At 40.7% G+C, this 144,179-nt stretch overlaps 4 protein-coding genes across 11 annotated transcripts; 2 read left to right on the top strand and 2 right to left on the bottom strand.

Annotated features, from left to right (window-relative positions):
- Positions 1-1,025: 1,025 nt before the first annotated feature.
- LOC309713675 (outer dynein arm-docking complex subunit 2-like) lies at positions 1,026-23,268 on the bottom strand. Of its 3 annotated transcripts, none has more exons than XM_082545474.1 (23): positions 23,151-23,268; positions 22,293-22,540; positions 21,873-22,030; positions 21,318-21,522; positions 21,075-21,181; positions 19,293-19,429; positions 16,088-16,201; positions 14,022-14,149; positions 13,422-13,553; positions 13,146-13,277; positions 12,865-13,018; positions 12,313-12,459; positions 11,763-11,972; positions 10,642-10,875; positions 8,547-8,657; positions 8,281-8,435; positions 5,392-5,572; positions 5,238-5,299; positions 4,485-4,599; positions 2,780-2,968; positions 2,349-2,570; positions 1,580-1,727; positions 1,026-1,391 (listed from the first exon to the last, which is right to left on the bottom strand). In XM_082545474.1, exons 2-22 carry the CDS (start codon positions 22,514-22,516, stop codon positions 1,602-1,604), a joined length of 3,243 nt encoding a protein of 1,080 aa, XP_082401600.1. In that variant the 5' UTR covers positions 22,517-22,540; positions 23,151-23,268; the 3' UTR covers positions 1,026-1,391; positions 1,580-1,601. The 3 variants fall into 3 exon arrangements, with proteins under 3 accessions (XP_082401600.1, XP_082401598.1, XP_082401599.1); XM_082545472.1 differs by having other exon boundaries at positions 1,027-1,391; positions 14,022-14,152; positions 23,151-23,267; XM_082545473.1 differs by having other exon boundaries at positions 1,027-1,391; positions 14,022-14,152; positions 22,293-22,534; positions 23,151-23,267.
- A 3,702-nt stretch (positions 23,269-26,970) lies between these two features.
- On the bottom strand, positions 26,971-94,043 carry mpp7a (MAGUK p55 scaffold protein 7a). Of its 5 annotated transcripts, none has more exons than XM_082545475.1 (20): positions 93,709-94,043; positions 61,282-61,444; positions 51,004-51,122; positions 46,938-47,015; positions 45,721-45,801; positions 43,623-43,754; positions 43,385-43,466; positions 42,647-42,732; positions 42,076-42,150; positions 41,591-41,787; positions 40,997-41,061; positions 39,536-39,577; positions 38,966-38,986; positions 38,058-38,090; positions 35,229-35,399; positions 34,698-34,778; positions 33,625-33,718; positions 32,831-32,939; positions 31,090-31,233; positions 26,971-28,346 (listed from the first exon to the last, which is right to left on the bottom strand). In XM_082545475.1, exons 2-20 carry the CDS (start codon positions 61,331-61,333, stop codon positions 28,167-28,169), a joined length of 1,842 nt encoding a protein of 613 aa, XP_082401601.1. In that variant the 5' UTR covers positions 61,334-61,444; positions 93,709-94,043; the 3' UTR covers positions 26,971-28,166. The 5 variants fall into 5 exon arrangements, with proteins under 5 accessions (XP_082401601.1, XP_082401602.1, XP_082401604.1 ...); XM_082545476.1 differs by having other exon boundaries at positions 61,297-61,444; XM_082545478.1 differs by lacking the exons at positions 61,282-61,444; positions 93,709-94,043 and adding an exon at positions 51,332-51,462.
- Positions 94,044-95,776: 1,733 nt separating this feature from the next.
- Positions 95,777-119,541, top strand: waca (WW domain containing adaptor with coiled-coil a). Of its 2 annotated transcripts, none has more exons than XM_082545536.1 (13): positions 95,777-96,087; positions 96,289-96,319; positions 97,131-97,323; positions 106,191-106,282; positions 106,923-107,038; positions 107,138-107,253; positions 112,613-112,864; positions 115,114-115,236; positions 115,406-115,554; positions 115,878-116,002; positions 117,598-117,793; positions 117,878-118,005; positions 118,093-119,541. In XM_082545536.1, exons 1-13 carry the CDS (start codon positions 96,047-96,049, stop codon positions 118,160-118,162), a joined length of 1,632 nt encoding a protein of 543 aa, XP_082401662.1. In that variant the 5' UTR covers positions 95,777-96,046; the 3' UTR covers positions 118,163-119,541. The 2 variants fall into 2 exon arrangements, with proteins under 2 accessions (XP_082401662.1, XP_082401661.1); XM_082545535.1 differs by having other exon boundaries at positions 115,403-115,554.
- A 10,372-nt stretch (positions 119,542-129,913) lies between these two features.
- bambia (BMP and activin membrane-bound inhibitor homolog a) lies at positions 129,914-134,437 on the top strand. The gene is made up of 3 exons (XM_082546930.1): positions 129,914-130,485; positions 132,204-132,482; positions 133,317-134,437. The coding sequence occupies exons 1-3, from the start codon at positions 130,410-130,412 to the stop codon at positions 133,730-133,732; spliced, it is 771 nt and encodes a 256-aa protein (XP_082403056.1). The 5' UTR covers positions 129,914-130,409; the 3' UTR covers positions 133,733-134,437.
- The last annotated feature ends 9,742 nt before the right edge of the window (positions 134,438-144,179 follow it).

Below are 144,179 nucleotides of genomic sequence, written 5' to 3'. Positions count from 1 at the left end.
CCAAAACAGATTTACCACTGTAGTCTGGAAAGAACTCAAAGAAGAATGTGTTAAAGTTCCATTGGAGAACTTTAAAAACCTCAGCAAGCTGGTTTACAAATCTCTTTGCAAAAAGTATAAAACGCCTGAGAACGTTCTCCTGTTCATGCAGTTACAGTACCCAATAGTTGAGGAAACAATCGTGGACGTGTTCAAAAACCAAATAGCAAAATTATCTAAGAAACCGGGTTCCATCCGCCAATTTTTAGCATCTGCACGCAATTTTTTTTGCCGGAGCAAAAGACACAATAAGGTTTCTGTAATGTAGGGAAATCAACTGAAAACATTTCTTAAAAACTAATTGGAGCCATTTTTAAAATCATAATGGCTCTTTAATTAATTGGATCATTTATGAAACTCCGCGGACCGGTCGCGACAGATGGCCGTCCCCTCACTGAGCCTGGTTCTGTCGGAGGTTTCTTTCTCTTAAAAGAAAGTTTTTCCTCCCCACTGTCGCCGAGTGCTTGCTCAGAGGGGTGTGTCTGCTGGGGTTTTCTTTTTAACACTGGAAGGTACCAAACCTTACATTGGTTTGGTACCTTCCAGTGTTGGTCTTTTCACATTGTAAGGTTTCCTTACAGTGTATTACTGTAAGGAAACCTTACAGTGTGAAAAGACCATCATTTACTTTCCCTTACAGATTGAAGTGAACTGAATTGAACCGAAAACACAACTAATTCAGCGCTTCAAGTTAATGTCAATAAAAATGTTTACATTTCATGCCCTGATTTCTGTTTGATTTCATTGTCTGTGAGTTGAACAAATTCATTCTTACCAACTTCGTGTTTCATTTAAACGTGTAACCTATTTTTAAACCTTTCAAAAATCTGAATATGGCAGAATACCGTTTAATAAAGCAGAATGTGATATTTTGTATCTGACTTATTTCAAAACATACATTGATTTATGTGTGGAAGAAGACAATGTAGCATTTTTTAAAGGCGAGAAAAGAAAAGAGCCAGCTGAGTCTATTATTGTTACCAGACAAGAATATAACTGCACCAAATTTTGGAAGATTAAATACAAGAAATTTTAATCTTTTGACAAAGTGATTAAGTGAAACATTTTGGATTTACTCAGTTTCGAATGATGAGATTTTCTGAAATGTAGATATATTTAAAATAAATACATTTTTAAAATAGACATTGAACAGGATACACTTCCTTTTCAACATGACACCCACCTTCAGAAGGCATGTGACGCTCCTTATTGGCCCACAGTTTTCACTGATCGATGTCTCAGGCCAAAGGGTTGAGTAATGAACCATGACGGCTCTGTAGGCACGTTCACTTATTCAACCTGAACTAAACTGAGAGCAAATTTTGGCTTTTAGGGAGAGGTGAAAGAGATACCTGTAAAGGAAAGAGGAGATGTTGATTCAAAGCAAAAAAAATATGAACAAATGAGATCTTCAAAGGTAGGAATTTTTTTTCTAACAATTAAATGGTCCAAACGAAATTTGATAAGCCTGGAAAAACACAGTTCTTTAAAGTAACACATTACATAACTGCGCTGATCATTTTTGTATAGTCCCTCTTACATATCCAGGGGTGTTGCTGTGATCAGTTTCTAAAAGTGAATAACTCAGCATTCCTGTTAGCCATGTACAGTAGTCGGATGCTGCGCACACAGCCGGCAGCAGCTTCTTGAAGCTCCTCGTCATCGGATCCCATCATGTGGATCAGTGGCTGTGGAAGTATACAGGACAGAGCTGACAACCAGCAGAAGAATGTATTCCCAACAAATCTCATTTACTAAAGAGTGTTTCTCAAAACTGAATTAAAACACCAGAAACACATCACATTTCAAAGCATGAGATGCATTATAATACACCAGTCCACACATCGGTGTGGTTAGCAAAGAAGCAGAGGCAAGGCATTCCTAGGATTTTCCCAGAAAAACCAGAAGATGAAGTGAGCTAGCCTGTGGATGAAAAAGCTGTGAACTTACAGAATAAGTCCGGTTAAAATCTAAAAAACTGCTGTTCTTCTACTTATAACCACATTATTTTGTAGAAAAATACAAAAGCAGTCTGCTCAGTGTCGAGGAGTGTGTGTGAAACATTTGTGTTTCATGTGATTAAAATCCAAATATACATTATGGAGTAGTGTTGCAACTCTTAACTGGTACATTAATAAGGGCAAACATAGACACAGATTTAAAAAGTATTTCTTAAATTGGCACATTCTTACCACCCGTTAAAAAAAATCTAATAAAAATGTAAGTCTAAATGGAGGAAACAAAAAAGCAGTTTGAATGTGACTGAATTTTGGAGTCAGATATCTAGGTACCACAGCACTGTAACTGACCTGAACTACTTCTTTTTCATGCATGGTAATACAGTTGTTGGGATTCCTTGACAGCTGATACAGGGCCATGGCTGTGCTCCGCTGTACCGAGCCTTCTTTCGACTTAAGGTTACGCACAAGTGGTGCCACAGCTCCAGCCTCACCAAATGATGCCCTATTGCTGCCCCACATGCAGCACTGTGCGATGGCATCAGCAAGATGGTGACGGAGCCTGTCATGAGTCTGGAGAGAAATAAGACGCTACTGAATCCCAGACAGCATTTTTTACATTGCCCAGAACAAGTTGTGTCTACTAATGCACCCCTCATTAGCTGGATTCATACAGCAGTGAGTGATTAAAGAGCACCTAAACTCAGCATAAAGACGGTATATGAATACTGACAACAACACTACAACCCTGTTGTTTTTCTCCAGCTGTGAGGTGTTCTTACTGTGTTAGTCAGCTTGGCCAGCGATGGGACAACCCCGAAATCAGTGAGGATTGCCAGATTCTCCTCATCTTTGGCTATTTTGCAGATGGCAGCACAAATACTTGCCAGCACCTCATTGTTTGTTGAGCTCAGCAATTTAACAATCAGTTGGAATCCACCGATGAGCGAGCGTGCAGTTTCTCCTGCATCCTAGAGTCAAAAAGTCTGTTATTAGCTGCAAATGAACACAGAAGATGATCAATAGGGGAGCAGTCCTAAGAATCCAGTCCAGTGGATCCAGTGAATAAGTACTAACAAAGCCCGACCCTGTTTCCAGAAAATATCAGGATGCCTTTTAAAATGTAAATAAAAACAGAATGCAAGCATTTACATTTTTTTTCTTCCATCCATCCATCCATCCATCCATCCATCCATCCATCCATCCATCCATCCATCCATCCATCCATCCATCTTCATCCGCTTTATCCGAGGCCGGGTCGTGGGGGCAGCAGCCTAAGCAAAGAGGCCCAGACCTCCCTCTCCCCAGCCACCTCCTCCAGCTTATCCGGGGGAACACCAAGGCGTTCCCAGGCCAGCCGAGAGATATAATCTCTCCAGCGTGTCCTGGGTCTGCCCCGGGGCCTCCTCCCGGTGGGACATGCCTGGAACACCTCACTCAGGAAGCGCCCAGGAGGCATCCTTGTCAGATGCCCGAACCACCTCAGCTGGCTCCTTTCGATGTGGAGCAGCGGCTCCACTCTGAGCCCCTCCCGGATGGCCGAACTTCTCACCCTATCTCTAAGGGAGAGGCCAGCCACCCTTCGGAGGAAGCTCATTTCTGCCGCTTGTATCCGCGATCTCGTTCTTTCGGTCACTACCCACAGCTCGTGGCCATAGGTGAGGGTAGGGGCGTAGATCGACCGGTAAATTGAGAGCTTCGCTTTTACACTCAGCTCCCTCTTCACCACGACGGACCGGTGCAGCGTCTGCATTACTGCAGCTGCAGCCCCAATCCGTCTGTCGATCTCCGGCTCCCTTCTCCCATCACTCGCGAACAAGACCCCGAGATACTTGAACTCCTCCACATTTTTTTTCTTTTTAATTTTAATTTTTATCTATCTATCTATAAATCGATCTATCGATCTATCAACTTTCAAATCACTGAAGTGGACTCTGACAAACAACATGAGTAACTGATGCTTAAATTATTTTCTGTGTTAAAGCTCAATTTAACTGGATTCTACACTGGTCCAAAATATGGATTGGCCTTGCTAACCACACAACTTAGCATAACCTTGTTCAAATATTGGCACACAATAACAACACAAAAATGTCCAAACTGCTGAGCTAGAGGTTTAAAGGTGGTAGTCCACTGGATTTGGACACAGTGGGTACATCAATATTTAATTTACAGCATTTCATAAGTTTATATGTTTTCTATGCTTTTAACATACCACGGTTACAAATGAATATAATGTTATTCTGTGCATGGTTGCTCTGTCCTCTGAGCTACAGCCACCCCAACTGTGTGCCTCTGGAGCTGGTAGCATGTTCAGAGAAGATTTTCAGCTGGGAAATCAGAAGCCATGCCACAGGATATTTACTCAGTCTGGCAAAAACACTGCAGAACTCTTTGGTTTACAGGATAAATATGTGCTTCACTTCACACAAACAGGAGACACAAAAGACCCAGTTTTAAGTCACAGACAACTAAAGAAATACATACCTCTGCATTTTCAATGCATGCACAAAGAGCCCAAGCAGCACTAGACTGAACATCTGCACTGGGGGTTTTTAGCAGCGACCACACCAGACGGATTCCATCAAGCTGGTCAATGATTCTGAAGAGAGAGAAAGACATGGAAGTGTTGTGAGAAAAGAGGGAATGAAAGACGGAATGAACAAACAAATAAACAATTGTAAACACATTTTGCCCACTGTGTGAAACTCCCCACAGTAACTGGCTATATTTTATCATACTAACAATTTTTTATTGGGCTTTTTATCCCAAACACATGTAATGGGTTTATTGTTAGTTAGCACTAATAGATAACTAACAACGTGAATTCTGACATTAAGTTGTATTTAGGTTTAGGTATGTTAGTCTGACCAGCTCACCTCCTAACAGTGACTGCAGGCCGATAGTAAAACACTGGGAATTAAACCACAACCACATTTAACACAGCAGGTACAATAAACAAAGCTTTTAAAACCTGTCATTAAGCCGGGGATAACAGGGTAACCTACCTGCATAATTACAAATGTAAAAAACAGGAGATTTCTTGAAGCATCAATGCATGACCAGTTAATGATACCGTGTTTAGATCCTTGACTTGATGTCATTCTTTTGTAAAACGGTATGACCGTATTGTCAAGAATATGTGAGTGTATGAATATATGAGTCAGACACATCACATTTTAACAGGCAGTTTGTCTTGTGTAAATTGTACTTGTGATGTACAGAAAGAGACAGACTTACACCATGTTATCCTTATTTGTTGCACAGGCACCCACTGCTTTGGTAACATTCACAAGCAGCGCCTGGTTAGATTACAGGAAGATGAATCGGTAAAGGAGCAAGTTGTAAACATGGCATCACCATTAATGCAAAAATAGAAAAAAAATCTAGATACCTGGTTTGGGCTTGTGAGCAACTTAACTAGTGGTTTGATGCCTCCAAACTCACGGATGGCAGCCTTGTTAGCAGGTATCTGGGCAAATTCTCCCAGGGCTCCCACTACATTGACCAAGACTTCTTCGGGTTGATCAGTTAGTAGATTCACCAAGATCTCCAAGGCTTTGTACTCTTGAAACCTTTAAGGAAAGAAGACAAAACTGGGGTTGTATGATATCACTTAGAATAATTTAGCAATTAATTATATTAACCAAAGAATGTAAAACAACACTAAGAGTTTACCAGGTTGTGCTAGACTGGGAACTGTAAACATTTGTGCTACCATTGGCAGCAAAAAAATACATAAGTGGAAAGTCAGGGGATGAATAAAGTACTTCTTATCTCACTTTTTAATCCATTCACTAGTCTGAACCATGTCTGGACCAATACTAGGAAAACACATGCATATCTACAATGGGAAGAAAACCAAGTCAAAAATAAATGTAAAATGTCAACAGCCAGCACACTGTGTGGCTCCAGTTTTGCCTTTTAACTGCACCATGGAATCAATGTCTGTATTATCATTAATCAAGAAAATGGCTAATATGTGCTGCTGTCCAGACCATGTAAATCATCAGTCACAGAAAAGAAAAAAACATCCTGTTGTTTGCAGTGGGCCACAGGGTCTCATTTGACCATGAACTTAATGACGGAAAAGAGAAGAAAGTCGACTTCCCTCTCAATACTCCTGTAACAAAACATATTCAAAAATGATTGTCATTTCAGTACGCCACTCAGCCTGTGACTGATTCTGAAATGAGCGCATGCCCCTAAAACCCTGTTACCATTAACAGCCTTTCCTTTTTGACAGTAATGGCTCTGTCGCTTCATTCCAAACTTTTGCCTGACCTAGACATTTCAACCTCCTAAGACCCGCACTCCTCTACGGCATGCATTTTTCATTTCTCTTTGATATTTGGTCACATTGGGGCCTTATTTTTGTTTTTAAGAAAAATAAGAGCCACATATGAGGATATTCGTTTAAAATTTTGATAGAACAGTAGCAGTATAATGTCCTTGTAAGTGGATATCAGGCCCTTGTCGAGCAAAATTGAGTATTTTGGTCTAAATAACCCAAAATGTGATGTCCAAATATGTGGACGCCAGGTCCTAGAAGGTTAAGTGATAAGCCTGAGAGAGTTCGAAAAAACAGATCCACTTACACATTCAAGTGGGAATTAAAAACATTTGCTGTACATCATGCTGGTTTCCTCCCGAAGAGGCGGCCAATTTCACCTTCATTCATATCCAGCTGTGCATGTCATCCAAAAAACACAACATAACACAACACACGGAAACCAAACCACAAAATGAGAGAACGCTGTCAACCTTTGTGATAAGTTAAAGTTAGAGTGAGGACAACCAAAGTGTTTTTTAGTCTTTGTAGTGTCACTAAATGTGCTTTACATAAGATTAATGGCATCATTTCTTCTCCCATGGAGGTTATGTACGTGAAAGTGTTTGTGCGTGTGTGCATGCATGCATGTCATTCTTTCTGTAAACACTAAAATTGTTTTTATAATCCTTATAAAAATGTCTAAGGCTGTAGAGTGGGGTCATGTTTACTATCCATTAAAGTTTGGCTAACATCCTCCGAGGTCTCAAAGGTTGAGTTGATAATTAATTGGTCAAAAATTGGTAAATAGCTTCAAGTGTAGAGTGTATTGTCAACATAGAGAAAGTACCGTACAAAGACCTATTTAAAACTATGTTTGTTACTGCCATTGTTTGTATGATAACAGCATATAAGAGATTCTAAATATCACATTACTTTGGACCTCTCACCTCTCTTTCATGGTCAAATGTTCATAAAATGTCTTTTATGTCGTAAACTGCTTAAAATTCTACTGCCATTGTTTGTAGTGGAAACATTTAGGAAGTGATACTGGCATATGGGAATTCTAAATATTACTTTATAGTTTTCATCCAAATATCATGTAACATTTGACCTCTGACCTCACTTTCAAAGAACAAAGAAAACGATAGGAACAAAATACAATACTGTTTCCTTGAAAGTAAATACAGCCCAGAGAGTGAGCTGCCTTGGCTGAGGTTTGCACTGTCTGAGCGCTTCTTCTGTTATTATTATTATCATTATCGGTAGCTGGATAACTGTTTTATAGTGTGACAATTCATTAAGTGAGGCAGAGACCCTGTACTGACAACAAGTGTTTTAAGCTGCTAAATTAGTCATGGCCAGTTAAGCTTTCATTGTGTCAGTTATGATATATGAAGTGCAGAAAGCCTTGTGAGTGCTACTGAACCCTTTTTTTAATTATTTAAGAATTCCACTAAAATCTGAACTACACATAAGAAAAAATGCATTTTCTCACCTCAGGAAAAAGCTTTCAACTTCATATAGTACTTTTTTTTTTAAAATCATAACAATTATTACAACAGACTAGCTTATGAGTTCATTTGCTAAACTGAAGGGAATAACCAACACATCCTGACGTCTATGCAATCAGCATCCACGCTGATCCTTTTGTTTAGCTGTGCAAAAAACTGAAATCTATAAAAATAACATGTGGTGATGGTATAATGTCCCTCATGCACAGAAGTCGGCAGGATGCGTTCTATATCCACCGCTGCTACTCATGTGTTCACAGACTGCATCATTCTGGCAAACATATGTTCGAAAGGCATGGGCATATGTGGACGATTCAGTGTTTTACTGCTATCAAACTATTTCATCAAGAGATTTGTCAAAGTCATACTAATCTGTTACATCTAATAACGAACACTAAAAAGTTATGAATACATTGTTCTTTGTGTCTCTTTTATATTCTCTTTTAAAATCTGTGTGTGTTAATGAGTGGTACCGCTGTGCTGTCTGAGGTATTCATACTTAGTTACATTCTCCTGGCTTATGGAACATTTCCATATTGCTCCGGTAGCAGCAGCCAGAAGTTGCTTGTTGTCTGCTTTATGCAGCAGTGAGACCAGTGGCTGCAGACCTTTATACTTGCGCACCAGGTCACGGGTTTGCTTATCCTCTGCACACTGCAGAGCAAAAAGAAAGAAGTGAGAGCTATGTTAACACTGTATAGAACTCTTTTAGTCCAAATCCTTTATTCTCCAATGGATCCAAGACACAGACAAGAAACACGGTACCTTAAAGATAGCACTGGCACAGTGCATTTGTAGCTCATCGTTGTCACTGCTTAGGTTTCTGACCAAATCTTTGATCATGCCTAAAGTCTGAATGTCATTCCTGTAGCTCTCCTGTAGTGACACAAGAATAAACAGATCACATAACCATGAATGAACCATGAGGTGCTGTAGGGTTAGGCTCAGTGTGTCTCAGGCAGCAGCCAAGAGTGAAGGCCATGGAGGACCAATTGGTGGCTATTGAGGCTGGCGACTGAGTCCCAGCCTCCCAGTCTCCTCTCTAGTGGGGAAGGAGCCTGAACTAGTGTGTGAGGTTGAGAGATACTGGCTAGATATAGCCTCACCTCAACACATGGCTTGAGCTATGGAACCAGTCTCCTAGAGAAGGACTGGACTCTGTTCTAGTCTAGAGTTGCCTTCAATGGGAGGTGGTGGGCTGCGGTGGGCATCCTTGAATTAGAGTTTTAATCAGTGGACAAGAGCGTTTGATCCCTGCACCTGCAAGCCAGGGAATAGGTCCTGGATGTTGTTTGCGCTTGGAGTACCCAGTGTACCCATAGTATCCACCCTTCTTGGAGTTGCTGGGTGGTGTGCTCGACAGTGCTCTGTCTGGAGCCTCTGTTTTCCTACTAGGAGACTTCCACACTCATATAGGCAACAATAGTAAAACCAAATGGTGTTCTGTTATTGGACCTGCACTATATTGCCAAATGTATTCACTCATCTATCCAAATCACTGAATGTAGGTGTTCCAATCACTTCTGTGGTCACAGGTATATAAAATCAAGCACTTAGGAATGCACACTGTTTCTATAAACATTAGAAAGAAAGAATGGGTTGCTCTCAGGAGCTCAGTGAATTCCAGCGTTGCACTGTGATAGGATGCCACCTGTGCAACAAGTCCAGCCATGAATACTTCCTAGCTACTAGACAGCCGACAGTCAACTATTAGTGGTATTAGCTCAAGAACAGTGCATAGAGAGCTTCATGGATTTGTTTTCCATGGCCGAGGAGCTCCAATTAAGCCTTACATCTATAAGTGCAATGCAAAGTGTTGGATGCCATGTTGTAAAGCATGCCTGGAGTGAAAAATCATGCTTCTCTGGCTGGAAGAGTCTGGTTTGGTGGTTGGAGTGATACTTTACTAACTGCACTGTGCCAAGTGTAAAGTTTGGTGGATGGGGGATTATGGTGTGTGGTTGTTTTTCAGGACTTGGGCTTTGCCCCTTAGTTCCAGTAGAAGGAATTAAAAAATTTTCAGCATACCAAAGCATTTCTGACAAGTTCATGCTTCCAACTTTGTGGGGAGAGTTAAGGAAAGAATGACAATAAGTCAGAATTGTTTTGTGCTCATCCAGTGCTCTCCTATGTCACACATTTTGTTCATAACCTTTAAGCACAGAATTTGTATGAACAACCAAGCATCGGAAAGTTACGGTTCGTGGCACCCAGTATCTCATGTGGTCTTGTTGGCTGCAGGCGGTGGTCTCCAGCTCACACTGGAGCAATTCACAGTCGAGCATGAACCAGTGAATATGAGAATTAACTCCTACACGTCTAAGGCCATGGCCATCAGCAGAAATAGGGTAAATATTTTGACCCCTCCAGATAAGGGGCTCGTTGCTGTCCCAAGTGGAGGGATTCTTGTTCCCTTGATTGAGGGAAGACAGGGGCAGAAGATTGACAAATAGATTGCGGCTGCTGTACTCGTCCGTCGTGGTCAAGAGAAAGCTAAATGTGAAAGCAAAGCTGGTCTATTTACGTCCCTACCCTCACCTATGGTCACAAGCTTTGAAACTAGTAGAAAACCAGCAGAAACTAAAAACTAAACATTTTTAAACAACAACAAAGAAAATGTAAATAAGAAAGTTAACTCTGAAACTAAATTTTAATTTTTTTTAAAGTTAAAATGAAATAAAAATAAAAACTAATTAGAAAATGCAAAACTATTATCAGTTCTATAAATGTATTTACAATAAAAAAGAAAGGGAAATTACTGGCATTGTCATTTAATAAAAATGATTTGCAGTATTTGTTTTAACACTTTGAATAGATGTTTTAATTTGACGACTTGTTGTCAATCCTAGGCCCCTCTCACCTCTGAAGCACATTCCTGTAGGGTGCCAACCACTGGAATAAGCATTTTCTGAAGTGGAGACTTGAGCAGGCGTCCCAGCAGAGGGATACCCCCAGCCTTCCGAATGGCCTTCTTGTTCTTGGTGCTCCTGCTGCAGCTCCATAATGCTAAAGCCCCACAACAGGCCACCTCTATATCCTCCTCCTGGCTGGGAGTAAGGCTGGCGAAATTAGGAAGGCAGTCCAGCAGCTTTACCTGATTGGAGATATAGACACCCCAAAACTTACATGTATATAAACACACAGATGAAGCTGTGTGCAGACAAGCAAACACACTCTGTATTTAATCTGATATTCAATACATATAAGATCTGTGAGCCTAACACAAATTCAAGAACTAAACTCAAAAAATTTATTTGCTAGATTTGGGTAATAATTGATGGTTCCAGATGGAAATAGCTCATTTTTGGTCATGATGGGTGGGATTAAAGTTCTGTTACTAGAACATTTCATTCAGGGAGAATTAAAACAACAGAGAAGTTAGGAGTGGAAAACTGTCAGGATAGATGTTGATGCTGAAAAGCCCAGTGTGACCATTTAAAGCCATCATTCTGTGTTCATTTGATTTGGAGCTGAACAAAATAAACAAGACATGGTGGCTAAATTAGGAAGGCAGTCCAGTCAAAGATCCCTCCATCAATAATCACAAATGCAGGTCAGAGGATGTAGGAGACATTCTATCTGGTACCCAGCACCCACTTTCTAATTTTAAAAAAAAACTGATGACCACTATCAGGCATCTATTGTGTGAAAAGGGAACATAATTCTTTACTTCAAGGAAGCCAAAACAACAAAAAAAACCTTTGAACTATGTTAATATATGGATTTCATCAGAATAAAACAGAATTTTTCTCAAAGTTTTCAGGTTTTCTGAGGTTATTACAAAGAAATACTACATCATAAATAAGCTGACCTGTGTTTTCAAGGAAAATCTGCCACTGTTGGACATTTTTCGTTATTACCAGTACAGAAAGATCAGGCTCAAATCTGCAGTGTTTTTTCCTGCTGCATTCCTCACCATGGGATTGTAGAGCTTGAGCCATGTCACACTCTGAACTTGCATTTTACTCTGCTTACACTCACCAGTTTATTGATACCACCATATAACCTGACATTTCTTCTTGCTCTGCGGAACTTGGCCACGTTAGCGATGGTCTCGGCAGCTAAGGCCTTCAGTTCCTTGACTGGTGAGTCCAGGATCTTCACTATGCTCTGCACGCCTTTCATGTCAACAATAACCCGACGGATTTGCGAGTTGTGGCTGATGGTTCTCAGTATTTTTAGAGATCCGATCTAATCACAAGAACACACATTAATATTAAATATAACCAGTTAAAAATTATGTTTGTTTTATGATAAAGAAACTTATGCCTACAAGAGGTCTCTAGTAGCCAAAAAAGTAGCAAAACTTTCCACTAAAAGTAGATAAAATGTTGCAGTACAACCCAGTTGAAAAGCACCAACCCACACATCTCATTAGGAATGCTATAGAATAATTGCTACCCCATTTTTTAAACAGCATGCTTTCTACCTTGCACTCATGTTTCTGAAACTAAAACACAGGCTGGCACACATGGCCAGCTCTGTTCATGCCAGCAGGCCATGCAGGTCCAACTTTGTCATGGCAACTCACTTTGCATTTGTGTTCATCTGTATCCAGCAAGTTAAGGAGGACTTTAAGGCCACCTGTGTCCTGGATAGCCATTTGGCATGACTCCTGCATCAAATTAAAGTCCATCATGGCACAAAGAGTGTCAACAGTGACTATCTGGTCACCATCCTGAAACAATAATTTCAAACACAAATGAATTAAAAAGTAGGAGAGGAGGAAATAACATTAAGAATTCTCCATTCTCTTATACTGCTCTTCCCTCTTACTCTGTTGTTTTTTTTCATAATGCTACACATGCTGGAGCTGTTTCATTGATGCCACAGCCTTGTACTTTAAGTGTTTAGCGTTGTGCTGGTTAACACTGATAGAAAAAAAATGATTTGCTGAATTCCTGGTGTTCAGTTTGGCTCATGGTAGGTTTCAGCATCTAATGGTAATGATATTATAAAATGACTACTGGGCAAACTATAAATAACTGTGCTGTGTGGCGTCCAGACACACACACACACACACACAAAGAGGTTTTTGTGAAACCTGAGTTTGCTTCTGTTGTGCAGAGTGAACTTATCATACCTTGAGATACTTAACCAGTTTCTGGATTTGCCAGTATTCAGAGGGCAGGTCTGTGTTAGTCTCTGGATGGCGATATGGCTGCTCCTCTTCCTCTTCACTCTCAGTGGAGCTCTCACTGAAAAGTTCCCCTGGCAGGGCTCCTGCTGATGTCTTCCTAAAATACACAAGAGCAACTTCTGCCTTTTTAATTAGACATACAATCAAAACCCTATATGTCTAACGTCTTGGTTGAATTTACCCCAATTGCAGATCTAGAGGAAACTCTTAAAAGGAAAACTTACAGTTTCTGGGAAGACACGTGTCCAGGTGAAGAAGATGCAGATAATTCTGCTTTCGTCTTGCTCTTGGCTCTTTGTCTTAGATTTTTGTGCTCATCTTCAGAACTCTTAAGGGGTTTATTTTCCTCTGTTTTACTATAATGAGGTGAAATAAGAGTCATTATAGCTGCTTCATGGCTACAATCAGATCCCTTGCACTTTTAACCTCTGCTTAGTTTAATTTAGCCCAGCTGCAGTGCAAGAAGGAACCCTTGTAGGTTTTGACAAAAGAGATCTTACCGTTTTTGGGAGGACATGTGTCCAGGTGAAGAAGATGCAGAGAATTCTGCTTTTATTTTGCTCTTGGCTCCTTGTCTAAGACTTTTTTCCTCCTCTTCAGAACTCTTATGGCCTTTATTTTCCTCTGTTTTACTGTAATGATGTGAAATAAGACTCATTATACCTACTTCTATTTTGAGATGGTCACTTTTCTGGCATAATCATTATTTAACAATTCAGGACAGGGTTCAGCATTTTTTAAGCAATTAAGATTAAAAAGACCAGTTTCTCCTCAGATGGGTACAAATATCCTGAGGTAAAGCTGCAACAGCTCAGCCCTTGCTAGATCTATTTATCAATCAAAGACCAAATTTGATAGATCTTTTGGGGATTCTTTTCTCATACTTATTCCTAAGTTTTGTGTTTAGCAGAGAGCAAAGAGGGTTTCCCTTGAATTTCTAAACCATATAACGATGTTTTTATAACATCTTAGCAGATACACTAAACACATGCATTAAAGACTTGGCATCATGGTCATCAAAGTTCATCTGCTCTTCAAGAAGAATACCTGCAATGCAATGAATATTCAGAAGAATTCTTAAGTGAGGAATCATCACATACCCACATGTAGACAAGATACCACTTGGTCTTGGTTCATATATGTTCCTACGTGTTGTGTGCAGCTCAAGCTGTAGTTGCTCATTCACAGTCTTTTCCTTTTTTGTTGATAGTTCTTGAACTGCAGAAGCCTGCTGGTAAGGGGGAAAGCGAGAAGTTGAAGAATGAGTGTAAATACCTCTTCCAATTTGCAACAAAACAAGCGAAATTTGACTGTAAAGTGCTTTGTAGTCTGACTGTACATTTCTCAAATTCTTGCTTATATAAAAAAAGCTATTCTGATTAAGCTGATTAGCATTTCTTTGACTTCTTGTCAATCAGCGTGCTGTATTTTCCATCCATTTTTGCAACTCTATGTCTGACAAAGTCTTGGTCATGCCACTCAAGGAAGACTCATATAAAAACCACGAAAGAGTAAAAAGTTATAATTAAAAACACAAAATTGACATAAGAGCCCGTACTCAACAATATATGGACTTATTTATTTGGGCTGTGTTTGTGCATTAGCTAGAGCCAAGCATGCCCAATTGCTTTTTTCATTGGCTTGTGTTTTATAAAACACAAAGTGCTATTGGAAACGTATGTCAATATACAAACCCACAGTTTGACTGATACTTGGGGACGTCTAGTCCATATGCGGCACAGATGTTTCCTATACACAATGTCTCTGTGCTGTCCTTTTTTTGCTTTTAGCCTTTATTTGGACAGATGCAGTGAAGAAAGACAGGAAAGCAGGGAGAGAGAGAGGGGGGTTGGTTTCACGGACTTCAGGTGGAGACCTCAATGCACTGTAAGGAGTTTTTTATGTCTTGGCATCAATGCCACCTATCACCTCCTGTGGCCAGCTTATTATTCCATCAATACATATGCCCTATCAGCATATGATCTTATTCCTGTTGTTCAGTTTGCTTTTCAGAACCTTTTTTACCTTCTAGAGGTACTTGGCTATGGCAGGCCTTCACTTCACCTCAGTTCCCACTGGCCTGTGGGATAAGAAGGTACTTGCAGCTGCACTTTTTATCTGATATTCTATCTTCTAGCAAGTTTGGATCACCTTCCCTCTCTTTGCAGCTATTCGCCTACACGTTCCCAGTCTGAATGACATCTTGATATCCTCGCTAATGATCCTGGTGATGTAATGTTCCCTCACTGATGGGATTTTGCCAGTGAGCCGGGGGACTCCTGCTCTTGGTTGAGTGGCTACTTGAGGTTGGGCACAATCTTTTTCCTCTGATAAAGATTAGATCCTTCTGTCCCTGTAGGCAGCTGGGTATCAACTAGTTCAATTCTGCTGGTCTCTTTTACTACAGTTGGTTCATTATGTCCATATTGCTCACTACTGTTTCCACTGTGCAATAGCCTCTTAAACTCCAGCTTCATCTTTTATTGATGTCATTGCAGTGAGCTGCCAGGTGCTTCTTGGGCAGTGTGGATGTTGGCTTTTGTGTTCATCCATAGTTCCCACATGTGTTAAAGATAACTGATCTCTTACTGCATTGGCTGGAATAGTAGCATCCATCAATTCTGTGTTGTCAGTCCTTGTCCATGTATAAGGCATACATGGACAAGTAGTAGTTCCAGTAGTCCACTTATCATCAGTATATCTGGGCATATATACAGATGTATAGTATTGCACTATTGCAAAAAATTCACATTCATTCACTCAGCTTAAATGGCTGAGAGTAGTACAACATGCTAATATAAACTGGGAGTTGGTGCAGACTATTGACTGATTAGCAAAGTCTGATAAAAAGTAAAAAAAACAGGGACACTGCAGGTTCATATACTAACAACTGCTCAATCATTGAAGTCATGTCCAGAAGCATACCCTGCTTTGCTGTCTGTTTGGTCTCTAACGAAATTTTTTAGCCTGGATTACAGAATCCCAACTCTGTGTACAGATATGAATCACACAGCATCAGTCATAAAATCACAGGATTAGAGAGAAGGTTCATAAGACAAAGAGGCATTTGAGAACCCACACACTTTTGCTTAGAGAGTTACAATTCACAGCAAAAAAAAAGACACACCTTAATGTGTTTATGTTAATTGCTATAATTCTACTCTACCTGGTTTATTTTATCAGCAAAATGTGGAGATCTGCTCTTCAGAAGTGTTACCAGGTCTTCATAAGCATCACTTGTTCGCTCATATCCATTCTCCTCCCCCTCCTGTTTTATGCCCTGTGAAAACAAAGTTAAATTAACTTTTTTTTATTCCAAAAACCACAATTTATTGTGGCTCACATGTCAGCTGTTGTTAGTTAAAGTTACAGTTGAGCTGAGGTTAGAACATATCTGAAAGCTTGTGTGAAAATGAAATGATTTGACACTCCCTAGCAGATCATTACATGGAGAAACCTTTGGAATGCAAGCATGCTGATCCACACAGGTATGCACACATGGGTATTCACAGACGCGGACTAAAGCTTTCTTGGCTGCTGCCTCAAAGCACACTGTGCGCTGTCTATCTTGCGTGCTGCACAATATCGTTTATTACTTAGTAAATACTGATATCTATGACTAGCTAGTTTATTGTGATGGTGCTTTGTTTTCTCTATTATTATGTTGCTCTTTGTTGTTTGCTGTCTCCTCTGTTTGTTTGTTTGTTTGTTTGTTTGTTTTTTCTCCATACAGGTGACCCAGGAGTTTTTTTTTTTTTTTTTTTTTTTTTTTTTGTCTCTCTTCCCCCCCCTTCTCACCGTCTCTTCTCCCCTTGGGTTTTCTTTCTTTCTCTCCCCCTCTCTCTCTCATTCATTCCCCCTGTCCTATTTATTAAAAAAAAAAAAAAAAAAAAAAAAAATGACAAAGGATGAACTGAAGCTCTGCCATCACGTAATGTCGCATACTGCTGTTTCTGATGTCATTTAAAAAAAAAAAAAAAAAAAAAGCTGAAGTGTGTTGACAGGAAATAACAGTAGGTGGGGGAGACGTATTGTTCCAGCGGAGCCACACTTGTTGTGATTCCTTCAGCATCTTTGTCCAGTGTCAGTTACGTCCAAACATAAAACTTCTAGCACAAAATGTTTGGAGATTGATGTGTTTGAGTAGCATTATTATCTGCTTATCTGTAATCATGGTTGATTCTAAAAGTGTGAAATCCCTTTGTCATTAAATTTATGACAGGCAGAAATCGAACTTACGACTCCCGCTCCAGCTATACATACACAGATTTCCTTAATTTTCTCTTTGTGACCTCACATCAGTCAAAAGGATTAACTCAGTAAGCAGGCATTGAACTATTTTCCAAATCCTTTTGTATGGTCTTCTTTTTCTTACCTTTTATCAGCAACAAAAATAATTTTGAGTAACTGAAAGGAAGGGGCAAAAAGGAGGCGGAGGGAGCATTTAAAAATTAAACTTTCAGTACCTGTAAAGATAAAACAAAACAGTTACTGGGACAGAAGATGTCCAACTCCCTAAATTATTTGTGAAGTACTTTTCTAACTTAAAACTTCTGTATCAGATAGACATGATTCAGGTGAGATGTGTTTGTTGAGAAAACTGCCGAAGATAACATTGTTGTCCCAGAATACATCTAAGGGATTTTGAAGGAAGTTGTTTGATTGCAACAAAAGGTGGAAGGAGGTGGGTGTAGGATAGGGGATACAGAGACTGAACCTGTCACTCTATTGTTTTTGTTAGTGGAGAAGAAAACGCAGTGCTGCTTTTTATTTTTATTTATCTGCTTTTTTTTTTTTTGCTCTGATATTTCTTTTATTTCTGAAGTCAGCTTCTACATTTTCAAGGAACCGTTAAGTATCTCGTGTTTTAACTGTACTATATTTGCCTTATCTGCAAAATACATCAACTGTACCCGGTAATTAATTAAACCAGACATTATTTTTCACTTTTTAGAAATTCTTATTCCTCTATTAATAGATTAAAGGAGTTTTGCTTCTTACATTTTTGAGTGGTAAGATTGTTGTGTTATAGGTCTTAGTCCAAGCACTGAAAGGAGCTTAAATAGGACAAAATCACAGAAAACAGCTGAACTCTGGCATAAAAGCAGATGAACCACATGTGGAGAACTAGTGCGGCGTATAAAGTGCATACCTCTGATCTTAGAATTGTTATTTTGAGTTCAGAAATGTTTTCACACTGGCAAATGTGCCAATATGAGATGCTTGGATGGTATACTCACAGCTTTGAAACAGCTAATTGTGGGTGGTGATCCTTCACTGTGAACTTTTTATTATGCTTGTCTAATACGAGTAATGCCAGTGTTTGGAGACTGCAGCACGACCAAAATAATGTCGACATTTGTGCAATCCAGGCAGAAGAATTCAACCAGAACTTTATAGATTTGGAACAGAAAGTTCTTTCACAAATAGCGACAGAGTTGTTGCAGGGCAGCAATTTACCTGCAAAATGGCATAGGCACCCAGCAACCGCACTTTTGTATAGGATTATAACCAGAATACATCCAATTGAGTCACGTCCCCTATATCAAAGAGATGCATTGCAGACAATTGCGTTCATCGGTGCAGACTCATTCAGATCAGTTGTAACTTGTTTGTAGTCAGCGGAGAGCGATGGTTTAGATGTTGTGCCCAACACCAGGCAACTTGTGCAACTGGCTTGTGAATCAAAATGTTTTCTGCAGCTACTTGTAATTGTTTACCAAATACCAATAATCTTTATTTTTCTGCCTGTCATAAAGACATTGCTGTTCTATTTTTACTCTAGTGTGACCGAGCCATAAGGGAAGGACCCACCCTCTACCATTCAACCACTAGCAGGAAGAGCTGTTGTTGGTGCAGGATAGAAAGCTAGCTAAAAGAAACAGCAGCAAATTTTAACCAGATATTGACACTGCATGTGTCAGCCAATGTTAATTTGTTAATTTTTTGTTAATTAATGTGTGCTTTCCTCTGAAAGCACACGGTTGACACTGTAAACGTTTGCAAAATGCAACAGTAGATGCCAGGATCATGATCAAATCATGATCAAATCATCATTTTGGTTGACATGACACGAAAAGAGAAAGAAAAAAGAAAGAAAAAAAAAAAAGAGAAAAAAAAAAAAAAAAAAAAAAAAAAAAGAAATGATTATGTTTTAAGTCATATTTACATAGAAATATAAAAGATCACAATGTGGACCACACTGCCTTTCTACGGAAGAGGATTAGGGCCACTGGAAAAAGAATCTGAGAAAAAAGTTAGAATTCTGACTTTTTTCTCAGAATTCAGGAAAAGAAGAAAAAAAAAGACGTGCCCACTTTTTTTTTCCAGTGGCCCTAATCCTCTTCCGTACCTTTCACTTCTAGTCTTACCCCATTGAGAAAACTCCCAGCAGTGCTACAGGTAATGTAGAGGGTTTCAGTGTCACAGGGCTCAATCACAAGGTAGCAAATGTCACCCTGCACCTGTCTCCACAGGGGGGCACGATAGCCATTTGAAAATTGAAAGTCTGAAAACAAAAACAAGAAAGCCAACTTAATAACCTTGGAAATGGTTAAAGGTACAGTCCGTTGATTTTCGAGTTTATTTCACAGAAAAAAAGAATTCAGCTTCAAGCCTCATCTCCTGAACTCAAGTTAGGGTTCTAACCAGGGTTCATACGCATTTTTGAGCATCAAATTCAAGCACTTTCAAGGTCCATTTTCAAGCTTTTCCAGCACATTACCAAAAAAAAAGAATGCCTGTTTCACTTTGCATCACCTCAGTAAGACCATGTAAAAATTAAAACAAACCATCTTAGGTCGACTTAAATGTACTTTGTGCCTCTTGTTAAAACAGAGAAAAATGCACCACACAAAAATACTGAAAAAGGAAATGGTTGCCTTATATGCATATAGTATACAAACTCAAACATATTTCTCTTAAAAATTAAGATATGCAAATGTGAACAAATGAACTTGTTAGAGATATTCATCTCCACTTGAAAAAAACAACAACCCCACAAAACAAGAAAACTGCACCAAACACCACAATAATACACAGCAAGGCCAAATTAATAAGTCTCTTATCAGGTATTGATGCTTCTTTCCTATGTGACACAAAAATAGGAGACAGATGTTTGTTTTTTTTAAGCACCCATGCCCAGAAAAATGGGGGCAAAAGGGAGGAGATCGCGTTTAATCGGTTATAACAAGAGGTCAGAAATATAAGTGCCGACGTGAGTAGTGTCCATAGAAACCTCCGAATCTCAGCCAGAAAATCATGTAAACCATTTCAACAACAACCAAACAAAGCGAAGATACCAAACAGTTAAAAGAGCAGCTATGTCACCATGAATCTGTGGACAGGTAATATCCATATTTTGATTTATGATTTTCTGGAGTTAAAGGTGTTATATGCTATAAAATACTTTTAAATAAATTAGGTGAAGGGACTTTAAGAATGCACAAGCATCTACCTAAAATCTATTTATTTAGTCTATCATCTGTGATATAATTATGCAAAATTATAATGTGTTGTTCATCTCCCTTAAACAAACAGGCAGCCTTAAAGTATGAAATATTAATATATTAAAACACTTAAATTTCTCTGCTGTCTTGCTCATAGAGGGGCTGTCTGATTGTTGAGGTTTTCTCTGTATTATTTTAGGTGCTTAGCTTACAAAATAAAGGTGATGGTTGTGATTTGGCACTATATAAATTGTTTTGAATTAAAGTAAAAATATAGTGTGTAACAATTTTCTTTTTACGCAAACAGTAGTTGAACCACACCAGCTGGTGCAGCCATCATGGGGCACAGTCTAAATTTCATGTTTTTGATGTTTCCTACAGTAGCTAATCTACTGACATCTAACAGTGCAGCATGATATCATTGGTTATGATGTCTATAGTTATACTTGCAATATAAATCGGATTTGAATGGGGTTTTTTTTGTTTGTTTGCTTTTTCTGTAGAATAGAATAAAATGTGTCATTATGTGTGCATGCTGCTAAATGCAATGCAATGAAGCAAAATACCTGAGCTGAAAAATGACTTTGTAAACTGGAATCTGTCTCTCATGTCTTTGAGAGCAGCAGAACACAGCTTTTATGCAGCATTAGAGTTAACAGTGACTGCTTTCCTCGTATTCCAGTAAAATGTGGAACTGATTCAAACCTGATGTGTATCGCAGCGACTTCAACAGCCCTTTATCCCCTCCACCGCAGAACATTTGAAGGATTTCCACTTCATTCTTCACTGCTTTGGGGTTCAGCCTTACTTGTCTTTTGTGAATATTAAGGAAAACAAAACAATAATTCATTAGTAGTTACTTTTTTCAATATGCTTCCTAGTCCAATCAGATAGGCTGTTTCAAATGTGCTTGAACATGTCTAAATGGAAATATTGTGGAGCACTCACTCTGATATGTCTTTAAGAAGCTTGTCAAGGATCTGTTTGTCCATGTCTTGGAACAACTGAAACAGTTTGACCTTGACCTCCAAGTCCTTAGATAAGCCTTCCTCCTTCGTCCTGTCTACCACACTTACTGCATCGTCATGGGCTTCTATCGCCAGGTCAGAGGAAAAGCTCCTACCAAGAATCTTAACCAGGGGCTCTTTGTTTTCTGAACAACAAAAGAGGGGAGGTTTAGCGATTCAAATTCAAATGCTATGAGTTGGATTCATTCTGAACTATAAAAACAGCTGGCTTTGACTGTACTTTGTTTCTTTTCAAAACTAAGCTAATATTATCTCTCCATAACAAAACCACTGGCAGTATGAAATAAGTATTACTATATTCATCATGTGTCCATCTGTTAAAGAAATATATATTAGTTCAGAGAAAGAATTACCAATGGTGGCATAATTGGATGGCTGTACACAGTAACAAGGAGGACAAACACATTAAGTCTGTGGGTTATGGAGGAATGCTGGTGGTTGGACTGCTTAGGATGCAAATTGGACTCAAATTTACCTTCTAGACATGCCCGAACCTCCACCAACTTCTTATCATCTGCCAGATGAAGCAGTTTAGAGAGCTGGCTGAAGCTGCGTACATAAACAGTCAGTGGAGAGAGCTGCAGGAGTGGATGGCCCTCACTATCTCTTTTGTGGGACTGAACATCTGAGTCACTGAGTAGGAAATAAAACAAAAAAGAAACTTTAATTGCCTGAAATGCTTAATGGAGATCTGAGTCTTTGTTTTTGTACTTCTGATGAAATACAGTGGAACGTTCTCAATCTTACTGAAGCTGAAAAACAAATTAATTACAGTCCACATGCAGCTTTGAGTATGTCTAAGGTAAAAACATTTGGAGACCATGGTGACAGCAAATCCTGCACAGACACATAATACTGAGAGCCAGCCAGCTGCCCACTTCATGATTAGACCAACCTGATGTCGTAGTCTGTTTTGAAATCAGACGCCACTAAAGTGGTACTCCACTGGAGTGGCTCCTCAAACACATGTTCAGCTTCCTGTGGGTGTTGGGAACTAAAGTGCTCCACAAAGTGCAGGATTTCTTTCAACAAGGACTCATTCATTGGTGTGGATGCCAGCTTTGCAGTACTGGAGCTGACCATGGTCCATTGGGCAGCCCTGGTCAATGATATCCCCATCGCTGTGTCTGGGATACTCTAAAACTTAACATTAACAAAGGAACCATTTAAAACAGCCTTTTAAGTCTTGGTTTGCTTGTTGGATATGACAGGAAATAAATAAATATTTCTGGATGGATTCATGGATAATTTAAAAAAAAAAAGAAGACAGATGCTTGCACTGGTATCATGATGGCCATAGTGGGTCATTCAAATAAATGGCATGTACCATATACACTATATAATCCCCTCCCTGCTCCCATCATTATTATAGCTAAATAAAATCTAGAGAGCCAGACCCTTACGTCTGTGTTAGCTGCAGAACTTTAACAAAAGAAAGACATATCCAACAATCAAAACTCGCTAGAGGACAGCAATGCAAAAATAAACAAGTAATGTATTATAATAACGGCGTTAACGAGACTGTGAAGAGCACCAGCACACTTTCTTGGGACAGGAGTGACTACAGTTAAGCGTATTTTTATGCTACAGAGTCCCGTTATTAGAAAAGCCGATGGTCTTCAGCTAATATTAGATACAACAACTGAAACCACACCGAGGTATTCCTCATTAATTCACCATGAAGCAAGTCTCTTCCGCTGTCTGTCATGAAGTTATGACTATCTGTTTTTTACCTGTATTAGTACAAACTTACCGTGTATTTTAACTTGCTTTACAACACCTTTACTGGTAGCTAGTCAACCACAGTGTCCATAGAAACAAGACCACTATCGGCTCTAGTAAGTGCCCCTCCCACTTTTGTTGCCATGACACTGGTAAACGAAACGGCAAGCGAGTTAAGTCAAAATTCACAAAACCAATTGTTTCAGTTGACACATGACGATAGAAAACGACTTTTTATATAGAGAAGAAGAAGGAGAAGAAGAAGAAGAAGAAGAAGAAGAAGAAGAAAGGTGGTGTCAAGTGTTGTTGTTGTCACTTACTGAAGTTGGCAATCTTTTCAGCTGCTGGTGAACATGTTAGGAGCCTACAAGTCATGTCCTGCGACCCAATCACTTACTGTATTCAAATTCAAATTTTATTTGTCACATACACAGTCATACACAGCACGATATGCAGTGAAATGCTTAGACAACTGCTCGTGACCTAAAATAAAAGACTATGAATAGGATAGGAAATAAATATGAAAATTTAAAAAAAAAGAAAGTTAAAAATAAAATAACTGTACAACAAAATACACAATATAGAAAATATATAAGAATATATGAAGAAATATAGAACAATAAGAGCAGCTGTACAAGTAATAAATGGTAATGAAAGAAATGTAATGTCCAGGGTTGTGCAATCCACATATTTAAGTGTCTTGTGCAGTGCAAAAATGCTTAAAAGTGATTTATTTAAGTGACGTGTGACTAAGTGAGTGATTTGATTAGATGACCATGCAGTGTAGTTGTGAAGTGCCCACTAGTGTAAACAAATGTCCGGAATGTCCAGTGTGTGTGTAAGAACCATATGTGTGGGTCAGTACTGTGTGGTGGTGTGATTGAGAGACCGTATCGCCTGCGGGAAGAAGCTCCTCCTCAGTCTCTCTGTGTTGGTCTTCAGGGAGTGGAATCGCTTTCCTGACCTCAACAGAGAGAACAGTCTGTTGTTGGGATGGCTGAGGTCCTTCACGATCTTCCTGGCCTTGGTCCAGCACCGTCTGCTGTAGATTGAGTGCAGGTCAGGGAGCTCGGAGCGGATGGTGCGCTCAGCTGATCGCACAACCCTCTGTAGAGCTCGTCGTCTGTCCTGCATGGTGCTGTTCCCGAACCAGGTTAAGATGTTTCCCGTCAGGATGCTCTCTATGGTGCACGAGTAAAAGTTCCTGAGCACCTTGGAGGGCAGTTGGAAGTCTCTCAAGCGTCTGAGGTGGTAGAGACGCTGAAGGGCCTTTTTCACCATGGTGTTGATGTGACAGGACCATGACAGGTCCTGCGTGATGTGAACTCCGAGGTATTTGAAGCTGTCCACTCTCTCCACTGGGCACTCGTTGATGACAGGGGTCTGGTAGTTCCTCTCCTGCTTAGTGCTGAAGTCCACTATCAGCTCCTTTGTCTTACTGACGTTTAGAAGGAGGTTGTTCCTCTGGCACCAGTTCTCCTGTACTGTACTACTTTGTTATTTTAATGATCACAGAAGTGTAGTAAACTTTTCACGGATAATATTTGTGTTTAGTAAGTCACATAAACCAGTAAAATAAAAAGCTATGAAATGTTCAGGATTTAGCCTGTGGAAGGTTAGTGTGTAACAAATGAGATAATTATAAAAATCACTTTGTGTGATAGTTTGCATGTGAGAGGTGTATGAAAACACAGCTGCTGGGTGATCTTATGTGTGTTGGGAAATAATTTATAATTGTGATTTTTTCATGAAGTTATGGCTATTGCCATAACTTGGCAATAGCCATAACTATGGCTATGCCACGTGTGTCTCTTAGATACAGTGAGTACCAAAATGCCACTGAAAATTTGTCACACTTTCTCAAGGATGATACAGTTTGATAACCTCGAGTCAATATGTGTGATGTGTGATGACAAACTAGCTGCCTTAAACTAGCCCACTGAATGAACAATGGGCTTTGAGGTCGGTTCCATAATCATTAATAATCAAGGAACTGACCTCACAGCCCATTGTTCTTTCAGTGGTGCTAGTTTCAGTCATTGTTCAAAGGTACTGTTTATAAGGTTGTGAAAATCCTGCAGTCAGCTGAGACTCAAAGTCGTCACTTAGAGGAGTGACAAAATGTTCCTCCCACTGAAGACGCTACGTCCAGATGAACAGAACTTTTGGGGATTTACTTACTTGGATGACTGAACATGCATCAAGACATAGCTCCCATAACAGAGGTGTGGGACAAGTGGGTAAAGGTTCTTCAGATTTTAGATTTTTAGTGAGTTTGGGTCATTTTTGACCCTAGGCGTGTACAGGACATGAGGACAACAGGAGGGCTAGAGTGTCTTCCTTAAAAGATGCAAAGCAACTTGTGGTATTAACAATTTAAGAGAAAATTTGGTCAAATACACTTACTTAGCACCTCCTAAACCCATCACTGTGCAAGCTTTAGACAGCCTGGAGGTGCTGTTGCCAGTACCCAGTACATCTCCGCATATTAAAAATGAGCCACTGACCTTGTTTGCTTTTGGGGGGGAAAAACGTATTTGCCCATTCATTCACTTGTGCGTACAGCCTTGGGAGTGTGGAGGGTTAGTGCCACATTACTGTATGTGAAAGCAGCCATTTTGTGTCCCCCTTTACTCTAGTATCCTAATTATGAAGCAGGAATGAGTGAAAGACATCAGCAGCAATGTGTGGACATACTGAGTAAGTGGCTTCTCCTCCTCTCCCCCCACCTAGCACTTCTCTGCCCAACACCATTAACTCTCCTTTGCTCTGCTCTACTCTCAAAGTGAGCACCATGGAAGGTGTTTGGGTTAAGTCAACCTGATTTTGATCAGTACAGGATTTCTTTTGAACATCAAGCGGAGGGCGGCTAAATCCTCTTCTTAGGAGCCCCCCCCCCCTTTCACCACCTCCACCTGTTCATTACCTTTATTCAAAAAATATGCAACATTTTATTAAAGAGAAGTAGGGATTGTGCTGGTAAACATAAAGTTGTGTTCACTCTTTGCTTGGCTAACAACATATATGAATTAATTTGGGGACATTGCAATTACAAGTTTAGTCGTATTTTCTTTAATAAAAAATGCAGCAGTTATCAAGAATAATGTAAATTCATACAATGTGCCACTTAAAGAGTATATCATTACAGGGAGACATTAAAAAGGTATTTTCTGGAGACTGTACAAATGTGACTTTGATCTGTAAGATGGGCAGCAGGGGGGTGGGGAGGTAGAAAAACTGAATAAACAAAAAGACAAAAAAATGTTGGGACAAAGTATGGCAGACAAGAGTGTTAAAGACATTTAAATCATATTACATCAGAGCAGTATAACCAATCATGCTTACACTTAAAAAAAAGGACACAAATCAAGTTTGTATATGTCACAGTTGGTGGAAAGGGAGAAATAAATGATGCACAATTTGGAAACATACAACCTGAGCTGGACATTCAGCAGAGTAAGAGAGTATTCTTAGAGTAAAGAAAAAAAAGAATAAATATAGAGTTTAAGGAATCATTTAGACAGTTTGGATAATATGCTTAATGCTTTTTTTTACTGAGACTTTGGAAGACTGATAGCACTCTTAGAGTTTTAAATGCAGCTAGAGATTGGAGGCAATCAGCCGAGCAAGCACAGAAATTAAGAGATGAATTCAATATGAACTAACTGTTATTAATAGGGATGAACAATGTACTAAAATCACAAGTTCAGAAAGACTAGCAGACATAGGCTAGCTCCTCCTAATTGTTTCCAGTCTCCAACTATCCTTGCGCTCTACCTCCATGTATAAAGGACAACTTATCCATTGGCTTGTATTTTGTCATATACTAAGCAGATATTAAACACTGCTAAATATGCAAAAGGTCATCTCTGGGAGGCAGTGCATACGAGCACTAGTTTCTGTTTGCACAGGCTAGGTGAGGGGCAACCAATCAAAGAAAGTATACTTTTAAGGAGCAGGAAGTTAAAAAACAAAACAAAACAAAACAACAGCCCAAAGCATAAATAAATAAAATATGGATTGTTTTTGTGTGAATTCTGGTGAATAAAAATGTAGCTGGAATTATAGTCTCCCCTTAATTTAAAGGAGGTCAGCTTGTCCCAGAATCAACAAGAGAGCAAAATCTGGAGCTAGGAGAATTGTAGCAGTGCTGATAATAGAGCCAAATAAAGCCAAGTAGAGCTGACAGAGCCAAAAAACTAAACTAGGGTGACGAACAAAAAAATGCTAGATTGAGAGAAAAAAATGCTTCTAGTAAAAAGAGGCTGTCACAGAGATGGCTACAGCTAAGATCATATTAAAGTCATAAATGTATATAAAATGCATAAAAAGGACTACAAGCAGATATTAGAAAATATATTAATTTCTTTTAAATAAAATTACACTTATTGCCCTTTCTCAAAAGTGTACCTGACAGTGTTTTGCTTGGAATAACAGTCATGGAAGATTTTAGATGTACAAAAGTCTAGTAAGACAGAAGGCAAGTATGTTTTCCTTTCTCCTCTTTGCCCTGGTGCTGTGCTCTTTTACAGACAAACACATGTAAGTTGTCCACGAAGAAGAAATACATCAATCCCTTTGGTTTCTAATGGTCTAATGTTATAAAACCACTAAAGGAGTCCTGTTTGGCCGGTTTACTGATGTGCTGGCAGGACTGCTGGTGCTACGATGCTCCAAGCTCGCTCCACGTTCCGGTTTGGACCAAGGCGCTCCAAGTTGTGGCCATGGATGTGTGACCCAGACTGAGACCCTGATCAATGTCAAAGTCTTAGATTCTGGAAAGAAGCCTGCAGCCACAACCTGATCACATCTGGTCAGACCTGGAGCTTCCAGACCACAGCTGAGGTCTAAATCCAACCTGATCCCAGGCAGAAGCTTATTTTTAGCTCGATGCAGTTCAGGTATGGCGACACAGCAGCCAGGCACTGTTTTATTCCTGATTTACTTCCCAACACCGTCCCTGGCAAATATTTTTTTAAAAAGATAGAAAACCTGCATATTTTTGTCAAAGCGCTTCCCTTTTCTCCTTTTACAGTCAGTATGTCTCTCAGGAGTGAGTCCAGCTGACTGGAATCCAGTGTGTCTCTGTCTCCACTTTCTTTAGTGCCAACTGCAGCTCGCTGAAGGCAACATCGAGGTTGTCGTTGACTATAACCATCTCAAAGAGATGGCTGTACTGAGTCTCCATTGTCTGGGCCGTGTTCACCATCTCCTGAAAGTCTTCCTCCTGGGAAAAGAGGGAAGAGACAAAATAGATGGAAGTTAAAAACACAAAACGAATAAAATCTCTTTCGTCAGTCGTCCAAGTGACTGATGAAACGTTTCTCCCACTGAGAACGCTACGTCCAGATGAACAGAATCAACTTTTGGAGAACTTATTTTATCATTTATCATTCAAGTAAATACTGCCTTTCTAAATGAGCCCAGGTATCTCTTGGTAGGTTAGGGTGCTGTGTTTTTACTGGGAACACTTAACTTTAAATTGGACTTTAGCTCATTTTCGCTGCTTGTATCTGTGATCTCGTTCTTTCAATCACTACCCAAAGTTCATGACCATAGATGAGGGGAGGGACATAGATCCACGGATGAATTGACAGCTTTGCTTTTACACGTTGTCATGATGAAGCTGTCTCTTACAGGGACTTTTGCCAGCAGTTCCTTCAGAATGTTTCTGGTGGTTTCTGCTTCATAATGGATTAGCTGTGTTTTTGTCTGCCCAACAAGAACATTAATCTGAGCAGGAAGCCGTTTAAGGAACAGCAAGCTGGGTTTGGAAGATGAATAGAAAATCAGAGAACTTAAAAAGAAAAGATTGGTTTAGGATGATGCCTCTTCTGGGGGACCAAACTTGAGAAAAAGCACACCCGGGACTCGTTTATTCCCACTAGGTGGCCTAATTTCCACAAGAAGTTATGTAGCATCTTGTGCCTGTTTAAGTACTTTGTAACAGCATAGATAAATTTCATTGCACAGCAACTAAATACTGAGTCACAGTTTAGGTGAACGTTCCCTCTGTTTTTATTGTAATTCTTTTATTTGTAGCCTTTATACATTTGTTGCTTTTACCTTACAGGACTATAAATCTTTACGCATTTCAGTGGCATGAAGCAGCACGTGTCAGCCTCAGTATCCTCTTTTACAAGCAACCACGTTCTCTGCTGGACACCTGCTTTGTTGTGCCAATAAAACCCACCTGTCTTTGCGTTTTAAAAAAGTGTCAGAAACCAAAGAGATTTCCTCAAATCACTTTGAAATGCCTGTGGTTCTTTCAGATTGGGTGCCAGTTTCTATGCTAACCACATTACAGCTGGGATTTTGCATTACATCAGATTGTTTTGCTTGTATTCACATCACGCTTCCAGCCAGCTCGACTGAAACAATGAGACGACTGTTCCTCGGCCTTTATCATTAAAGCAGACCTGTCTCTTGCAAAGAAAAATACAGCTAGCGTTGGATTGAAAATGTCTGGGACGACTTGCCCAACAACAGCTTCCCTTCATTTAATAGTAAATATAAGATGGGTTTGGGTCTGTCAGTGTACATAAACATTTACACAGAGACTTTGTTTGTTAGCTGGTTGAAATACAGCCCGCTGTCACACAGCTTTATAGAAGTATATTTGTATTACATGAGAGAATAACAGAAGCTAATAAAGGGACGTTAAAACTGCAACAGACTGTTCACAACCAGATTGCTTCTGACAACTAAAGCTTATTGTTCTCAAGACCCAGCTGGGAAATAAGGAGCGGACTGAGACAGAATTATGTTTACCTGTGTGAATAATATAAGCTGATGCTGTGTCTGTATCAAGGTTTAACAAGCTGACCTTCAACCATAAATTCACTGCATGTTCTAGGTGAAAGTGTATTGTACTCTAGCATTTTCCTCAACACTTATTACCCATAAATGCACTAAATTATGCCTCAATAAGTCGGATCCTATTATATTTTGTGTGAATATGACTTGACTAACTATCAGCTCTGGGCATATGTGTTGTAACTTTTTTAAACAGAGTAATGTTTGACCTTTTGATTTGACATGTGAGTTAAAGGTAAATCAACACATGTGGAAATGAAACCACTGGCTATCGACTGATGACAAATTAGCTTTTTATTAGCTTTCAAAAGTTTTCTACATTCCTAAACAATGACCCCTTTGGCTCAGATGTCTGCTGCCTATACCAGAAGCCCTGAAATATTGCCAGTTGTTCTACAGAGGTCAACTAAAGTCCTGTGACTGTATCACTGCAGATTGCATGTGTGTGACTTGTAGTTCATCGTAATATAATTGCCAGAGACTGCTTATTTTCAGGTCATTTCAGATCGGGTCTGACTACCAGGCTTTTAATTTTTATGGGGTTGTGTTTGGGAAATTAATTTGTACCAGTTTGTAATTTCTCTATGGTCCATTCTGGTGTCAGTATAGAGTTGATAGAGCTATGACTAGAAATGTATCAGTGGAGTCATCAACTGACGTGGAATTAAGATCTGCTGGAATTGCAGCTTAATTTGACTGCATGTCCTGCCTGAAGTAATGCTATGCTTGATTTGACAACTTTAGGAAGGTTTAACTGCTATATTAGCTCAAATAGAGCTGTTGAAACTGAAGAGAAATATTTTTATTTCACAGTATCACGTGAACCGTGCTTGAATGAAATGTACAGGATTGTATTCGTTCCTTGTTGGTCTTCAGAACGGCCATTTGCCCCAAGGCTGCACTTTGAAAACATCTGTTTGAATCAACCAAGCACCACGATGTACCTCAAGCAAAAAATACATCAGAACAAATCACATAAAACAGGTCGTGTGGACAGAGAGAAAGATACATTTAAACCCGACCAAGTCACAGTTACACAGTAACAATTTCCTCTTGCTTTTCTATCTCAACTTAAGCAGGGAGGTAATATCTGATTAACATACGATATAAACTATCAGCCATGTACAACCCACACACTAGAAATAAGTTTTTACCGTGAAGGGTTTGGTGGAGTCCTTGTCGTCTTTGCCTGATATAATTTGGGTTTTCTTTCTGGTCTCTCTCAGTCTGTCGACGGTCGGGGGCTTCACGAACACAACGAAAGGTTTAAACTCTGCTGTTCGAAGATGCTTTATTAGCTGAAAAGAATAAAAGTGGATGCAGAGAAAAAGGAGTTAGGCATTTGGCAGCACATTAAGACGTAATCACAAAGTGTGTCACGTATGGTATAAACAGACTGTGAAAAAATTAATAGACAAAACGTTTAAAAATATAATCCTGAAAAAAAAAAGGTTGCCAATTCATGGTCCACTTGTAATAGTGATATGAACTGGATTATGGGGTTGTCACAAAGTCCAGTTTAACAGATTCAGTCTGCTGATTTCCAATCGAGAAGATATTAAAAATTAAAATCTTCCTTCTATTTTTAAGCAAAGACATTTTCTGCCTTAAGTTCCTCAGACATGAAAAGTTGAGGCTTTTCTTCCATTCTCTCATTGTAAACCGAATATATTTCTGTTTTGCTGAAGCATTAAATCTTAAATTACCTTTTAACTTATTGACCTCTCTAGAATGAAGAAGTCTTTGCATAAATGACTTATTAGTTGGACAGAACAATTAATAATGACCACAGAGCAGATGACTTCCCATCATTCTGAGTGAATCTAGAACTTTGAAATCATGTTTATAGTTTTTGTCATTTAAAAATGACTCACAAACACCAATCTGAGGGATAAAGACTACTCACACTAACTCATCACAGCTTTTAAATTCTTTTGGAAGATAGTGGAGGATATATATGTTTTTATTTATGCCTGATCTTTGTGTCTGTCTCTTCTTTGTGGTGACAGTTTTCTGAAATAACATGCCAATCTGGTACCTCAAGGGCCTTTCACATAGGATATGGCAAGTGCAGAGCTCTGAAACCCATTTGTTTCTATTGCTTGCGCCACTCAATAACAGTTTTAAAGAGCAAGTGCGCCGGTAAGAGTACTCTTGCATGCAAGGGTCAACGTTTAACTGGGTTAAACTTGGTTAAACTTTGACTGCTGCGACGTACCGTCGCACGACCAACAGAAACGAAGCAAACAGCCCTACTAAGTTCAACCACACAATGAATGAAAACAAGGAGGAAAAGTTGATTGTGTGTGTTTCCGAGTTCAACAAACTTCATGACACAAGTTGACATGCATACTGAGACTTTGGGAGGAAACAACACAAGTGTTCACTTGTGGGGACAGTGCCAAAGCTTTCTTTTTTATGGATGAGAAATAGCTGGTCCATCGAGTTTTCGACGTACAAGAGCGCAACAACCACTGCAAGACAAATTTTAGGCCACTCGCTCCAGCTCGTGGTAGGTGCGCCCAATGTGAAAGGCCCTTCAGAGGTATGAGAGAGATGAGATTTGATTAGAGGTGGTGTCTGGTGTCTGGTTCTGGCATGATCATCTGACCTTCTTGCTATGCTAATAGCAGTGGGTCAAGACCCACAACTCACAACAAGATGGATAAAAAACTTAATGGAGAGGCAGCAGCGGAACCACTGGGAAACAGCTTCCATCATTCACTCAGTTGGTCAATAACTGAGAAATGGCATTACTGTGGAGGTTTATGGTGACATAAGCCAAAGAGGAAATCTTCAAATAAAGTAACAGGGCGATCTGCTTCTGAGACAGGTAGTTTCCAAAACAGGCTAAGAATACAGTACAGGGATGGTGAGAAAGAAGGTGTCACTCACATGAGGCTGGACATCCAGCAGGCACACTTTCTTCTTTGAGAGGATTGAACGTATCGAGTCCAGACTTGTGCCGTAGAAATTCCCTTTGTACTCGCCATGCTCAATGAACCTGAGACATGAAAAGAAGAGTGATGAGAAAAAGCACGAACGCACATCTTTGGATGGACACATGGACAAAGTTTCAAATAATTATGTCAGTTTTTAGAAGAGTAATTACTGTAATCTGAGTTAAAGCTCAGGCCTTGTACCTGAGCTAAAAGAGGTTCTTTTAGACTGTGACGAGACAAGGATTATTTTTAACTGCATATATTGTCCAAGAAAGAAAATATAGATCTTGAAATGAGCATCAGGAGGACATTTTTAAACTAGTTTACATAAAACAAACAAACCTTTTTCCACTGTATTAGATATGTTAATTTGTGCTTTTAAGATTTTTTTATATATCCTCATAAGAGCAGGATTTTTTTTTTAAACAGCAACTTTCAACTTTCATTTTTATAATTAATTTTCTACAATCACTGTGATTTCTGAGATTAGAGTTTTGAGAAATGGTGATAAACCAAAACAATTCAGAATTGTTCTCTCCATTGTAGTAAACATTAAAGAAAGGCCGTTTGAAATAGAGACGTACAAACATATAATCTACACACAGCAGGATATCCAAAAAAGTTGTTCTCTTTTTTTTCCCAGGGAAAAAGTACTTTTGTTTTGGCCAGAGTATGAATATCAATTGTTCATCTCTGCTGCATAAAGTCTGAATGTGTGTTGTGATTGAATTCATCAGTTTTGCTTACTTGTTGTTTTGGATGTCCGTCTCAAAGAGCTGCTTGGAGATGAAGTGGTAATCCACACCATCGGTCTCCTGGTTCTTCTTGGGTCGACTGGTGTCTGAGTGAAAGAAGATGAAGATGGAAAGAGAGGGAGTGATGCCTGTGAGTCATTGCAATGAATAGTGCAATGCTCCTTGTGTGCAACAAGCAGAGAGACAGAGAGAGAGCCGGTGGTCTCCAAAGCTCCGGTTTTCAAATTAACAAAAAGAAGCAACACTTTTGGGCTTAACCCGAAACAACAGCAAGTGTTAAACATATCCATGTGTCCACTGGCAGCGATCAAACATTCAAAAAGAGCGAGACGAGACACTTTCCGATTCTCCTTCCTCTCAATGAGAGCCAGGACCTGTGCCATACGTTTCCTATACGGGTCTGAATCAGACTGTCTGGGCTCTATTAAACAACAGCAGCACAGGTCACATTTGAGAACAATTAACAGGCTGTGTGGAGAGAAAAAGGCCACGCCAATGGGATTTTAATACCGGGGACATTTCAAGTGTCAGACTTTGGCTGGGGGAAGACAATAAAGTCATAAAACTTGGTTATAAAAGTTTTTTTTTTCAATAATTAAAAAAATCTCTCTATGTAAAGAAATATTTCAAATAGTGAGAACAGTGAGAATAATACAGCCACGTTTTTATTACATTTTATTTTATTTCATTTATGTTGCATCCTCAATTCAAGATAAAGCACAGAACGGAAGAAAGACAGAAACTTTAGTTTCGGCACACAAATGTTTAAAGGTTTCTTTGGGATGAAACAAAGAGAAAAGAGATTGTTGGGAACACCACATTTAATGGTCAGCGAATTAACTTCTATTCTATTAACTAGTATAAAGCACACATTCACATATAAGACGCAGAGATAAGAACAAAGAAATATGCAGAGCGAAAGACAAATGAACTGTACTGTTCAGCCAAAGTTTGGTGGGCTTAAATCAGAAGAGTGAAGTTATCTTTTTTCCTTTTTTTTAATTTAACCTTTATTTACACAGGTAGTCACACTGACACCCAATGTCTCTTTTACAGGACACTTACGTGGAATGGTCACACTGAAGTGCTGGGGGTCAGAGATCAACAGTTTCTTCTTCAGTTCACTCAAGCCGACACCTGTGGGTCCTACACACAAACATCTAATTATAAACTCTGCCAAACTCCTCATCACGTTATTATCACATCCATAACATGATATGAGACATTCAAACTTTCTTTCGTCTGTACTTGGTGGTTAGAGTTGCCGAGGTTAACTCAAGACCTCAAACACTAATGATGAGAATATAAATTCAAATGTCTAATAGGATCAAATGATGAACTAATGAAAATTTGTATCCAAAAGATCTAAAGTTACTTTCTGGTTATTCATATTCACTTCTTAGGAACAGATGATAGAGAAACATAATATTCAGCTTCTCTCTTGCAGAGCTGGGCCACCTTTATTGTTTCTGTCGTCTCTATGTGACAATGAGATTGAAGGTGAGGATTTTCATTAAATTCGGTATCCTAACAGCAACAGTGTGTGAGGTAAGCAGCGACATCAGAGTTTGAGAACTTAAATTTCTCTTTACTCACCTACTAGCACCACCAGCCTGTGTTTGTCTCCCCTTTGCCTGCGGTACGGGACGACTTCCTCGTATGTGGGCACGTCAGCCATGTCGTACATTTCACTCTTCTTCGCCTCGTACATGGACTTGGTGGTCTTTCTGTCTCTCCTGCTGAGGCGAAAGCTTCTCCTGAACCCAGCTGGAGGTCAGCATGAGCCAAAAGAGGAGACAGAAGAAACAGATCAATCAATACAAAAAAAGAAAATTCTTTGTCAGTAGTGTAAAATCCAGCACAACCGTATGTACACATACAAATACTGTGGACTTCAATTTATAGTTGTTTCAGGATCTTGGCAAACACCTCCACACAAACATTACTTTCCCCAGGTGACATCAAACAGGTGAAAACTCATCATAGGTCTATCATCATCCAAAATACAGTCCCTCTCTCCTCTTGCACCCGCTGACACACTCACTAAAATAACACAGGTAACTAATTACACAACAACAACAACAACAACAACCATCCTGTCTTCCATACCAGTGGAAACTGTATTACACAGAGAGGATGACAATGAATGTGCTCCAAATTTTAGAACAAGTCAGGTATGGGTAAACGAAGCTTGCTCATTTGTTCTGGAAAGCCTCATAAGATGATCCAAACACGAACAAGTTAGTAAAAAGAAAGGAACTGGCACAAAGTTCCGATCTCTACTTTGATTCAAAGCCCCTTCAGTAAAGTAGAAGTGCAAAAATGTGAAGGAAAAAGATGAGCATATTTAACACAAGCTGGGACGACGCACACTTACACACAGATACATACAGGAAGCGACTTTACTTCCACAAACAAACAGTTAAATGAAAACAGAAAGTTGGTGTAAAGATTGAAATCAGTGAATGAATCTAAGCGTCATCAGCTTAAATGTAAATTAATCTCTACACTTGATGTAACCTAACACTGACCCCCACAGCTGCTCTGTATCAGCCCAACACAGAGCTTTACTGTGATTTCACCACATTAATGCAAGCTAACCTGTTTATTCTGCAAATATGATATTATAGAAAGACAAAGTTAGTATACTCACACAATGAAAATAGACCATTTGTCAAAACACATATGTGATATGTGATTAAAAATTTTGACATGTAACCTTTAAATCTGCAGGTCATTAAATGTCCCAGAGCAGAGATCAGCTTTAAAAATAATCTCTACTCTTTCTCTCCTGACCTGACTTTCTTATCTTTCTCCGTCTCTGAGTGAAGTTAGCTCTCTTTCTTTTCTCTCCTTGTGAAATACAGCAGCTGGACCTTTAACTAGCAACACACTGAGACGAACAGCACACAAACAGCTTGAGTCTGCTGATGTTTGTTGAGCTGATAGAAATGTTGTAGAAACATTATGTTGTGAAGCAAGGTTACTCCCTTTATACTCATTCCTCTTTTGTAACACTAGCTACAAGCTGACTAAAACATACAGACAAACGCATTTTTTCCGACTCAATTTCAGCTGATACTGTTGAGTCTAGAGTAACGAGCCTGTTTTAAAAATGATATTTGTGCAAAAATGTAGAGAATAAGAGTAAATACTAAGGTAAAGTACAGATACCTGAAGGTTCTACTTAAGTACAGTAACGAAGTAGCCTCTAAACAGTGCTTACTAAGGAGATATCATTCTCAAGTTTGCAGGCTGTAAAATCAGGAATCTGTTCATCCCAAAGTTGTGCTCAAGAATGACTCTGGCAATGGAAGTTACAGACGTTGCATCATTGAGAGGCATGGGGAGAAAACAAACCAAAAACTAAGGACAACAACTGCCGCCCCCTCCCACTCCTTTATTTCCCCATGCAACCTCAGCAGCATTGCAAAAGCATCTGTAAGTTCTAAGATTTCAAACTTTTAGGGACAGGCCAACTTTAAATCATACAACCACATCCAACAGGCTGAAAAGCCATGCAGCAAGTACTCTCATAGAGAAGATGTTATTATAACTCACTATTTTTTACTTCTTCTCCCGAGGTTCTCTCATTTCATTTAAACCTCGTTCTTGGCTGCTGGACTCAAGGTGCTGGACTTTTTTGGGCAAAAAAATGGAATAATGTTTGGCAGAGTTCGGCTTTGGGAGTGACCCTGATTGAGCTTGGCAGACATGACTCAAATGTAGTATTTATAAACTTGCGTGTGCTCTGGATATCCTGTGAAATCTGGAGTCTAAATGTGCAAATGACAGTGGTAATAAAAACACGATGGGAAACATTTTCTGTACAAGACAGGGATTTGGAAGCAGCTCTCTGGAATTAAAGTGGTTGCAGAACCAAAGTGGGCCATGGTAATTGTCATTAAGTCTGACTGGAACCACATCAGCAAGACCGGCCTTCATCCGGACCTCCACAATGCAGCGAAGCACACAAACCTTTCTTTTAAGCCAACTCCAACCAGAACCTCTCAAAGAAGTCCTCAGACCCACAGCAGAGGCAGAACAGGATAACTACATACTGCAAATCCATGACATGATCTGCCAGTGCACTCATGCTGTCAGCATGGGAGCACAAATAGCACAGCACAGTGAGAAAGTACAAAACTATTAAAGTCCAAAAAGTGAATTATGTAAGAAGGTTTAAGAAGTGAATTATTTGCCCCACAAGTGCTCTGTGAGTTAGAAGAACAGGTCAAAGGTATGAACAACTGTTCCGTCCCGTGAAACATGTATGACTTAATAGTTCTTAGAAGATGATATATGAAGGATTCATGTGGAAAAAACAAAACTTGTACTTGGCCACTGTCCTCATATTTATTGTAACAGTGAAATGACCACATCTGGCAGGAAAAGGCAAGAAGACAAAAGAAGACAATCTCTCACCTAGGTGAAATCCACCACTATAATCAGCATCCTCTGGTGATGAAAAGAAAGGAGCCAAAGAGAACCACAACATCAAGTTAAATAGAATAGTCAGAAATGGGCTGCGGCCCTCTAAATATGATAAAGGGAAAAACACACAGGTGCTGTTAAGAAGAGAGTGATCAGAGGGGTTTGGGGTAAATTTTGCTTGAGTTACATTTTATAGTGTGTTCGTTATTTTTAAATATTGGCCTTTGCCCAGAATGACAGCCACGCATGTAGAGGTAAATTCAAGGACAGGTTACATATAACCTCCATCTAGTGAGCAGCTAAAGTTGACCAAAATAAACAAAATACTCTCTTTTTCTTTACAGAACTAACAATGTTGAAAAATGTTGATGATCCCAGCTAACTGACTAAGCCCCATTTAGCCTTACAGGCCACTACATTCTTGGCTGTGGTGTTGGACGATTCTTGGAGACAGTGAATCAGTTTGTGCTGTGACTGAGTCCAACAAATATTACTTGTGACAGGATGATTCTCAAAAATGATGTCCACATTTATGAAAATGAGTCGAGGAAAGATGAGGCTTTGTAAAATGTTAAAGTCAATAAAATCTATGAGGAACCATTGACTGTGACAACTAATGTTACTCTTAAATGGTGAATAGCTTTAATGGGTCAATTGGGGAGATGAGGTAAGAAGTGGACCTCATTACACACAAATAGCATGAAGGGGAACCAATCACAGATGGTTGGGTTAGTAAAGTCCTACTCGGTGGAGGATGTCAGAAAAGTAGTACCTTCAATCTCTTCAGCTTTGAGTGCAAGAGAAGCAAGGAATGGAAATTAGGTAATACTAAACAAAATATTAGATTAGGAAAGTAAACATAACTCAGGGATGAGGAAGAAATATAAGAAGAAACCTACCAAACTCTACTGTCACATCATCTTAGAAAAGCAGAGCAAAAGACAACAGAGAGAACATTATAAAACATTTTAAAGCTGAGTGCCACATCCACAAACATCCTATGCAGGTTCAATTCAGTCATTTCTCACAAAACACTGAAAAAGCAAACAATTCTCTTCAGTTTTGTAATGTTTGTGAAAAATACCGAGCTTGACCACTACACTGTAACTCCCAGTATCACTCTAATGGTATCACTAGTTTAACTATCTACGTTTCAAATAATAAAATAACTCAAGTTCCACTTGGTTCTGAAACACTCGTCAGGTCTTCCTGAGAGGAAGTTGCAGTACACTCAGCTGTCATGACATAAATTGATGGAACTCATTGAGGAAATCTTATCCTTAACTTCTTTCTTTTTTTAAGGTTGGGTTTAAAAAGAACACGTACAGAAACCCTTCATAAGCCATGCTGCTACTAAAAGGTTACAAAAACACCAGTAAGTGGAGCTTGAGTTCAGGTTTTATGAGAATATAACAAACATTTACTTTCTATTTGCTCCTATTTTGATAGAAATGTATATCCATTGTTACCTAGTGATACACAATCTGCGGTACATGTCTGTGGTGCAGTCACTATTTACAGGGGGGAAAAAAGCCATTTAGATTCATAAGCCTCCAAATGATTGATATTGTAATACTGATACAGTCCTCTGTAAGTATTTAACAGTATGAAGCTCACCTTACATCACTGCATTCATTTTCCAGAGTGTTGTTCAGCATGTCCAGAATTAATGTCTAACCAAAACAACAGTCAAGACCTATCTGTGCAAGGCTGTTTGTAGGCTAGACGCATCAGGCACGAGAGCGGCAGCTGTTCTGAAGTGTGTGTACCTTTATCTGACATCTTGTTTCAAATGTCAGTGGCCAGGTCAGTTTTCCCACTGATGTTGCCCTCTTCCTGCTCTAATGTGGCATCTTAAGTTGGGACAGCGACCTCAAAATGTGGTTTTAAGAAGGATGAGAATTACTGTACTGTGAATAAGAGTTTAGCCAGATTTAATTATCTAATTTATTTGAAACTAAACCTTAAAGAAAGAATGTGATGAAAACTGCCATAAAGATGTATGATTAGTCCACCTTTATCAAGTCCATGGGTGAGCTGCCAGGAATGTTTACATTGGAAAAATCTGGGTAATAATGTAATAATACTGTAATACTGTTTGTCTTCATTCTCTTTTCCGGCAGTGATGATAAGGAGTTGAACTCTGCAGTTGGAGTCAATCACGGACAATTGCTGAATAACAGGCTGCCATCAAAACCATCCTTGTTATTACCCTCATCATCATCACCCCAAGAGTATAAGTGATTATCCAAATTAGAAGCCAGGCAGCCAAGTGACAATACCAGTTCACATGAACTTGTCTTTTATCTTTGCTATCTGCATTATGCACAGCTTTTAGAAAATCAATCATCTCTTTAGCTAGAGTAACAGCCAGAGGGCAAACCCTCTCCTAATTCATATTAAAGCTCCTGCGTGACTACAACAACAATCATATGACCCCCTATGAGCAAGCACTTTGGTAACATTGGGAAGGAAAAACTCCCTTTTAACAGGAAGAAACCTCTGGCAGAACCAGGTTTAGGGACGGGCGGCCATCTGCCGTGACCGGTTGGGGGGAGCAAAGGAAGGCAGGATAAAAGACATGCTGTGGACTTAGTGAACAACACACAAAGAGGCTGTAGAAGACACATGGAACAGACTCTGGATAGAAATTTAGAGGGAGAAACATTGAGCAGACAGGAAGGAAAATGAAAACAAAGATAAATCTAAATTGCTTCTCCAGACGACCAGCATGAACTAGACAACTACACGAAAGACTCCAGTGGTGGAATCAGCAGAAGGATGAGTCTGTTTCAGAAATGAACTCCACAAACTGTCCTGACCAGCATTCCTCACTTTTGCCATTCTTCTCTTCCTCCCATCCACCTGTTAAAGACAACTGTCTTGTTGTGGTTTATTAGTCGCTAACACAGCAAATAATATATGCTTACATGATCGTCTAGTAGACCTCCTTAGGGACGAAAGAGTCGTAACAGGTTGCTGAAATGCAAGTCTCCTGAAAGCAAAAAGATGGATAAAGAAAGAGAAGAAAAAGGAAAGAACAGAAAAAAGAAAACCATCAGTTTTCATGGTCACTCTGGGAATAATAAACACTCTGCTATGCTACAGAAACCCTGCTCTACAATATCCTTCATTTCTATTCTGTCAGCTGAGACTGGTGAAACCAAAGATTGAGGAGGTGAAGAACAGAACATCTTTCTATTGAAAAAAGTAGAATAATAAACCTGAATATAAAATGTTCTACTCGATCCCTTTACTCTTCAGCCTTCCTCTTTCTGCCCAAGCCTCCTGAGCTCTGTGTAGGTCTGGTGTGTGTTTTCCATCCACTTGCAGTTCAATGTGGATTGGTACCAGCGCTATCATTTTCTGTCATTACTCACTTTGGACCAGAAAATGTGTGGAAACCCAGACTACTTTGGCAGAGTGAAGCAAGAATACATGGATTAAAGAGGGAGAGAAAGGAGATGGAACATCTATGACAGTGACAGCACTGGAGCCAATAAGGTCAGCCTTGTGTTTCTCACCTCTCCTGGAACTGTTTGGATGGTATTAAGCCAGCACGAGGATTTGTGTCGCCCTCGTGTTTGGCCTGCCACCAGGTTGCATCATCTTGGCTCATGATCTGTAGGATGCAACCCTTCTTGAAGGCCAAACCAGCTTCCTTACATGGGATGGTGTTGTCATCTTTTGGGTCGTAGTCAAAGAGCGCCTTCACAAACATCTGTACATCATCATGAGGGAAAGGCAAGAAAACAAAGAGGAGGATTGAAGACACAACAGGAACAAGTTCACTATGTTGTATATAAAATGTTTTCTTTCTAAAACATTGTCATCATGGTTAAAGGTGATTCACCAAAGCTCAGAGTGATTATTCTCAAAAGATTACAGCAATCGATGGTAAACGCTGCAAGTGATGGCCAAGATGGTCTTTCAATGACTTTCCACTATCAAAGGGTCTAAATCACTTAACAAGTGGATAAACCAAATAACAGAGAAAGACAGGACCTACCTGTGGCTCCTTGATAGATGCCTCGTCCTTTGCACCAGGGACAACTTTAAAGGTAATGGCTCCTTGTGACTGTGCCTAAATAATGTAGGAACAGAAGTTGGAGTAATTGTAAAGGATAGTTTTCCTATCCTTTTAAGTATTTTATAAGAGACCTAATCTAGTTACAGTGACATAGCGTCAAGCATTGATTTTTCAACAAAGGAAGGTTTAGTGGGATAGTATAACCATTCTTGACAGAATTAGGGAGTACAGTGCAGGGGTGTAAAGGAGGAGCGTTGAGAGCTCAAAGACTTTTGTGTCTGAGAAGGCCTTAAGAGTTTAAGATCCCAGGCACATGACAGAGCTCATTTAGGCCTGTGACCAAAGCTGCGTGGAGGAACTACACATCATCAGCCTCATCCACAGAGACTCTGCATGTGATCTATCGGCCATCAACACGGCAATGGGAGGCCTGGGTCGTGGATGAGTTGATAAGGGGAGGTTTCTGTCATTATAAACAAAGGCTGGTACCAAGGGAGTGGAGCTGAAAAACCCTCAGTCTCACAAACGTCCATAGAAAGACAAGACTTACCAGAATACGAATGATTTCCTCTGGTTTCTTGTCGTCCACAGGGATTCCATTGACCTCCTTCAGTTCATCCCCTACATGAATTAAACCTGCCACACATAAACAGACGTTACTAATTTGCAGTCATTCTGGCATTCTATTATTTTAACGCCCTGATGTAAGCGAGGTACTAAATTCTGTGCAATCCCAATATATTCCACACTACAGACTTGTATGGCTCTTTTCCACTAGTATCTACTTTGCTCATCTTGACTTGACTCTGTTTTTTAGGGTTTTCTATTAGATGGCAGCACCTGATACCTACTAGAGCAGTCGTTTTGAGCAACCTGAGTTGATCTGAAACTGTGACGTCAACAGACTCCATGCCACCATGTGATGCCAGTCAATTATGTCACTTGATGAGTCATGAAAGTGATTCCTTCACAAACATCAAAACTGCCCTTTTTGAAACACGGCATCCAGGGAAATGGGTGCAGAAAAACCAACAGTGTGATCGGACAGGTATACCAACGCCTCCATGTCCACTGTTGTGTGCTGGGTTTGTGTTGCATACAAATGACATCATGGGACTTTTAAATGAGTTGCTATAACGACCCTATGTAAACTGAGGTGCTACACAGTGACAGAAAATGACAGAAAACTGAGTAGAATCGAGTACACACACACACACACACACACACACACACACACACACACACACACACGCAAACTTATAAAAGAGAGAAAAAGGCTGGAACCAACCACTTCTGTCAGCTGGCCCTCCCTTCATGATCCGGGCCACAATGATGGCACCTGTGCTCTCATCACGTCTTATTGTTGCTCCCTATAAAAGAAGAATAGTCATTATAACAGCATTTCTACCTTTATGACATTATGATGTGCAAGTCAAACAGCAATGACCTAAAATCACTGTAAAGATGAAAATTAAGGCGTAGAGACAGATAGATACTGCACACAGGATGATTGTTAAGTTACTTACCAGTGGCTCCTTGTTCTTGACCAATCTTATAATTTTCACAGAATCTTCATCGTCATCGATGTCTTCAGGCAGCGGAGGTAGTTCGGGGTCATACTTCTTTTGGGCAACTGCGTCGTGGACGGACAGGAGGCTCTAGAAAAAGGAGAAAATAGGATTTATGGGAGGAAACACAAAACAGGCAAGGGTTATCTGTCAAGCCACAAAGGCCTCAACTTTACCCCAGTCCACTTAGCTAAGTAAAGTATGGCCATGCATGCTATTAAGAGTCCGATCTATCACTTCCTTTTTTAAGCAGGACAGAGACACTGCAGACTGCAGGGAGGATGGTTATGAATTGGGTTGTCTCCCTCATGTGCTGGGTGATGGATTTGAAAGCATTCAAGGCCAGAGCTTGTAGATGAACAAGCGTTAATTGCCATTAGGCCCGTGCTCTCCCTCCATACATCTCTCTGATTAAAGGCAACCCAGGCTCGCCCTGCACCATTGCTCAGCAAGAGCTGCAAATGTGACCACCACAAAATCCACACTTTGCAGGGTAAGGTGGTGAAGACTCAAAAGCAAAGTTCTCAGCTCAGATATTTCACACTTTCACGAGCAGGCATAAAAAGAGACGGGACGCAGACGGGAATGATGCCATTCAGGAGACATTCATTTTTCAAAGTATTTAACAACCGCGTGTCCGGACCAAGATGCAGCTAGATGCGTGCTGCTTTTTCTGTGGTTTAGAGGGGGGGAAAAAATTGAGAAAAACATCTTCCAACCAAAGTGCCAGACAAAAGTAGAGGGGTGGAGAGCAAGAGAAACAGGGAAGAAAGAGAAGGATATGGTGAGAAGAGAAGCAGTGTGTTTTATGACATGGGAGCATGCTGCAGTACAGCATTCAAGATGTTGCTAACTGGGAGCAGATGAGAGGAGGAGACACAACTGGAGCTATGTGAGTAGTCTTTGGAAGGCAAAGAGTCTGTATTACCTTATTATAACTAAAAATAATAACTTCTTTCGATCAAGAGAATCCCAAATGAATAACACATGTAAAGAAAATCTCACAGCCAGGAAATCTTTAAAAATGGTTGGTTTTGATCCTACTTCAGAGATAAAATGCCACTCCTCTCCAGCTTGTCTTCTTTGGCTTGTGCTGCTACACCGTCTGCCAAAATTCACCAGCCAGCAATGGAGGAAGCAGTAGCAGAAAGAACATTTTCCATTGTTTGGTGGGGAATTGCTTGGCTGACCCCATTCTGCACTGGAGCTGAGAGACCACTGCACAACTACAGCAGCAATTATATGTGTTAGGTGCAGGGGAAAAACATAGTAATGAGCCAAATGAGTACCAGTTTGCTGGAGGTGTGTGTGGAGTTGCTGATTCTATGTCTAAAATATGTGCTGCCTGGTGAAATATGTGTGTCTGTACCTATAGCACCTGTAAAAAACACATGCTCCACACTTGTCTTTGAACAGATTAATGTAGTTGTTCTTAATGTGTTTGGAGAATTTAGGAAATGAATCATAATTACCAGCTCAGACATTGAAAAATCCATGTTTGGGAACCACCATCTCTTGAATTCCTGCTGTTTGACACTGATAGGTATTAAATATTTGCATGTACTGTAAGTGTGTGTGTGTGTGTGCTATGTTGGGGGAGAACTAGAGAGCTGTTGTTTCTGGCAGAGCCCAAACAAGCATGACGACAGCGCATTAAAAACGGAGCCTGTCCAACTCTGCTTCTATCCTGCCGTCGTGAAGGCAGCTCTGTCTGGCTGAGACACCTGGAGGCCCTGATGGATGGCCCCAGTTATGCATTAGAAAATAAAAATGTGTAAATTTATTTTGTAGCTGTCTGCATCTGGCTAACGAGGTCAGCAACGGCAGCCAAGAAAACGAGACAAGGCCTGGATCTAACAGGCGTGTTATTTTGTGTACAGCACGATGATTGTAACGCTTTAATGTGGCTGCTGTGCAAACAGCAAAGATCCAGAGCCAGAATTGCCAAATGCTTTGCTGTTTTTTGGATGGAATAATACAATCCTCCACAAAGAGAATATGTGGTTTTAGTTTGTTAAAACCTGCTCAGTACAAAATAAGCAAATCCTTTACTCACCTTTACATGTGGGTTTGCCAGCAGTTTAAGAAGCTCTTTGACATCCTGACTGGCTGATTTGCCTTCCAGCTCATCAGACACCTGAAAATAGTCAAGGACACAATGTTCACACAACTGTGCTCAGACCATTAAGCATGCTTCTCTTTTTCAGGTGTGCATGTGAACATTCAATGCTTCGACAAGAAGACAACAGCAGTCTGTATAATGAAAAACCAATGGTAGAGGTTTGTAATTAACAGTTCAACTCTGCAAGGTGTGCTTTGTGTCAGTAATGAATAGAGGACTTGCATTTAGAGAGATAAACATACTAGTTATGCTTTATCTAAAGAAGTTATGTTGGTGTATCTTCTATTTGTATCATATTGTATTAAGACATAAAAATGCAGCTCTTTCAGTTACAGGATTTATCTGCAGCTTCATCTTGTCTTAAATAAGGTAAATCGCAGCTGGAGGCAAGGCCACACTTTGTCATGTGGCCTAGAACTCCCACCTACTGGCACCTGCCCTTTGATAAATCTTCTATTGTACCAGATCATTTTCCAATGAGAATCTCAAGAACTAAAGAAAACAGTCAGTTAAACCTGGAAACAATGGGAGCTCTGAGAGCATCACTGATTTATGGAAGATCCTCCTGGACTTGGTTGGAGTGTGGAAAGGAGCAGCAAGCCATCCCACACAGTAAAAACTGACATGAAAGCCACTTGACACTGATGAACCCTTTCTCTGTGTTTGTATTTTTCGTATCTGACCCTGCAGGAATAAAATGCAGACCAATGCTCTCTGATGGCACCAAGTGATCTGTCCAAGTAACAGCAGAGTTTGTATTAAGATGTTTGGAAGTCAGCCAGAAGAGGAAAACGGTTTTCCAACAGGGAGAAGGATACAAGTCAACCATAACAACCATACAGTTCTAGATCAGTGGCCATCATTTGAACTATTTATTGATGATGTGGTGTGTCTCACTTGCTTACACCAACGGCACTGGCCATGCTGGTTTCACTTGAGCGGTGGCAGTCACTTGCTGGGAGTTTTAGACAGTGCGGCCGGGGCCAGACGAGGGTTGAAGTGTCATTTTATGTTAGTCAATAAATTAAACCTCCATTAACCGAAACCCATCTAGACAGACACTGTTCACCAAAGGTTCCTTTAATCGATTCATTTGCCTCCCAGCCAATAAAAAGATCGATCAGTTTAAACATGTTTTTTAAAACACTTACGTCACGTGCCAGAGGTGCAGCTCCTTCCAGGACAGGGGCGGGCTTGCTCTCTTCATAGTGCTGCAGCCGTTCGTGGATCTGAAAGGACAGATTGTATTCATTATTAAGGTAGTTATTGAGATAGTAGTGAGCACATGTGGAAGAAAAAGTGTGCACGCTGGAAGCCATGTGCACGTCTCCAAACAGACATGTGAGAAAACATGTACAACCTTCATCAGCACCATCTTGTACATACACAGAGTTCATTAAATCATGTCCTTAAATACCAAAAGCACACACAAAGATCTTTCACTCCCTCGATCCACTAAGTATTTCAGTTAGCTTAGCCACTGTACAAACAATCCAGTTTTCCACCATGCATTCGATATGTCCCAGTGGCCCCGTGATGATTCCAAATCATTTCAACAGTCTGGTGAAATTGGCTAAACATTTCCTTATCAGCCTCAGCGCTGTGACTGCACAGTGTTGAGAGACAGATCTGCGTCTCTGGAGAGTTGCTAAAATGGAAAGTAAGCCTGACTCGTGCGCTCACTTTCACTCATTTATACACGCAAAACCACTTCATCATATGTGGAGCAGAGATGGAATAATTTATATACACACAAAGCACACGTTCACGCCCACGCACACAACGTCAAAGGCACAGTTGCACAACTGTGCCTACGCACACACAGACTCACAAAAAACACTACAGATATCCCATTTGTGATTTAAAAGCAGCTGCGCAGGAATGCATTGACAGCCTACAGGCTGCTGTCAGGTCCCATCAAGGAACAGACAGGGACAGCTTTCCTCCCAGCAGCCACTCCTGCGTCTCTCCTTCCTCAGGCCCAGCATGGTGAAGGGGATCTGGGCCACGGGTCTGACTGATAGCTGGGCCCCGAGCCTGGAGCTTCCAGCTGGATGTCCTAGAAAGCATTCCAGGAGGATGGTGGAACAGAGGAGCCTCTGGCTGAGGAGAGAGTGACAGAGACGCTCTGGGCCACTTCTATATCTAAAGGGCCAAATCCACACATGCGGGAGTGCACACACACACACACACACACACACACACACACACACACACACACACACAGATGGAGCCGTGACAATGTGTGACAGAAAATCACTCAGCAGGACAGAAAAAGACAAGAAAAGCAGTTTGTTTGCTGTCACACTGAACGGCTACAGATGCTTTGTGCAATTAAAACATCTGTTTTAGGAATGTTAGACATAGTTTTTACTCCTTGCAACACAGGTGATTATGTTTTAAAGCTAGATGGTAGCAGTACTGTAAATACGGAGGAAAGCAAGTCAGAATCACTGACAGTTGAATGTTCTGACACAGTCACAGGACGGTATTTGACCTCAATGTTTTTGGCCCTGGCAGAAGTTCTGATTAGCAATAACATGAGCAGCATGTGTAGATGAGTTGATTTGAGTCTCTTCAAGCTGTCATCTGGCTTCGATAATCACCAGGGACCAACACCAAAATCCAAAACATGATGTCATTCATTATTATTATTATTATTATTATTATTATTATTATTATTATTATTATTATTATTCAAAAACATTACCCAAACACCAAATGTCACCCATCAAAATCACTTTTATAACTTTCCAGTGAAGTAAACGCGACGCAACGACGTGTGAAATGTCTTTACATCGTCTCTCCCCATCAAGATTCCAGTTTAAATCTTGGCCTTAAACAGCTACAGCCATTTCAGCTGGACTTATCCACACAGTCTGCCGAGATAAATCACAGCCTGTTAGGACTCTGTCTTGGCCAGCACAACAGTCATGTTTCAAGGTCAGCTTAGAAGTTCAAATCCTGCATAAAGCCGTTATTACTCAGCAATAAAACACGGTGCATTAGGCGTGTCGTGGAGGTAAACATGTTTTTCCCCTGTGGACATGCTGATGGATGTTAGGACTGCTGTTGATGCTTCGGCAACCTGTCATGCTGTAAACTTTTTTAGACCCCCAATTATCTCAGAATTAATCCTGAGATAAATGGGGGTCAAATCACTCTATAACACTATATAAAACAGTGCTAACTGCATCTTGTGAACATCATCTATAAGCCCTAACATTATGGCTAACTAGTTTTATTTTTCTTTCCACTGAGTTATTGGTTTGAAATAATCTGTCACTAGTTTGCTAACATGAACTAATGTAATGTTTAGGGTCAGGGTTGCACACTTTGGAGACTTTTCAAAATACCCGAAGACATAAAACATAGTATTTAAGCAGGCTTAAGACCTCTGCCCAGAAAACTTCACATCACATCCTTTACAAGCTGAACATCTTTTTCAAAGTGACCCGGAGCAAAACCCTGTGACAGACTGGCGACCTGTCCATGGTGTACCCTGCTTCTCGCCCTAAGACAGCTGGGATAGGCTCCACAGTCCCCCCGCAACTCTGAAAAGCAGCAGAGAATGGATGGAGGGATGGATGAAACTGGAGTAATGGCTGTGGGATTTTCCTTGATTACCAATACAGACAATACAAAATGATAGAATAGGGACTGGTTGACCTGTAGCTTTCTTCTTGTTTTAATTGTCCCTCCAGTGTGCTTGACATGGTTCAAAAAGTTTTTCAGTAGTCAACAGCATACTGTGACCTGTCTGCTGCAATATGGAGTTTCCTTCTTCCTTCCCCTGTCCCTATCATAACCTTGCATTTGGCTTCATCTATCATCATCTAGCCACTTTTGGCTCATTTCAGAGGTACTTGTTTGTGAACAACGTGCTTGATCCGGTAAATCTGGGCTGCAGTCGACCATTGAACTTTAATGAAAATATTTGGAAGGCAGCCTAAATCCAAAGTAAGACAGTGCAAGGAAGGGGATATATTTTGGATTCAAGTGAGGCTTTTAAAATATAAATAAGCACCTGGCTCGTGTCATGAGAATATTTTCTAGCAACAAACAGATGTAAATAAAAGCTGAAAGATGATATCGGACAATAATTCTTTCATCTCTGTAACATAATCGGATTAGGATGGATGTGAGACGTCCTGACCATCTGGTGAGTACAGGTGAGAGAGACAGAAAGAGCATATGTCTGGTTTAAGTCTTCATGTTACTCTGAATTCTCTACTTCTTTCTTGTTTCTCTCTCCATCTGTGACACCTCCTCCTCTGGACTGTCTCTCTCCTTCCAGACAGAGTGACCAACAACTGGTTGTAATTACCCAGGTGAGGCAATTACAACCAGTGAGTGACCTGGGTTGGGAAGCCTGTCAGATTAACTTGATGTGTGTGTTTTCTCTCTGCTGTTTAGCCATTCTTTCGTATCCCCTCTACAACCTTACACAAATCCCAAATAAAGGTGGACTGTGGAGATTTGGTGGCCGAGCTTTAGGAAGAGGATAATTAAGGTTTTATTAATGGTGTGTCCATGATGTTAGCCTGAATGCTGCATCTGGTTTCTGAGTAAGACGAGATGGTTGTTTAGTACTTGTGTGCGTTTTAAAGTCTGCCCGTCTGTCTATTTGGCCCACTAGGATGGCTCAGTTAATCAGTCAGACACAGCAGTCGAGCAGCTATTACATTTATTTACTGAATAATAAAGAATGGAAAGCCGATTTGCAGGAAACTACCCCATGTTTAGGGGGGAAAATTGTTCTCTATTTAACAACAAAAATCAGAGAAAGATTTCAGACAAACCTTCTCCCCAATCTCTGCAGCTATCTAGTTTAACAGGCAGTAACCAAACCACAGGCCCCTTCCTGCTGGTAGAGGAAGGAATTAGAAGATCTGGGCAGGTAGATGGTGCAATAGGACTGTAATTCATGAATAATAATTGCTTTGGAGGCCGGGGGCTCCTCTTTTCAAGACTTTTTATGTGACTAATTTAGTTGTCTGCCTTCTTGACAATAAACTTTGTACACAATCTACATGTGCAATTAAAGCTAGGCTTGGTTAAACTGAGGTATTCATATGTATAGCACTTAAATGAAATTACTTAAGTGTTTTAAGTGTATTTAAGAGTTATCAGTGCGTGCATATATGAGTTAAACAACACGTGATTTTCTGAAAAATATGTAGGCGAAATTCCTATAACTCTATTTGTTTGTTGTACCTTAACAAGTGAGTGGAGACTTCTCTCTCCAAACATATCCTGAAGGAAGGTGTTGTCCTCAGAGCAGTTGACATGAGGCTGCAGCTGGGATGGCAGGGCCGCCAGCAGCTCATACAGACCTGCAGAAGGAAAGAGGAAGCAGGAGGGGTCAGTGTGGTAGTGGGAGGTGTGAGTTGTTGCATGCACAGCAAAAGACACAAGTGCTGTATGTGTGCATGAATACATATACACCCAACACACCCAGAGTCAGGCAGAAAGCAGATGCACACGTAAAAACAAAACACACAAAGTCCTGTACTAGTGCCTTTAGGAAGGAGTACATACTTACACAGACTACAGCTCTAATTATAATCTGTGGATGCTCTTCCTTTTCCTTCCATGCTGATTCTATTACGCATTAAAAAAAACAGAAACAAAAATGTATGGTTCAAACTTCTACGAGCGACAAAACAGACGATGATATCCCTCCCTTTCTTGCCACTGGAAAGAAGAGGAAACGTAAAGGCAATAAACTATTTCCCTTCCCCCGCCTTTACTTCTTGCTTTTGTTCCAGCCCTTCCTGTTGTTTGAGGGACGCTTCTGTCCATGATTAGAAACAACTGAAAAAAAACAGGGAATAAATCTGAATCCTCTCAGAACAGCGGATGCTGAAATCCACAAGGCCTTTCAGGGTTTTACTCACCCAGCTTATAAAAAGAATGAAGATTTCAAATTCAATTTAAAGAGAACCAGACTGGGGAGCTGATGGTTTCAAGATTAAGCAGGGGGGAGGTGAAGCACTCAAGACGGAGAGAGCACAAAACCAGTGAGTGAGTGGGGTTACATCCAAACACAACACAGTCTTGGAGCACAGCTGATGGAGACTGGTAGCAGATACTTGTTTGCTGCTCACTTCTGGTCCTCAGCCTGGCTGTGATCCACCAAACTAGGTGATGCATTAAAGGTCAGGCTCATACTGAATGCAGTCAAGCTGCATCAAAGACCCCTTCACTAATTCTCCAGAAAAGGCCCCCCAGTTTCAAACTCCACAAACACAACCACACGGTGCTTTAAAGCCTTTGAACTAACACTGATCACGTGAAGAAGTTCTAAACATATCCACAGCAGAGCCACTGAAACGTCAAAACAAAGACAAGTAGCTTGGCTACCTCTCTGAGAGTGTCTTTCATCAGAGCACAGGGCAACAGAGAGAAAGGAGAGAGCAAAAAATCACCACAGACAGAAGCAGAGTAAGTCAGAGCTGAAAAGGACTGATTGATGGTTGACGTTGACTGCTGGACGAGCGACTGACTGAACTGGGTTCTGACCAGGTTAGAGTCAGTGTGTACTGGCAGCTCTGGACGTTTTGTGGGAGAGCTTATGTCATGCTCTCCATCTGCTGCTGTTGGGCACCAGGATACATCAGTATGATATCCTGTCCTTTTCTCTAAACCCTGACATGATTCCTGTGCAGTGTTAGCGCCTCATACCTCACCGTTTCTCTGGAGAAAAAAAAAAAGGGGGGGAAGAGAGACCAAGAGAACTTTTACACATAATGATGCAGGCCAGATGCAGGTTCTGGTGTCCTCATCACCAGAAAGTTTGCTTTGTAGCTAACAAAAGCCGACTGAGGGCAGCTGGCCCTCTCAATCATTTACAACTTGGAACTCTCTACAGAACATCTCACATAATATATTCAACTAAAGGATTTAAAGAGACATGGGATGAGGTGATGGGTGTAGAAAGGGCTGCTAAGGGAGCCCACTTCCCACACTATACTGATCTTCTTACAAAATACGAACTGATGAAAACAAACTCGTTTGAATAGAGGAAATGAACGCTGGGTTTTGTCTTTCTCCCAGGTGCTCGGTGAATTATGGACCCCCCTCAATATATGGGGGGATTTACGAGGTTTGCCAGACTGCTGGGGGAATAGTGTTGTGACAACATATTTCAAACACTGCCTTGTGAACATGTCTGAGAGTCATGTTCACTAATCCACTTGAGGCTTGATTTACCTTCCTGTTCTCCAGTTGAGAGAGGAGGAAAGACAGCCTCAAGCAACAGCTTTACTGACAAAGCAGTAGACTTGATAGTAAAAGATACTTATTTGAATTTTTTTTTGCCAAACTTGCTGAAAAAAAACGGTTTTCAGTGAACTTTGATAAAAGAAATTACAGAAGAGGATGTACTGATGGATAACTGCAATCACACTGAGGAGCGTGAATTTTTGTCAGGCATGTGTTTGGTGTTTTGCTGACAGATTTGACATGTTTTGAGTATAAATGTGGGAACAGGGTGACAGCAGAAGTTGCAGACTGATGGATTTGGATGGAAAATCTCAAAACCCCATTATTTGTCACTATGACCTGCCAGTTTAATAAGCTAGAACTGTCAGATGACATACAAGGGCCCAAATAGCAGACAGGTCTGGCCCGGATCTGGTGTCAAGCCGGCACTGCTGGCTGACTTCCGGCATGGTAAGTGATATGTCATCCAGATATGGGCCAGGCCTGGCATAGATGGCACTGTTTATGTGATGGCATGCCACATTTGGCCCGATGTGATTTGGTGTATGTGGCCCAGGCTCATAGAAAATAGGTCTGGCCCGGATCTGGGATCAAGCTGGCACTTCTGACTGACTGGTGTCATGGCAGGGTGTATGTCAACCAGATGTGGGCCAGGTCTGGCAATGATGGCACTATTTATGTTCCTATTTTCCTATTTTAGTTAGAAGACCCAAATGCCATGTTGCAATACTATACTGCTATGGTAGCCAACGTTTCAAATGCAGGTTTGACAGGTTTATGAGTGTACACTTTATCCAAAACCTAGTGACAGTTTACTCATGTTTACCACTGGGTGGCTGTAGTTCAGGAGGTAGAGCAGGTCATCTACTGATCGGAAGCTTAGTGATTTGATCCCTGGCTCCTCCAGTCTGCATGTCAAGAGTGTGAATGTGTACGAATGTAGTTAGGAAGCACTGAGTTAAGAATCAGTCCATTCACTGTCTGAACACAGTTTCGTCATGTTACTTTTGTTCTATTATGTTCCAGCACATGTTGTTATTACATGGCTTGATTAAGGTACACATTAGGCTGATATCTGGGGCCAGAGGTGAAACTGTTCTGGGCCAGCACAGGGCCAGCAGTGTGTCTGCAACTGGCCCTGTGCTGGCCCATGTGTGGGCCACCTCTGGTAACCTGATCTGGGCCACCAAAGGGCCGTCATTCTTTGTGGTATGTGTGCCACGTGTAAGCACAATGTGTGGGCCAGATCCGGGCCTTACAAATTTTGCTATGTGGGGATGTGTGCTGCATACAAATTCAGGAAAATACACATCAAAACACAAACATTTTGATGAAATGTATCTACAAATTGAAGTTTACAGACATACTTACAGTTTTTAGAGGTTAACATTTTTCAAGTTATTAAATTTATATGAATTATTATATAAACAATGGCGTGGCTTTTTGGCAACAAATCATAGGTATGGAAAATGTCATTTTTTCCCACTCATCAAGTCAGGAACTCCCTTTAAAAAACACACATTAGTAATTTAATGTGTGTGACACCATCCCTACCATATTGTCTGTTTTCTTCTCATGATTCTTTTAAAGTCAGGTGTCACAGTGTAAGTACCATATTCTTTATTTCCTCCTGAAGTTTAGCTTAGATTCATTTCTCTTACCTCTGAATAAATCTATGGAAGTGCTTGTTTGTATAAGCCTTTGTGTTGTTGAATGTAACTTCCTTTACTCTATGTCCTCTTTGTCTATGTGTTATTGTCTGAGTTTATTCTCTCCTTTTTTTTCAGTTCCTACCTCTTTCATTTTAAATGTTGGTTCCTCTTTGGGCTTTCACTTTTAAAGATAGATTTGGCAGAAAAATGAGTTTCATTCTAATTAAGGATGGGAATCAATAACAAGTTCTTGTAGAGAAACAGTTCCCAGTAGTCCAAGTCCTTGGAACCGTTAATGTGCTTGCCTATCGATTCCACTTATCCACTTGCACTTGCTCTACAATCAGCGGGTGTTAAAGTGCAAATGATATCCAGGACAGAAACAACTGTACTATGCTCTTAACACAACTTTGGCTCTTTGCAAGTATCTGCATAGACAACATGCTAATGCTAAGCTAGCCAAGAACCTAAAGTGATGTTAAAGCTGAGTGAATGGCAACCCCAGACCCTGAACTTCAACAGATTACAAACAGACGAGCACAAACCTTTGAACATACAGTCTGTAATTAATTTGAACAAATGTAATGTCTTTGAGATCCTACTTAACAATGGTGACAACAGCTGATATTGATAATGGAATCAGAATCAATAAATTCTGATCAATTCCCATCCATACTTCCAAGGATGGCTGGGCTGTCCCTTAGAGACAGGATGAGGAGCTCGGAGTAGAGCAGCTGCTGCTCCGCATTTAAAGGAGTCAGATAAATAAGGGATCTGACTAGGATGCCATCTGGATGCCTGCTAGATGAAGTACAGTGGGGCAAAAAAGTACTTAGTCAGCCACCGATTGTGCAAGTTCCCCCACCTAAAATGATGACAGAGGTCAGTAATTTGCACCAGAGGTACACTTCAACTGTGAGAGACAGAATGTGAAAAAAAAATCCATGAATCCACATGGTAGGATTTGTAAAGAATTTATTCGTAAATCAGGGTGGAAAATAAGTATTTGGTCAATAACAAAACTACAACTCAATACTTTTGTTGAAATTTCCCAATTCTTTGAATCTTTGGGCTGAAGGAAGGACAATACTCGGTGTATTTATGCTCAATCAACAATCATTTATTTCCATACAATTCAACACTTAAGAGCATAAGGACCATCATGATGGGGAGACCTGCCTGAAGAGGGTCACAGCAGTCTCAAAATGGTGACGGGTTATTCAGCTTCTTATAGTCTCTGGTGGCCCCCACCTAGTCGTAAAAGCCTAAACATTACATTCTTTCTCTCTTACGGCGCCTAAGTTATGACCTCGGCTCCCTGTCTTTCTGCTCTTCTGAAAGGTGGGGGTATGGAATGTGGTCTATCTCCCCTGTCTTAGACACCAAGTCTCCTGCTTACAACCTTCTTTTTATGATTCAACAATAGAGCATGTCAAAAAAACAGTGTAACACATTCCCAGCAGATCAAGGATACAGAGTGATGCACATTTATCTAATGAACTAATATGTGAATATGTTCTGTTAACTCAAAAGTATAATGAGAACTAAACTACATACAGATCACACCCTCTATATTAAAGGGTATAATATGATCTACAGCAGTATTATAATTCAACTACTTTGATTACATATACAGTATAAGGTAACATATAGTAACAGAATAATCTAATACTTTGTAACATAACCTTTGTTGGCAATAACAGAGGTCAAACGTTTACTATAGGCCTTTACCAGGTTTGCACACACAGTAGCTGGTATTTTGGCCCATTCCTCCATGCAGATCTTCTCGAGAGCAGTGACGTTTTGGGGCTGTCGCCGAGCAACACGGACTTTCAACTCCCGCCACAGATTTTCTATGGGGTTGAGGTCTGGAGACTGGCTAGGCCACTCCAGGACTTTCAACAGGACTTTCAAATGCTTCTTACGGAGCCACTCCTTTGTTGCCCGGGCGGTGTGTTTTGGATCATTGTCATGTTGGAAGACCCAGCCTCGTTTCATCTTCAAAGTTCTCACTGATGGAAGGAGGTTTTGGCTCAAGATCTCACGATACATGGCCCCATTCATTCTGTCCTTAACACGGATCAGTCGTCCTGTCCCCTTGGCAGAAAAACAGCCCCATAGCATGATGTTTCCACCCCCATGCTTCACAGTAGGTATGGTGTTCTTGGGATGCAACTCAGTATTCTTCTTCCTCCAAACACGACGAGTTGAGTTTATACCAAAAAGTTCTACTTTGGTTTCATCTGACCACATGACATTCTCCCAATCCTCTGCTGTATCATCCATGTGCTCTCTGGCAAACTTCAGACGGGCCTGGACATGCACTGGCTTCAGCAGCGGAACACGTCTGGCACTGCGGGATTTGATTCCCTGCCGTTGTAGTGTGTTACTGATGGTGACCTTTGTTACTTTGGTCCCAGCTCTCTGCAGGTCATTCACCAGGTCCCCCCGTGTGGTTCTGGGATCTTTGCTCACCGTTCTCATGATCATTTTGACCCCACGGGATGAGATCTTGCGTGGAGCCCCAGATCGAGGGAGATTATCAGTGGTCTTGTATGTCTTCCAATTTCTGATGATTGCTCCCACAGTTGATTTTTTCACATCAAGCTGCTTGCCTATTGTAGATTCACTCTTCCCAGTCTGGTGCAGGTCTACAATACTTTTCCTGGTGTCCTTCGAAAGCTCTTTGGTCTTGGCCATGGCGGAGTTTGGAGTCTGACTGTTTGAGGCTGTGGACAGGTGTCTTTTATACAGATGATGAAGTTCCAACAGGTGCCATTCATACAGGTAACGAGTGGGGGACAGAAAGCTTCTTACAGAAGACGTTACAGGTCTGTGAGAGCCAGAGATTTTCCTTGTTTGTGGTGACCAAATACTTATTTTCCACCCTAATTTACGAATTCTTTACAAATCCTACCATGTGGATTCATGGATTTTTTTTTCACATTCTGTCTCTCACAGTTGAAGTGTACCTCTGGTGCAAATTACTGACCTCTGTCATCATTTTAAGTGGGGGAACTTGCACAATCGGTGGCTGACTAAATACTTTTTTGCCCCACTGTATTTTGGGCATGTCCTACCATGGGGTAACCCCAGAGCAGACCAATGACTTGCTGGAGAGATTATATCTGTTGATTGGCTCTGTTGAAGTCTTGGTGTCCCCTAGAAGAGCCTCCTTTCTCTGACTAAAGATAAGGCAGCCAGGGTGAGGGAAGTCTGGGCTTCTCTGCTCAGGCTGCTGCTGCTTAACTACGATACAGGGCAGGGACGTGCAGAGAGGTTTAAAGGGGCGGGTGCTCAAAGTTAAAAAGGGGCACATTGAACCATGCTGAATAACAACAACACACATTCATCAAGAATCTAATATGGGAAGGGCAGGGCTGTGTTGATCTGAGACTGTAGACATTAAAAAGTCCACAGGAGAGATGGTAGCTGATTAAACAAGTGTCATGAGATAATAACAAAATGCAAAGATTGGTGACAGCGCTTGGAACCATAAGGCAACGAAAAACTGTGACATAAACTCGGCTCTGCCTGTGAATCACTCTTTGCTTCTCTTCTTCCTTCCTTCCCATCATTTCATATATCACTCTCCACTTGCTGTCTATCTGAGAACAAGGCACAACTTGCTATTGCAATAAACTATAATCTAATTATCCACACCTAACAACTCTTGCACTTAATCTATAATAAAATGATGACAGAAAAATGTTATAGCACTGCCTTTAGTAGCCTCATACAGCTCCTACTGTTTCCTCCTCATGTCCTTACCAGCCATGTCTGCACAATGTTATATCATGAGTAATACTTTTTTAAATCCAGCTAAATAAAACACACACATGCACACACAGTGACATTTTAGACCTTCTTCAGAATACTGTATATACTATGGGCATCCTTACATTATTATTTATTACTAGAGCTACAATAATAAAGCAATGAGGAGGGGGAAGTAATAAATATGAAATAATGTATTTATGATGATTCCATTTGTTTCACTATCCACTCTGTGCAGGGCAAAGCTTATTACATTTTTAAACTGTATTTTTACTGCTGTAAAATCCAACTTTTGTCTTATTTAAAATATAAATCTAATATAATCTGCTTCTTAATGTATGTTCTTTAAAATACAGCGTGTGTTTTTTAATATATTATAATTATAATAATTATTATGTGGACATGCATATTAGATCGTTTTTTAGTGAAATATAATCCCTCCAGAAAGGCAGGAAATGCCCAGAAACTTACTTTAAAACTAAATATGTTCCCTAAAACAGTGACAGAGCTACAGACCCATGACAGCCTTACACAGGTAGCCAGCAGCTATGACCAGCACTACTTGTGCAGTTAATAAAAGGACAGGTAATGTTTGTCGCGCTGTTGCACACACAGCACCAAGACAGCTTACCAACGTGTACGTAATAAGCTAATACTCCTGTGTGCTACACACTACAGTGTACGCTGTACACCTACTTACTGGTTTTGTCGCATCAGTCTGTGTCTCTGAGTTAACTTGTGTTTCTCCTACAGCTCCGGACCGCTAAAAATGCGCGTGCTCTTTGTGAGCTCGTTCCCGGCTCGTAACCAGCGCGTTCTGCCGTCGAGGGCGATCATTGGTTAAATGTGATCATGTGACTGATGCAAGCCAGATCCTTTTATTTAGCAAAACTATGATTAATAGTTAAATATTATTGTTGAGGGGCACAGACAGGACTCCGCACGCACACACACATAAAATAAATAAATAAATAAATAAATAAAATTTAAAAGTTGCCTCAACAAAAGGGCACTTTGGGCACTCATCAGGAAAGGGGCGGGTGCTCAAGCCCCTCTAGCCCCCCCCTCTGCACGTCCCTGATACAGGGTGATTGATGGATGGATGGATGTTGTTCATTCTTCGTGTGGTAGGAAGGTGTGATCGCGTAATACCTTGCTAAGGGTGCAACAAACCTCAGCATAGCACAAACCTTTCTCCCCATGCCATAACTGCCGTTCACTTTAGTTTATCTCAGTTTCTCATTTCTTCTCTCTCGTGCTTGGCCTCTCACTCGTCACACGATTCTGCAGAGTTTCATCATCATCATCATTTTTGTGGCTTATTTGTGGTAGCAGAGCAACCTTTAAAACCAGGGCATGGCAAATATAAAACTACATTGCAGAAAGGAAATTCAATAAAATATTATCTATCATATGTCTTCCAGCTGGAAGTACAGATTGTATTGAAACAGATTAAACAACAGTGGTGCACCAGGAGTCATCATATTTTTTAAGATGTTATTTCCTTATTACATTTTGAAGCTGTAGTTTTAAGTCACAGCTGATCTAAAAATGTATTTATCAATTAAATGGTTGCTTTTTTTCTTGAAAACTATGAATTCTTTTTTCCATCATTCTCACAGAACTTTGGCTCCTAAATCAACAGCTTTCTTAGGATACCAGGAGTAATACTACCAGTAATCTGTGCGAACGTCGGTCACTCCCTATGCCAGGCTAACCACAAGCATTTATGACTTCTCCCAACCTGTAACACAACATTCATCCATAATGCTCATTAGGTTTCACCTGCACACACAACTTCACGGCTTTCTACTTTGCCTCTACAAATTTCCAGAACAACAGGACCTTTGGTTACTAGTAAATGGACTGATTCTTATATAGCGCTTTTCTACTCTCCCAGAGCACTCAAAGCACAACATGCCACATTCCCCCCCATTCATTCTTCTATACTTCAGGGATGTTTAGCAAACATTCACACACATTCACGCTGCGACGGATGTATTGGAGAGCAACCGGGGGTTAGAATCTTGCTCAAGGATTTTTGGCATGCAGACTAGGGGGAGCCAGGGATCGAACCACCAACCTTCCAATGAGTAGCTGACCTGATCTATCACCTGAGCTACAGCCACCCTGGTGCTCTTTACTCTGTTAAAAGTCTGGACACAGAAAAACACACGCTCTTTATCCATCAGCGTAAGACTTAATGTCTCTCCTCCTTTTGTCCTCATGCTGTTCGGAGCTTGTCAAGACCTCTGTGTGTGCGTGCACAGTGATGTAGCTGCCCATTAAGCCGGTCTGAGAGGAGGAAAGCGTTCCTGAGGGGAGAGGTGGTGATTTCTGCCAGCTGTCTCTGTGATGACAAGTCTGACATGTTCCTCGTTCTGACATCACACACACGCACTCCTCACAACTGGAAGGCGAGAGCACGGTGTATGTATTTTAACATCGTTTTGCTCTATGTTGTTAAACTGTAAATTCACAGCAGTATGCTTTTCATTGAGCTGGGCACAAAATGGAGCGAAAATAGACTTTGGTTTATTTTCCAACCGCAGTTTTACATGGTCCACTCGAGTCAAGAAAAAGTACCCTGAGGCACACGAATAGTAATTCTTTTCTACACTGAAATTAAATTTGGGCTCCCCTTGAAGTGGTGGGCGCACCAACAGGCTATACTGACATTTAAATAAAGATGTATTCATTTTTCAGCTGAGGTCAGACTTGCATTCATACTCTTCTATTTGTATGCTGTGGAGCCACATAATAGCATGAATCAAATAAGTCCTTTAGCAATTTCTTCTAAATGACACATATTAGTAGTGTTGCTGATTGTGTTCCTTGCCTGAGGGTCCGTTACCTGGCTCATGGCCGGTTCCGGTGGCCAGGGCAGGCATGCCTCCTGCCGGCTACTTCCTGGTTCTCCTCAGACTGTGGAAAATGGCGTCAGGAGCTCCTCGGAAGCAATCTCCAGCTGAATCTGAGGATGGGCTTTATGCCATAGAGCCCTGCAAGAGAACAAGAATTTTGAGCCTACTTGTGGCAGAACAGATGTATATGTCTGAGTATGTGTTTAGGGATTACACTGGCATCTGTAACCATGGATATAAATATATATATTATAAAACATATATTTGTCTCTGTAGGTGAGCCAGTGCATGTGCGTTGACAGTGTGTTCACAATTTACTTCTGGTGTTTACAACGCATTACTTTTTCTGCTGCTACTTTTCAGCTTATATATCCCCCTGAATCACAACATAAGGAAACCAAGCAGCTAATGTGCATCAGTGTGGACAACACACACGTATCCTGCTCATTTCCAACTCCATGTCTTTATTCTTGGATTCTATTGAAATAGTTTTCCATTATCCAGAGCTCAAACTAATCCTTTTTTCTCTCCTTCTGTTCATCCTCTGCATGGGTTGGAGTTTCAGCTACTTTACCACAACCTTTAATAAATTTTATGTATATAAGACTGTATCACAGCAACAGTCACATCAAGGCGCTTATTGTAAGCTAAATACCCTACAATAATAGAGAGAAAACCCCGACAATCAGACAACGCCGTATTAGAAAACATTTAGCATCAGTGGGAACTACAATCTTTAACAGGAAGAAAACCTCCAGCTCTGTACAAACACATGTAGAGTTTGAGCCTACGCAGCAAAATAGAAACAAACATGAAAAGTCTTAAGGCATGCTGCACCATCTTTTTCTTCATTTTTTGTTGCATGTGAAGGGGAATGACCACATTCTCAACTGTTAGTGTCTGTTCAGACCACAAGAAAATCTGATGGTCATGGGAGGAGTAAAGTGACACCTTGCCATGTTGATAAAGGTCAAGCTCTGCTTAGTTGCAATGAGCTGTTCCTCCATGTATCCATGTAAAGCCTGACATCTCCAAATGGTTCTCCCACCATCTAGTGGGAACTGTTGCAACTGCAGGGAGTGTTCACCCTAAAAACCCCAGCTGGGGTGCAACCTGAAGGACTTTTCCTCAACAAACCACCTGTATGTGTGTAAGTCAGAAGATCTTGTCTGCATGTACGAAAACACATCTGGGTGATGGAAAGGTGCACAGACTGTTTTTCTTCTTCTCTTTTCAAAAACAATCCTTTCTGCTGGGCCTGCGGGGAGAATCGGTGGAACAATCTGAATCTCAGCTGGATGCTGATGAAGTTAGAGAGAGAAACAGTCAGGAGGTGAATGACTTACAGAGAAAAACACTCGAGTGCCTGAAACTTCTCACTGCCTATCAAGAAATGTAAAGTCTGTTTCAAGTTTAAAACTTGAAGACAGTTTTGTTATTTAATCTTTAGCTTCTCCTCTTTCTTGAGCAGACGGGACATTGGAAGATCACTGCTCAAAGCAAATGGCCAAAAGACATCAAGAACTTCATCAGGTAAAGAAACAGGAGAAAAACGTGTCATCCTCTGAATGCTTTCTCAGGGTTCAACTGGGAGAAATGCTGTCTCCATCTGGGCCTGACAGGAAGAGCAACGACAGGACACAAGAGAGGTCAACTTTGCCAACGAAGGTCAGCGCCACTGAATCCTCCCCAGGCACCCACTGGGATGTTGGATTTTCTGTCTGTCCTGTTCTTCCCACATCCAGTAACAGCAAGGCCAGCTCCTGGCACTGGATTTTACTGGGCCACCATGAATGACACTCGTCTCCACTGCGTAACTGATGACCATCCAAAACCAGCCCTGTCACACCTGCTCTGGTTACAGCTCAAAGGAGCAGTTAGCTCCAAAGTTATCCAGCAGCTCCAGTGTCTGCTGATCAGCTTCAGGGTTTATCTACACTGGTCCTTATATGACAGAAAATCTATTCAGCAGCCTGTGCAACACATGCTCCTTTTACCAACACCGTTCTGTCAGCTAGATTGAAGAAATTCATCTTGTGACATTTAAATAAAAGCAATCACTGCAGTGATCACAAATTTGATGAAAATATTTAATGTTAGCTTTCAGATTCGACACTTCTTAGACACTCAATCCTACTAGATGTTTTAGTCAGTACCAAATATATATTAAAAGGATAAAACAGTTTGAGGTCTGTGTAATCACTGGTGATTCCCTAACCCTTTACCTCCAACTATCATCTAAATCCACTGCATAGTTCCTGCAGCATCCAAGGCCACAGACTTGCTGAGGTATTAAATTTGCAGACAGTAATCAACAGCTGCATGCTGAAGGGTACACTATGTTGTTTTTGCTTGCTCTTGTGTGTTCCCATAAAGGTCAGTTATGATAGCAGACAGCACACAATCTTCAAGTCCACAAAAAGAGGTTTCCAAACATTAGTCCTGTGATGATGTTTAAAAAGAGGGAGGTTCTGCTACAGACACTGAAGATGAGAGATTTACAAGCTCGTGGGTTTAAAACGAGGAATAAAGCTGTGCTTTTTATGGAAAACTGTGTTTTTTTAACTTGAAGCCCCATTGGTAAGCTTCGGTTTGGGGTGTTGGTATCGGGGCGACTGTGAAGAAAGAAATCAATTTGTATTTCAGCTACTCTACATCATACTGACTTGAAGGAACCACAATGTGCAAAGTCAGACAGACAGAAGTAGATAGAGTTACAGGCGATGCACACAAGCATACATGACACACTTGTAAGAGCATAATTGCAGCTTAACCAGCTGTGGTAAAGGCGAACATTCATTTACACACAGTGGAACTCCATTTCAATGAGCTGTGCATAATTGCAGTGTATTAAAGCGTGGTCTTTGGGAATTTTTATCCACATGACATTCTGAAATGGAAAGAAAGAAATTGAGAAATCCTTCTGATGGCAGCCCTCTGCCGTTTTCTGGTTCTTCTGTGGAAAAACACATTGTTGAATAATGTCTTTCTCCTGCCTCGCTGTGGCCCTGCCAAAGTGTCACCACGTCCATTCCTATTAAGCATGAGGCGCGTGGCGTTGGCGGGACAGGGTTGAGTTTTCTGGAGTGTGCCATGCGTCATCTACTTAATAGCCGTTAGCTTTATGAGGGATCGGGGCTGCTTAAAATAAGACTTGGCGGTACCTGGCACGGTTTGTGTTCCTGCAATGACTGACTGCTATGAAGGAGGAGAGGAGCAGTAATAACAAAGCAATGAGCAATAGGAAGAAGTCCATGCATACATATGTAAATTAGGTTAGGATTGGGTTAGCAAATGTGGAATATCGGTGTAAACCAAGATGTAGAAGAGTTCATATCAAGGGCAGCGTCCTTGTAAGCAGTTAACAGGAAAATGTGAAAAGTGAGCTCTCATCTCTCGGGCTCAGGTGGGATTTTTCTGACAGCTCAGACAGAATCAGCTCTCAGCCATGTGTTCCTCATGACTGTCCAGTTGTTCCACATAAAATACTTCTGCTTATGTATATGTACACACATGAACACACACACACACACACGCCAAGAAAATCAATATACAACTCTCTACTGTATTCAATGTTTCCTATAGAAAAACTACACTAAATGTTTTGCAGCAGCACTCCAAACTGTAACACTTCCCATGTAATAAAAGCTCATAGTAACAGGGTAATCGTATCAATCAGTATGAACTGTACAAATACTGATAGAAAGTGAAAAAAGAACAAGCAAAGTCACTTTGTCTACACAAAAATCATTTGACCACAGAAACCTTCATGAGCACATGATTGAATACATGTGCAGGGCAAAAACAGGTTCAGTAAGCCAACCAGCCAAAATCCGATGACAAAGATGTTCTACACAAGATAACAAATCAAGAAGAAATGGCCAAAAGCTCTGCAGGGACTTACCAGATCACCTTCTTCGTTCAACAGAAACAGCTTTCTACGCAGCAGCAGATACTCAGACGTGCACAAAAACACTAGAGCCTCCCATACAGGATGATACCCACCCGCCAGGTGTGTCAGCTCACCTGGAAAGACCTGAAATTCGAGTTCCTCCTGCCTAAGGGTTGACTGCGCTCCACCCACTTTTAATTTACACTACAACTCAATAGTAAAGAGACAGAAAGGGTGTTAACCAGTTTGACCCTGGCACAAAAAAAAACAAGTCTTATCTTGGTCTTCTCCGAAACTGGAAACTTTTATTTGACTTTGATTTTACATACAGCCTTGCTTCTGTTTGGCTAAACATGCTTTTAAGTATACTATAGAAACGTATCAATCAAACTATATTTCCTTCTGTCATACACAATGTAACAAAAAGGTCCAGATAAAGTGCTTAGTAAACGCAATACAGTGTAGTCTTTTCAAAACGTAATAACAACAAATAACCACTAGATGGTGCAATCAGCTCACTAAATATTTTCACTGCTCAGCCACCAGGAGCAAAAACTACTTTGGAGAATAGCTGACAGCTTACATTCACATTGTTGCTTCAGTTTGTGTATTTTTTGTGTGTGTGAGTGTCCCCATCATGACCTCAAGATGTGCCTCAGTGTGCCAGTAAATACAGGGATCGGTAATCTCATCCACTGCCTGCCAGGCAGGGCCCCATTATTCCTCCACAGAGGAGGCAGTTTTGTTCTTGATGCTCATTTAGTTAAGGTGGCACACAAAGACAGAAAATTATAATTCTTATTAACAAATCAGATTACAATGGATTTTGAGAAGAAAAAAAAGGAATTGATTAAGAGTATTGTAGTGCAATCATTTTGCAAGACTTGAGCAAGTTGCCAGTTGTACACATTATCTGAGCTTTTTTCATTGAACACTTAATTCAACCCTGATCTGCCAAAAGAGGCATATAAAGAAAGCAGATAAATGGTCATTTCAAGCAGATATTCTTTTTCAAACACAGCTTTGCAGATGCATGGCCAAAAATCCTTGATAAGGCTTTTTCAGGAGCATTAACGTACCATTTGCCATTTTCCTCCAAGTATACTGAATGGGGACATCTATTACCTGCGTAACCTTCTTACTAAGTTGAAACTAACAGATAATGATAATAAATGGGAGATTAATTGTCCATAATAATACAACAGCACTGCTATAATACACAGTGTGTTTCTTTGTCCACAAACTCATCGTAGACCATCAGGTGTTGAACAACCAAACCTTTCCCACAGGTACATCTTAGGCTCCTGAAGGTTCTTATCTAGATCAGATGTCATTATTTCACAGATTATTTCACATATGCCCACGATGAATACATGTCACCTTTTGATTACAGCTCTATCTTAAAGACCTCATAGCATCAAATTATCTCGCTGAACATGTTCACTTCCTGTTTAAAATGAGTTCTTTCTCCCCCCGTGTTTGCTTATAGGAGAGTGTCTGCTTGTTGGGGTTTTCTCACTAATATTGTAGGACATTTACATCACAAGCCCCTTGAAGCGGCCGTTAATGTTAATTGATGCTGCATAAATTAAACCTTGCTGAAAGGAACAGTGTGTTACTTAATGCTTATAAAGTTTTTAGCAGGAGAAAAAATTATTTTTACCATAAAACCTGAAAGATATAGTCCAAGTCTTGTGCAGTCTAATTGTATTTTTTAAATCTCTTTTCTGATGATATTCAAATGTTCAACATATTTTGTATACTCCTAACAGAAGAAAGAGTAATTGCCATGTCATAAAGCCTATAAACAATGACTCATTAAAAATACAAATATACAGTACATTTGTTTCAAATGCTCCAGTGTACAGTCAGCTACTTGCTTGTCCTTAACACCTCCTCCTCCACCTCTTTGTTCTCCTCCTGTCACTCCCCTCTGGTTCCCATGCAGACATAGCAGCTCTTTGTCTGTCTCTGACCCATCAACAAGGAGAGGAGGCCAAAGTGACTATCAGTTGCCACTGACACATCCCACTTTCTCTCTCACACACACACACACACACACACACACCGTGTTGAACCAGTCATTAACCAATTACATTGATCCTAGACATCAGATGGAGAACAAAAAGGCGGAGGGTGGATATAGTGGGAGTGGTGGTGCAGAGAAAAGAGGAGTAAAACACACTTTGCTTAATCACATAATATCATTGATTTGAGTACTTCACTTAAACCCCACAGGACTCAAAGTCCCTGAATGAAATTGTGTTTATTTATAGTGAGGGAGATGCTAATGCATGACTCTTCTTCACACACACACACACACACACACACACACACACACACACACTTCAATTTCCATTCATTAGATGAGCAAATAAAATAAACCTACAGTGAGAGGGACAGAGAGAGAACAGCAGGTAGCCATAAGCCTCTCTAATCTCTATGTCCCTCCAAATGCCAGTGTTGCCGGGTAGCCTACATCCTCACCAGATATTACCGGAGTGAAGTGCTCTACCTGGAGTGCACTGTAGGTGAGGAGGGGGTGAGAGAGAGAGATATACAGATAGAATAAAGGAAAGAGAGAGAACGAGAGAGTTTGACAGACGGATGGGATGAAGCCGATAAGAAAGCAGGAATGCGGCCTGCAGACAGGCCGATAAGTTAAAGTACGGTCTGCCTACTTTTCATGCATGTTGACACACACGCCCACCCACTGTGAGTGTTTAACATATGAGTTACCAAAGCTGCAGTGGAAAGTGGAAGCGAGCCCATTAACACGTGCATAATTAATACATGTAGAAAGCAAGAGGAAAGAGCAACAATGAGGAGAATATAAAAGAATATCACCTAAATAAAGGTAGATAAATAAAAATAAAAAAAGAAGTGTAGCATTTACTCATCCCAATGACACCAAATTCAAATTCAAATTCAAATTCAAATTTTTATTTGTCACGTACACAGTCATACACAGTACGATATGTAGTGAAATGCTTGGACAACTGCTCGTGACCTAAAGAAAACAAAAAAGGAAAAGGCTATGAATAAGATAGGAAATAAATATGAAAAATTAAAAAGGGTAAATTTAACTAGGAAGGAATAAAATATAAATTAAGGTTAAAAATGAAATAACTGTACAACACAAATTAGAATGAAGGGTACATTTAACTGGGAAGAATAAGATAAAATATATAAATTAAAGTTGAAAATAAAATAACTGTACAACAAAATACACAATATAGAACTATATAAGAATGTATGAAGAAATCTAAATATAAAGAAATCTAGAAATCTAGAAACCAGCTGTATCTCACGCTCCTAGCTGCACTCTAATGCTGTTTGGCCCATTTTAGCCCAAAATAACTCTCACTGCCACTATAAATAATCCCTTGTAGTATCAACAAGCATTGTGGTAATATTCGAGGCACAAAGCTAGCCATGTCAAGACAACTTCAGAGCAAAGATAACTATGAGTCAGATACATTTACAGCCGTACAGGTCCATCAGTAAGGCTGCACTTACTTGGATGGGTGTTTCATCTGTTTCATAGGAATTCTGTCATAAACCAGAGGATTGGAAACTTTTCTGTATATATTATATGTAACACTTTACATAATTGGAGAAATTGTGTCTAACGTTGTCGTTAGCGACAAAAAGGTTCCTGCTTCAAACTTCCTGGTCAGCCGAGACCTTCCTGTGTGTTGCTTGTATGTCCTTGCAGGTTCCTCCCACAGTCCACAGACATGCATTTCAAGTTAACCCCAGGTGTAATCACGCTGATGATGTGGAAGTCTAAAATCTCACAAAAAAACTGTATGTATCAAATATGGCGTTAATGATCTATGAACATTTTTATAGATTTTATATTTATGAGTTTGTTTTAGTAATGGTGTTTGTAGCATCTTACATATTGTAATTGTAATAATAAATTAATTAATTAATCAAGAAAAATACAGAGATGTATAGATAAATAGACATTTGACTGTTGATCCATGGCACCCAACACCAATGTCCACATGTAAGACATTCACTGTATTTTAAAAGCAAAGAGACTCCAGCGTGCAGTCTCTGTAGTTGCACCACTCAAACAAAAAACAGAAGAAATTGGTCAGAAGTCTGAAAACCTGGTAATTTTTGAGGACGTACAGCTTGAGTAAAATCCAAGACCTTAGTAGACAGCTGCATGGATTAAAACTGCAGCTGATGCAGGTCAGAGCTAGAGCTGGTAAGGTCATGCTACTGCAGTAACAAATATCACCATCATCGTGCTCAGGAGATGGAGAGATAAACGCTTAAGTGATGGTTTGCGTGATGAGCTCTTAACTCCCATACCGTAATTCACTTAGAAGTCATAAACTAAGAGTCCCTCTGAGCAGGTAGACATCTGCCTGCTCGTAGATTACAAAACTGCCATGTAAGTGAACGTCCGCTCTAAAAATAGGGCTTTTATTTCATTAATCCCCAGAGAGGTGGGCTTTTTGGAAATGTTGCCTTTTGACTTGATATAAAAATATCCTGAGCTTCGCAGACTCAAATGCAACTGTAACAGGATCATTTTCCATTTCGGGCTGGTTCAATAACTCCAGGTTACTGACTCTGGTGTCATTCTCTTGAAGACACAGCATTATAGCACATTCTGGCCCAATGCAAAGAGAAAATCCTTAGCAGACTGTGAGCAAGCATTTAATTCTTTTATAGCATACTGGGACGCATACGCTAAACTGACCAACAATAAAAACAACACTTAATCTCATCTTGTGATTTATCATCATAATGTTGATCACCTGCCACATGTTTAAAAACTACTAAAACTGTCTTTAATCTTTTTATGTTGTCACTATTTATCTACTCTGATAACAGAGCAGGATCCAAGTCCACCTCTCACAGTATAACAGGTGCTATGAGGGTGGAGGCAAGAATAGAAGCTGGCACGCCAAGGGAATAACAACGGAAGGTATATGGCTGAAGCAATCCTTGCTGCGAAACATCACTTGCAGCGACTGATAATCTGAGGGCTAAGCTGCTTATGTTGGAAAACAAACATTACTAGATGCCACCCAGCTGGTGGTGGAGCAAGAGCTCGGTCAAAAACTGGACCCCAGAGTGAAAAGCACACAGCTGTGTGTCCAGAGCTCTGCTTCACTGCAAGTAAACAAAGATATTCAAGAAAAAATAATCAAAACACATCCGAGAGGAATGTGTTGTGTAGCCATGTAACCACATCAGTGGTTTACAGTCACAAAACAAAAACTATTCACAGACTCCTTTAAACAGGAAGAAATGTGTTTTAACCACACACCAACAGCAGTTTTAACTAGAAGCTGTTATTATCTCAACTTTTTGCCTATCTGGGGGGGGAGGGGGGGGGGGGTTACCATGCCACCCACTGGAGCCACTTCCTCCAATAAGCCTCCACAGTTTGGCTATGGTCTTGCCCCCTCCGTGACACAAACACAGGTTTAAATCAGCCGGGGTGACAGTCATCCTACGTGCGTCCAACATAGTTTCTAACTGCCAAGGAAAGTCCAAACCACCGAGCAACCTCAAAGCTGCCAAATCCTCAATTCTACTCTCTCTGCGTGTCACACAGAAGCTATTCAAGGAACAAACTAAAGGATGTCAGGTCAGCACTCCTGCCATTTGGTGGCGATTGTTTCTCGGAGCAGATAAAGATACACTGTTTGCAATAAGTTAGCTGTCCAGTGAAGGCAGGAGCTACAAAGTGAAATTTTAATCAGAAGTAATCAGTGTTGTGGCTGAAAGCAATGGCCTGGTCCATTTAAAACTGCACAGTCAATAAAAACATGTCTGCTGGAGTTCCCAAAATTACTGGATTTGCTCAAAAACTGCACAAATTTGAAACACGAGCTTTCAAAGATGTGCGACTAATGCCTCATCCATTCAGTGTTAACGGCTTCTGGGAATCCATTTGAAAAGGTAGGATGTACCAGCTTTGACTAAAACCCAGAGTGCTTCTTTGCAAAACAGGGGTTAAAAAGTCAGAAAACAAACCAAACTCTTCTCCATCACCGTGAGGAACAGGAGGCAGTTTCCTCCACCTCTGCCTCCTGTTAGTCATTTGTCCACTCACCCCCTCTATGATCCCTTTCAGAGTAATGAAGCAAGGCCTCCAGATGACCCAGACCTAAAATGAAGCAGCAGAGACCTACACTAAGCTCAGTAATAAATAGGAGGCTGCACAGAGTCCCCATCTTAAAAGAGAAAAGCTGGTAAAACCTGACTTTTCTTTCAAGATAAAAGCTGGCAGGAATTCAGCTTTCATATATTATACAAAAACTATAAAATTGTTCTTGGTTAACCACAGAGTATATTTCCTTAAAAGTCCTGTGATACATACAGTTATGTAACGACTAGCACAGAAAGCATTCGACAAACCAGAAAAACTCAATATGGAGACTGTAGGCAATGAAGCATGACTTTATCAGCTAAGCTCTGCTATGTTTCTTTGCCTCATCAGGTGAAACTCTACACTGTTCCCACATTGAACAATGAAATGTGAGAACATCTGTCAAGCGTGCGCGTGTGTGCACGTGTGTCTAACAACATCATTATCAAGTCATCGTGACAATGCATGTTGAGAGACAAGCTGGGAAAACTAGCCTGCTGAGAGAACCGGATCATCACCAATAAGACAGGAAAGGATTTAGATGTGCGGCTGTACACTGAATCACTTTCCCCTCACGTTCATAATTTAACACAAGCCCGGTGCATAAACACCCAATCTTTATAACAAACTGTTAGGACACATCCTACATCTGGTAGATGAACTTTCATGATACAAGAATAAATCAATTCACAATAATGCTAATTGTGTTTATACAAAGCCTTGATCCCAAACTGCAATTCCCACTGTGAGGAAGAGACTGAGAATCGTTCCATAATCTTTGAGGTCGTCCAGCCTCAACTTTAAATTTAGTAAACTTACTGAATTGGTATTAATGTGAGGGTCACAGGCTGTTATTTATGGTGTCCCCTTTTCTCCTCTGTTATTCTTTTTGCTCCTTTTTTACTGCACATGCACACGTTGTGTGTGGAGCGGAGTTGACAAGAGGCAGGCGAAGTGAAATACCATTAATGGAGTTGGCGACAACATGCAAGTGCAGTAAAAGCTTCCAAACAAGCGTTACAACAAGCATACTGAGAGTGAAAGTGAGTGAATGCAGGAGGGGGAGAGAGTTTACACTAAAACAAATAAACAGACAAAAAGCTGTTGGTGTAGCTGGAATTAAATACGTCCATGCTGCTGTCACTTTGCTACATTAGCTCTCTTGCTAGCAGCCAATGTGCTGCTGCTGATGTGTCTCATGTGACAAGACTTAACAGTGATATCATCTCAGAGTCAAATCAATATCCAATACAGTTATTAGATCACTATCACCTATTGGTCAGTATCGTCTCCCCCTTAACGGGCAGACCAATCTCAATGAAACTTTGCACGAACATCGTCACACATACAGCGATTAATAACGTTTACATCTTTAAAAAACATCCATAATAAATCCCAATTGTTCTTATTTTCATCTTCATCATCCCCCTGTGAATGTGATATTGCATGCTCTGTTTGTGTTTCCCATGTCAGCGTACATTGCCATTGATAACTTAACAAAATTTGAATCACAGCTGGAATTTTCTTCATGTCGCCATTAAATACAGAATAAAATTTTTTAAAAACTCTTGCATCCTGGTAAAAAACTACCCATAGGAAGGGTTTCTGCTGTTATTATATAAATATTGCTAATATTATCTTAAAATAGCAAGCTGTTCCACCCTTTTCTGTGTTAACCACTTCAGCCTTTGAATATGCACGATGAACTGTCATATTTCAAGATGTAGTTTCCAAACGTGGACATCCAGTCACAGTTCATTTTAAGAAGATTAAAATCATTTTATTTGCTGAAAATCCTAGCTTTTTATGCCCGCTTGCAGTCCCAATCAAAAGTTTAAGACCACTTGAAACATGGTAGACAGTAGATCCCCTACGTGCGGCCGTCTTCACCACTTGCAGAAATGTTCCCACACCTCATGGAAATGCTTGCGTCAAGCATGCCGCAACAAATTTTTAAAGTGATCAACAATAACGGTGCAGCTACTCATTACTGAGTTCATGTTTGGAACTTTGATTTCTGTTTTGGGGGGTTTACAGGGTTTTTTTGAGGTGTGGTCCTAAACTTTTGATCAGCTGTAAAAGAGCCTGCTTCAGTTTAAGCGTTGTTTTCAATAAATTGCATGCTCAAAAAAATGTTTTGTCTCACTCTCATTTCTTCTTGTTGAATGTTGAAGCTCTACTTGGAACCTTGTTAAGTTCCCACCATGCTAAATATGATTATTTGCCATTTTTCCAAAAAATGGGAAACTTTGGATCCGGACTGTAATTCGTTTAGACTAAAAAGGCCTGCAGGTAAAATGTACCTCGGAGACTGATGGATGTCGTTAACCTGGAGACAACATAGCCCACAAGTTCAGTACACTAAGATTGTGTTTGGTTGTCCCTAAATGGTGGATACAGAACCAGAAAACATGACATGTCGTACACAGCAGTAACCCTGCTGAGGTTGACTCTGCTTTATTTCATACCAGATGGAGAAAGTCTGATCGAGCAGATGGACAAAGGTGGTGAGATGGTGTGTGGGAAGCTTTGGTGGCAGAAAATACTGTATTACACCAAAGCTGCTCCTCTGGGGGCAGCAAAACAACTGTCAGCCAGGCTGCCACGATCAGGGTAGTACCACCAGGGCAACAAGCAACTCGCTCTTAGTATAACGTGGGAAATGAAAATGCACTGTAGACAGACAATGCAAAAAAAACAAAACAACTCACCTACAATGCTACTGTGTGTGCCACCACGTGAGTCCAATCCTTCCAGCAGATCACGTTTTCAAAACGATATCATCACCAAGGCATCAGACATGAGCAGATGGCACAGATCTATAGCCTAACCTTAACCCCTAGATGATGCAGCTGTAGAATATGATACACCTACTGCTGTTGTCATGGTTTTCTTTGGAGGTCAAAGAAAATATGTCCATTTTTGGTTCCAACGGTTGTTGTCTTTTTTTCCCTAAATAGTTTAAAATTGTACATGTGATTCTGTTGTTCCTTTACTTACATCTTTATGCTGTGTCATAAAATATCCACGAGCAGAAGCTTAACCTTGGAGACTGCAAATGCAGCTTTTTCTACTGCAGGGCGGCGTCTCACACAGACACTGGCTGTGAGAATGGGAGTATCACCATAGCTATCCCCTGGCAGAGTGACAGCAGCCATAATGGAGTGTCAGCAATCAGCACCTTCCAAATTACCAACACACACAGGTCAACCTGCGGTTTAATACAGCATGTGTGCATGGGGGGTGAGTGCATGGGGGCGCCAAGGCTTACTGTCTCACTAAATCTTTGCTCTGATGTCTCAGGCTGATAGAGACCATCACAGATTTTGGCTGTGATAGTTGGGAGTTTCCTACAGATTTACATTTTTGCTTAGCTGGCGACGGCATTACTTTAGAGCAGATGAAGCACTACCATCCTGGGGCGACCAGCTTTGGTCCATGAAGGTGGAGTTCAGGTACTTCTTACAATGGAACAAGATGTTTTTTGCAGATGAATGATACTAAGTGCAGACAGAATAATGACCTGAAATGGCCTGAAAGCCGGTTTCTAGTCATAAAACGAGACTAACTGCAAAAATAAAAGTATCCAAGAATGTATCATCGCATATGGCAATGGTCCTCCAGATGGATTAAAAAAAAACAAAAAAAAAACAACGTAGTAACATGATTTGCCACTTTACTTGGGCAGGCCCATCAAAGTTAAGTCAATGTGTGGGAAAACACTGGTTTTGTAAATTAATTTAGATTTCATGTATAAGGTGATGTGAGATATAAATGTAGTAGGCACAACAATGTAGATCAGGGGTCTCAAACTCGCAACCCAGGGGTCACTTGCAGCCCACGTCATCCCTGCTTGTGGCCTGCATGTTGGCGTGAATGCAGTTTGGCCCTTGAAGTTACTTTTTTTGTTAGGAGGATTTGTTTGTTGTTGAGTACAATGCTAAAATAAGTTCTTTAAAAAGCAAAAAATGATTTAATATGAGGGCAATATGAGCAGGAAGCACACACATGTTGAGATTGGCTGTGTTAGTTCAGTGAGAGAGTTATTTATAAAGAAAACAACTTTCACTAGCGGTCATAAAACTAAAGTGTACATTTTCTGCATTTTTATGTTGTCAAATACAAACAAAATGATAGCAGAACTGCTGCCACGTGTCTGGCCAGAAAGAGAGTACCAATTTATTTATTTAGTAATTCAACGAAAGGCTTCAGTTAGTTAGGACGAGAGAAAAAAATCTCAATAACTATTTGGCTCTACAAAACATTTGATTCATTAGACTCAAGATCAGACATGATGTATCAGTTGATGTTGAATCAATTCACACATGTGCCTGTGCAGGTTTAGCAGAAACGTTTTTTTGGAGGGGGGAAATAGTAACATGCTTTAGGCAATGGCCGAACAATGCCAAATTAAATATATTTCTAGAAACCATGACCTCTAATTTTTGTATCACCTCATATTGTCGAGAGCTTTTAATCTGCGGAACGGAAACCACAGACCGCCATGTATTTCAACATAAGCCTCTGTTTGCAATGACTGTCTTGCTGCTGGTACTTCAGAACTGAATGAGAACAAAACCAAAACCGGGCGAGTTCTTACATGCAATTATGGGCTAGACTCAAAGACATTGTTGGGATTAAGGAGATAGACAAACAGGGTATTCACATAGAATTTAGCTTCTAGTGCTGGGAAAGTGAGAGAATTCACCTGAGGCAGTGAACAGGGGAAACAGATCGGTGCAGCAGTGCATCAGCTGAAGTCAGGGTGGTAGATCAGAAGGCCTGCTAGCACATTCCTCGACATTCATGTTATGCAGTACGGGAAAATATTAGACTGATAAATGAAAAACAGCAGTGTTTATGACCTCTATTTTTCCTGGCAACGCAACAGATTTTGGCTTTGGTTACTGCAAATGAAAGAGGAGGTATAAGCAGGGAGAACAATGCCTCAATTGATTATCAGAGTGGTGCCCTAAACATGACTCACCTCATTTAAAACCACAAGTCTTTCAGAGACCAAACTCTAACATCATGTTCGGGGGACTTTGACTCTCTCACTGATGTGCTTGAACTAAATATTCAGACCATATATTCAGTGTTCCTGTGAGAATTAATCAGAAATAATCAGCTGCAGCTTCCTTCAGTGTCCTGTCACATCTATCAGACGGTGCTGAGCCGTCTGAGCTGAGAGACAATAATGATCCCTTTTGTCTACGACAGCCATTCTAAGTGTCTAAGCAGCACCTGTCAGCAGCTAATCAGGTACACAGAGAATCCAACACACATATCTCCATTAATTTCTCCCGTCTCCCAACCCTTTTCATCCCACTCTCTGAAGTGCTCTCATCCCCACACTCCTCCACATTCCACACACACAATGACGTACAGCCAGCACTTCCTCCTCCACTCTAGCAAAATGGGATCAGTTTCCATCGCAGCCTGGCTCCCATCGTCCTGTTGCTTTGTTAGTGAAATCGGAGCTGTGTGGATACAGGTTACTTAGTCTACAATTATAAAAGAAAAAAGTTCTCAAGCTTCAAAAAAAGCTTTACAAAAGGTTTCTACATGCTGTAAGCATGTTTTACTGTGAACTCAGAGAGGATTGTGTAATTAGGTGTAGGTCCTTTCTACCTTTCAGATTCAGTTACAAGGTTAGAGGGTTAAATAGAACTGAACATGTAAACACTTCTCCTGCCTGCTGAAGGGAATTCAACCCGTCTTGGCCTTAGTAATTAAACATGGTCTCTGTTCTAATCCATAGTTTTTCTTCCTTTGTGTTAATTCTTAGTTCTTGTCCTGCTTAGTTTTATGAGTGTTTTCTCAATGAGAAGGAAAACTGTAATTTGGTTACATCATTGGTCCCTCTCTTAGCTAATCCTTGTTTTATTTCCAAGGTTTGTTTTCCCGTTTGTGTTTTTAGTTCCCTTCTTTATTCCTTTTCTGTCCTTGATACTGTCTTGATTGAGTTCACTTGTGTCTGATTGGCCCTTTAACTGTTATGTGTAATAAGTGTGTTTTTCCTCAGTCTTTGTCAGTGCAATAGACCTCATTCACTAATATGTGCATAGAAATGATGTTATTTTGCATAAAAAAATAAGTGCGTATGCGAATTTACTGTCAGATTCATGAAATGCAAATGCATTAGTGAATCAGCATAATTCTAAACCAACAGGATAGTGCAATCAGCATTTTCGTGTCTCCAATTAACTGTATGAGCAAACAGATTTACCTCAAGGTGAAGGAAAGAAAGTGGCAGTGATGTTGTAAGAGAGAAGCCTGTTAAGGCAAGACAGCAGGAGAAAGACCAACTGAAGAAATTTAGACAATAGTGTCCTAGGAGGAAGCCACAAAAGGAACAGCTTTCCAAAGCTTCCAAATAAAAAGCAAAGCTCGGGCTCAGAGTCTGAGGAGGACAAGAAGGTCCAAGGTGGACAAGGGAGTAGGGGTGGGTTTTGATAATCGATTTATCGATTAAAATCGTTTCTAGCTCGGATAACGTGATATCGATTCATTAAAATCCTGAATCGATTTTTTAATATAAATTTATTTTGCCCGAAATGCCAGAATCTCAGGTGAAACCTCACAAAATGTCAACAACCACCAAACAGCTAAAACAGTGAATGAGAGCAGGAACACAATACTTCAACGCACAAGACTGCTGTTGTTTACAGCGCTGTCGGCCGCTGTTTTTTCCTTTTACTTACTTCCGAAAAGAAAACCTAATTTCTGCTGTTCAATGGGCTACTGAACAAATTGAAACGGTAATGTTCATATGTTGATTAATGGTTTTCTTTCGTTTTTGATCTACTGCAGAATATTTTTATAAGATCCCAGGCCAGGAAAATCACCATCATCTTTTTCTGTGTTTTATCTTCAGCTACTTTGACACAAAGGCCTCTGCTGTGATGCTCACACCTTTGATAAAGTCTTGCAAGTGTCAGCTTCCTTTTTATAGATACAAAAATGTGTAAATGTACTGATCTTAATTATAACATTTCTGACTGTCTGAGGCAAAATTTCCCAGATACAAATCGAATTGAATCGAATTGTGGATCGAATTGATTCGGGACCTTGTGAATCAGAATCAAATCGATTCTAGAAATCAGTGACGATACCCAGCCCTACAAGGGACACCTGATCTGTCAACCAAATAAGAGAAAGTTACTAAAAAACATCCATATTCTGGGATATTCTGGACATCTGTGATAGTACGTGAGGACATTAAACAAGGTTGAAAGTCAGTTTTAATGAAAGATAAGATTCTTGTTGCACATGGTCTGAGGCAGTTTTAAATCAGTTTGTTGAATATGAACAAATTAAGGTGTGAAAATAACAATGAACTGCAGATTAAACTCAGATTTGTGCATATCGACTGAATGAGACCCACTGTGCTTTGTATAATTCCTGCTGTTGCTTCCTAATTAGATTCCTAATGTCTGATGTTTATAGTTTTAGGCCTCTGATTGCTTGGTCAAAGTATAACATTTCCTGTTGACCACCCAACTGCCAGTTTATTTTGTACCTGCATATTAGTTCTTTCTATGAACTTCCTCAGAGATGTCTGATAGGTACCAGCGGTTATTCTGTTCAAAAATGCAACTAAAATTGTGTTGAGCTGTGCTGGTGTATGCTGCTTTTCTGCTTTTCCTCATTCGACACACAAACCTTGTATTAGTGAAACCACATTTTGGGCTTTACTGGGAAGTCATGCACAAGTAAGAAGGAAAACTACCCAGTTCAAGACCCCTGAGAATGCTAAATAAACAAATAAAATCAGTTTCCAACTAAAGCTGGTATCAGCTGGCACACACCAAAGAGAAAAAACAACCTTAAAACTTTACTTTGGATCCAACATATTCAAACCATCTAACCACATATTTCTCCAAGTGCAAATGGGATTTGCTATCACTGCAAACCTCTGACACATGTTGAATGTTTCTAGATAAAGTTTTTTCTTGGAAATAACCTCCTTTGGCTGAAAAAGTCCAGATAATGGAATAGTGGAGGAGTACCTGGCCGTTATCTTTACTATAAATGCAAAGCTGAAAGAAGTTGCCTGGGTGGTGAACATGGCAGAACCTCACTGTATCGAGCTGAAACTTTTGTTTTAAAAATGAAAACCTAAAAAACCATTGACAGCCTCAGAGAGGCGGTGGACTGCTGAGTGCCACCAGTGATGATCCCTAGTTCTGTGGATGATGGCCAGGCTAGATGTTCTAATACCTCGTTACGCAACGAGCCATTCACTTCACCCATTCACACTCCCGTCTGTTCAAATCACATAGATGAACTAAAGCATTTTCTAAGCGTTATTAGGCTTCCCCAGCTTTAAAAGAACTGTTAGGGATGAAAGAGGATGTGTGTGAATCAATGGTGAAAGTCAAAAGCTTAATGATGTGGCAAAGGGCCTGCTTGGTGTCTGCACCCGGAATTTCCCACGTTTTATTGTGCAGAACAAGAGTGCACTACACAGAGTACACACTGCTGTCACAGATGTTATTGACAAGAAAAGAGCAAACTGATGAGTGACCTTTAACATGCAAGCAAATTTACCAAAGTGTGCACAATACACTTGGTGATGCATACACACAGTTACTCAAAAGCACTTTCACAGTTGCTTAGACACTGCTTAGTGTTTACTGATGTTGCTCTGCAGTCTAAATGCCAGCAGCTCTGTTGAAGCTTTGAAAACTCAGCCCTATCTAAGGTCTGGGAAAATGAAAAACGTGCAGTTTTCTAACTAAGATTCTGATTAGATATAAAACTTTGGAGTGTCGTGTATCAAGCGAAGATACATGCAATAATGGGTTACAGGCAGCTGTAGCCAATCGCTGTGTACTAGGCCTCAACTACACTAAATGGAGTCACTGAACTGCTTTTCAAAACTGTGTTTGATGTTAGTGCCTAATGACTCTTTATTAGTGTAATAATTTGATAAATATTATGACTTGTAGTGATGTTGTTACTGATGAATGTTACTTAGTCCTAATTGGCACCAATAGATGTCCTAATGTTTGTTTTAGTACACTTTACTGATAATAACTTCTACTAGGGGTGGGAGAAAAAATCGATACTGTGTAGTATCGTGATATTTTGTTTGCTAATAATGTATCGATACAGGGACAGCAGAAATCGATATTTTGTTACAAAAAAAGTTTTTATGGACTGGAACATGCTCTGACTTCAGAGCATGTTGATCCTTTTTCTGAGCAAGAATCCTGACATTCCTTCACTGTCCAAATGTGTTTAACTTTTTTTTTGGCAGCAATAAACATGACAGTTTACTTATTTTAATTTAAGACATGTTTTATTTTAATTAAGTTTAAAACTTTTTTATTTAATGTAAAATTATATTTTGTTTTAATTTACTTTCAAATTCTTCAGTTTCTGAATGGGCTGCATAGTTTTCATAAATTGCATAGTTCAGAATAGCTATAATTGTACCAGATGGTTGCATTCAGTTAAGTTGGACTAGACTGTAATACAAACCGTTCAGTTTGTCAACAATAAAACTGACTGAAATGAGAGACTGAGTGTGAGACTTTGATATGAGATAAAATGAATATTGATAAAGTTTACCTTTATGTACAGAATCTGAATTTCACAAAATATTTTAAAAAATTGCAATAATATCGTATCGTGCGTTAAGTATTGTGATAATATCGTATTGTGGGATGTATGGTGATTCCCACCTCTAACTTCTACCATCTGGTCCAAATAAGGTAAGATCAGGTTAGAGCAGGGCGATATGACCAAAAATATTTATCACGATATACATTTGAAAATTTGCAATAACGATATAACTGACGATATAATTGACACTAGACAAAATACTTTATAACTCCTCAACTTTATTGGTGCAAAAAAAAAAACATCAATGTATTTTCACTTAAACAAGCAGCTTTTTTATGTGCATTAAAGTTATATAAAAAATTTGCAGTGCAAATGCAAATTCCTTGCTGACAGTTTAACCAAAAGGCATTTCCTGTGGAAATTGGCTGACATATCCTCAGCATAACCATGTATATATCCACAAAACTTAAAAAGCGGTTATACACACACAATACAGTAATATTATGTTGAAGCACAGTATGTATCACTCCGTGAGCCGCCTGCCTACAATAGCCGTAATGCTCTGACAATCCATCAAGCTGTGCGGGTTCGTAGCTTAGCAAAGTTGTACTAAAACATGTGACAGATTTTCCAGCGCCGTGTACCACATAAAATCGTTTCGAGGTCAGTAAACACGATCAGAATTCATACATAAGGCACACGGGATTATAAGGGGCACTGTCGATTTTCAGAAATATCAAAGGATCGATTTTAAGTGCGCCGTATTTTCCAAAAAAACACTGTAATAACGACGCCCTGCTAGCATGCACTACCAAAAATAGTGCTTTGTTGTGTATCTGATGGACGAAAGCTAAACCAGTTCCACACCACTGAAGTTGCAGCATTTTTACAAACCAATTCTGGTTCATCCGTTTCATTTAACGATCCGCTTTCGCTCTCCTCATTCTGCGTCGCCGCCATGTGTGTATGTAAACAAAGGCACTGTGCGTGTGCGTTTTACCCATGTTCTATCGCAATATTTCATTTTCCTATCATTGCCAAACATTACACCGGTATGATATAGCCCAGCCCTAGATCTGGTTCCAAAAAACCAGCAGCGATAATACTAAGCTGCTGTGAGTCTCTTAACCAGGAGGTGATGTCATAGTAGTTCCTGTCATTTTTTATATCGACTCTATGGTCTACACACCTCTCCTCTATCAGTAGCTACTGCTTTCTGTTCCCTTAATACAGTTTTCAGCACCATTAGGAACTTGTATGAACTTCTCCAGTTAAGGACATAAAGAAAGGAAATAAACAAAAGTGGTGTAAGTAACAACATACTGAAATATCACAGGTCATAGCATTTTTTCACACTGCAGTTTGGTCTTTTGAAGTCGAAGCATAGTCAGCTGGATGTGGTTACAACGTTCACACATTCGAGTGCTGTTAGCGTCAGAACCTAGCCCTCGCTGAAACCACTGAAAGTGTAGTCAAAACCAGTAAAACTAAAACAATCCTTTCCAGCATCTGTCTCACAGGTTTCTCATGTGATGGGGTGTCTACTGAAATACATTAAAGGTACTAATGAAGGAGGACACATGTCTAGGTTGTTGTGAAAAGATTTCTTTAATACTTAAGATGGATATCAATAAGATTTTAACTGATAGCAGTGCCATTACTGATTTTGCCTATAGGTCAGAGAAAGGGACGTCAATTGGATTAAACAAAATACGCTTAAAATGAACAGTTCATCTGTTTAACTAATCAGATAAAGACAATTTTTGTCACTTTTTAACAATTTTAGAGACAAAGTTTTAGGTGATTTGTATCTCAGTTTAAAAACGCGAACTTTCATCTGTTTAAACATTTTGGAAGCTTAACTTACAAAGTTCCCTTCTCTGCCAGCATCTGGAGGTCATCAAGAGAAAGGAAGGACGATTTTTTTCATTCTTGATCAAATACCAACTCTATAGTCCAGTCTATTCATAGAGATCAAGTTACAGCTTCATATTTATTTGTCAACACCAAAAAATTGCATTACTAAATGAAGTTTAAGGGAAAATCTTTTCCTCCACACTGGCCTTGACCTTTGGGACGACAGATTAATAAGTGACCAAAACATCTCCAGTAAATTCTTTTGTTCTCCTTTAACAGCTACTTCACATAAACCTAACTGAGAACTAAAGCAGTTTTTCTTATATGCATATCATAGTCTTGTCTTGTCAACTGCTTCTGAGAATCTTGGGTTGAGGTGTATTGTTGGTAAATGTATCCCTGGCAGATTCCCTTATGATGTTTTGGAGATTTAACACCGCTGTCCTCCTGTATTAAAAAAGAAAGAAAGAAAGAAAGAAGCAAGCTGTTCTACAGTGGCTCACTGGCACACAATACTCCTCTGTTCACTGGATGCCAAATGGTCCAGTCATCACCCCTCATGCCACCCCAACCCCTCTTTCACTGTCTCTCAGGATTTTTCTCTGTCTTTCCCTGTGACAGAAGCTGCTGCTGATGGTCAGTCAGATTAGCTGAAGAGTCAACTCGAAAACAGACAAATAAAGAGCTGCTTTGTGTCCGTCTGGTGCCAACGACCCCGGAAATAAGAGAGGAAACTGAGTGGACAGAGAAAGAGCCATTATAATGACCAACTGTTAAAGGTTGGGTTTGCAGGGAAAACCAGCAGTACCTGGGTCAGTACGATGTCCAATTATATGCTTTTATTTTAATGTGTATTTCATGTTGTCGCAGAGGTTCTCAAATAATGGATCAAGCACAGTGAATCTTGAAACTATAGAAAAACTAGAGATTTTTCACTTGTTCCACTGGCAGATTTTTTCACTTGCCTCTGACAAAGGACACTAAACTCCAGTAGGCAGTCACTGGGTGGTGGGAATTATTAAAGACTGTAATTAATAAGAAAATATGTGAGGGGGGAATTTTAGCTGACTGCTAGCATGAAAAAAAAACCCTTCAAAATGGAGGCAAACTTTTCTGTATGCATTCAGATAGAAAACTAATACTAACAATGCCAAGCATCCCTCCTTAAAGAAACCTAGCCTACTTCAAAAGAGCATGCAATCTGATTGGGAGGTCACAAATCTACTCACTACCTTAATACCACTGTGCTGCTATACAAGCACTTCTGAATAGAAAGCTGAAATACAGAAACAAGTTAAGGAGATCTCAAGTGATGTAGTATAATATCAATCAAAACTCTCTGAACAAGTTTCATTATCATAAAGCAAGCATGTGACCCAAACCCTATCCCCACACTGCACATCTATTCAAACTCTATTCAAATCTAAATAGACTAACAGCTGCATTATGGTGCCGCCAGAGAGAGTCAACTGCACCAACACACGGTGCTCCATGAACACCATACGCCTGCTGTTATCAACTGACAATCCAAAGCAAACTATAAATATCATACTTTGATTTCACCAGAGCAAAAAAAAAAAGAAAATACAGTCGAAGGTTACTCAGCAATTAGTGGTGAGCTAAGTTAGCGGTGCTTTGATATGAGGGTTCTGTGTCACAGGCGGCAGGGAGTGCTTACAGCTGTTTACATTTTAGGATGGTTCCCAAAAAACCCCCAAAAAACCAACCTCATTTCAGCTGGTGGAAATGTTAGGCTGAGGCAGTCATTCCTGCTGGTTTGAATCATGTATGCAATGTGAAGGCAGTTTAGGTTCAATGTGGCAAAACCTGTTTAGATAACAGCAGCATGAAACAACAATGTATTAGTATTAGAAAACAAAGGGACATTTGACAAAGGGACATGGGTCAAATTTACCAAACAACACTGCAGAAAACAACAGAAGCATACAATGTCACAAGAAACATGCTGTACATGCAGGAAGCTACAGTTCATAACAGCCCAGAACAGTCATTAAAACACTGTAGCAGTCACAGCTGTAGTCACATAAGCTCAGTGCGAAATAATTTAGTTTTTCCAAGTCCTACTGTGGTGCGTATAACATGTAGGTTTTCCTATTGACTATTCACTTGTGTAATCCTTATATTGAGAAAGAATTAGGGTTATTTTCTCTCCAGGTCTCACCAAACCTTCTCTCACAAAAAAGACTAACAGAGCTCAGAGCGTAGCACACTGCCCTGCTGGTTTAAATAGTTTATAATCCCTTTGTCCCTTTGTCTGCCATCATTTAGACTGAATAGCCTTTATCATGTGGGTCATCAAAGAGTGAAGATTGCATAGTTAATAGTCCTATTAGACTCTTGTGAAGGGTTTATTCACAGTCGAATTGCCCTAATTGTGTTCAATGAGCAACAAGGGAGTAGACACACACAGAGTGGGGCTCGTGGGCTAAAAATGAATGAATGAATGAATGCCTGTCCGATACAGGCACACACAAACACACACAGAAGCCTGAGAACATGCTTTCCAGCTCAGAGACAAAAACATGCATTCACACACACACACACACACACACACACACACACACACACACACACACACACACACACCTCCAAAGATTTACATGTAGTGGCGTGTAGTTGAGATTGCTACCCCTGCAGCCAGAAGTAGGTGGCAGGAGACAACAGCAACAAGTGTGGAGAACTACAGCTCACACTACTTGAGACACCCCACACACAAAAGAGGGGGGATGTACCCGTGAAAAACAGCATTGCTTTCTGGAAAGGGTCCCTGCCAACTGACAGAAAACAGGCAACAGGAGAAAAAGAAGAGAAAAAAACCTCTTAGCCTAATCAGCACCATTCTGGAGGTCTGTGCAAGATGCCACCCACAGTCACAGAGAGCATACCCAAGTACTAAGTCCCCTGCCACTCATCACATCAATGATAACAATGCAGCAAGGTCAAGAAGGTGAAGACATCTTGAGTGACATCAGTAAATGAAACATGCTTTACTTAAATGCACCGATCCACTACAGAATGAATAGCTTTAGATCTAGCAGGCCAATAGCAGCCCACATCAATGGATACCCTAACTCATTCCCTTCTTCAAGTCAATTGGTGAAGCACATACAGGTCATGCAATTGAAACTGTTATTTTAGCCTTTCCACAACGGCTGCAAGTCTGCAAACTTCTTTGCAACCCATCTCACCTCGTGCTGTTTAATATAAATGATCAGCGGCTAAGAAAACAAGAGCAGTTGTAGTGGAACTCAGATTCCTTGCCAGAAAGCCCAAGGTAGCAGAAAAAAGGAAATACATTAACATTAAGTTCACTTAATCTCTTTATTTTGTGTCCTTGCTCTACAGGACCCTTCACCATGTAAAAAAAAGAAGGCAATGTTTTAGGAAAAGAAGTCATGTTCGCTTGTGTTATCTGTTTTATCTGATGCTCTCACAGCAGCAAGCAAGGAAGACTGTGCTGACATCAGTGTGTTATGTGCGTGTTGCATCATAAATGGTGTTACATTACCCTTACATTAATTAAATCAAATGCTCAAGTTACTGTCAAGTTGCTGTTAGAGGTAAAGGCGAGCAAGGAAATCATGGGTCACAGGACAAATGTTTGGTAACTAAGGGCTCCAAACACTCTAAATATCATGGCCATTAATACAGCAGTGATGAACGTCACTGACAGTTAACGAAGATCTTGTCATGCTGATGGAGTAAACTTGAAGCCTTCAGGTCAAATAGCAAAAACAAAAGTCTTCCTATTCAGATCCACAAAAGTAATTAAGTTCACATTTAAAGAGAGTTACATAAACTGCATTATTTAACTAAACCACCAACAAGCGCACAGTTTAGGCTGTTTTAGTTCTATTTGCCCCGAGCGCACTGAATAATTCATGGCGCTGCCATAAGCGGAACAGGCATAGTAACACTAAGCAGGGGCCACGCATGGAAAACTCTCATCAATAAAACACTGTTTGACAAATAAGCCTGACATCAGTTAAGGGTACCCTCTTCTGCCTCTAGCCCTCACTGACTGCACACAAGTTCTTACAGACATGCATCATGTCTTTACATGACTGTGCGACATTGTCTTTGAACTAATTATAAAAGAAAACCATGCATATAGAGTTTACTGTACATATTCCTGTTAGCGCAAAGGCTTTAAATGTAAATCAAATTAGGTTAGAGATGTAGCTGAACACGTGCATGTCTTAATTGCCTATGACCTAAATGAGAAGAAAACAGCATCCCACAACAAGATATCACTTTCCTACTAATCATGTTTAGACCTTTACACAGTAGCACATGGCTTGACATTCTCCCTTAGGGTTTAGGGTCTAACTTATTTTCACTAAGTGCTGTCATTCATTCAGTCACTCTGTTTTCTCCATCAAAAAATGGGCCGCAGTGAGTAAGGAGGGCTGCATGCCTGCACAGTGAGCGCAGCGTTTCATGTACACAGGCTGGAATGTGACGCAGTTGACCGTCGGTGTCTGATAGCTGGCATCTGCTAGGTGGGCTCATTCCACCGCAGCACAGCAGAGGCTTAGGTGGTACTGAGAGAAACTCTACACCTCTGCAAGGCAGGCAGGGGCATGAGAACACAGCATCACTAATGCTCATCAACCATGACCCCTGCCAGGGACCCTGACGAGCACATCAGTTTAATGTATCCATCTGGGATTGGCAGAGCGGCAGAAGGCTCACAAGTCCACTGCAAACTCAGAGATTACAGAAAGATGGTCACTATAGACAGACAGTAGGACTGATGGATAAATAGATGGATGGATGAATGGTGTAATGAAAGAATGGCTGGGGTGGGTAGATGAATGAATGAATGAATGAATGAATGGAGAGACTGATGTGTCATTGGATAGCCTGTTCTCAGTATGCATGCTGCTTGGATCATTACAACAACAGCAGTGATGAAGTAAGAACAGACTGAGTCAGAGAGGATCACTTCCACTGATGTCAGAATTAGGGCTGCTCAATTAATCGAATTTTAATCACGATTACGATCTGGAATTTCAACGATCATTAAAAATGACTGAGCCGATTATTGGCCCCTCCCTCATTTATCCGCGACACCTTAAAGGCCGGTCTGTGAAAATATTGTCGGGCATAAACCGTCCGTGGCGCAAAAAAGGTTGGAGACCGCTGATTAAGAGGACCCGAGGGAAGCTCGGAAAGCTAAGCAGAAGTTATTTGGAGAGTGACTGCCGCTGGTTGAAAAGAGAGTTTAAAAAAAAAAAACTTCAGTGGTGTTGCACACTATTTTATATTATTTTTTTAAAGTCATTGTTAACCCTTTAAAGCCGGTCAAAGCAGCACGCTCCGTGTTGTGTAACTATTTTTAAATCCCTGTAGAACCTGAACCGTGTAAGCTAGCGCAATAATTTGTTTTGCATATGAAACCGGAGGAGTTGTACTTACATCTGATGCCATCAGCTTGTCCTCGGTCACGGTTTCCTTCCACATATAGCTTTGCAAAAATTGCATAAAAAGCGCTTGCAGGAACAAAAACATAATATTCCAGAAACACGCTTTGCCGATCCATCAGCTGTTCGTAACACTTCCCAAGACTTTGTGGACTGGTGCCAGCTGAACTACCTCCAGATCAACGCCAGTAAAACCAAGGAACTGGTGGTAGACTTCCGCAGGCACAAGCATTCTCCACTGCAACCACTGAACATCCAAGGTATGGACATTGAGGCTGTGGACAGCTACAGGTACCTTGGTGTTCATCTGAACAACAGACTGGACTGGACTCATAACTCAGACGCCCTCTACAGGAAAGGGCAGAGCAGGCTGTACCTGCTGCGGAGACTCAGGTCGTTTGGAGTGGAGGGCCCACTCCTGAAGAAATTCTATGACTCTGTTGTGGCTTCTGCTATCTTTTATGGTGTGGTCTGCTGGGGCGGCAGCATCTCTGCTGGGGACAGGAAGAGACTGAACAGGGTGATCCGAAGGGCCAGCTCTGTTCTAGGATGCCCTCTGGACCCAGTGGAGGTGGTGAGTGACAGGAGAACGGCGGCTAAGCTGTCATCCCTGATGGACAACATCTCCCACCCCATGCAGCAGACTGTGACAGCACTGAGCAGCTCCTTCAGTGGGAGACTGCGGCACCCACGGTGTGGGACGGAGAGATTTCGCAGGTCTTTCCTCCCCACTGCTGTCAGACTCCACAACAAAGACTTTAACTGAACAAACACACACATCCATACATATGCAATAATACTAAGTGCAATAATCTTTTCTGTCATCGTTGTATTTTACTCAGTTGTATATAGTATTTGTATTTGTATTCTATTTTTATCTTATTGTATATTTATTTTATTTTATTCTACTGTATATAGTATTTTATTTTATTCTATTCTGTACAGTTGTGTACTGTATTTATTCTTATTGTATTCTAATTTTTGCCTCATAACTTTTGCACTGTCCACTTCCTGCTGTGACAAAACAAATTTCCCACGTGTGGGACTAATAAAGGTTATCTTATCTTATCTTATCTTCCCACAGTGAAATGATGCACATGCTGTTTTCTTTGCAAATTTGCATCATAGGATTGTTTTTTGTTTTTCCTGCAGTATATAAAAACTGTATCTCCAAAATAAAACTATGAAGACACTCAAAATAAATTTCCTGTTGTTGTAAACTATTTTTTGCAACTTTATTGTATTTAAAGTTTTGAGGGATAAGCCTCTTAAATTTCTCCAAGTAGAAATATATGTAAACAAAACAAAAGCGATTTTCAATTTTTTTTGTAGTTTATTGCACTTTTTTGCAATTTATGTAATTACTATGGACTTAATGCATACATATTATTAAAATATGGGCTATAACAGTTGTATTGATGTATAGCAACTTGAAATGCTCCCACAAATGGCACTACAGCATGTAAAAAAAAAAATATAAGCTCTGGTGGACTTGGTTCTATAGTAGGTCTTAAAGGGTTAAATAAATATCGTCAAATAATCGTGATCTCAATTTCAGTGAAAATAATCGTGATTATCATTTTTGCCATAATCGAGCAGCCCTAGTCAGAATTGTTGATCTAGTTCTGGGAAACTAGCTTTAACAATCTCATCACTTCTCAGCTGTCAATTTCACAACATGGGTTGCAACATGTGCGATCATGGAAAATGTGCTATATAAGACCCTTGACAAATCTACATGCGAGGTGTAAAAATATTTTGATCAATCTGGCTTCAGACTGTATAAATGGATTAAGCTAGTGAAACAGCATACTTGTATTCATATTTCATATGATGCCAAGTTTAGCAAATGGCCAGCTGTAAAGTAGGCAGTGCTCGAAGACCTGAGCGAAGAGAACACAGCGCTTGATGAAGAGGAAGTACTGCTGAAACACAATGACTTTTAAAAGAGTCCACAATAACACCATGTCTTTCTCATGATTCTGTGGATTTTTTAGTCTTGTGCTTCACTTCAGTGCCAGAGGAGCTGCACACTGTACTCCAAACATTCACAATTAGCAGACACCTGCCTACTGCTTGAATTAGACTTAATTTATTACCTTTCATATTAAATATAAGCAATTCTTGGAGGTGTTTAAGAAGAAAACATTTGTGAAACACTTATTTAATAAACTTATTTTCCCAGCGTTTCTCTTCCAAGTCAAATGCTTACAGCTGTGCTTAGACTGGTGTATGAGCACAGCTGCTCAGACTTCCTTCTCCCGTGACACCAGGCTTCTGCTCGGGGGATGCTGAGATGTTTCCAAGCCAGCTGAGAGACAAAGTATATCCCGACTCTGCCCAAGGGTCTTTTTCCTCTTTGGCCATGTCTGAAACACCTCACACGCTGACCTTGTGATTCTATCTCAGATGGGAAGCTTGTCAGCCTTGCCTTCGCAAATGGCGCCGTACGACAAGGGTGATGCAGCATCCACTGGTGCGAGCTAGATTTTGGTGTCATTTTAGCCTGTCGTGCACCTCTCAGTTTTTGTAAGCAGATGTAGGTTCTGCGGCTGCTTTTACCAACATTTTATTGCTCCACGAGTACAGAAGCTTGTGGATTCACAGATTATACAGAGGACGATATTGCAATAGTTTGAAAAAAATGAGACTTCTGCTTCCAGTTTTAACTTATTCTCATTGTACAGCAGCGCTGATGTGAAGGTTTTGTCTGAGTAGTGACACCTAGTGTTCATGAAAATACTGCAGAAAGTAACCACGCCCTCAGTGCTGGTAGAACTGCTATAGAAATGTGGCGACACGCGCCTAACAACACAGCCTAACAACAGGTATAACAGGTCTATAAGTGTGTGTCCAGGCAGGCACAAGTGTCTTTCAGTTGCTACCATTAGCTCATGGGCAAAGATAAAGCTCAGAAATTAAACAGACCAATCAAATTGACAGTTTTGCCTCTAGGCTCAGCTCTCTCCTCATAAAATCTGAATAGATGATGCAGATGCTTCACCAATCCATCTGTCCACTCTTTCCCCCACTTGTGAACAAGATTCCGGGATACTTAAAAACCTGCAGCATTAACAACAGGCCCAGTACCCCATTCTCCTGAAGCATCTCCCACAGGACACCCAAGAGAGTCATAGATACATGACAGACATAGAGTGGTCAGGCAAACTCCAATGAACTGTCTTCACACAAGGCAATTTCCCATGACTCTGAGAGCTGATAGTAATCCAAACTAATGCTTGGATTAAGAGTCTTAAACCACTGTATCCCACCCACCCTTAAGCCCCAAGAAAATAGCCTCCCTGCTGACAAGCAGTTCCGAACCAAATCTCAGCTTTGTCTCCGGCCGTGGGCACAGCACTGAGCTGCTGATAGGTTTCTCATCAACATAGACCAGGCTGGTGTAGGGACAGGAAGCGTTTGTCTCTGTCAGCAGGTTGCCAGGGTGAATTCTGGGAGTTAAGCCTTCTATGCATAGCATTCTCAGTTCCCACATCTCCCTCCCCCAGCTCAGTGACCATCCACGCCAGGAACAAAACCCTGAGAATGCGAGCTATGCAGAGCTGCAGCTCGGAGACACCTGTTCAGGCAACCACCACGGGTCAAACTCTCCTACACGGAGCCTCGTCTGAGTCACAGCATTTGACCCCACCCTAACCTCCGCTGCTCCCATATACACACTCCAGAGAACTATGTGCACAAAAAACAAAAGAAAATCATCTGGCAGCAGGGATTTGCACAGTCAATTTCCAGGATGCAAACATTTGTACCTTGACCCCTTCAATCATCACTAAGAGTCCCTGAACCCACTAACCATGACAAACCTGATTTAATGAAACCCTCTGTCATGATGCCCGACTGCTGACCTCACAAACAAGCTTGAGTAATGAACTTGACTAAAATACTTACAAAGTCTCCTGAGAGACTTTTCCTGCCCATTTGGAATGCAGACTAAAGGCCTCTTACCCTTTTCTAGACAAGATTTGAAGAAAAAAAAAAGTTGGGTTATTCCTAGTGAGCGCACAATAGGTGGCCAAAAAACTGTAGAATAAACCACACAGAGGAATGTCAGCTCTTCAGAACGTCCCCTCAGTGGCAGTGAACCATGAGGAAAAGAAGGTCATCCTCTTACTGTCTTTTTTTCCCCTTTTCACTCTCAGCCAAAGCACCACAAATGTGGTAGAAGGATACGAACAAAATCACTACTGAGTGATGGGACACAGTTCAGGCACTTTACCTGCCAGCAAGCAGTGAGAGGTTTATTTGAAATTAAGTCACCTAGACATTGATTTAAATTTGGAAAACCCTTGAATTCAATGGGATTTTTGCCAGTGAAGTCCAGCTTTGTTTTTAATGAACTGTTTCCTCCAAACATCACTGCACTTCCTCTTTTACATGAGAGCCACATTTGGAGTCAGTGGTTATGCAGAATTTAACTTTCAAGGGACTCAGAGGAATAAGAGGAATTGAAAACAACAGCTTAATTCGGCAAATTATACTGGTGTCTTGGGTCCCTTTGACTTTTGGCCACTTCAAGAATCCCATTATAGGAAGATACTTTCACTTCTGGACTATCAGGCACTCTTAAGTAAAGATGCACAAAGGGTGTGAGCTATAATTATATGAAGGCATAGCAATAAGGATTATGAAGGAATTGCGTGAGACAAAACACACATACACCTGCTCGATCATGATTATGCACATTCAAAATATGCAAAACCAGTGGCTGAACTGGGAGGCGGTGGCAGCTGGCCAAGTGCTGAGTCTCCCGGTGTGGCAGCCCAGTCAGAGGCTTGGCGATGTCAGCCAGTGTCAAGCTCCGTGTCACCATACTTGACTTCGCAGGGCACAAGGGCTCTGTATTCCCTCTGTCCACACTACAAGGCGTGGATAGAGGGAGAAGGAGCTTTACGTTGTAGGTGTGTGTGCTTGTGGAAAGGTTGTCTTTATGCTTGGTTTGTGTGTATTTTACCAGGCTGGACTACCTGTGTCGTGTCATTAGGTTGTACGTGTAGCCGTGCATGTTGCTATCACTAATAACAACTTATCACTGTCATTTCGAAACATTGTTGTGGGCCCTGCAACGCAGCTGCGTTCACTTCCCCGCGGAAACCCAAGAAAAGCCGTCAGGTGAAATTTTATTTACTAAAAAGGCGATATTAGGAATGAATTTCACATTTCACTGCGCATATGATATCGACAGAAGGGGACGAGGTTAACATTTCCTTCGAATTAATCAATTTTACCGTGTAAAATTTGGCACAAGTCCCAGATGGTTACTTTTATATTTTGTAGGTTGGTAACAACTGAAGTTCGCTGTTAGGTTAGCGCATACAAAGCAACGCTATTACACTGTTACACGGCTAGTCTCGCTACCTATAGCCTTACGCTTTTCCCCCATGGAACCACTGCAATATTCACGGCAGCTTTTATTTTAAATGCAAATATATTCGTTTGTTTTCATTGTTCTGACAGCTGTGAGGATAAATAACGTGCTGGTTCTACTCACTCGGAGTTCGGAGTTGAATGGCCACGGTGTAGCTACTCCACTGGTTCTTTCGAGGGCAAAACTTTTCACTGGTTTTGTTTCCCACTTTTAAAACCGTCTGTTCTTTCCTTTGTAGACCCTTAACTCATCCCCGCTCTCTGCGGTGTGTGCTGAGCTTTCAAAACGTTACGCCTCGGCAGACGGTGCCACTCTCCAAGAATCCTAAAGTGCTCTGTCAAGGGGCTGACTTGGAAGCGGTTTGTATATTTAGACACAGCGTTAGCGGGAGGGCGTGCAACAACACAGAGCTGCTCTGAGATCTGTGCCGCGCGGAGCTTTCACCACCCAGGCAACCCCATCCGCTCGTTCATTGGTCAGTGCTTTATCGAGGTGTGTCCAGAGATTCAGTCTACATTTTAATTGGCTTGTTTTCGTTGTCCGTCATCCGCAAACGCCTTGTAAACTTGCCTTTCCGTAGTAAGCAAGGAGGCACAATTACAATTAAAAATCAGGTCGCTGAGGAAATATGTTTATGGACACATTGATGGGAAATTTACAGAAGTGCATCCAAGGCAAAGGTTATGTGTGCCAGTTTAATCATAACGAGTGAAGTATTTCATTTATCGACAAGTATCATAGTAGGACTTTTTTGTTTTGTTTTTTCTATTTAAAAAAAAAGCTGAAAAAAACGGAACTAGAAAATCAAAACCCATAAGAATCTAGTGTTCAGGTGAGTTTTTGTACCTTTCCTACTAGAGCCATAAAAGTGGTGTGATATCTCCCCCTATCGGTCATATTAAGATAGAAAGCAACAAGTTGCCCAATGAAGGGCCAGAAGTGATTTGATTTAATTCTGCTTTATTCCTAAAACAAATAAACACATACGTAAATAAATATATTAATTAATTAATGTCATTTTAATATAGCTCGGAGACATCATACACATGGTCACACGCAACACTGGACGTGTGTGAAAAAGTTCCTGAAATATGCTAACAATAGAAACACCCCCTGTTTGTGGCCTCTTGTCCCCACATTAATTTGCACTGTGAGCCAAAATGCTTAACTGCAGCTTCTTTTGTCCTCGGGCTTGGGATATGATGTGGGCTGCATTGTCTGGGAACAATGGACTCCTGCAGCCCCCTTGTGACAGCTACTCACTCTGAAACTTTAATACAACCTGGTCAAACTCTGTGTTAGGAAATGGCTTCACGTAGTACGCGTTTATTATAGTCCATAACGATTCCTTTGGGGATTTATATATTTATGTTTGGATTTGTCTTTTTTTATCATTACTATATCCCTTTCATAAATTTTTGACAGACAGATTTTTTAAAAAGTCGACTGAAAGTAGAATAGTACAGTAATTAAAAAAAATGGCCCCTGTTTCATTTGTTAATCTGACAAAGGAAAGTCAGTCATTCAAAATCTTCCCAGTCGTTTGTGGTATACCATAAACCGTGTTTTAGGTAGTGCAGTTTTATTGATTGCTGACGCTTAGATGAATATCACCTGCGATGTCAAAGTACAACCACTAGATGTCAGGAGAGAACAAGTCACTGGCAGTCTCAGATCTGTCAACATGATATTTATTCACAATCGTTTATTCAGTATGGAGGACCACAAGAGCCACGTGCATTAAATCAAAATTCTGGGTAGAAAATAGTAATTTCTCCGATGCAGCAACACAGATTCACGTTTTTGCAAGTTTTGAGGGGACTCCAGTCGCTTTGTGGCCCGGATGTTGCCATAAAAAGGGGGTGTGTGTAGTTGCAGCGGTTGCAGCTAGGTTGCCAGGTCTGTAAAAAAATTGTAGTTAATGTATATATATATATATACTCGTTATTTTTCCAAATACTTATCAGTGACGTCATAGTGCTGGCACGCGAGGTGATTTTAATGCGCCGTTAAATAATTTATGTGTAAGTTTTACATATCCACATTCGGTAATGTTAAAGTAAAATTAACAGTATTAGCTTAAAACTGTCAAAACAAATATATGTACATGGCAGAGAGCAACAAAACCTCACATATATAATGTTATTAGCATGACTTGGTAAACATTTTCTGACTTCACGAAGGCGTGCTCCTAGTGGTGGATGTGGCCTATCTGGCAACCCCGGTCTCAGCTCAGCTTCTCTGCTACGTTTGCTCGGCTGTTAGAGACACGGCTGTGAGCCAGAGTGGGAGATGGACTGAGTGAGGGCGCTCTTTCGACCAGTGCAGCCGATTTAGCATTGCAATACCCAGAAGCTAGGCTGAAAAATAACTGGCGATTTCAGGTCGCTGAATCAACACGAAAACATAGTGCAGTTATCAGTCTTTCACATCCCACTCCAATCACACTAACACGGCATTGATGGTAATGTATGCAAGGAAACAACCGAGACTCGGCGATGGGTAAACACCTCCTTTTAACCTTACTTATTCACATTTTTTTTCCTTTTCCTCATAGCTACGCTTTGACAATCCGCCATTTTTACTGAAACCAAAATAACTGTGTGGAAACTTGTATCCCTCACTCGCTGCGGGGCTTTCACCGATTTCTGAACATTGACATTTGAAGCTTAAAATTCACAACTGTTTCCTTTTTCTTTGCAGGTGCGACCGAAGAGATTCTCAGCCCTATCAGGTACTTGTTAGCCAAGCGTCTCCTGCTAGCTTGCTAGCAGCAAATAAGATTAAAATGGACACTCTAGTGCAGGCTTCTGGAGAGCACAACAGGCCCCAGTCAGTGCGGAAAATAACACAAAAAGTAGAAAGGTTTGCTTAAAGCCTCCATTTAAGCCCTGTAAATATATCCTAACGTTAGCATTGCTAGTAAAGACTTGACAGAGTGAACATATTCGTCGAAGTCGGCTGTTTTGAAAAAGGTACGGGCGAGTTTTATTACAGCTGAAAGCTAATGATAGATTGTTACTGTTAGCTTGCTTGCTAGCCAGTCCGATTAGGGCCTGACCGCAATCTGTCATTTTAAGGATATAGCCAGTTAAGCTTCCTTAATATCAAAGTGTTTGATATTTATACAGCAAACCAGTGAATTCACTACCTAATTCAAATCGCGATAGCCAAGTGAAATGGCGAGCTAATACTCATAGGTCGAATAAAATGTTGTTTACTTCGTCATTTAACATGTGTTAGTTTGCATGCATACGTTGTTATGAGCAGAAATACGGGCACAATTAACGTGGCTGTTAAATATAAGCTTATAGAAGGGACGAAGTCGATAAATAAGCTGCTCGATTTATATATATATATGCATTTCCTCGTGCTAATTAATTTCTGCATCATTCAAACTGAATGAAATGACATGACAGTACTTTCAAGAGCTGAGGACTCTGCTCACCATGGCTGCTTTTAGAAACCTGCTAATGGTGATAACAGAAGTGTAGGCCTATTTTAAGTGTGAGGTTTTTAGTAAAGCGTTTGATTTGTGTTTACAGACTCTCAAATACTCATCCAAGAGCCATCCAGGAGGGGACCACCGGCATGACAAGATGCGAGACTCTTCAGACGTCACCCCTCCCTGCAAGATGCTCAGGAGGTCTGACAGCCCTGAAAACAAGCACATCGACAGCACGGGACACAGTAGAGCAAAGGGTGTCCACACGCACCGCGCCAGAGACAGGGATGGAGGTGAGAGCGGCGAATAAAATGAGTTTAGAAAGAAATAAAGCTGCTCTCTTTAATTACTCCAGAAACAGGTGCTCTTTCTCTTAGTGAGGCGCTGTTTTGTTTTTTTGTTTTTCTTACAACTAAGTGCTTCAGTATTGAAACTGCAGCTGTCAGGTTTTACACTGTGGGTAATCCGGCCGTGGTAGTTTTTGAACAAACAAATTTAAAATAAACGCGTTGTTAAGCTGTTGCTATGTGCTTTAATTTTAACCACTGAGCATTAGTCTCTGCAGGTTGCATTTGATTGAATGAATGGTTATCGTGGTTTCCAACCTCACAGGTAGATGTTCTGCGAGTACAGTTAAAGTTCAGACCAGAGTAAGACCACACTCTGCACAGACATTCAAGTCTTGAAGGACACGTTTTGTGGAGGGGAGTAACTGCTTTTGTTTCTTCGCCTTGGTCAACTGCTAATTTTAACAACATTATTTCAGTACAGTTTTGTCAAAGTGGACTTTTTTGGTAAACTTTGAGTAACTGGCACGCAAGCAGTTGAGTCCATGCGTGGAGTATTGTGGTGTTTTGAGCTCCTTTTCAGACATGCTCTCCTCTCTGGAATCGGAGTGTGTCAGCTGTCCTGGTCACTTTTCTGTAAAAAGTCACTACAGCAAACTAATGCTACTTGAACACTAGTAACAGTGCCACAAGTTTGCATGCAAGCAGCCACATGATGGATAGGCTCTCACAATATAAGGACAGCATGTGTCTTTCTTTTCCAGATGAAAACAGCTGTTTGCTAACTTGTTTGACCTTTAGGCATTGGCCACATTTCATTACATTCCAGCACCAAAGATCCATTTTGCATGTTTTTAAGTGTAGGAAGTGTATCCATACTAGGGGTGGGTGATATAAACGATATATGATATAAACAATATAAATTTGGCCAACGATATAGATTTTGACTATACCGCTCTATCGCGATAGCGCATGTTGATGATGTCATCAAGCTACGCCTGTTTTGGTCGAAAGCATCGCAGCGGCTACAACCATAATCATCTGCAAATTATGCCGGGCAACAGTCATAGCAAAGAGATGAAGCACTTTTGAAATATGGGGAAAGCCAAAAACTGCGCTTCCTCCACTTCCATAACATTGATTCATTAATGTTGAATTCTCTCGCAGCTGCTCTATTCCCATGTTGTTGCAGTATATTAATAACTAACCTCGTATTGTGGATGAATGATCTCAGTTGTTCTCCTGACTGAAGTTTGGCCCGTTTATAGCATCCTGCTATGCGATTGCGTTTGTCTCTGACCACCAGAATCCCTCACATTAACTTTTATCGAGTGGAAAAAAGTTGGCGTTCATCCTCCAGCTTCACTGTGCTAATGTTATGCTAACATAGCTGTGTCGCTAGCAATCACGTAGCACAACATTATATACCAGGTAGTCCAACTTCAGTAACCCTGCAAACGTCACTGCTGTTTAGTTTTCTGTCTTCATTTATGTTGGAAGTGGTAGCAGAGCTGTACGTTTTAATTAGTTTCAAAAATCTCTGTCAGAACATGGTATGTCATGTTTAGGTGGAAACTAGCGAGCTAACTTCCTGCTAACTTCTAACTCCGTTAAATTTAATAAATTCTGTTTTCATGGATGCCTGGATGTTAAACTTAATTGTTACACCTGGTAAAGCAGCAACGCTGATGATTTTATTAAAGATGAAAGAATTTAGACTGTTTTTAACTCTGTGTTCGTTTGACTTTGGGACCTGAAGCGGACGGAGTTTTGGACCCAGATTACTCCGCGAAGCTCCTCACTACGGCAGCCGTAATGCTCTGACAATCCATCAAACATTTTTAACAGATTTATGCACGCCAAAATCGGTTTGAGGTCAGTGAGCACAACCAGAATTCATACATAAGGCACACTCTCGATTTTTGAGAAAATTAAAGGATTTTAAGTGTGCCTTATAGTGTGGGAAATACGTTATACAGAAGAAAAGAATATATCGCGATATATATCGTTACCGCACATGCTTCAAATTATTTCGCGATATGAATCTTAGGCCATATCACCCAGCCCTATCCATACCCCTACAAACTGTGTGTCTTGTCTTTCCCTCAATGTTTGATCTGCAATTTCAGTTATTTGAAATGTTTCTAAAATGCCGTTTCATGAAGTCTTTACTGTGACGAAGACAAATGCATAGACAGTTTAGGGTTAACAAGATTCTCCATCATGAACCACAGAGCCAAAAATTCAGTGCAGGATTACAGGTGCTCCAATTAGATTTCTGCATATAAAGCATTTCTAATGTGGGAGAATCGACAATGACAGCAGTCTAATAATGTGAAGCCCTACGTTTGAATCAGTGCAAAATAACTAGCCTGGAGCACTGCAGAGATGGACCGACATCCAATCTGAACAGCAACACCTGGTCTGCTTTCTCTTTTTCTCTCTCTGTAAGATTATAGTCTCCTACAGGCAAAGATGTGAAATTGAAAGCGTTCAGACAAGACCTGCTAGCTGAAAATTTACATTTACAGCTGGCAAGGAACTCACTCAGAAAACAGCAACTCAACACTTGAAGGGACAGTGTGTGTTCTCAGTGAAGCTGATGTTAAGGCTTTGAATTCTTGGGTTTCTCAAATGAAAAATGCTAATATTATTAGCGTGCCATACCAGATAAATCTGATAAACATTCTAAACAAACTTGCCTTAAAAACTGCTTTAAAGTGTCATCTGCCTTTTTCATCTCTGCTCTCCTCCTACTCTCCACCTGAAACATTGTTTCCTAAACTAAAGTTATTAACACACAAAAACATGCATAAACAATGTCCAGAATTTCCAGACATTGTCGCAGTTACTGATTTTTAAACGGAAAAGAAATGCTACCCTTCCATCTGTGGACAGCTGACAACAAGCTGGTTAAACAACAACAACAGCTGGTTATAAACAAAGTTATGATAGCTGGTGTTTGAGTGTCCTAAACATCACACTTTGCCTCTGATAAATACTTTAATCACATTCGCAAATCTTATGAGTGGATTGTTGGCCTCAAAGAAAATTTCATTGAAACCAGCTAATAGCAGTGTTACTCTCACTAAAATGCTTACTGATGGGCAAAGTTTTGGCGATCCTCAACTCATCTCAGTATCTCTGTCATCCATCAGAGGTGAGCTTCACTGACTCATCAACTCGTATCGGAATCCTTTCACAAACTTTTACGGCCTCAGAGTAAATAGTTGTGGACACTTCTTACTTAGCATTGTGAGGGTTAGTAGAAAGAACCAGTCCAAATTAAGTGAAATGATGTGACAGCGCAGAGATGTGTTAAGTCAAGGAAAAATAACCCACTGGGCAGTATGTTTGTATTTTTTTTCTCTCCTGTAGAAAATCTAAATTTTGGTTATGGTTCCTGTTTCTGTTTTGTAGCAGTTTTTGTGTTCGGTTAGATGTGATTGAGTCAACACTTTTAATATGTCGATATGTCATACTGACATGTTGGAGGTTTCAGTAAGGGAATACAATCGGTCTTAAATTCTGTATGATGTTTTCCTTATTTGCAGTTTCTTCTGAATAGCTGTGTCGCAGTATTGTTACTATTGTTACTATTATTATTTGCTGAACTCAATCTTTTTAGCAGATATGAACTTTATTATTTTTGAGTTTTAGCAAATTGTTAATAGGACTTGAAATTATTATTTTGTTTTTGCTTCCAGATTTTTCTAGAAGTTTTTCATCTTTCACGGCTTTCTGCTGTTTATTGTGGAATTACTGTATCCATGTCTAAGCAAGCTTGCAGAATAACAAGTAGATAAAAAATGCTGCCTGTTCTGTCATAATTGCTTTGACAGTGTTGGGTATTGAAAGCTATTTTTATTCTAGTTCTGGTTGGTTTGTAAAAATCAAACTGGATTTGTTAATCTTAGAGACATTTGTTGCTGCTATGGAACTATTTTTATGGTCGCTCATGCGGAAGTCGGTGCTTTAGTTGAAGATCTCATTAGACTTGGATTCTTTGAGTTGCGTTTTTTTCTTTTGTACATTTATTTTGTGACAAAAAAAGAGTTCATGGTTGAGATCGGAATCCCAATAGTTCAATTCCTTGGAATTGTTAGTCTGCTTGCCTATTGACTTTTCTTATCGGTTCCACTTGCATTACAATCAGCTGATTTCAGTTTGTCCAAGAGAAGCAAAATAGTGGCACAGTCTACAGCGTGTATATGGACATTACTTTTATTGCACAAATTAAAGCTGAGTAAATGCTGACCCCAGCCTAGCAAACAGACACTGAACTTCAACAGCTAACAAAGGGATGAGCTGTGAGGCTACAGCCTGTTTCTACCTGTTCATGCTTCCAAAGTAGAATCATTGTGGCGACTGGTTTTCATGTTTGCCTTGGGTTGCCAGCTTTGTGTTGATACATAAATAGTAGCCTCGGGCTTAAATTGGTCGATGGTAAATGGCCTGTATTTGTATAGCGCTTTACTAGTCCCTAAGGACCCCAAAGCGCTCTACACAACCAGTCATCCACCCATTCACACACACATTCACACACTGGTGATGGCAAGCTACATTGTAGCCACAGCCACCCTGGGGCGCACTGACAGAGGCGCCCCAGAGGTTGATGGTAATTTTGAGATGAAGGGTTTCAGGTCATTTTACAGAGAAACAAAGTATTGTAATGTTGTTAAACTAATCACTTTCTTCAGTGAGTGATGTGTAATGGAGTACTTTTTTAAGTAATCACTGATCACAACAAAGAGGGGAAAATGCCCAATGCTCCAACATGCACAAACATCTGATCACACAGGATGAAATTAATTTTGCACGAGCAGATGAGTTGACATTTCTTGACTTGATGGAGGAAAGAGCCAAGGAGGAAGAAAACTGCACCTTAGCCAACTACATAACTACCCGAAGATGTCAGTAAAGCTGATGATGTCCTCTTACACGTTGGTGACAGACATTAACTGTGCTTTGGTGAATTTAAAAAATTTCCTCAACATTGAGTGATATAACATGGTCTTGCGCTTGTTTTCCCTCAAACCCAGATATGCTCTGGTACAGAAATTTGGTACAGATTGAGTTCGTGTGAACCGATACTTAGTTGGTCCGACAGTGTAATTTTGACAGAAAATTTAGTTTGGGATTCTAAATTCTTTGTTTTAGTTCACTAAATATCATAAGATTATCGTAGACTAAATGTAAAGTTGATTCAGTTGACTGAAATATATCCTGTTTTCAACCAGTGAAACTTACTCCACATGTTCACTCATTTAACTCGTCCCGCCTCTCTACACAACTTAATTGTGATTCTGATTGGCTCTCATCTCTCCTGATCATTTTCATCTCGTTTTTATTCGTCAACGAAAGTGTCAATATATCTCTTAGTTTTTGACCTTGTGCATTTATTTTTATTTAATTATCATCTTTTTTACAGTACAATTGGGCAACTTTTGAAGGTATTTGGCAGGTGGGGTTTTGGTGGGAGGAGGGTGTGTATAGTGTCGGGTAGGGCTGGGCCATACTATACCGTTCACGGTAATACCGGTACAATGTTAGGCAACGATAAGAAAATGAAATATCGTGATAGAATATGGGTAAAATGCGCAGTGCCTTTGTTTTCATACCGCACATGGCCGAAAAAGCATGGCAGCAACAGAGAATGAGAAGGGAGAAAGTGGATCGTTGAGTGAGACGGATGAACCAGAATCCGGTCGTTAAGTGATGACGTGACGAATCCTACTTCCGGGCCTAAAGTAGTCTGCGTATAACATGGCTTTTGTGTTGTTAACATGTTTAATGTTTTGTATTTTCTTCTATTTAATCTCAAAAAGCTCCTCCTCAAAAAGCACAGTCAGTGATCACTGTTGACCTCCCTCGGTTTTATTACCGCTAATCATTTATTTAAGCTCAGTTTTTAAAACCTTAGGAAGTAACTACAGCCCAGCCCATGCAGCAGTATATGAATGACTAACCTCGTATTATGGATGGATTATCTCAGTTGTTCTCCTGGCTGAAGTTTGGTCCTTTTACAGCATCCTGCCATGTGATTACATTTGTTCCTGACCACCGAGAACACTCACGTTAACTTTTATCGAGTGGGGAAAAGGTTAGCTTGTTTATATTATGCTAACATAGCTGTGTCGCTAGCGGTCACGTAGCACATCATTATATACCAGCTAGCCCAACTTCAGTAACCCTACAAATGTCACTGCTGTTTAGTTTTCTGTCTTCATTTATGCTGGAAGTGATAACAGAGCTGTACGTTTTAATTTGTTTCCAAAACCCCGCAGTCAGGACATGCTATATTGTATTTAGATAGAAGCTAGCGAGCTAACTTCCTGCTAACTTCTAACTCCGTTAAATGTCATAAATTCCATTTTCATGGATGCCTGGATGTTAAACTCAATTGTTACACCTGGTAGAGCAGAACGCTGATCATTTTATTAAAGATGAAAGACTTTAGACAGTTTTTCAACTCTCAGTAATGCCATAGTGATCGTTTGATATATGGACCTGCAGCGGAGTTTAGGCCCAGACACGGCTAGTGACTTTCAGACTTAACGACCGGATAGGTTTGTAAAAATGGTGCCACTTCAGTGATGTGGAACTGGTTTGGTGTTTGTCTGTCAGATACCCACAAAAGCACTTTTTTTTTTCTTTTTTTTTTTTTTGGTAGAACATGCAAGCGGCCATCATTACTGCCGTATTTGTCAGACTAAGGTGCTCGTAAATCTGGGAGTAATCTGGGTCCTAAACTCTGTCCACTTCAGGTCCCAAAGTCAAACGAACACTGCAGCATCACTGAGAGTTAAAAACTGTCTAAATTCTTTCATCTTTAATAAAACAATCAGCATTGCTGCTTTACCAGGTGTAACTATGAAGTTTAACATCCAGGTATCCATGAAAACAGAATTTATTACATTTAACGGAGTTAGAAGTTAGCAGGAAGTTAGTGGATGTTAGCTCGCTAGTTTCGCTAGTTACCTAAGCATGATATGGCACGTTCTGACTGAGAGATTTCTGAAAAAATTCAAACGTACAGCTCTGCTACCACTTCCAACATAAATGAAGACGGGAAACTAAACAGCAGTGACGTTTGTAAGGTTACTGAAGTTGGGCTAGGTGGTATATAATGTGATCACTAGCGACACAGCTATGTTAGCATAATATAAACAGTGAAGCTGGAGGATGAACGCTAACACTTTTCCACTCGATAAAAGTTAACATGAAGGTTCCTGATGGTTAGAGACAAATGCAATTGCATGGCAGGATGCAAACGGACCAAACTTCAGTCAGGAGAACAACTGAGATAATCCATCCACAATAGAAGGTTAGTCATTAATATACTGCAACAACATGGGAATAGAGCAGCTGTGATAGAAAACCGCATTAATGAATCAATGGTACAGAAGTGGACGAAGCAAGAAGAATGAGTTCAATAAAGTTTGATTTATCTGACTGCTTTGTTTTGCTTAATGTGTCTTATAATCCCGTGCACCTTATAGTCCGAAAAATATGTATTTGACTTTTTTATTTGGCACACTGCAGTTTAATGTTGCAGAGCACCGCTTTTTAACTTCAGTGGGTATTATACATGTTATGCAAAGGGTATGTCAGCCCATTTCTACTGGAAATGCCTTTTGGTTAAACTTTCAGCAGGGAATTTTCCTTTGTACTGTTAATTTTTACATAGCTCTAATGCACATAAAAAAACAGCTGCTTGTTTAAGTGAAAATAAATGGATGGGGGGTTTTTTTTGGGGGTTTTTTTGCGCTAGTAAAGTTGTGGAGTTGTATTTTGTCTCGCATCAATTATATCGTCAGTCATATTGTTATCGCAAATTTTCAAATATATATCGTGATAAATATTTTTGGCTATATCGCCCTGCTCTAGGGTCGGGCATTGAGACCGGATCCCAGTATCTGTTTAATATGTCTGTTTTGGATATTCAGCCTTCGCTTGCATCCACATTGCATTGGACCTGAGAGGTCCAGTGAAATGATACAAACTGCTTTTCAGTCAGTTGTCCAGTTGCTTTTGAGCATCTGTAAATAAGAGACTATGGGTGTAATTTCTAAATGGATAGTGTTAGTATGGGATGGGACTGATCTGTCTAACCGGCCGTATGTCACAAAAATTATCCTGGAAATATGCTCAAATTATTTCTTGGGTTGTAAACCTAAGATGCTAGTCAGGTTTTTTAATAAAAATTATTAAATGAGATGATTTACAAGCTAGTAAAGTTTATAAGCTGAAACTTTCATTTTGCACCAGTAGCATATTGTAGTGATGCCTGTGTGTCCACCGCTAGAGAATCTAGTCTATACAGAGTGATGCTCACTGAGTCATTCATCTCCTTATGCTGCATGTGCAGAAACAATGATCACCAGAGGCCTTTCTGTCACGTGTACCTTGCCTGCTGTTCTGCCTCACTGACATATAGTTATATCACCAAAGCAGTTTAAAAATGTTATGGCATGTTATCTCAAAATGCACACTCTTGTAGCATCTCGGTAAAGATGAGAGAGTTCATATCCAAAAGCAGGTTCACTGTTTCCATCGGATTGTTGTACTTGTTCTGTTACCTGTTGAAGTGCTGGCAGTCTTCAAATGTATCAAGTAGGCAGCTTAATTCTCAGATTTTTAAGTTTCTAATTATTTGATAGGCCACATAGCTGGAATAAATTATACCAATACTGTTACATTAATGGAGCTTACTTGTTAAAGTACAACCTGGAAGTTAAGTTGGCCGAGAGAACATTGATGCTTGCCGCAGTCTGCTTCATCCAAACACTCGGTGATGCCAGTGAACTTTGTTTGTGTTTTTGTGTGTTACTCATGGATCTCTCCCTCTGCTGTGCTGTGTTTCATTGCAGGGACCAGTTATTCTCCACAGGAAAATTCTCACAATCACAGTTCCCTTCATAGCTCCAACTCGCATTCTAACCCCAGCAAGACCTCAGACACAGTAAGTATCGCCTCTTCCTTAACACAGGAAGCTATAACGGCCCGAAGTCTTGTCTATCCTGTGCAATAGACTGAATTGTTTCCTGGCAGCAGCACCTGCTGATGTGTCATTTCACAGGTGTAAAAAAATAGTGTTGTTTTTTGGTACTTGCATTTCATCTAAGTTCCCTTACATGTCACACATAAATCAGGGTAATCCTCCTCTTACACTCATAAACTTGTGCTTTTATTTGAAGTTATTTCTACTTTGCTTTTCTCTGAGTGATATGTAAGCTTCAAGTTTCTGCTCTTTTCTATCTGTTTACCTCATAATATTGGATTAAATTTGTTAGGTTATTTCTAAATGATGGAAATGAAGAAGAAAAAAAAACTTCAGTGACAATACAGCAATGTTTTAAAAAGCAACCCTTTTCAATCTGATTCCTTAACAGCCAAACCTGTCTCTAGAATGAGTCTTCCTCCTTCTTACAAAGCTGCTCTGCAAACAGCCTTCCTAGGCTTTCTGCTTTCACCCCAATATCTATTGTACATTTCAGATTGTATTACAAGTTCTTACATCAGAACCTGCCCACACACACACACACACACACTTTCATTCTGTCTCATTGGCTTCATGTTCCTAAATGTATATTTCTTTTCAGCCTTATGAACCTGGTGATGACTGGTCAGAGCACATCAGTTCCTCTGGAAAGAAATACTATTACAACTGCAGGACAGAAGTGTCCCAGTGGGAGAAGCCCAAAGAATGGCTGGAGAGGTAGCTAAAAGTATTTCATTATATAAGCTTTGACTTTGTCCCAGTGTTGTCACATAAAGAATGCATGCATGGTTAATTTGTATTGTATGCGTTTCATAGAGAACAAAGGCAAAAAGAGGCAACAAAGACTGCTGTTGTCAACAGTTTCCCAAAGGACAGGGACTACAGAAGGGAGGCTATGCAAGCATCGGCAGCCCCTGGCTTTACTGGACCTAGTAAGTGTTCCACACACTATTAAATCATGCACTGTTCTAGTCGGGTCTGCTATTTATGATCATACTATGTCAAAACTGCTTTGTTTACTTTTTGTGTGTGTGTTTGTTTCTTTGCTTGGCATGGCAGATGTTTATCAGTAACGGTCCTTCTACACAGCTAAATAAAATACATTTAAAGATTATTACTGGTTCATTGGTAATGATAGTGTTGAGGTGCTCTCTGGTGGATCAATGCTAAGGAACTCTTTACCAAGCTACTGAGGCTCCAAATGACTGAACAGTGTTGCTGAGGTTTTACGTTGTGTACTGTGGCAGTGAGCTGAAGCTAATTGAGTTCAAAGCTATTAATTTCTGCTGTGAAGTTAAGGGAACACATCTCAGTTTATCTAATTATAGCTGTTATTTTGAAATTCTGTCTGCTCAACCAAGTTGGGTCGAGTCTGCAGTCACTTTGAGTTTAGTAATTTATCTGCAAAATCGCTCCATTGTTTTCCTACTGGATAATATGAGATGCATTTTTTTACAAGATTTGGGACTACTTTCTGAGTGGAATTCTTGAGGGAGCCGAAGAACTCCCATTGCAATCCTGTACAATCCTTCTATTTTATTTGGATGGCAAAAGTTGCCAAAGCACTTGGCGTTTAATACCACTTGGTAAATATTAATGGTCTTTATTTCAACCAATTTACTAGTGGATGAAATGGGAGATAAAAATCAGTCTAATCACCAAATTTTATGAGTAGTAAATTGAGCACAGTGAGATGGAGTGTCCATTAGAACCACGTTCTAATAATCACATTTTTCAGCAACAGATGCATATTTTAAATGCTATTGTGCGTAGGGCTGTGCGATATGATGAAATATATCGGATGACGATATGAAAACATCTGTTGTTTCATATTATACACTATCGTTTGTTTCGTGATGTTGCAAAATACACTGTTAATGGCAATATTTTTTTCTCTCTACCACCCACGCAAGAATCACGTGAGAGAGTATGGAGAGAGTTTACGGATGAGAAGCAAAAAAGAGCCGTCAGGTGCTCAAAATAAACCTTTGACTCAAACTTTAGAACAGGGTTTTCCTGGCAGCACGCCATGTAATAAATACTCACAAAGAAAATGGCAGCTGTTACAACTTGTATCTAAAATATATAGTTTCATGCATCGGTCACAAAACATGACTCCAGGTACACAACGCCCAGCAGAAAACACTTCACACAAGTCGAGTTGCCTGAGATTAACTGAATTTACAGAAAAATCAATATTGTGATATATATAGTTATTGGGATATGAGATTTTGGTCATATCGGACAGCCCTAATTCTGCGTGTAAAATATTATGCACTCTATGCTGTGCGCACATGCAGTATCAGTTGGCAGTATGGCTGTAGGGTCTCTAGCTGTGCTAATTCTAGCAGCCTTCTTTTGTTTCAGGTTAGCGTCCACATGTTTGTGCTGAATGTGTACATGTGTTGCTTTGTTTGAATGGAGACAGTGTCAGAATATTCTGTTTCCCTCTGGTCCATCTGACTTTTTAGCTTCTAAATGATCTTTTATGCTCACAAGTTTCCATCATAGCTACACCGGTGCTGCCATCTGCTGGGCCTGCAGCTGCAGCTAGTCGCTGTATAACGTCTTAGATCCAAAGATCAGTCATTAATAAAATGTATTTAGGTTAACAGACTGCAGTTTCTCTTGCCAAGTATCGGGGGCAGCAGTATTAAATCGAGTAGTCAGTTACTCACACACATCCCTGATAAATATGTATTTGAGCCCTGGAAAAACAGGGACTGTGATGAGATCCTACGCTAGAGATGCTGGAACTACAGCCACATCTATAAACTACAGTTGTGTTACAGAGTGAAGCATCAAACAGTCTTTGGCTGATTACACTGCCTCACAGAGAGACCCAAACCCAACATCAGGGAAGGTTTTTATTTTGTATGAAGCTGTTTTGCACAACTAGAGCTGCTCGTGAACCCAAATAATTTCATCTTTGCACACTAATCATCGATCCATTTTCTTTACTGCTTATTCGGTTCAGTTTTGTGTGAGGGCTGGAGCCTATCACAACAGTTCTGGCGCAAAAGGCAGGGTACAGGAAAGCTCACTGGTCTCTTACAGGTCTAACGCAGAGGCAGAGATAACCATTAGTGCTCACATTCATACCTACAGCTAGTTTCAAATCAGCAGTTGCCTCCTATGGGTGAGACCCCACGCAGTCATAGGGAGAACACACAAACACCAGGACGTCCTTCTGTGAGGCCAAAGTCGTGACCACTGCATGACTGTTTGTGCACACTTTAAATTTGAAATGCAGATATGAATAAGATGCGCAAAGTTTTAAAGAGGTTTTTTTAAATACTTGTTCACCATCATGTGAGATTTTGTGTTCTTTAAAAATCACAATCACACAATCTGTTGCCGAGTCTGCCTATTGTCCCTGTGTTATTGGCTTATTTCTCAATGACACAGAAAACTTGTCTGCGTGTAGATGGAAATAGTTATTTGAGTGGGCCGGTCCTGATGCTGTGTGTTTGAACAATCTGGTAAATGATTTCCTGGAGCGTGGTTGTCTTCTATTATTGTGATAGGAATTTAAGCAAGGCTGCTACAAGCTAGTTCCAGGCAAAATGTTGCTGAGCGTTTGTCAGTAGTAATCTTCTGAAAAGTAAACAAACATGTAATGAAGTGGTGTACTGAGAAAAGGATGTCATTTATCATGAATAACCTGTTTCTGAATATCTAATAACCGCTCCTTATACTGCTTCCTGCTTAACAGAGGAGTACATGACATACCTGACAGATCTGTTCATTAAATCTTTCTGATTTACAGAAACACAGTTATGTTGTGTAATATGTTAACATTTTCTAACCGTCCAGACACACCCAGCAGGTGGTAATTGCTGCTATATTTAAAGCGTGGTGATCACACACTTGCTTAGTGCAAAAATTTACCTCCTGGAAGTTTTTGTCTTTACCTGGACAAAAACTAACAGGCTGTAATGAAGCAATTATATGAAGGATGCTTACAGCTTGTAAAAAAAATGACCAAACAAGCATTCATAACACACGCTTAAAAGATCAAAGTGAACAACAGTGACGTTAGGCTTGCCTGTCATTGCTTCTGGATGGGTTGTGAGCTGATAATTGTCAGACAAAAACAGAGGTTTCCACATTGGTGCTTATCAGCCGCAGGTCTCCACAGCACTACGCTCGCTAATCACAAGCTTTCAGTCTATGAACGTCTGTATATCACTCTCACCACCTTTATAAAACTGTAAAAATGAAAGCGGAGTCTCCTTTTAGTGCTTCACAAGGTAGTTATAGTTGAAGCGTGTTGAACCTGTTTATAAGGATGCAGACTAAATTGGCCAAATGACAAAAATGAACCTACTCAAGCCCTAATACAGTCCTGATCAAAACTTAAAGACCACTTGAAAAATGGCAAAAAAAATCATATTTGCATGGTTGGATCTTAACAAGGTTCCAAGTGGAGCTTCAACATGCAACAAGAAGAAATGAGAGTGAGACAAAACATTTTTTTGAGCATCCAATTTATTGAAAACAACACTTAAACTGAAACAGGCTGTTTTACAGCTGATCAAAAGTTTAGGACCCCATGCCTTTAAAAGGCCAAATCTGTGCAGAAATGTGCATTTCATTGTCATTTTCGGTCATGACGTTCTGATGGCAAAGGGAAAAACTTTCCCTTTTTCAATGTTTTCGGGTTTTTGAACTGCCTAAGTAGGGTCTCTCGCAGTGCGCCATCACTGTTGAGGTGGGGTGCAGTAGACAGTCATGTGGAATTTCTTAAATGATCCTGAGGGTTATGGAACAGGACTGTATGAACACATGAAATCATCATATAGTGGCATGCTTCACTACAGCAGTCCATGTTACTAGTATTGTGTATTAGGGTTGGGCGATATGTAAAACTTTTCCAACCAATAATCGACGACGGGCGATACATTTGCGCATGCGCTGACTTTTTGATAGGCGGAGCAATGTAATCATGCACGGACTGATTTGCGCATTTACAACACGAGAGTCCAAACATGGACAACTAATTTCTCCAAAAAATGAGGGCTGTTAGCATTAACGCTGTCATCAGCTCAACCCATCTGGAGCGCAGAATGAACAAACTTTGGACAAACTGCCCGAAATGCGTTGCATTTCGGGGACTTTGACTCAGCCTGCTCTCCAGATGGGTTAATTGTTAATCGCGTTAGTCACGATGACGGCACGTTAACGCTGACATCACTGAAATAAATATCAAGTTGCCCATTTGGGATGAAAGAGGTAAACTTAAGGATGTAACCAAAGTGGTGTGCCGCTTGTGCAGATGTATAGTGCGAGCAAAGTACTCAAACACAACTTGCATGAGCACGTACATGCGCATGAGCACGTACGTGTCCACTATTTGCCTGAGTATGCTAGGCTATCACCAGCTTCTGCAGCTCCATCAACTCCATCAACAAGCATTTGGGTGCACGCTTCTATTAACGCCATCATTATTAGCAAACTTACTCATGGGCAAATAAATAAATCACTCTTGTAAAAACGATTGCCGATGGGCTCAGCCTATCGTTGATAGTCGATATATTCGTCCAATCACCCAACCCTATTGTATATTAGTAATGCAAATATACAATAGCCCCATTCAGGGCTGACATTGGTCACAGTTCTTCTTCTCCTTTGTAGTCTTTCAAAAGACAGCTATTAAAATTATTATTGTGATCATTTTTACTACGTTTGCAACCATACAGGAAGTTAACATCTCACTTTGTGAAACGTTTAATATAAACAACTAAATGACAAAAATTAGATTCTGAATTCTGGTTTTCAGACCAACAAAAAATAAGCTGAATCATAAGGGTTCAGTTTTGTTTAGATTGTTGCCCCGTTTATGGGCAGTCATACTGTAACCAGTCATGCACAGGCCTCTGAAGGTGTTGGCGTAGTGCTTGTTCTTCCATTGAAACACAATCTATAAAATCCAGCTGGAACAGCAGAAAGTCTTGTAAAGCCTGATCAAATGCCACAACACTGATTTAAAGTACTAAGACCAGAAACAAAACCGCATGCAGCATTCACATGCTGACTGTTTGACCAGGTGTCTCACTTGCAGGGATGTGTTAAATGTTGAAGCTATCACAGTGGCTTGTTTGCACTTATTGGCATATCACCCTGTGCTGGAAAGTGAACGATAGTTCCTAGACAGGTCTTTTTCAGATGAATGTTGTTGTTGTTTTTTTTTTTAAGGTTTTGTGTTTTATGTTGGACCATAAATTATTGGAGGAAATGGATTTCAGACTTCCACCTTTGACACTGCATCTTTATCTTTTTGCTCCACAGAGTCTGCCCAGGTGGAAAAGCCTGCAGCAGCACTTGCCACCCAGTCTCAGTCGTCATCTGGCTCTGGGAGCTTGAATCCGTCATCAGGCCCACCTGGGTCGTCGGCGTCTACAGTACCCGTATCTCCAGTCCTTCAATCCCCAGCTCCTCCGCTCCTCCAGGACCCCACCCTGCTTCGACAGCTTCTCCCAGCACTTCAGACTGCCTTGCAGCTCAACAATGCCAGTGTGGACATGGCAAAAATCAACGAAGGTAAGAAGAAATAGATTTAAGAGCCGCTTGACATATTCAACTTGTCTACATTCAACTTGCAGCAGAGACGGTGATTGATGGCCACTGGTTACAAGAAGGCACTGAAATTATTAACTACTGTTATCAGCTTTTGTTCTGACACAGTTGTTAGAAGCTTTGTCATAATCTGTCCTGTCAGTCTGAGCACAGAGTCCTAACTCGACATCGTCAGTGTGGTGCTGTTTGCATAGCTGATGTCTGGATGAAGAATGCCTCACGGCAAGAGTTTGCTAGATGAGAACATGGTATCTGACCATGTGACACTGAAAGGAAAGATTCAGCTGTCAGAGTGGTATGAGATGCATTAATTGTAAAATGGGAACGACAGCACAGACTTTTCTAAGTCTAGAATGTGTTGTAATGTACCAGATGCTGGCTGCTAGATGTCCTTAGAAGTCATCCTGCTTCAGTTTGATAGACTCTGTCAAGTCCAAGGTTCCAGGGTCGGGATGAAGATAATGGTGTTTCAATGTTTACAAGTGTGAGTCACTGTGGTACCAGCTCATGGTGTAAACCATGGCATAGTAGTGGGAACTTCAATAAAAAAAATTCCCCTCTCACCCCTGCGGGCGGTCTTTATCCTTCAAGCTCGGGTCCTCTACCAGATGCCTGGGAGCTTGAGGGTCCTTTGCTGTTCCTAGGACTGCGCACTTCTGAACAGAGATCTCGGATGTTGTTCCTGGGATCTTCTGGAGCTACTTGCCTCGCTTTGGGGGGTCACTGCACTGAGTGCTCAGATTACCACTGGGACCACTGTTACCTTCACCTTTCACATCCTCTCAAGCTCTTCTCTGAGCCCTTGGTACTTCTCCAGCTTCTTGTGTTTCTTCTTCCTGATGTTGCTGTCATTCAGTATCGCTATGTCTATCACCACGGACATCTCTGCTTGACTACCACTACTACGTCTGGTTGGTTAGCCATCAGTATTTCGTCCGTCTGTATCTGGAAGTTCCACAGGATCTTAGCTTAGCTCATTTTCAACCACCCTAAGGGGTGGTCTCCCATTTTGACCTCCAGACTTTCAGGCCATACTCTGCACAGATGTTTCTATATTCTATGCCATCCACTTGGTTATGGGGTACCATGTTGTTATGTGCTGGATTGCGTCAGGGGCACCTTGGGTCTTGCCTGTTGTGGTAGACCCCAACCTCTATGGATCTTGTGCTCTGAGCTTGTTCCCATGCTGCCATGATTATTGCCTCTGTGCTGTCTTTCAGTCCAGCTTTGTCCAGGCATTGGTAGGATTTCTGGATGTCAGCCACTTCCTCTATTTGCTGGTAACACATACCATGCAGGGGCCTGTCCTTCCATGATGGTTCTCCTATTGCCCCTCTCTCTTGGGTTTCTGCTGCCTGAGGTATTCACTAAGCAGTTAGGGCCATCTTCCTGATGTATTCGTAGGTGTTCGTTATCTCATCCTGGACTGTGGTACTGACACTCACCAGTCTTCCTTAAGCTTAGCATACAGCCTCAGGGTGCTGAAGTTAGGGTGAAACCCTCCATGCATGGTCAGAAACTTCCTGGTCTTGATGTCAGTGGCTTCTGAGGTTGTGTAGAGAATTTTTGATCAATAATTCAAATGTCTGTGGTAGCAGGTTATGCGTGGGGTGTATTTGTAGTAGCATAATAACTTGGGCTAAGGTACTTTATATGTATGTATATCAAATTTCCCTGTTACCTTCTGTTACAAATATATGTGAATGAGCTATATATGATGAGAGAGCAGTGTGGGTCTGAAGTTTTAAGATTTTTCCCTCTCCTTATGTGTGACATCTCATTTACAAACATACAGGAGAAAAATATTTTTATATATATATATTTTAAGACAAAAAAGGGATAAATGAGGGCCTGTTATGTCCTCGCATTTATATTCTCACAGGTGGGTTTCACTATTCAGAGATGCCGTTGACAATCAAAGCAGCAGACATATGGACGTGCATACTGTGTCATATTGCACAGCATAGAGTTGATCTCGGTTAATGAACAGGATCACTTGTGCTGAATAACACTGATCACCACCATATTCCCACCAGAAACACTGTAAACACACAACTGATAGGCTCTGCTTTTATTTCTAATTTCTAAACCAGCTTATAGGAGACATCTGAGTTTTGACTGTCAGACTTACTGCAGTGCAGTATCTAAACTATTCTTGTAGCAGGACTCGTGTCATCAGTTCTAACCGCGTGTCCATTTTCTTTTCTCTGTAGTTCTCACAGCTGCCGTCACACAAGCTTCATTACAGTCTATGCTTCATAAGATCCTCACTGCTGGACCGTCAGCTTTCAATATCACTACTATCCTCTCTCAAGCTGCTCAACTATCCAACCAAGGTAAATGAAGCTCATACACAAGTGTTTCTATACCACCACTGTATTCTTATGTGTGCTGTGAAATGACTGCGTCGGCTTCCTGTGTGTTTCCTGTGAGGTACTTAGAAGTTGTATTTGAAGTTGTTTTGATTCCCTAGAGTGACTTTGTTGTTTTGTTTATGTCTAGCAGCTCAGCAGTCGAACCAGTCACCAATGTCATTAACATCAGACGCCTCATCGCCAAGGTCCTATGTGTCTCCGAGGATCAGCACACCACAGACCAACGCTGGTCCTCTAAAGCCCCTCCTCAGCACACAGCCTGTCATCACACAGCCAAAAGTAAGATAGTAGGATAGTAGGCAGGTACTGAAAACTCCCAGCTTAGTGAATATTGAATATTTCCCAAGGGGGGAAAAAAAGGTCAGAGGAGGGGGAAAAAATCAATAGTTTGCAATTATGAACGTGAAATGCTTTCCAAAGAATGTTAACAGGTGTGAAAAGTCTTTTGAATTTATTAAATATCCACCTACAGTCACGATTGACACTGTCAGTCTGTTTCATGTATTGTTTGTGAGATAGACGGACATGCTTCAGATTAAGCCATTGTGTATATCAGTAGTCTGTTTCAGTGAAATGACGTGTTGTTTGTCTTGTTGTTTTAGGTAAGCACGCCATCAGCAAAGCAGGCATCTCACCCCCAGCCCACATCCCAGCAGCCCCTCTCCAGCGATAAGCAGCACAGTTATGATGCGACCACATCTTCCCCACGCACCCTCCAGCGCCAAGGGTGAGTGTCTGTACAACAGTTCATTTTATAAATCCCACTTTTTGGGGGGTTGCTTGGAATTATGACATGAATGATGAGTAGGTGAGCTCTCAGAGAAACAAGGGATGTTTTTTGGGTTTAGGTGTCAATATGCGTGAGTTCATGAAGCTTGGGTTGTCCCTTCTTGAGGGCAGAATTGGTTACAAGTAATTAAGACATATCTTGTTAGAGTTATATTAATCTCTGGGCACTGATTTCATCTACATCTGCTATCAGAGAGTGGAAATTCTGCATTAGCGAAAATGCACTCACTCTTATAAGCTGTTTTCAGTTTTCATTTTGTGGTGTTGTTGCTCCCTCTGCTGGCTGTTGATGGAACAGTGAGTTGCTCTTTGATTCATTTCTAGGTCTTGATTTACTTTGTGCAACAGTCATTTGATTGGAGGTGTTCATTACTGCGTGAAGTGTATTTAGTGTTAGTGTGAACCGGTTTGAACATGACTTTCCTCTGAGCTTAACTCTTGTACATGCAGACTCTCGCAGATATTATTCAAAATCCAATTCCAAAAGTCAGAATATGAGATCCGAGTTGGTGCTAATGGAAAAGGGGCTTAAGCTTAATCCAAAACCTTCTGTTATATCTGACATTGTTATAAATTAACGCTGACGTATATCCATGGTAACATACTGAGTTTAGAGTGCAGCACAGCAAAGTAAATATAGTTCAGCATTTATCCCATTTTTGTGCAGAATATGTATCTCAGGGGTCTTGAAACCATATTTTCATTTCAGTCTCGCATGAATCAGGCAATCAAGTGGACGAATTCAGTTTTTTAGGAGGGGGGAGATCCATCACTCACTCCATCAGAAGTACTGCTTCACATCACTCTAGAGAGCTATTTTTGTACAAATTACCCAAAGTAAATTGCAGTGGCTTTAAATGCCTATTTGGGTAGAGTTACTATTATGCCATGTCAAGCTGCTTCTTTTCCTTAAAACAACAACAGAGTTGGCCAATCTGACAGACTGAATTCAGGCTGTACTTCTGTTTTTTATCACGGCCCACCAAGGGAGGCCCCAACCCACACTTTGGGAACTACTGTACTAGCATTATGAGTTAGCAAGTTCAAATTACAGGCTGTTGACAGTGTTTCTTGCTCGAGCCAGTGTGCTTTGTGTTAATTGTGTTGCGTATTTAAAGTGCACATTAACACCAAGCAGAACAATAATTTTGTTGTACTTGGACCCTTGCAAACACTTGATCACATTCCAGGACAGCTGACCATCAGGCTGTTGCAAATCAGCACAGAACCAGATAGATCTGGCCTGACATCAGTCAGCTGCCTGCATGCTGCTCACAAGTGTCAAACAAAGGCCTGAAAATCTCACACTGCACACACAAACAGTATATTGTTCCATTAATGTGCCAGCTTTCTTCTAGATCACCGTACTATGTTGATCTATCGATTGTAACTATAATACTAAGACACCTTGTGAAACTCACGTTATCATGTTCAGCATTCTACCTCATGCATTCTCCACTGCTGTATGATTGTCACAGGCCAGTTTGTTCATGCACATCGCTCACATTCTCCCCAACACTGTGCTCACTTCAGCAGTCAGAGGAGTCCCTCCCCAGGTCCCAACCACGTCGCCTCCAGCAGCAGCAATGCCTCCAACTCGGCCTCCGCTCCCCCTGCCCCCTCAGCAGCCCGACCCTCCTGCTCCTTCACCCCCACCTTGGCTGCCCACTTCAACGAGAACCTTATCAAACACGTGCAGGGATGGCCCGCCGAACACGCAGAGAAGCAGGTCTGTACCACTAACATTTCCACAGGTTTTGGCTACATCTTCATGAAAGCATCGTTCAAATGATTTTCATCTTAACCCTCACAGGCATCAAGACTACGTGAAGAAGCTCACACCATGGGCAGCATCTGCATGTCCGAGAACTGCACCGAGCTCAAAAACCTGCGGTCTTTGGTCAGAGTCTGTGAAATACAAGCAACATTGCGTGAGCAGAGGTGAGGGTCTGTGTTTTAGAAGAGTCCCTGTTAATGATGTAAAACACACCTGCACATAACTCATTGTTCTCTGCCTTTTCCCCACAGGATACTGTTTCTGAGACAGCAAATCAAAGAACTTGAAAAGCTGAAGAATCAGAATTCTTTTATGGTCTGAGAACTTCTGATTTGCAAGTCGGAGCAGGTGTCGGAGAAGAGTGGGGACGGGTGGGGGTGGGGAGACCCATTGCACATAGTCGGAAGCTGGAGGGAGAACGGGTTGTTCAATTTCAATTCCTCTTGAGCCCAGTCTAAAAACACACACACACACACACACACACACACACACACACACACACACACACACACACACACACACACACACAGGAGCTGTAGTCAGGTTTGCTTTGGACCGTTGGGCTGGGAATCCAAGAGGGAGAAATGAAGAGCTGTTGTGGGAGGATGAGGGCAAGGGGGGAGGGCAATTTACAAGACTTTGTTTTGTAAAAACCCGTGGCTGGCGGGTGGACGGGGAGGGGGTGTAGATTTCTTGTAGATGTTATTATCTATGTTGTAAATATGTTTTGTAGATTGAAGCCATGGAAAGCCATGCCTATCAAAGCTTTTGACATCCAGACTAATCAACGCCTAGGCGGCTACATTCATTAGCTAGCCTTTTCCTTCATGTTAACTGGTCAGCAGACTTTACAGCTTCATTTTGTCAGTTCATAGATCGCTGAACCACTGAGCATGTGTGACCTGCGTGGAAACAGAGGAGGATGTTTGAAGGCATTTATTTACACAGAAGCCTAGCATAAAGCATAACACACTGTCGTCGATGTAGTTTGGGTTTTATTTTAATTTTTAATTTTTTTTTTTCTTCAAATCTACTCTGTCTAGATTCTCTTCCTTCCACCCTCTCGTGGTGAACTGTAACATGTACTTAGGCGTGGCAGACATCCCCTCTGTGTGGGTCTGTGCTTCCAGTGGTTCACTGATTCGTTTTGCAGCTTTCTGGTGGCCCTGCATTTCCCAGTCTGAAAATAAACAGTGCCTGATGGTGTGATGAGTGAGTGATGGGGGGGGAAAAAAAAAAAGACATGATGGCGTGCTGCTTTGGACCATTCCCGCTCCACTCCCCTGGCCTCTGCCCTGCCTCACCTCCTCCTGAGACATCACACCCCTCCGTTTTTTTTTCTCCCGCACCCTCCCACTGTTTCTGTTCCTGTTTTTTACATTCAGGTGTCATCACTGGTTCATTCCTTTGTACAGTTGCTAATAGCAGTGCAGTTTTAATTAAACATAAGAAAAGGGTTTATTTATAAAGAGTTGTTGTGATGAGAGCTAAATCATGACAATATCCACACTTTTTGTTTTTTTTTTGTTTGGGTTTTTTCTCTTTTCCCAAAAGCACCCAAGGTTAGGAGATGTATCACAACTGCGAGCGGGTCAGAGGCAGGCGGGTGGGTGTGTATGTGGAGCACCTCTTGAGTTAGTGCAGGGTAACAAGAGGTCAAATGTGAAATGTATGTATTGTAATAAACATGTTAAACTAAAGCGAGCACTGGTTATTTCCTTGGAGTGTTAGGTTTGGTTCATTTGCTAGTGCCTTGTTGAAAGTCTTAAGCCTCATTCACCTGTTGAACCCACTTTGTTTTTTTTTAATCCCAACAAGATTATCTTCAACAAGCATGTGACACACACACTCGATTTTTCTGGCACGTCCCCGTCCTCCCCTGCCCTGCTCCCCTCTCGTTTGTTTGCTTCCCACTGTTGAAGAGCAGGGTCCTCAGTTGCAAAGGCCTGTTTATTTCTCCCACCATAACTATCTATTGATAAGTGAACTGCACCACACATTCAGTAAAAGGTGACCACATCATTGCTTTGTATATTGTTTCCTGAAGTATATTGACAAATGAAATAAAATATGCCTTTCCAGGGCCATGTTGTTCTTGGGTTTTTGATGGTGCTGCAAGCTTAATTTTCCTCCTTTCATTTAACTCTGACGTGAAACGCCTAATGGTTAAGTAAACATGTAAACTGGGACGAACTGTGCCTGTCTCGTTTTGTTCAGTGATTGAGCCGAATTAACAACCCGCTGTGGCTCACAGTAGATGCTCTTAAATGCATCTGCAATCAAACACACCAGTCAATTGCAAACTGGAGCTCAGCAATAAGATTACCAGTCAGCTGTGTAGACTCTGATCCCATCTTGTGCTTTTATTTCTTTCGTTCTTGTGGTCATTGCCCAACACGTGAAAGCTTGTTGATCAAATATGTGACATAAAGTCAAACACATCAACAGGATTTTTTTAAATTTTTTTTTTAGCTGTCTATTGTAACTGTGTAAAATGTTGAAGGTTGGTAATTGTTTGGGATACGACAATATTGATAATTTTTTTAAAAAACCCAAAAAAACCTTGAAAATGTGAGACCAGTCCAAGAGCAGGATTTTAACTCTTCAGTAAATATTGGACTTGCTGTGGAGGATAATGCCCGACCACCTCAGCTGGCTACTTTTGATGTGGAGGAGCAGCTCTCCTCTGTGCCCCTCCTGGATGGTCCAACGTCTCACCCTATGAGACGTGAGAGGCTATCCATGGAGAAAGATCATTTCCGCCGTATGTATCCATGGTGTCGTTCTTGCAGTCATTGCCCAAAGCTCACGACCACAGGGTGAGGGTAAGGACATACCTCAACTGGACCATTGGATACCATGAGGACCATGGCCTCAGACTTGGAGGTGCTGAGTCTCATTCCTGCCGCTTCCCACTCGGCTGGGAACAGTGCGAGCTGGAGGTGACCACCTGATGAAGTCAACAGAACCACATCAAAAGCAGAGGAGACTCTTAGGCCATCCAAGTGGAAGCCTTGCACCAAATCTTATTGTTGGCTATGCGGACCAAGCTCTTGCAATAGTTTTATTAGAATAACACCCCTTACTCCCGAGGAAGCAAGCACAGGACACTCCAAGAGACCACAAAACGTGTGTAGACTTGTTGGCCATACTCTCAAGTATCCTCCAGAGGGTAAAGAGCTGGTCTGGTGTTCTGTGGCTGGGACAAAACCCCCATTATTCCTTCTGTATCACAGGTTTGACTAGCAGACGACTCTAGCACCCTGGCATAGATATTCCAGAAGTGGCTTAGGAGTGTGATTCCCCTATAGATGATGATGTTCTCCTCGTGCCCAGACTCTGCTTCCTCTATGGTAGATCTGCCAGTGTGATTAAGGAGGTCCTCGAGGTATTCCTTTCACCGCCTGACAATATCCTCAGCTGAAGTCCGCAGCGCTCCACCCGCACAGTCCAGGTAGAGGACAGGTTTTCCCACCGGAGTCACCTGAGGGTTTGCCAGAATTTCGTCGAGGCAGTCCCAAAGTCTTTCTACATGGCCTCTCCATCCATAACCTGCTGGGAGGCTGCCAAGGTACGAGACCCTGGTGGTTCAATCTCCAACTACCAAAACTAGTTACTGGGACACGGAACATCACAGAAGTTTTTCCTGTAATCTTTTAAAGTGCTTAGCAATAGCAGGCTTTCTGAGGATCTTTCATCATTTTCCTTTATACATTGTCTGAATTTTCCATTCATTTTCAGTTCTGTTCTTGGTGGTTTTTAGAGGATTTTTTAAAAGTCCCTTTAACACTCCCTTCAGAATCATTCGAGCAATAAATACCAACAATAACCAAAGTCTAACAGTCATAAAACAATATTTTTACACCAACAAAGCAATTCCCAAAGAGCTATTAGCTGAACACTTAGCATGTTTCACCATGGTGTGTAGTGTGTTGTTAAAATGTGAGGAAACTGGACAAATGCAAGATGAGAAGAAGTGGCCGGCCTGAAAACACTAACTACAAAAGATGAACAGTACCTGAAAGTCATGACCTTAAGAAAGAGGAAAATATCCGGCAAGAACCTGACACAGGAACTTCAATTCTTTCATCTACTGTTCACTGAAGCCTCATCAGTAATGGTCTCAGTGGAAGAGTGGCTGCCAAGAAGCAGTTTTAAGGAAGGAAAGGCCAAGGTATGCCATCTTGCACATCAGTTCTTTGGGAGTAACTGACGTTTGTGACTAAAATTGTCATGAATATGTATGGAGGGGGTCAGGAAACAACAATCAGTAAAACAAGGGTGGAGGCTCTTCCATGGCCTCTGGCTAAATTACAGCCAGTGGCGTTGGGGATCCTGATGAACGCAGAAAAATCTGATTTTGATCCACCATTTAATACCATGTGGAAAACATCTGATTGGCAACAGCTTCATTTTTCAGCATGACAATGATCCCTAACACTGCCAATACAGTTAAACCATACCTGGACACAAACGCACAATAGAACACTATCAGTCATGGACTGGCTTCCCTGGATATCAACACTGTTGAAGCGGTGCTGGATCATCTTGGCAGAGAAAAGAACAAAAGGCAAAGAAGAGCTTTGCATGTCCTTTGAGAAGGCTGGAGAACTCTTCATGAGGACCACACAAAAACATGCCAGCCTGCCCAAAGGGCTTCAGGGTGTTCTGAAGAATAAACAGGTCAACAGCCAAATACTGGCTTTGAATTCATTCAGGTTCAGAACTGAAAACAAGTTGTTTTTTTTGCTTTCTTTTGGGTTTTTTTGTGCTATTTGTTCCAATATATGTTTTACAATGTTTAATGCACCTATTTCCTATTTTTCTATGAAAACAAAGAAATGAAGAATGGCTCCAGACTTTGTGCCTTGCTTAGTTTGAACTTACTGCTGAAGCTCTAAGCTGCCTGCAGAGGGCAGCATCTGCTTTCTCATCTCGTTATTAAAAACAGTGTGACGGCTCAGAGCTCTTATTTTGTCATAACCAATACATATTTTTATGCATCTAATAATATTCTTGTTTTATTGACAGGGAGACAACTCTATTTCAGCATCAAAGAAAGCTATTTTCCACCCTTTAAATTTCCTGCATTTTATTCCTTATTTGTTTTCATAAAATCTAAAGTAATTATTTGCCAGTCTTGTACTGTTCTGTAATTTTTTGATCTGCCTTTTTTATCTAAAGGATATATACATGTGACTTGGATTACTTTAAAAAAAAAACAACCTCTATATACTTTTTATTTTATCGATTTGTTTTTTGTCTTCATTTTATCCTGTAGCGTTTCTGGCCTCTCATGACTGTTTTAATAAATCAAACCCAGTCAGCTCTGCACATCTGTATTAAAGATCTACTGTTTACTGCTACACATCATTTAAAAGGGGGGAAATGCACACAAACCTTACCCCCCTCTCTACTCTACATTGCTGTACGCTAAAAGTAAGAGCAGCATGAGGAAAGTGGAAGATGCGATTAAACAGGTAAAAATCAAAGGTGAATGTCATCAGCTTGCTGTCTCAAACAGTCTGGATAAACAGGGGCAGATCTACAGGGGTGGCTTGTGCCACCCTAAAATGATCTCTTGCAACCCCAGTTTTGCATATCACAGTGCTGTTTATTAAAATAAGCTAGCATTAACACTTTGAGCCCAGCTACAATAAACATTGCCTATAAATTCTTAAACTAAATATATTACATAGTATCACATGGAGACTTAGCCAGGCCGATTTGTGTGTCATCTTATTGTTCTCTAATTTTAGTTTTGCAGTAGCCAGATGCAGTAGCTGAATTTATTTTAGGTAATATTTGTATATAACTTTATTGTTTACTAAATTAGTGCATGCGTTTTTAAAATTTACAATGTATATTTGCATTTCAAGTTAAGAAAATCATTCACTAAACATGTTTGTGGTTTTTACAATAAAAACTATAACTTTTTCCTACTCTGTTTTGTGTGGTTTTCAGAAAAAATAACTGTAAATTCAGACATGTGTGATAGTGCTGAAGAGTATGATACCAAACAAAGGTAAAATAAAAAGTAGTCAAAAATGACCAATGTATCCTGGACCCAGAGGGTTAACCCAATAAATCATGGAAAGCTAAGTTTAAATTTTTGGTGGAAAAAGGGTAACAGTGCAGTTCAGACAGTTCAGAGTCTGAGACTGAAGTCAGACTTGGGTTTGTGTAGCTCTCTAGATTTTACACTTATTGGACTACATACTTATTTATTATATAGGCTATACAGTACATCAAATCAAAATCCACATGTTTTATGTAACTGAAATGTTTAATTATGTAGGTTAAAGAAAATAAAGTTACAGGCTATATTTATATGAAATGTGTATTCCCACTGTATTTGATGCTTTTTTGTTTTTTTTTACCATATATAATTCATATTACAGAATGTAACACCTGCATGTGTGTGAAAAAATGGCTTTGATTTTGCCACTCTGTTTGATTTCCATGCTATCCTAAGAAAATTTCTCTAGATCCGCCCCTGTGGATAAAACAAGCCCACCCAGAGTGCTGGGGAGTGTAGCCCCTTGGACCCAACCCAGAATAACAAAGCTTCTGTGAGCAGTCTCCCCGTGCCTCTCTTTCCTCTCTTTCCACAGAAGGCTCTCAGGAGCAGACAATATTATGTTGAGGAGAGTAAACTAGATCACGAAAGAAAGAGACAGTCTGCCTGTCTGTGACTCTTCACAGACATCGATATGGCTCACTTCAAAGTGAGAAGAGGAAGCACCAGAGGAGGTGTTAGAGGAAGGCTGTCTATCCAGACGGAAGTGTTCACTGAGCTGTTCATGAAATCAGTGATATTTGAGTGAAATCACTTGGGCCTCCTTAGGGAGCTCGGCTTAAAATGTACTTTTTAAGAGTGAAATTAGACCCCAGTTAGCCCTCTGCTCCCTCTGCCTCAGCAGCAATGTGGCTTTTATTAAGCAAAGCCTGTCCTTTCTGCAGCAGGTCACACCTACAAGTCTCTCCTAATGTGTGAAAGCAGACGCTACCTGTGGGGCACGATCACACCCTTAAAAGAGCACTTACATGAAATGCCCCTCTCCCCTCCCCTAAATCCCTTTGACGCGCACCTCTGCAGGAGAAGACACACAGTTTTGTTTTCTTACTGCTACTGTGTGGGGGGCTGGGGACAAGCTCACAACAACACCTCTCACAGCTCACTTCTGACACCCCCACATCCATGTATAAAGCATATAACCAATTATGAAATGCCTAGCTGTTGCTATAGTGATCTCATTAGGATTATCTTGGCCTAGGTCTGGATCATAGACTGTATATGAACAGCTATGAACAACCAAAGCTGCCACACTATTTTTTCCACACTATATAAATTATATACAATTTTAAAAGTTTATCAAGACCTACTGAAACGTATACCAATTATAGTTACATAATGGACATGGATATAATGTGTAGACTCTCAGCTTTCACTTGATGCTATCCAAATTCAAATTGGATGAAGAGTTTAGGAGTTTCCGCTCCTTAACATGTGCAGCTTCTTTTTTAAAGGGACCAAAGGTAATTGGACAAGTGACTCGTAAGCTATTTCATGGACATGTGTGGGTAATTCCTTGGTTGTGTCAATATCAATTAAGTAAATAAAAGGCCTGGAGTTGATTTGAGGTATGATGCTTGCACTTGGAAGAATTTGCTGTAAACAGACAACATGCGGTCAAACCTGCTCTCCATGCAGGTGAAACAAGCCATCCTTGAGCTTCAAAGACAGCTCCGAGAAATTGCTGCAATATTAGGAGTGGCAAAACCTACAGTTTGGTACATCCTGAGAAAGAAAGACAGCACTGGTGTGCTCACCAACACAAAAAGACCTGGATGACCACAGAAGACAACAGTGGTGGATGATCACAGAATCATTTCCAAGGTGAAGAGACACCCCTTCACAATGGCCGACCAAGTGAACTACACTCTCCAGAAGGTATCATTATCCAAGTCTACCATAAAGAGAAGACTGCATGAAAGTAAATACAGACAGTTCACTGCAAGGTGCAAGCAACTCATATGCCTCAAGAATAGAAAGACTAGATTGGACTTTGCTAAAATACATCTCAAAAAGCCACCACATTCTTTGGACAGATGGAAAAAGTATGGAGAAGCCATGGAACAGCTCACGATCCAAAGAGTAGCACATCATCTGTAAAACACGACGGAGGCAGTGTGATGGCTTGGTTGTGCATGGCTACCAGTGGCACTGGGACACTAGTGTTTACTGATGATGTGACACAGGACAGAAGCAGCTGATTGAATTGTGAGGTTTTCAGAGACATACTGCTCAAATCCAGCTAAATGCAGTCAAACTGATTGGGTGGTGTTTAATTATATGGATGGACAATGACCCAAAACATACAGCCAAAGCAACCGAGGAGTTTATTAAAGCAAAGAAGTGGATTAGTCTTGAATGATCACATCAGTCACCTGATCTTAACCCAGATGAGCGTGTATTTTACTTGTTGAAGACTAAACTTCAGATAGAAAGGCCCACAAACAAACAGCAACTTAAAGCCACTGGAGTAAAGGCTTAGCAGAGCATTTAAAAGTTGGAAACCCAGCATCTGGTGATGTCCATGAGTTCAACACTTCAGTCTGTCAGTGCCGGCAAGGGGTTTTCAACCAAAGTATTATAAGTTGACATTACATAATTTCATTTATTTCATTTGTCCAATTACTTTTGAGCCCCTAAAATGAAGGGGGGGGGGGGGGGGGGGGGGGTGTTAAAAATGATTTAGTACCTCTCAATTTCATGCAGTCTTTTTGTTTAGTCCTGAAAATCTGAGTTGTTTCATTTAAAATTCATTGTGGTAATTTACAGAACCAAAATTAGAAAAAACAAAAATGATTCTGTCTAAATATTTATGGACGTAACTATAGCTGTGTGTGCATGGTTTTTTTTCTGGGTACTCCATCTTCCTCCCACAGTCCAAAGACATGCAATTAGTGGGGTTAGGTTCATTGGTAATTGCCATTAGGTATGAATGTGAGTGCAAATAGTCTCTCTGTGTTATCCCTGCATCAAACTGACACCTGTCCAAGGTTTACCCTGCCTCTCACTCTATGGTAGCTGGGACAGGCTCCAGACCCCCTGAGACCCTTATAAACAGAACAGGATGGGTGCTATGCAGAGCTTTGCAGACATCATGTTTACATGTTGTAGCTGTGTACTGTCAGCATGGGGCTGTGTCAAAAATATGTGGAACATCTGGTGATGTGGCCTGCTCTTTCTGTGTGTTTGTGCTATTTGACTTAGCCACTAAATGTGAATGTTTTCCTGTACTAGAGGGAAATTGAAACAAGATTTATGCTTTTGTGTTAAATACCATAGCTACTCCAAACCCTTCTGAAACCCTGCTGTACACCTCCCTGGTTATGTATGAGGCAGCTTATGCTACTAAATAGACTCTCACATGTTATACATAGACAATTAAAACTCTCCGTTTCACACTCTTTCTACTTGTAAGTGCTTCACTCCCTTTCCTCTTAAACTTCCAAACCAATCAGCATTTGTTCTTTACATGGTAATGATGACCAGTGATTCCTTGTTTCTCCCTTTTCTCCCCCCCCTTCCCCTCCCCATCAGATGTCGTTGTAGTCTCTGCATTGGTATAATCCAACTTGCTATATGCAAACAGACACAACTCCATCTGTCTTCTATGGAAATGTAGAATTCAGAGCTTGTTGAATAGGTTTAATTAAGACTAACCCTTAAAGGTACTTACTGGAAACTAATTTTTTTTTTACATTTTTAAAACCTTTCAAAATTAACAAAAGCCATAAACAGAATGTGAAGAACATGTGCAAGTGAGTCAGTATATTTTTTTATTTTACCAGCCAAGCCATTAAGAGCAGATTATTATTATTATTATTATTATTATTATTATTATTATTATTATTATTATTATTATTATTATTGTTCTTCTTCTTCTTCTTCTTCTTCTTATTATTATTATTGTTGTTGTTGTTGTTGTTGTTGTTGTTGTTGTTAGAAATCCAAAAAGAAGTAGTAAAAGTTAAAAGAATAGCAACAAACATCCAAAAACATTTCAGCCCTCAGTGGTAAATTACTACAGCTGATGGTAGAAGTTTTATTTAAATTGTCTGAAGGTAATTACAAAAAGGACCTTTAATATCTCGAAATTCGACCTTCGGCTTTTGAAGCAAATGTGTGAACCACTAAACTGCCTACGTTGTTTAGGGCACTGTCACTTTGTAACGTAAAATTGTCCTTAACAGCTTCGACCACCAGGGGATGATAGTTGTCCATCAAGCACAAGTACAGACAGACTTTAAGAAGGGGGAAATAATGCAGCTGGGATATTAAAGGTGAATTTCCCTTCATATTTGACTGAAAACGAAAATTTCTCATGTTTCTTGTTAGCAGGAGTTAAGGTCAGAGAAACAGCACTTCATGGGGAGAAGAGGTGCCTTAGCATTTCTGCCCAGCATCACAAACTTTACGAGGACTTCAGATGAATAAAGCTTCCAGAATTCTGAACTACTACCTTTGTCCCGTTGCACCCATTTCACGCACTCCAAAGTTACAGATAAATGATGTAACGCCAGCCGTGGACTGGCGCCTCTGTGGAATTGCAGATAATTACTTTAATAGCAGTGTGTGTGTGTGTGTGTGTGTGTGTGTGTGTGTGTGTGTGTGTGTGTGATCTCCTGTGTTGCCTGAGGCAGTATCCTCCTGTTGTCTGTTGGCCGCAAACCGCCTGCGGATGTTTTATTTCTGCGCTTAATGAGTCATTACATGAATGAAAGCATGCTTAACAAATGCGTGAGATTATTAACACGCATCATCTGTTTGTTTGTTTCTTCTTTTTCTTCTTCTTCTTTTTTTAATTTAATACAGACACCATCTGCGGATGAAGCTTGCGTGCACACCTATGTTTTGCATTGTCGGTTGTTAATGGGTAAATGTGTACTGTGTGCGTGCGTCCAGGGTGTGTGTGTGTGCGCAAGCCGTCTCGGTGGCGCCATGTGCTTTTTTGGATTGCTAATTTCTCTGACTGTCCGCTCTTTCCTGCAGCAGCAGCAGTGTGATGGCCTGAAGGGGAGAGGCTCATCGCGGCGTCAACCTGGCTGCCATCGGGATCACCCTGCAGGTATCTGCGACTGTCCACACTGCACACACGGCTGTTTTACAATGCACTTACTTGTGCTCAATGAAGAATCTGTCAGTACTCTTGGGTAAGTTTTGGGTAATTTATATCATCCAAATTTGGAAAAAAGTGGGGAGGATTACATCACATATCGGCTGCACCCATAACACTGAAAACACAGATAATAGTCCAAGACCTGCATTATCATCAGGCGACAGTATGACTGTGTGCGGGACAGCTGTTAACCTGCTGGAGTGACTGCTGCCCGGACCAATGGCATCCACTACTGATAAATGGGATACTTTATTATGGAAATAAAGAACGATGAATGAAAGCTTCAGAGTGATCAAGCTACAGAAGAATAAGCAGTGTGAGACCGGAAACAAGTTGATTATGTCTAGAGAATAAATCTTCAGGGGCTACCTGATTGGAACATTAGGAGAAAATAAATCATATAATAATAATTCCTCAAGATGACTGTGCAAAACCTAAAAAAAATCTAAAAGAATGCTATGGGTTTTTTTAAGTATAGTGTTTAAGTTTTAACATATTAATGGCACGATGCGTAACATTAAAATTTTCTGTTAACATTATCCTTCCATTACCAGTGTAACTGCATCTGCTTATTTATTTAGTAATGCACTAATAATAGGAGATCCCATTTGTTTTACATAGATCGATAATAAAACATGCTTTATGTTTAGTGTCCATTTCATGTAATTTATACATATAATTTATTCATATAATTTATCTTAATATCTTAATTTTTCTCATTCTCTTCTTTTTTTAATAGTACTTTCCTTTTTTAAAATACTTTATATTTTTTGCCTTATTTTGAAAAGAGCCACCGGATGCTTTGTTGTACGTCCTATCACTAACTTCTTTCTCGGTAGGCTGGCCAATCAGATTAGAGGAGGCGGAGCTCTGACTGACCACAGCTATTTCTGCTCGATCGTGCCTGTCCCTTGTAGTCTTTGGCACAGCGGAGTTGTCCGTGTTTAGTGTTTGTTTCTCAGTCGTGGAATACAAAAGTGATGCTTCGACGTGACCGGCTGCAGAGCGAGACAGATGAAGACCAGCACTGACAACTTTATGACTCGGTTTCACTCTGTTCAACGGAGTATATATCTTTTCTTTTGTTTCTGGGCTTGAAGAAGAGGCTGCTGTATTTTGTGCGCTCCGGTAACAAATTCGCGAGGGTCTCGGTGGCTCCATGCGGGAGAGGAGACATTTTGGGGTGTTTTTTTCCCCCTTTTCTTTGGTGTTCCAGTCAGGATCGTGAGCTACCGCGTTCCGACCCCACGAAGGCTTCATTTTTCGCCATAGCTTCATGTAAATCTTTTTTTTTTCTCGCGCTGCTTTCTGCCCAGCGGACTCTTCTGCTGCTGCTACTGGATATATGAGGACTCTTCTTGTGCAGTAATTTGGTGTAAATGGATCGCCAGTCCAGTTTCATTTCCATTTGGCTACAATTGGAACTCTGTGCCATGGCCGTTCTTCTGACCAAAGGTACGTGTGGACTTTGATGCGTGTTTGTTGGCTTCTTCAAAAGAGGATAAACAGTGTTTTGAAGCGATAAAAACGAGGCTGAACTTAACCCTCAGTCGACGGCTCCAGGCTTCTGCGGGGCAGCTTACGCTCGCGCCAGTGTTTGCGGGGAAAACCCGTCATAATTAGCAAGAAAATGATTTAACATTTGGTCATAAAGTCGTACTTTACCAATGAGGGGAATCATAAACGCGTTTGTTTATTACTGGGGTTTTTTTTCGTAATAAACATATTATTCTTCCAGTCGTCTTCAGATTTCAGTTAATTTTATTCAGTCATACCTCCCCTTTAAAAAAAAGAAGAGAAAACTTAATAACAGCAGCGGAAACAACAATAACTACCTCTGCCCTCATTATTATTCTTTTTTTTCTGAAGGCATGACATACCTTTTTTCAGTTAAAACCAAATTTTTAATAAGACCTAACCTCTATGCACTGTTATTAATATAATAGTAATACACTGTGATTAATCCTCAAGTGTGTAATACAGTTCTTAGCTGCTAGGCTACACTTAATAACTCCACTAATGTTGTAGCTGCCATTCATACGAGACTTAGCAGGGCTAGAAAAGCTTCAGTACTCCCCCCGCCACCACCCCCTCAGTCCACAAAGGGGCCTCTCCTTTCTAATGAAATATTCTCCAAATGACCTGCCTGGGCCCCACCGCTCCAATCATTCACAGGGAAAACACTGATCTGATGAATGTGTTCCTGCGCTGCTAAGTTGGTGCAGTCACAGACTTTCGGGCTTTTTAGCTCTCTCATTCCAGGTTTTGTTCCTGAGTCCAGCACATAAAAGCTTAAGGGAAGTCTTTATATGTGGAGCTCTGATAATTTTCCTCAAAATAAAGCAGTCACGGAGTATGTGAAATGACATTTACATTGGTCGTCCTGCAGTGGTCCTTATACTTATAATAATAACAGTAACAGAGGGCATCAAAGGCAAACTAAGTTGATAAATATGTGTTTCAGTGGTTCTGTTTTGTTCGGGCAGATCCTTGGCCCAGATTTCTGTTTTGAGAAAGGAGCCCTGGATGAAGTAATGAGTGGGCCCGTGTAAGAGCAGGTTGCCTTAATAATAAGGTTGCTGGAGGCTCCTTAGATGGGACCTCAGAGCTCCCACACCCAACCACCACACCCATACCAATACCCCCAGGCAATTTTGCATGCAAACTTTGGATGGGGGAGAAAGTTTGCAGGTAAAAAAAAAATCTCTTCCTCTCTTTACTAATTTTCATTTAGGTTGAAAGAAATTGACGTTTGAGACAACCCACTAATTACAAGCTACGTGCTTCCTGTTTTAGAATACAGAGAAAAAGAACCATTTAAACGGGATGCTCTTAAATGAAGGTGTGACAGGTGAACAGGTTAAAAAAAAATCCTGTGATCTCTTCAAAAGTTACCAGGTTGTTTAATGCAGGGCTTAACAGATACTTTTAGAGCAGTACTTCAAAATAAAAGCAGGGTATACCACTATGGGAAAAGTTGAACTACAGTTGGTGTAAAATAGAAGCCAGCATGAGTTTGATAAAAACACGGAGAAAATCAGCTGCAAACTATACGAGTTTTATATTCACATGGTTGGACGTTAAAGACAAAATAGCCATGGTGACTCTGAAACCTTGAGCGGATTAATGTCAGCACAGGTTCCCCTAACGCTGCCTTTTTTCCCCACTTTTAGGAGAAATTAGGTGCTACTGTGATGCGCCGCACTGTGTGGCCACCGGATACATGTGCAAATCAGAGCTGAACGCCTGCTTCACCAAGGTGCTGGACCCGCTCAACGCCAACTCTCCACTCACCCATGGGTGTTTAGACCCCATTGCCAATGCTGCGGATGTCTGCAGCAGCCAAAGGGCCTTGGATGCTCTCAGCAGGGCGGCAACACTGGAGTGCTGCCATGATGACATGTGCAACTACAGGGGCCTACATGACCTGGCGCACACCAGAGACTCGACAGGTAAGTAAAACAGGGTAGCGGAGCTGAGCTACTGGCTGTCGGGATGTTTGTTTTTAGACTGTAGCTACGTTTTTAGAAACGATGGCACTCTGTGGAGGGATTTTACGAGTCCTCTTCAGCAAATACTCCCATGTTTTCCTCCATCTAGTTCCAGGAGCAATACATTGAGCTTTAATGTTCTTTAAACACTTGATGTTTAAGGATATTCAGACCACCCTTGCCCCCTTCTGCCCCCCCACCCCAAGCTTAATAGAACTTTGGTTTGACTTTTAATGGGTTCCAGCCTGGGAAGGCAGGGAGCAGCCCGTTTACCTTTAAGCACTTGGAAAGAGATCAGATATAATCTTTTTCTTTTTTTTCTTTTTTTATTATGTGTGCACCATGTAATTTTCCCACTGAGCTGGAATGTGCCTCATAGAATGAATATGCATGTTGGGCAGAAACATCAGCTTATAGAGTCATGAAAAGGTGCACGAAAAGTCAGAGAGGAAGGACGGCAGCTCTCCTGCGTGAACCCGAGCACAGCAGACTATAGTTTATTAGCTCAAATTAATTTCTGGCTCTCAGTTCGGGACAAGGTGACTCATTTGTTTTTGCCCCTGCTGGCCTTTCTGACTTGTGCGTTCGCGTCTGTCTGTCTGTCTTATTTTCCCTCTTTGCGGTTACTTTGCTGGCATGACTGGCGAGTAGAGCAGCTCCTTCTCATTAAGCTCCAAACAGCAGTTCAAACATAATCACTTGCTTTAAGACCAGGCTCTATGGAGCAGTGGAAACCATATGAGCATGCATTTAACCAGATTATTTTATTTTATTTTTTTCCATGCGTGTGTGCAGATGGCCGCTACCAGCCAGACAGCAACAACAGGAACCTGGTGACCCGGGTTCAGGAGCTGACCTCAGCCAAAGAAGTGTGGTTCCGTGCGGCTGTGATCGCTGTGCCGATCGCTGGCGGCCTCATCCTGGTCCTGCTCATCATGCTGGCGTTACGGATGCTGCGCAGCGAGAACAAGCGGCTGCAGGACCAGCGGCAGCAGATGCTGTCGCGGCTCCATTACAGCTTCCACGGCCACCACACCAAGAAGGGACACGTGGCCAAGCTGGACCTGGAGTGCATGGTACCTGTGACGGGCCACGAGAACTGCTGTCTGACCTGCGACAAGATGAGGCAGGCTGACCTAGGCAACGACAAGATCCTGTCTCTGGTGCACTGGGGGATGTACAGTGGCCACGGCAAGCTGGAGTTTGTATGACCAGTTCCTGCTGGGAACTGAATGACTGACACCTCCAAGAAACAGCCAGGACTGCCTCTCAATTGTTGGCTTTGGCTCTTTTGTACTTTAAAAAGACATTCCCACATTTTTTTGTCCTTTGGGTTGTTTTTCAATTTGTTTGTTTTTTAAACATCAGCGAAAAAATACGAGACTGATCTCATGCCTTGTGGTTTTTGCTAGAGGAGCACTTTACTTGAAAATGAAAGGCGAAGCAACGAGGAGCTGTATTTAAACTTGAGAGGGCAGGGCTGAGGTAGAGTGAGAGCTCTGTCACCGCTCCCGAGGATCCTGGACTGTTTTATTTTTACACTGAGCGCTGAAGGATTCCAAATCTGTCTTATTTGCACATTTGTAAAAAACAACAACAACAGCAACAAAAAAACCCATCATTGCTTAAGACAACAACTCAACACTGACACCAGGGTACAAAATAAAATGACTTGTGTGAGGAGTAAAAAAAAAAAAAAAAATCAGTGTTTGGCTGTAGGTGTGCGCACTCCTCTGTGTATGTTTCATGATTCAAGCTTAATGTAAAGATTCTAAATATATATATTTTTGTCTGATAAAACTGACCGGCGTGTGTCTTATTCTGGGTGAATGTCCAACATCTCTCTCTGTGATCAGACTATAAGCTTGATTGAGTGTGAAAGAAGAACTTCCATTAAAAGTGACTTTTTATTTATTTGCCGATTCACGCTTCTGTTTTTGCTACATATTCAGCTTTGAAATGTACCATCCGTGAACTTACAGACACACTGCTGGGGCTGTTGTGAAGTTTTTAGTGACTATCAGATCTTGTTAAAAGCACGCGCTAGGGTGGCCTTTATGCTGTGTGTGTGTGTGTGCGTGTGTGTATCTAATGGAGCTAACAGTAAAGTCTTGTTTTATCATAGAGATGCTATCTATCTCAGTTATTCCTGAACCCTCAGCAGAGGTCAGGTTTTCAGCTTCATATAACTCCCTCCTCATGGGCTACACTTCACACAGGAAGTAGTAAAGCTGTTTCTTTTCTATACTCCACTCTAAATGCCAGTAAGAGTCACCCAAGTTCCCCCGTCTGTGTTCAGCAGAGTATCAGTGAGGAGGGATTGCAATATTGAAGCACAAACTCACTCTTACACGTTTAGTCCTGCTGCTGCAAATGCTCACCAGAGCACCAAAGGTGTATCAGTTCACTGCTGAAGATGGGTTAGCCTAACCCTAACAAAAATCTTTTCTCTTCTTTGTGATATTTATTGAAACTACAGAGTCCAGCTGTTCTGAAACAAAAATGTCAAAACGTATGTCTTTAGTAGGAAACAACAGAGAAGCAGTGGATGGAAACTCATCTTTGGCTTTGCAGGATTATTATTAAAAAAACCCCCAAAACAATAATAGTTATTCCTTGTTGTTAAAAGGTTGGTTCACCCAAATTACAACGTGCCGTTCAGCAAAGCTCTTAGTTTGGAACAGAAACATTATAGGAGAGAAAGAAAGAGGCAGCACTTAAAGAAGCCTGATCTATGGGAGATGTCCACAATAACAAAGATTTTGGGAGAAGTATAATTCTAGAGGTGAAACGGCTTTTGAAAACATTTGTGGTGCAGTGATCAGACTGGTTTTTAAGTGGTTGCCAGATTTGACTTGTACATATTTTTTATCTCCCAATGGCCAGTGAAATTAAAAGTTTAAAGTTAAAATAACTTTCCTAATTAGTTCCCGTAGGAGCAGAGGAGAGTGCCAAGGAGAGTAACTTAATTTTAGGGATCCCGTCCAGGCTTCAGTCTCTACCAAGGACCTCGATACAACAAAAAAAGCCACTTCAGCTGTGACAGTGTGCTATAAGCATTATATAGCAACTACATGAGAAATGTGATTTTTCTTTTCATTTTACTAATTGAAGTAACCTGACTCTCAACTAGTGGAAGGAAAGTGATTTAGATGTGTTACATACAAATGAGAGGGGGAAAATATCAGACTTTAAAAAGTTGATTTTAATGCTCAGAAAACAGGATGTAGCAGAACATAATGGAAGAGGTCAACCACTGGCAATGCAAGTGCAGCATGTGTATTTAAGATTTTACATGTTTTAAATGTTACTGAAATGTGACATTTGCATGCACACACAGTTTCATATAAATTTGCTGACTGTGCCAGGAGTTAGCACAGGCTGCCACAAATGTCTTTGTAGATCGCTTTTAATGTCTTTGTGAAGCACTGGATAGCGTAAAATGGAAATCCAGTAATTTACAATACTTGAATAAGTATATTTAATTAATTTCAATTTCAATTTTATTTATATAGCACCAAATCACAACAACAGTCGCCTCAAGGCGCTTTATATTGTACAGTAGATCGTACAGTAATACATACAGAGAAAAACCCAACAATCATATGACTCCCTATGAGCAAGCACTTTGGCGACAGTGGGAAGGAAAAACTCCCTTTTAACAGGAAGAAACATCCGGCAGAACCAGGCTCAGGGAGGGGCGGGGCCATCTGCTGTGACCGGTTGGGGTGAGAGAAGGAAGACAGGATAAAGACATGCTGTGGAAGAAGATATGATTCAATGCAGAGAGGTCTATTAACACATAGTGAATGAGAAAGGTGACTGGAAAGGAAAAACTCAATGCATCATGGGAATCCCCCAGCAGCCTACGTCTATTGCAGCATAACTAAGGGAGGATTCGGGGTCACCTGGTCCAGCCCTAACTATATGCTTTAGCAAAAAGGAAAGTTTTAAGCCTAATTTTAAAAGTAGAGATAGTGTCTGTCTCCTGAATCCAAACTGGATTCCACCCCTGCCCTTTCAGAATAAAAGCCCTTTTGAAGGGACTGCGATGACACTGTCACAAAGTATTCGGGCTGCTGTAGAAAGGCATTGCTTTTCTGCTCAATTCTTGCAGAACGTGAATACAAACTGAAAAAAAGGTAAAAGCTGGATTCTGACAGCTTGTTTGAAGTCTGAGGTCAGGTTTCTCTCAGGCTCGCTTGCTGGTCAGCACTTTCTAAACTCCCGCCGAATATTTACATTTCTAAAAAGTCCAAATGTGGCAGTGATCGCTACGGGAACTTGCAACAGGCTGGGTATTATGCGCCACGTGCGTCATGCTGGAGGATGACAGGAGAAGCTTGGGTTGAAAAGTTCACACCCTTGTGATTGCTCTCGTGTTACCACGGCAATGCAATTAAGACATCCTGTAAGTATTTTGAAAGTGGAGGTCCGCTTGGCTAAAAAGTGTGTGAGTGTGTGTTGAGCACTGACCCTTGTTTCTTTCCATTAGGAGGACAGGAAAACACTATTAGCAGCTAACCACTTAACGGCAGCTTGCATTAGCGAGGCTCAGCCCATGCTCAGGGCCTCCCCCAGGACTATTACCCTTGTAATAATAACAATGTCCTTTGCCTGGCCTGCCTAATGTGACTGCTGTTTTCTTTAGCTTGATCCCACTTTGCTGTCTCACCAATGGGTGTCAGGTAGCCACAGGAAGGTTAGGGAATCACCTCAGGTAAGCCTTAAAGGAGGATAAGCAAGTGGACTCCCCTTTTGTGCATCTGGCAGCATTGGGAATTAATTACATGCACACACACAGCTCCAGCTTCCACAGTACGAGGCATACACAGGCATGGTCATTAGCATCGGCCTTTTTGTGCAGCGCTAGGCGGTCAAGCTGTCTGCATTCACATGCAAATTTAATGAGGTGGCCAACTGGCCCGCATCAAAAGAGCCCCAATTTGTTTGGAAACGACTTCAAGCCGGCCCCCAGCGCCGCCACCAGTACAACCACCACCATGACATTGTTGCCAGCTTCCAGCGGAAAATCTCACCGTCCTTCCCTTTTTATCTTAAATGCCGCCTCCTGAATGTTCTCCATCCTCAGGTGGGCAGCCTTCCTGCTGCAAGGTTAACAATCTGAAATGTGTGAACCACCGCCTCTGCGTCCCGGAAAGCCGTATGCCCACTGTGGCGGCAGCGATGTGTGGAACAATATATGAAGTGTAAACACACGTGGAACCTGTTAACACCTGTGCGTGGCGATGGCTGCGCGCCTCCTGGGGTTCGTAACAAGCCCTGTTTTAAACCCTTGTTTTAGAAGGATCCTCTATTTTTTTTCCTTGGTTTTCTTCACTCCATATCCTCAGATCACCGTATTTTCTGCTGCCTACCTGATCCACAGGTGGAACACACGCAATTGGTAGCTCAGCTGATGTCATGTGTATTCAGCAGCAGCTGTGGTAATCAAAGGATGTTTTAAGGTAATCATGCCAAACAAATTGCTGGCCATAGCTGATAGTTAAAACTGTGGAGGTGCCTTAAACTTGTCTTCTCTCAATCCTAGCAAGGGAACGAATCCTGTAGTTGCAAAACAATGACCCTACTGTTCCTTTAATTAATGTGTGACCTTGCTAAAGATTTCGACAGTACGTTTATGGTCTCGTTAACTAGGTTTATGTCATGTATTAGCCAATATGTTCACTATTTATGTAATGGTCCCATATAGAGTAAAGTGGCTACTTTGGGATTGCCATACGAGTACAAATTGTCATGCGGCCCTCGCACAAGATGAACATTCTTGAAAAAGCAGCAGCACCTGAAGCTTTAAAACAATGAGTCAGCAAACCATCTGCTTGCCGAGTGATGACACAGTGATTACTTCTAGGTCCAAGGGTCTACCTCGCTCGATGAGGCTCTCGCGTTTTCTCATGTGAGCTCATGTCTGAGTTTTGTCCGTTTTCTGCATTTGCTTCTGCTCACTGGAAGTCCTGAACATTTACTTTTACAGAGAACAATTTAACCCTGATCCTACAGACAGGATAGTGAAATTCCCACGATTCCTCCAGATGTCTTGCAAGGGTTAAGATCTGGTCCACTGTTTAACGGCCAAGACACAATCCTTATTGCTCCACCCAAATCCAAGGTTCAAGGATCGGCCAAAGCCCCCTATTCTGGGGCTGAACAGTGCAATACCCCAGAGCACACCCTCTGGTCCCCATTTTTAAAAATGGAAACCACCACCACCACCACAGTGTGCCACTCCACAGATGCTATCTTATACGGCCAAGTGACATTAAAGAGGTGTGTCAGCCAAGACACTGGTAGTATCTCAGGATGAATCTCGCCCAAACCTGGCACCTTGCCTTCATTAATCTTCTCAACTACCCTAGCTGATGCTTTCCCCCTGGGACTTCAGGGTCTGCCTCTGTCATATAGGATAACAACATCCCCAGTCCAAGTCTGGAGTTTTTTATGCAGTCTACAGGTAATTTAAAGATTTCCAAAAAACGTTCCCATAGAGTTTTTATGTACACGATGAAGTCTAAATCAAAACCCTGCATTTAAGATAAATCAAGCTTCAGCTTTTTTGATTAATTAATGATCTAAGCATCTGATTCTGCTGATGTTCAGGACATGAAAACAAGCAGGTGCTTCAGCCCTTACGTACCATCATATAACAGGTTCTTCATACTCAACAGAAGCAACAATAAAGCTTCTATAAGATACCGAAGCAGCCTCTGCAAAGGCTCTACTGCAAAGTGGCTGCAGTCTAAATCATATCACTGATACTTGAAGGCTGTTTACCATTTCCCAACCACAAACAAATAGAGACATTCCGGAAAATAAACACAACTTGCAATTCCATAAGACAAATTTAACAAAAAATAAAAATGTAATTTTTAATTGAAAAATGTGCATGACCACAGAGACAAATCATCGTCTGTGGTGACAGACATCCGCTGGAATAAGATGTGATCTAAATATTTAGCCAATTCATTTCCTTCCAGTGGATAAAGCTACAGCTTTAGAGCTCCTCCGCCCCATCTAAACATTTACCCCAGTGTGTTGTTAACATTTAGATATAAATCTGCCCCAAAAGGAAAATAATAATGTTGGGAATGTTTACAGGACAGAGTGGGCTTCTTGAAGTTAAATGTCGCACTCTGCAAATAGCAAAAAAACAAGAAAAAAAAAGAAAAAAAAAGGTTTATGTTCCTAAAAGAAGGTTCTCCAGCCAAGACTAAGAAGAAACCACAAACAAAATGGCTAATGAGCACACACTCAAAGGCATATCTGCAAACATTGGTCCTTGAATGGTCAGCTACTCGTGCGCTCCTTTAGAAACTCGACATTAATTTGCCTTCTTGTTCAGCTGAGGTGTCTCACTGGGCCCCGTCTGTCAGCTGAGGGCCCCTGAAGACAGATGGCTGAACAATGCAACCTTCCTCTCAATGAAACAGCATCGTTCATTTATACCAGTCACTCAGAAATGCCCTTGGTTTTGAAAGGGAAAGCACATTTGCATGTCAGGATGATTTTGTGCTGATTAAAGAAGTGCTAATGGTAATTAAAAGTGGAAAAACACACAGTTACTTTATTGTGAAACACAGCCCCGCTGAGCCGCTGAGCCTAAACAATTGAAAATCTAGGTTACATTTATTTTGTATATGGTAGTTTTTTAGTTTTGATTATTGTTTGATGAAAGATTTAGGAATGCCAGCGGGTTTGCTAAGCGTAATACTACCTTAAACAGTAATTTTCAAGAGTTGCGCCACAGCTGTAAAATATTCTTTGAAAAAACATCCATGACCCGCTAACAATAGGCTACTACTAAGAAATGCTTCTAAGCTTGGAAGTGATCGTGAAGTCAGCTAGCTTAATCATGAGTAATCTTTTATTTTGTATTTTGCATTGTTGTATTTTGTCATGTTTCTCAGGTCTTTGTCTGAATTTCTACGAACATTATTGCTAAGGATTGTCTTATTGCATTGGAGTCACACTGGGTTAAATATGTACACTTGGGTTTTAAGGGGTATTTATTATTTTCTTCTTTTTTTTGGGTTGTATGGAAGCCCCAAACGCAATTTCATTGTTCTTGACAATGACAATAAATAAATAAATACTAATACTAAATCTTTAGGTAAAAGCATTCTGCAGGTTTTATTTTTTTGTTATGTTTAACCAGGAGTCCAACAGTCACTGCTTAACTGACGGACTGAAAGAATTTACTGTGATAGTTTTCACAGAGTGCATTCGGCATCGTTCCACACGAGGCCAAAACCTTTAATCCTTTAAGGAATAAGAGGCTTTGGGTTGGACTGATTTCTGGCAGGGTGCAGTGACTTGCTTGAGCGCTGTTGACATAGACAATCAGTAGAAATTACACAAGATACAGTTTTTAAGTAGTTCAGTTTATGGTGGTAGGCAGATACTGTTACTTTTGGAATTTTAGACAAACTTTTGCCTCCTTTCCCTGCCTTTAGCTAATATAAGCTAAGCTAAGCAAAGCTACACTATGCTGATTTAATAGAGGCAAACTCCCACTCTTTGAATTTCCTGTTTTTATAAGAAGAGTTTGTGAGATAGTCCAGGTTTACTGTGGCCCTTTAGAGCTGCAGCCCCAAAACCATAAGCTTCACGCAGTGAAAGGCAGTTTCCTTAAAGTTCTTGAGTGACCGGTCCAAGATCATAAACCCTATACCAGTTTTTAAGGTTTTATAGGGGTTTGAGTGTAGTAAACAAACTTTGCAAGAATAAATGGTATTTATTTAGTTTTACTCATCAAATGAGCCGCAGTAGTCTAGAACATATATCTTCCAGTACACCCATGTAAGGTTCTGTTCTGTTTTGATTGACTCAGGTGCCATCGTGGAAGCTGTTTTTTGAACAAAACTGACCTCCTCGTTGGAAAAACAAAAGGACGTCGGTATTGTTTAATTTTAATCTATCACATGGTAAATTGTAAAATTAAAATAACATTTGTCCTTTTTCATCTCAAGCAATAACCGCGTCAGTCTTCTAGATCCAACTCGCTGGTAAGTGAATTGAAACCAGTTTTGGTACATTAGGCTCTCCAAAGACAGATGTGAATCTTTTAGTATGCCAGTATATACTTGCAAAAATGGTGATACAGCTCTAATTCAACGAATTAAAGCTTTGTGAAATGCACCACACCCCTTTCAAAGGACACACATGATATCATTGTATGCTTATTAAAATATGAGGCTAATTAAAAGTTTAAAACTATGCTGCCAAGATTTATTATTTTCAAAAGAGTTGTTTATTATCAGGTGTCTTGATATAATTTTCACCCTCAATTTGGAGGACAAGTCTGGTTTGTAACTCACAAAGTGTCAGTTTTACAGAGGAACACGTTAAAGTGGTTTTTCTTTCAGCTAAATCACTTGTAACCAACTTTAAAGGCTTGCAGAGAGGTTGATCTACTGTAACTCCCTCTTCATCTAGTGTTTATTCTGGCGTTGTCAGAGTGAGCTGTCCAACATGTTGAGGAAAAATGCTCTGGCGTGTATTTTGACAGAGAAGACCCACCACTTTAAACCACAGAAGGATGTATGTTAAATACAGTGAATGTAATAAGCAAGCGGAGCGCTAAAATCCCTGACGACATGAATTTATCTATTTGTTTATGTCTTGCTAACTGACGTGCTGAGTGTTACTGCTCAGGCCATGTAAAATTTGGCATTTAAGAGCTGCTGTGTGTGGGGAACACTTGGTAATCATTCTCTTCTCTGCACATTTTTATGACATTTTCTTGGGAATGTTTGTTTTTGGGGAAGATGTCTACATAAGGCATGAGAAATCAGAACAGCGCAGTTAATACTTCAGAGCTGAAGGAGACATCAGCATGGCCAAATGTATGGGAAATAAACACATGAAGTCTCCAGCGGGAAATTACAAAGCGACAGACACAAACATCACCATCACCTCTCCATCCAGACCAGCCTGCTTCCCTGCAAACTTATTAGCCAGTGATCCAGCACTTGAGGCCCTTAACCTGCAATCTATAGCGCAGGCACTTTAGGGGTCAACCCCCCTCTTCCCTGTTATGTCCTTGTCTGCTTCCCCCAAAACATCCTCATACAAGAAACTCTGTGTCAATCCGTTTCTTGGTTTCTCCAGTTTTTGGAAGGCTGAGGAACTCAGAATGTAAACTCATCTGATTTCATTTGGAAGATATGGTTTTATCTCCAGTATAAGACAAAGCATGGGTACAAAATGTTTTCTGAATTGAAAAAATTTGCATCCAAATACAAGGAAGAAATGGTTAATTTTTTGGCATAAATAAAGGTGATGTGGTTTGGGTAATGATACCAATACCATACATATTTCAAGGTTTGTAATTGTGTCTTTTGTCCTGCCTTCCTTCCATCACCACCAAATGATTACAGCAGATGCCCCTCCATAAGGTAGGGGAAGAGGTGTCTTCCTTCTAAAAGGGAGTTTTTTCTTCCCACTGTCACCAAGTACTTGCTCATAGATGGTTGTTTGATGGTTGGTGTTTTTCTCTGTATTATTGTAGGATCTTGATGGTACAATACAACATGCCATGAGGTGACTCCTGTGATTTGGTGCTATAAATAAAAAGGAATTGAAATACTGTTATTCTGGGGAAAACAATCCTCCATCCTTAACTTTGTTCATGCAAGATATAGACTTCAGACACTGGTAAAATCAGGGGCCTTTCCATTTTTTAAAGGGGTGGCACATGTTATTGTGAGTGTGTTAAGTCTGCTGGTGTTTTACAAATTGGTGAAGCAAGTATTTACTTAAACGTTTAATAATAATTATAATCATACAGAAGTTGACACAAGCTTAAGTATCAAAATGCAATCAAAGTATCTAAAGAGGAGGTGTGTGTGTGTGTGTGTGTGTGTGTGTGTGTGTGTGTGTGTAAAAAAACACTTGTTCCTGAGGATAAATAGGGATCACTTGAAATCATGCAAAGCTGCCTTAAGAGATGCAAAAAATAAAAATATGAAGCTAGAAATTAGTATATTTTATTATTATTTATTTGCCATAAATCTCATAAAAATATTTTAATTCCTTGAGCTGAATGTGTAAATTCAGCTCAAGGATTAGAAAGTGGAATCGGCACCTACATAAGTAAATGTGTATATTCCTCCCTTAATTGTTCCCATGTCACTGCTGCACTAAGAACCTCACTGACCCACACAGTTTACCAAGTCTGTTGTTTGGAAACCCGAGCGTGCAGGGGTAAACAGCAGGCCCTGTGCTTATCTGGCCGTCTGTCCCTGTATCTGCCACGAGGCAGCTAAAGCTCTCCAGGGTCTCTGGCATCCAGAGGGGAGGCTGGTGAGGCAGGACAGGTTGTTTCTTCACTCTGCGGTGCTGTGGCTGTTTGTCTAGGCAGGTGTGGTGTGGCCAGTGGTTTTAGTGTTAAGTGACCTCATCTCAACCTCAGTGTTTGAGGCTCCCAGCATGATACCCTTGGAAGGTGCGCACCACTGCAACTGAAGAAAGTTCCCAGTTTTCTTGTGTTGGCCACTCTTTACTTCAACTGTCTTTTTTTAATGAGCGCCAGTGAGATGCCTGATATCTAACCAGAACGGGAAGTTTGCAACAAAAGAGATTTTTCCTAAACAAATGTAGAGAGCGCTTTGCTAAGAACCCCAGAGTGCTCCTTGCCTT

The sequence above is a fragment of the Aulonocara stuartgranti genome, assembly GCF_965226115.1.
Source record: "Aulonocara stuartgranti genome assembly, chromosome: 9".
NCBI classification, from domain to species: Eukaryota; Metazoa; Chordata; class Actinopteri; order Cichliformes; family Cichlidae; genus Aulonocara; species Aulonocara stuartgranti.
This window is presented reverse-complemented; position numbering and strand designations above follow the sequence as displayed.

What these genes read in the sequence shown, in the direction of transcription:
- bambia (XM_082546930.1), top strand. Translation starts at nt 130,410, where the DNA reads ATGGATCGCCAGTCCAGTTTCATTTCCATTTGGCTACAATTGGAACTC. An exon ending in GGCCGTTCTTCTGACCAAAG is followed by an intron (nt 130,486 to 132,203) that starts GTACGTGTGGAC and finishes CCCCACTTTTAG; the next exon opens with GAGAAATTAGGTGCTACTGT. An exon ending in GCACACCAGAGACTCGACAG is followed by an intron (nt 132,483 to 133,316) that starts GTAAGTAAAACA and finishes GCGTGTGTGCAG; the next exon opens with ATGGCCGCTACCAGCCAGAC.
- waca (XM_082545535.1), top strand. Translation starts at nt 96,047, where the DNA reads ATGGTAATGTATGCAAGGAAACAACCGAGACTCGGCGATGG. An exon ending in CAACCGAGACTCGGCGATGG is followed by an intron (nt 96,088 to 96,288) that starts GTAAACACCTCC and finishes TTTTCTTTGCAG; the next exon opens with GTGCGACCGAAGAGATTCTC. An exon ending in CGCCAGAGACAGGGATGGAG is followed by an intron (nt 97,324 to 106,190) that starts GTGAGAGCGGCG and finishes GTTTCATTGCAG; the next exon opens with GGACCAGTTATTCTCCACAG.
- LOC309713675 (XM_082545472.1), bottom strand. Translation starts at nt 22,516, where the DNA reads ATGGGGATATCATTGACCAGGGCTGCCCAATGGACCATGGTCAGCTCC. An exon ending in ATGGTGGTATCAATAAACTG is followed by an intron (nt 10,876 to 11,762) that starts GTGAGTGTAAGC and finishes ATCTCCAATCAG; the next exon opens with GTAAAGCTGCTGGACTGCCT. An exon ending in ATGAAAAAGAAGTAGTTCAG is followed by an intron (nt 1,728 to 2,348) that starts GTCAGTTACAGT and finishes ATACTTCCACAG; the next exon opens with CCACTGATCCACATGATGGG.
- mpp7a (XM_082545475.1), bottom strand. Translation starts at nt 61,333, where the DNA reads ATGCCTGCCCTGGCCACCGGAACCGGCCATGAGCCAGGTAACGGACCC. An exon ending in CGCAGATTGTGTATCACTAG is followed by an intron (nt 38,987 to 39,535) that starts GTAACAATGGAT and finishes TGCTTTTCTAAG; the next exon opens with ATGATGTGACAGTAGAGTTT. An exon ending in CAGGCTGGTGGTGCTAGTAG is followed by an intron (nt 34,779 to 35,228) that starts GTGAGTAAAGAG and finishes GTTTGTGTGTAG; the next exon opens with GACCCACAGGTGTCGGCTTG.